This window comes from Sapajus apella, unplaced genomic scaffold (genome assembly GCF_009761245.1).
Source record: "Sapajus apella isolate SASKATOON/1434 unplaced genomic scaffold, GSC_monkey_1.0 scaffold84, whole genome shotgun sequence".
Lineage (NCBI taxonomy): Eukaryota > Metazoa > Chordata > Mammalia > Primates > Cebidae > Sapajus > Sapajus apella.
The window spans coordinates 9,141,052-9,253,358 of NW_022437024.1; the positions used below are offsets into that span (position 1 = coordinate 9,141,052).

The following is a 112,307-nucleotide window of genomic DNA, read 5'->3' on the forward strand; positions in this document are numbered from 1 at the left end:
ACACCGTCTCTACTAAAACTACAAAAAAATTAGCTGGGCATGGTGGCGCGTGCCTGTAATCCCAGCTACTCAGGAGGCTGAGGCAGGGGAATTGCCTGAACCCAGGAGGCAGAGGTTGCGGTGAGCCGAGATCACGCCATTGCATTCCAGCCTGGGTAACAAGAGCGAAACTCCGTCTCAAAAAAAAAAAAAAAAAGGAAAACTAACAGAAAGCAGCAACAACAGCATCAACAAAGAAAGTTCCCACAAAAGCCTCATCGAAAATCAACAGCCTCAAAGTTCAAAGCTACATAAACTTATGAAAATGAGAGAGAATCAACAGCAACAACAACAGTAAAAAAAAAAAAAAAAAAAAAACGCCGAAAACTCAAAAAGCCAGAATGTCTCTTCTTCAAATGATTGCGAAACCTCTCCAATAAGGGCACAAAACTGAGTGGAGGCAGAGATGGATAAATTGACAAAAGTAGGTGTCAGAAAGTGGGTAATAGCAAACTTTGCTGAGCTAAAGAAGCATGTTATAACCCAATGTAAAGAAGCTAAAAACCATAACAAAGCATTACAAAAGCTATTATCCAAAATAACCAGTTCAGAGTGAAACATGAATGACCTGATGTAGTTGAAAAACACAACATGATAACTTTGTGAAGCATACACAAGTATCAAAAACTGAATAGACCAAGAAGAGTAAAGAGTTTCAGAGCTTGAAGACTATCTTGCTGAAATAAGACAGGCAAACAATATTAGAAATTAAAAAAAAAAAGGAATAAACAAAACCTCCAAAAAATATAGGATTAAGTAAAAATACCAAATCTATGACTAATTGGGGTAACTAAAAGAGATGGGGAGAACAGAACCAAGTTTAAAAACATACTTCAGGATACATCCAGGAGAACTTCCCCAATCTAACAGGACAGGCCAACATTCAAATTCAGGAAATACAGAGAACACTAGTATGAGAAGATCAAACCAAAGACACAGAACTCCAGTATGAGAAGATCAATCCAAAAACACATAATTGTCAGGTTGTCCAATGTCAAAATGAAGAAAAAAAAATAATGATAAGGGCAGTCAGAGAGAAAGGCCAGGTCACCTACAAACAGAAGCTCATCAGACTAATAGCAGACCTTCCAGCAGAAACACCAGAAGCCAGAAAAAATTGGGGGCCAATATTCAACATTCTTAAATAAAAGAATTTCCAACCCCAAATTCCATATCGAGCCAAACTAAACTTCATAAAGGAAGGATAAATAAAATCCTTTTCACACAAGCAAATGCTAAGGGAATTTTTTATCACTAGGCCTGCCTTGCAAGAGCTCCTGAAAAAAGCACTAAACATGGAAAGAAAAAACCATTACCAGCCACTGCAAAAACACACTGAAGTACAAAGACCAATGACACTATGAGGAAACTACATCAATAAGTCTGCAAAACAATCAGCTACCCTCATGATGACAGGATTAAATTTACACATAATGATATTAACCTTAAATGTAAATGGGTTAAATACCCCAATTAAAAGACAGAATGGCAAACTGGATGAAGAGTAAAGCCCCATTGGTGTGCTGTATTCAAGAGACACATCTCACATGCAAATACACAAATAAACCCAAAATAAAGAAATAGAGGAAAATTTACACAGCAAATGAAGAGCAGAAAACAGCAGGGGTTTCAATCCTGGTTTCCTACAAAACAGACTTTAAATCAACAAAAGTCAAAAAGACACACACAAAAAAAGGCATTACATAATGGGAAAGGGATTGATTCAACAAGAAGAGATAACTATTGTAAATATGTCTACACCTAATACAGGAACACTTATATTCATTTAAAAAAAAAGTTATTAGAGACCTACAAAGAGACTTAAACTTTCACACAATAATTAAGACTTTAACAACCCACTATCAATATTAGACAGATCTTTCAGACAGAAAATTAACAAGGATATTCAGGACTTGAACTCAGCTCTGGATCAAGTGGACATGATGGATATCTACAGAACTCTTTACCCCAAAAATAACAGAATATACATTCTTCTCAGCATCACATGACACTGATTCTAAAATCAACATTATAATTGGAATACTCCTGAACAAATGCAAAAACACTGAAATTATAACAGCCTCTCAGACCACCGTGAAATCGAATTTAGAACTCAAGATTAGGCGTTCTTGATACCATACAACTACATGGAAATAAAACAGTCTGCTCCTGAATGACTCCTAGATATATAATTAAATTAAGGTGGAAATCAAGAAGTTCTTTGAAAACAATGAGAACAAAGAGACAAGGTACCAGAATCTCTTGGATGCAGCTGAATCAGTGTTTAAAGGTAAATTTATAACACTAAATGCCCACATCAAAAAGCTAGAGAGATCTCAGATTGACACCCTAACATCACAACTAAAAGAACCAGAGAACTGAGAGCAAACAAATCGAAAAGACAGCAGAAGAAAATAAATACTCAGGATCACAGTGGAACTGGAAATAGAAACACCAAAAAATTCAAAATATCAGTGGATCCAGGAGCTCTATTTAAATAAAATAGATAGGCTGTGAGATTGACTAATAAATAAAGAGAGAATAATCAAATAGGCACAATAAAAAATGTTAAATGGTATGTCACTGGTAACCACACAGAAATACAAACAACCATCAGAGAGTACTATAAACACCTCTATGAAAATAAACTAGAAATTCTAGAAGAAATGAACAAATTCCTGGGCACATACATCCTCCCAAGACTAAACCAGAAAGAAGTTGAATTCCTAAATAGACCAATAACAAGTTCTGAAATTGAAGCAGTAAAAAATAACCTACAAACCAAAAAAAAAAAAAAAAAAAAAAAAAAAAAAAAACCCAGAACAGGCAGATTTAAAGCTGAATTCTACCAGAGGTACAAAGAGAAGATGACACTATATCTTTTGAAACTATTCCAAACAATTGAAAAGGAGGGACTCCTCTTTAACTCGTTTTATGAGGCCAGAATCATCCTAATACCAAAACCTGGCAGAGGTACAGCAACAACAAAACTTCAGGCTAATATTTCTGATGAATATTGATGCAAAAATCATCAATAAAATACAAAGTAAATCCAGCAGCAAAGTACTGTAAATGATGGAAATTGCATTTATCTTTTGTTTATAGTGACTTTTCTTTTTAACACTAGAATGGAATATAGCTTTTTTCCTCACACACGCACACAAAGCTAATCCTCCACAATCAAGATGGCTTCATCCCTGGGATGCAAGCCAGGTTCTACAAAAACAAATCAATAAGCGTAGCTCATCATATAAAGAAGACAAAATTCATCTTTAGAAGACAAAAACTACACGATTCTCTCACTAGATGCAAAAAAAGGCCTTTGATAAAATTCAACATTCCTTCATGTTAAAATCTCTCAAAAAATAATGTAGGTATTAATGAACACATCTCAAAATAAAAAGAACCATTTATGAAAAACCCACAGCCAATATCATACTAAATGTGTAAAATTTAGAAGCATTCCTTTTGAACCAGCACAAGACAAGTATGCCTTCTCTTACATTGGAAGTTCTGGCCCCGACAATCAGGCAAGAGAAAGAAATAAGTTGTATTCAAATAGGAAGAGAGGAAGTCAAACTGTCTGTTTGCAGATGACATAATCTTGTATCTGAAAAACCCCATCATCTCAGCCCAAAAGCTCATTAAGCTGATAAGCAATTTTAGCATGGTCTCAGGATACAAAGTCAATGTGCAAAAATTACAAGCATTCCTGTACACCAAGAATAGACAACAAGAGAGCAAAATCATAAACTCCCATTCACAATTGCTATGAAAAGGATAAAATACCTAGGAATACAGCTAACAAGGGAAGTGAAGGATCATATTGCTCAAGGAAATAAGAGAGGACATCAACAAATGAAAAAATATTCTATACCCATAGGTAGAAAGAATCAATATCATGAAAATGGCCATACTGCCCAAAGTAATTTGGAGATTCAATGCTATTCCCGTTAAACTACCATTGACATTCCTCACAGAATTAGAAAGAACTACTTCATAATTCATGTAAAACAAAAAAAGTTCATATAGCCAAGATAATCCTAAGCAAAAAGAAAAAAGCTGGAGACATCACTCTATCTGACTTCAAAGTATATCAAGGCTACAGTAACCCAAACAGCATGGTACTGGTACAGAAACAGAAACAGAGACTAGTGAAACAGAACAGATATCTCAGAAATAAGACCACACATCTATGACCATCTAATATTTGACAAACCTGACAAAACCAAGCAATAGGGAAAGGATTCCCTATTTAATAAATTGTGCTGGGAGAGCTAGCTATCTATATGCAGAAAATTGAAACTGGACCTCTTCCTTAAACCTTTTATAAAAATTAACTCAAGATAAATTAAAAACTTAAATGTAAAACCTAAAACTATAAAAACCCTAGAAGAAAATCTAGGCAATACAATTCAGCAAATAGGCACTGGCAAAGATTTTATGAGAAAAACATTAAAAGCAATTGCAACAAAATCAAATATTGATAATTGGAACCTAATTAAAGAGCTTCTGCACAGCAAAAGAAACTATCATAAGAGTTAAGAGACAACCTACAGAATGGGAGAAAATTTTTGCAATCTATCCATTTGACAAAAGTCGAATATTCAGAATCTACAAAGAACTTAAACAAATTTACAAGAGAAAACAAGCAACCCTATTAAAAAATTGGCAAAGGACATGAACAAACCCTTCTCAAAAGCCTTTATGCAGCCAACAACCATGAAAAAAAAGCCCAATATCACTGATTATTAGAGAAATGCAAATTAAAACCACAATGCGATGCCATCTCACACCAGTCAGAATGGCATTTATTAAAAAGTTGAGAAACAACAGATGCTGGTGAGGCTGTGGAGAAATAGGAATGGTTATACACTGTTGATAAGAATGTCAATTAGTTCCACAATTGTGAAAGACAGTGTGGCAATTCCTCAAAGACCTAGAACCAGAAATACCATTTGATCCAGCCATCTTCTTACTGGGTATATACCCAAAGGAATATAAATTATTATTTTACAAAGATACATGCTATGTATGTTCATTGCAGCACTATTCACAATAGCAAAGACATGGAATCAACTTCAATGCCCACCAGAGATAGATTGGATAAAGAAAATATGATGCATATACACCATTGAACACTATGCCACCATAAAAGAAATGAGATTATGTCCTTTGCAGAGACGTGGATGGAGCTGGAAGCCATAATCCTCAGAAAACTAAAACAGGAACACAAAACCAAACCCCACATGTTCTCACTATAAGGGGAAACTGAACAATAAGAATACATGGACAAGGGCCCAGCGCAGTGGCTCATGCCTGTAATCCCAGCTGTTTGGGAGGCCGAGGCGGGCAGATCACAAGGTCAAGAAATCAAGACCATCCTGGCCAACGTGGTGAAACCCTGTCTCTACTAAAAAAATACAAAAATTAGCTAGGCATGGTGGTGTGCACCTGTAGTCCCAGTTATTTGGGAGGCTGAGGCAGGAGAATTGCTTGAACCCGGGAGGCGGAGGTTGCAGTGAGCCGAGATCGCACCACTGTACTCCAGCCTGGCGCCTGGCAAAAGAGCAAGACTCTGCCTCAAAGAAAAAAAAATGCATAGACATACGGAGTAGAGCAACACACACTGGGAACTGTCAGGGGACAGGGGAGGGAACGCATCAGGACAAATAGCTAATGCATGTGAGGTGTAATACTTAGGTGATGGGTTGATAGATGTAGCAAACCTCACAGCACATGTTTACCTGTGTAACAAAATAGCATGTTCTGCACATGTGCCTTGGAACTTAAAATTAAATAAAATAATTTTAAAAAAACATTTTCTAATATGAAATAGATACAATCTAAATGCTCATCAATATAGAACTAGAAACATATATTATGAACAACTTAATACCCTGCTACCATAAGATAAATGAGGAAGATTTTTATTTATACAAAGGTAGAGAATAGTGTTGATGGTATGCTATTTATGTTTTAAAAAAAAGAAAATATGATTTATTTAATTAAAATGCATATATTTCTGGATAAGGGGCAATTGTTAAAGTAAAAATCTTTGCATTTTTTTTAATTTGCATTATCAACTACATGCATTTTCTCCTGTAAAAGAAATGAACGACATCAAAATAAAGCAAGATCATGATGTTGTCAACGTCAAGCATCACCAGAATTGCTCCGAGAAGTATTTGGAGTACACTTTGCTTGATTTAACAAATCCAAATTCTATCTGTTTTTATTGAATCTGATTCCAGAGGTATTTCCTTTATAAAACTCTCTGAGGTCATTCTAATTTTATTCTTTACATTATTTTTCTACCTATTTTGAGTATCTACTGTGTGCAAGGGACTAATTGGCACTTTTAAAAACTAACGATAAAGAAAGCATACATTTGCTTTTAAAAATTTTACAATATTTGTGTGTAGAAAATATAATAATTTTAATTTCTATAATTTAAAATGTTTGTTTATATCATCTCATGTATGATTCTATATTACTTACTTGTTTCAAACTTATCTCCATAAATTTATTTTTCTATTTAACTATAATGTTCTTAGGCTCAGAATTCATGTCTGTCCTTTCTCCTTTTGTGTTCAGCATTGACCTAGCCCAATAGTCAGAATATAGTAGACCCTGAATTAATATTAGTGAACTGTTGATTGATTGATGATGACCTTGTGGCTTTTTTCATTTCTAAACTATAAATTGTAAAAATAAAATAAATTATATTTTTCCTTCCTGGATAGGTGATTGTCTCAAAGTAAACAACAGAAAGATTAAAAACATTTGCATGATATCTGTACTTCAAACATGGACTAAAATCAACATTGGAATAAGACAGCAGAGGCACAATCTTCAGAGATTAGGAAAACAGGACACTGTAATGGATTCAAGGTGAGATAAGTTTTATGTTTTTGAAATAAAACAAGTAAATGGTGAACTTTAATGTGTTAGAAAGGCAAGTTGTTAGAAAGAATATTATATTTCAAATTAAATTTTTAATGGAAGCGTATATTCAAATAGTAACAAAATGATGCATATCTTGAATTAAATAAGTCTTTTAATCTGATAAATAATTCCTTTGGTGAAATTCTTGATGCTTTGTAGTTTATCAGTGTGAAAAATTTAGAAACATTTTGATAGCTCCTCTTTGGTTTTGGATAGACCAAAAGATACATATGAATGTGATTAAAGTAAAAAAATTACAATGAATTATGTGTTTAAAAATTCTTAGAATTAGCCTATAAACCTAGAACATTAATGAATTGACAATTACTTTGTGATGCTGACCTATTTAAATATTCCTTTAAAAAAAAAAAGCATTTTAAATAATTCTGACAAGTAATTCAGGCTGATGAAAGAGAAATCTATTATAGTCAAAGACCTGGGACAAAGATCTAATTGATGACTAAGAAAAGCCATTTAATTTTTCCATTTACAAGCTGGTAAATGTAATAATTCTACCTTTTGCTTTTGACACAAAACTATGAGGTATTAAATTATACTGGCAATTTAATAAACAGAAGAAAGTACTCCTAAGCACAGTACTAAATGGGGAAGCCAAGACTCAGCAAAGCTGAGAAATTTGCCTGAAGTAACATATATTATGAATGGAAAACTCTGGAACCCTAGTAAAAGCCTTTAAATCCCCATAGGGGAGTCTTAAGGAAATCAAGAAATTTGTTATGGCTGTCTTTTAGAATACAAACACACACACACACACACACACACACGTGTGTGTGTATATATATACATATATTTTTTAGTCACATTTGTAGTACTATCTAGTTTAATAATGACCACTAGGAAACATACCTGGATATTTCCCCAAAAATGATTTTGAGGGATTCAATATTTAAAGGAGAAAAGCAGGTTGGAGGGGAAAGTGGGAATGTATGGTCACATTACTGAATCCACATGTTGCCAGAGAAAAAGGAGCAGGTAAGGGAATAGTCATTTATTTATTTGCCTCGTGTTCAGTAAATCAGCACTTCACAGAAAATAGGGTGAACATAGAATAGCTACCTGTGGAAATATTTAACCTTTTCTCTGTAGTATCTGTGTAGGAACAAAACATAAGACAGCTTCTTGGAGGACTCAACTTCTAGCTTAATTTTGTTTCTGTGGGCATAGTAAATTGAAGTTCCAAGTTTTTATTTTTCTTTATAGTTCAGCTCACTTTGTGTAAAAAAGAAGTTTTTTAATAAAAGCATTTTAGATGATAAAATGTAAGAAGAGAGAAAAAAACAATAAATAGTAAAATAGAGAACAATCTTGAAAAACTGATTTAAGCAATATCACTCTGAAGTCTATTGTCAGTGGCAGTTAGAAAGGATATAAACAGACACTTTACAAAAGAAGACATACATGAGGGCAACAAACATATGAAAAAATGCTCATCATCACTGGTCATTAGAGAAATGCAAATCAAAACTACATTGAGATACCATCTCACGCCTGTTAGAATGGTGATCATTAAAAAATCTGGAGACAACAGATGCTGGAGAGGATGTGGAGAAATAGAAACACTTTTACACTGTTGGTGGGAGTGTAAATTAGTTCAACCATTGTGGAAGACAGTGTGGCGATTCCTCAAGGACCTAGAAATAGAAATTCCATTTGACCCAGCAATCCCATTACTGGGTATATATCCAAAGGATTATAAATAGTTCTACTATAAGGACACATGCACACAAATGTTCATTGCAGCACTGTTTACAATAGGAAAGACCTGGAACCAACCCAAATGCCCATCAATGATAGACTGGACAGGGAAAATGTGGCACATATACACCATGGAATATTATGCAGCCATCAAAAACAATGAGTTCATGTCCTTTGTAGGGACATGGATGAACCTGGAAACCATCATTCTCAGCAACTGACACAAGAATAGAAAGTCAAACACTGCATATTCTCACTCATAGGTGGGTGTTGAACAATGAGAACACATGGATACAGGGAGGGGAGCATCACACACTGGAGTCTGTCGGGGGGGAAATAGGGGATGGGCAGCAGGGGGTGGGAAGTTGGGGAGAGATAGCGTGGGGAGAAATGCCAGATATAGGTGATGGGGAGGAAGGCAGCAAATCACACTGCCATGTCTGTACCTATGCAACAATCTTGCGTGTTCTTCACACGTACCCCAAAACCTAAAATGCAATAAAAATAATAAAGAAAGTGGTTTATGCCTATAAATAGGTTCTTGGTATTTTCTTCTGAAGTTGAAATTGTGTAGTTTGAGTCCACAGAGCTTTAAGAAAAATCACACCTTAATATTTAGTAATTTCAAATTGGAAATGTGAGGGAAAAAAGAAAAAGAGCAATAATAATTAAAACCATTATTTTGGAGATTTGTAGCAAGAAATAATTTTAGAATTTGGTCCAAATCGTAGAAAATATTAAAAATTGATAAACCTCAGGGAAGATTAGAATTGAATAACAGGTATGCTCTAGTTTATAGAAACATAATTTTTCCCTCTTCAATTCCCCAGTTTTATTAAATATAAGATTATAGTAAGACCAATTGATTTGTAAAATATTTTTAGTACTACTATGTTTGGTGATTATTTGCATAAAATGCAATAATAATAATCATTTGTGATATAGGCCATCTCTTACTTTTTGTAAAATTGGCTTTGCTGGAATCTTTTTTCACAGGGAATTAGATTAGACTTTTATAAAAGCCTGAAGCCTAGCCAGGGATTTATCTGTGCCTGCAAATACCTGTGTAAATTGGGTGAATTCTTCTCTTCCCTAGGTCCCACAGAAATTTGGAGTTTCTGGGCTTGTCAGAAAGTGACGTTCTTTACTTACCACAGGTCATAACATTGTAAATAACAAAATATGGGGCTAGTTTATGCAAGTGGCTTCTATTGGCTTCACAGGTCAGCCTCATTTTCTCAAAGCAATCTGAAAATGTCATTTCAAAGCCTTGATAAAATAACCAGTGTCTTCAGTTGTTCCCTGTAATAAATGAAAGCAGTCTTGAGAGGGAGCTTCTATTTTTCTAAGTAATTCCAGCCCGTTAGAAATTATTTTAGGTCTCTCATGCAGTCAAGGGTGTCAATGAAGGAGAAACAGGCAGAAGTAAATGGAGAAAACAGGGTTCAGCCATCTGAGAAGAAAAAATAACTTTTTCCCAAGAAACAAGATTCTAGAAGAGAAAAAAAAAAAACATACGCTGAGCACAAGTGAACACACACACATACACAAACACACACACACGTGGGATATTAGCTTTTAATTACATTGACTTTTGGCCATTAAGCTCTAAAAACTTAACCAACTCAGTGCCCTTTTCCCTATAATTTGGAACCTTCTTTTGGATTTGACCAAGTCAGGTAGAGTTGGTCAAACCAAATGGGAAAATACAAACAACAAAAACAAGCACACCAAAAACAAACAAACAAATGAACAACAACAAAAGAAACAGTGAAGCAAAAGAAACAATTGCACAGTTTATATGATTATTGAATGTTCTAATGGTAAAGAGGAATTAAGACCAGCTGGTTGGTAATCGTAACTTTTAGTTATTAAAGATAATTTCCAAGACAAAATCACAATTCAGTTACTTGCTTAGGAATGGGGCCCAGGATGAACACTGCTGTCTACCATCCAAGAAGCAGGGATTCTCTCAAACTCACCTTTCCTGTGAGAAGTGAGTTAAAACTCCAAAAAGGAGTTGCTGCTCTCAATTTTCATAGAGCAAAAAAACTCACTTTTTTTTTGTTGGAAGCAAATGAGACTCCGGAAAAGGAATTGCACAACAAAACAAATCTTAGATTCTAACCAAATTTTAGGAGTTCAGGGATTCTCTGGAGGGGGATATCCCTGATTTCAGCAAATTGTCCTATTTGTTTCAGCAGTGAAGATAGCTCATGCTGGTACCTAGCACCATTAGGAAATTTGTCAATGATCAGGGCCACCATCACTAAGAGTCCATTTCCTTCGACACCAATTTGTAAATCAAAAAGAATCTGAAACAGCTCTCAATCAATTTGGAAGTTTATTTTGCCAAGGAGCTCCTTCAGTCAGAGGCCTGGAGGCACAGGTGGGAAAAATGGTTGTGGGCAAGACAAGGGCCCCACTGCTCTGTGTAGCCTGAGACAGACAAGGCACCCTGAATTCCCACCACTCTAGCTTCAGCCATGGCTAAAATGGCTCCAGATATGTCCAAGGCTGTTGCTCCATAGAGTGCAAGTCCCCAGCCTTGGAGGCTTCCACATGCTGTAAGCTTGCAGGTATGCAGAGGGCAAAGGTTTAGGCCCGAAAACCTCTACCTCTGCCTAGATTTCAGAGGATATATGAAAATGCCTGGATGTCCAGTCAGAAGTCTGTTGCAGGAGCAGAGCTGCAATGAAGAGCCTATACTATTGCAGTGTACAGGGGAAATGTGGGGTTGGATCCACCACAGGGAGTTTCCACTGGGACATTGACTGGTGGACCTGTGAAAAGAGGGCCACTGTTCTCCAGACTCCAGAATGGTAGATCCATCAACAGCTTGCACCAGGCACCTGGAAAAGCCACAGGCACTCAATACCAGCCCTTGAGAGTAACAATGGAAGCTGAGCCCTGCAGAGACAGAGGGAAAGAGCTGCCCACGTCCTTGAGAGGCCACCCCTTGTTTCAGTGTGGCCTGTATGTAAGACATGGAGTAAAAGGAAATCATTTTTGAGATATAAGATTTAAGAGCACCCTGCTGGGTTTTGAACCTTTATGGGGCCTCAAGCCCCTTTGTTTTGGTCAATCTCTCCCTTTTAGAATGGGAGTGTTTACCTGTACCCCCATTGTATCTTGGAAGTAACTAACTTATTTTTTATTTTGCAGGCTCATAGGTGGAAGGGACTTGGCTTATCTCAGATGAAACTCTGAATTTGGACATTAGAGTTAATGCTGTAATGAATTTAACCTTTGAGGGACTGTTGGGCAGGCATGATTGTGTTTCAAAATTTGAGAAAGCATAAGATTTGAAAGGGGCCAGGGTGGAATGACATGGTTTGACTCTCTGGTTTCACAAGAATCTCATGTAATCCCTAATGTTAGAGGAGGGGCCTGGTGAAAGGTGTTTAAATCATGGGGGCAGACTTCTTCCTCCTTGTTCTTTGATAGTGTTATCCTGTGATCTGCTTGTTTAAAAGTACGTAGTTTCTCCTTCCTCTCTCATTCTCTCCTCTGCCAGCCGTGTGAATATATGCCTGCTTCTCCTTCACCTTCCACCATGATTGTAAGTTTTCTGAAGTCCCCCCAGAAACAGAAGCTTGTACATATCATAGAACCATAAGTTAATTAAATCTCTCTCTCTCTTAGTTTTTTGTAAATGAACTAATGCATTGTTTTTCCTTGTACCAAGAGTTTTTCTGGATAAGACTTAGAACTAAAACTGCTAGAACATGGAGTATATAAATGTTTAATTTTAGAAGACAATGCTCAGTTTCTTTTTAAAGTGATTACACTCGTTTACTTGATCATCAGCAACAACATAGAAGTGAAAATATAAGTGTATTTTCTTTCCAACACTTGGTGTTTTCTGACTTCTAGATTATTGCAATTTAAATAAGCAATGATGCTTTATTTTGGTCTTGGTTTGCATTCCTTGATATCTAATGAGTTTAAATATCATTCCACATGTTTAGTATCTATATGTGCTTTGTCTTCTGTGAAAACCTGTACATATATTTGCCCATTTTTATATTAGATTGTTGTCTTTTTTTATTTGTATGAGTTATTTATACTAAGAAAATATTGTAATATTAATTCATTATGTGAGAAGAATATATTCTAGTTTTTAAATGGTTTTTCACTTTCTTAATGAATTTTTGACAAAAAATCTTTAATTTTAAAATGTTTGAGCCTATCTATAATTTTATAATTTGGCACTTACACCATTTGTTGAGAAGGATGTCCTTTTCCCACTTTGTGTTTTGGTTTGCTTTGTCAAAGACCAGATGGCTATAAGTATTTGGATTTATTTCTGGGTTCTCCATTCTGTTCTATAGGTCTATGAGCCTATTTTTATATCAGTACCATGGTGTTTTGGTGACTATGGCCTTATAGTATAGTTTGAAATCAGGTAGTGTGATGACTCCAGATTTGTCCTTTTTGCTTAGTCTTGTTTTGACTACACAGGCTCTCTTTTGGTTCCATGTGAATTTTAGAATTGTTTCTAATTCTGTGAAGAATGATGGTGGTATTTTGATGAGAATTGCATTGGATTTCTAGATTGCTTTTGGCAGCATAATCATTTTTCAATATTGATTCTACCCATCTATGAGCATGTGTTTTCACTTGTTTTTATCATCTATGATTTCTTTCAGCAGTGTTTTTTAGTTTTTATTTTAGAAGCCTTTTACCTCCTGGGTTAGGTATATAGGTTTTGTTTGTTTGTTTGATTTTTTTTTTTTTTTGCAGTTATTGTAAAGGGGGTTGAGTTGTTGATTTGATTTTCAGCTTGGTCGCCATTGATGTATGGAAGACCTACTGATATGTCTACATTAATCTTGTATTTGGAAACTTTGCTGAATTCTTTCATCAGTTCTAGAAGCTTTATGGAGGAGTCTTTAAAGTTTTTGAGGGAGACAGTTATAGTGTTCACAACAGTGACAGTTTGACTTCCTTTTTACCAGTTTGGAAGCCCTTTATTTCCTTCTCATTTCTCTTGTCTGATTGCCCCCCACCCAGGCCTTCCAGTACTATGTTGAAGAGGAGTGGTGAGAGTGAGCATTCTTGTCTTGTTCCAGTTCTCAGAAGCAATGCTTTCAACTTTACCACAGTCAGTATTATGTTTGCTGTGGGTTTGTAATAGATGAATTTTATTACACTGAGGCATATCCCTTGTATGCTAATTTTGTTGAGAGTTTTATCATAAAAGGATGCTAGATTTTGTTGAATGCTTTGTCTGCATCTATTGGGATAATCATGTGATTTTTGTTTTTAATTCTGGTTATGTGGTGTATCACATTCATTGACTTTTGTATGGTAAACCATCCCTGCATCTCCTGTATAAAACCCACTTGATCATGGTGGATTATGTTTTTGATATGTTGTTGAAATTGGTTAGTTAGAATTTTGTTAAGGATGTTAGCATCTAGGTTCATCAAGGATAGTGGTCTGTAATTTTCTTTTTTGTCCTTTCCTGGTTTGGGTATTAGGGTGATGCTGGCTTCATAGAATAAACTATAGAGGGTTCCCCTTTCTCTGTCTTGTGGACGAGTGTCAAAAGAATTGGTACCAATTCTTCTTTGAATATCTGGTAAAATTCTGCTATTCATTGTGCTATTTGTTGCCTGTGTACCTTGGTTGTGCTATTTGTTGCCTGTGTACCTTGGTTTTTTGTTTTTGTTTTTTCTTTTCAAATGGTATTTTTGTGTTATAGGTTCTGTGAGATTTATGCTTTGACAGGGTTCTGTTTTGATGTGTTTCCAAAATTTGTCTTAAGATTTATAGCTCCTTTTAGCAGTTCTTGTAGTGGTCACCTGATAGTGGTGAATTCTCTCAGCATCTGTTTGGCCAAAAAAGACTGTATCTTTCCTTCATATATGATGGTTAGTTTCACTGGAAACAAAATTTTTGACTGATAATAGTTTCATTTAAGGAGGCTGAAAATAGGGCCCTTATTTTTTCTAGCTTGTAGGGTTTGTGCTGAGAAATCTTCTCTTAATACAATAGATGTTTCTTGATAGGTTGCTTGGTGCTTTGGTCTCACTGCTCTTAAGATTATTTCCTTCATTTTAATGTCTGTGGGAAGTGTAGTGGTATCCCCTCTGTTATTTCTAATAATAGTAATTAGTGTTTTATGTCTCTTTTTTCCTTAGTTAACTGGGTGTGAAGCCTGTCAATTTTATAGACCTTTGTAAAGAACCAGTCTTCTGTTGTATATATTTTCTCCATCGAACTACTGTTTTAATGTCATTGATTTGTGTTCTAGTTTTTATTATTTCTTTACTTCTTGCTTTGAATTTCATTTGCTCTTCTTTTCAAGTTTCCTAAGGTAGAAACTTAGATACCGATTTCATATCTTTCTTCTTTTCTCATATATGAAATCAGTGCAATAAATTTTCCTCTAAGCATTGCTTTTGCTACCTCCCACGCATTTTGATGAATTTTGTTTTTATTTTTATTTAGTCACAATATTTAAAAATTACTCTTGAGATCTCCTTTGACCTATGCATTACTTAACAATAAGTTATTTAGTATCCACATATTTGGGGATTTTTCGTTATCTTTCTGTTATTGATTCTAGTTTAATTCCATTGTGACCTGAGAACAAATGCTACCACATCTTTTTTAAAAAAATGGATAAGATGTATTTTATGACTTAGAATGTAGTCTCTCTTGGTGAACTTTCCATGTGAGCTGAAGAAGAATGTCTATTCTATCGCTGTTACTGAAGTAATATATAGATGTTTTTTATATCCAGTTAATTAATGGTGTTGTTAAAGTCCTCTATGTTCTATCTGTTTCTGTCTGCTGGATCTGTACATTTCTCATAGAGGAGTGTTGATGTCTCCAAAAATGATAGTGTATTCATTTATTTCTCCATGCAGTTCTACATCCCAGAGTTTGGTGTTCTGTTGTTGGGTGAATACATGTTAAGGAGTATTATATCTTTTTTGAGAACTCATCCCCTTATCATTATGTAATACCTCCCAACTCCCTTTTTTAACCTCTGATAACTTTTCTTGCTTTGAGGTTTGCTGTACTGAAATTAATTTTGCTGCTTCTGACTTCCTGTGATTATTGTTAGCATGGAATATTCTTCTCCATCCATGTATTTTTAACCTATATGTGTTTTTATATTTAAAGTAGGTGTCATGTACACAACATATAATAAGCTCTTGTTGTTTGATCTACTGTGATGGTCTCAATCTTTTAATTGCTGCATTTAGATCATTGATGTTAACATTCATTACTAATATATAGTCATGTGACATTTAACAACAGAAATGCATTCTGAGAAGTGCATTATTATACTTTATTTTTCAATTTTGCAAACATTATAGAATGTACTTACATAAACCTAGAAAGTATAGCCTACTGCACACCTAGGCTATATGGCATAGCCTGTTGCTTTGACACTACAAACCTATACAGCATGTTAGTGTACTAAATACTGCAGGAATTGTAACACAATGGTATGTATTTTTGTACCTAAACATAGAAAAAGTACATAAAAATACAGTGTTATAAGCTAATGGAACCACTATCATATATGTAGTCCATTGATGACTATAATGTTATGATGCGGTACATGACTGTAGTTGAATTAGTATCTACCATATTTCTTACTATATTTTTATCTGTTGTTCTTGATTATTGTTTCTATATTTGCCATTGACTCTTTTTGTGCTTTTTGTGGTTTAAAAGGAGCATTTTATATGATACTATATTTTCTCCTTTCTTGGCATACATGTCTTCTTTGACTTGCATAGTAGTTGCCCCAATGCTTGCAATATACATTTACAACTAATTCAAGTCTACTTTCACATAACACCATACCGCTTCATGGGTTGTGTGAGTAGCTTATAAAAACAAATTATTAACCAGGCGTGGTAGCTCAAGCCTGTAATCTCAGCACTTTGGGAGGCTAAGACAGGTGGATTACTTCTGGCCAGGAGTTTGAAACCAGTCTGGTAAACAAGGTGAAATCCTGCTCTACTAAAAATACAAAAATTAGCCAGGTGTGGTAGTACATGCCTGTAATCTCAGCTACTCAGGAGGCTGAGGCATGTGAATTGCTGGAATCCAGGAGGCAGAAGTTGCAGTGAGCTGAGATCATGCCACAAAACTCTAGTCTGTGTGACAGAGTCAGATTCTGTCTCAAATAATAATAATAATAAAATAATAATAAAAAGATTCCATTTTTCTATTCTATTGCATTTATTGTATCATTGTCACATTTTTTAAATTTATGTATAAGCATACATAATCAAATACATTGTAGAATTATTATTTTGAATGACTATTATTTCTTAGATCAATTATGTATAAGAATAATACTTCTTATTTTACCTTATTTTTCTGCCATGCCTCCCTTTATCTATGTTTTTGATATATGCTATTTTTTCTTTCTCTAAAAAAAATTTCTTCTAACATTTTGCCAGGCAAAAAACTTCTTTAATTTTGTCTGTCTGAGAAATCCTTATTTCTCCTTTATGTTAGAGGATAATTATACAGGGTTCATAATTTTAGGTTTGTGTTGTTTTCTATCAATGCTTTACATATTTTATTCCACTTTTTTGTGCAGCCATGGCTCCTAAGAAGTCAGAAGCAATTCTTATGTTTGTTCTTATATAGGTGGGTATTTTTTCCCCTGTAGTTTTATTTGGATTTTTTTTCTTTTTTTCTTTTTCTGCTTATTTTTTGTAGTTTGAAAATGATATTCCTAAGTGGATATTTCTGGGCATTTATTCTGCTTAATTTTCTATGAACTTCCAGGATTTGTTTTTTATTGTCTGACATAAATTTGGGGAAATAGTTATTATTGTTTCAAATATTTCTTCTGTTTCCTGTAGTTTTTTGTTTTTTGTTTTACTGCCCATTATATGTATGTTGCTCCTTTTATAGTTATCCTTCTGCTTTTGGATACTTTGTTTGGATTATTTTCAGTCTTTATTCTTTTTGTTTTTTAGTTTTGCAGAATTTAATTGATATAACGTGAAGTTCACTTATTCCTTTTGGAGGTTTGTCAAGTATACTAATATGGCTTATCAAAGGAATTCTTCATTTCTGCTAAAGTGTTTTGATCTTTAGCATTTGTTTATGGCTCTTTTTTATAATTTTTATCTCTGCTTAAATTGCTCAACTGTTCTTATATGCTGTCTCTTTTATTGTCACAGCCCTTAGCATATTGCTCACAGTTGTTTTAAAATCCCAATCTGATAATTCCAGTGTGTTTGCCATACCTGAGATTGGTCCTGATTTTTGCTCTATCTTTTCTAATTGTGTTATTTGCCTTTTAGGTAACTTGTAACATTTTCTTGAATGTGAGGCAGAATGTATTGGATTAAAAAAAAAAAAAAACCCCGATGCAGAGGCCTTTAAAAATGTCTTCATAAGGCACTGTCAGGAGAGGAGGCATCCTATAGTTCCATGGTTAGGTATCAGTCTATGAATGAAGCTCTACCTCTGGACTGTAAATTTCATAAGTGCTTCTTGTGTTTGTTTTTTTGTTGTTATTGTTTTTTTGTTTGTTTTAATTGTTTTCCTTCTAGGCAGAACAGAATGGCTACAGTGGGCTGGAGTTGGGTAATTTTCTCTTTCATATGGAAGTTTAGGATTAGCTGAAGTCGGGTATTTCCTTTACATCAGGTTACTTAGGTTCAGATAACACCAGAGCTTATGAGATTCCAATTATCTAATTTTTCCTGAGGGCAAGTCCTATAATTCCTGTTAAGAACAGAATGCTCTGGCTTATTTCAAAATGCTTCCTCTTGCCTTCACACTAATGGAATGAGAGGATTTTTTTTTTTCTCCAACATTTACTATAAGATCCAGGTTGAGATCTTATAACCTTGGAGAGAACATTCATAAAAAGGGGGCTCTTGACTGGGTCCCCCTGGAGTGTTTAGCTCTCAGACTTGTTCACACTGAGATTCCAGCAATTCAATTATAGTACAGATATTTATTTATTGCCTAGCATTGTTTATTATGTGGTTTCTGATTATGAGTTTCTGCTTCAGAAAGTCAGTTTATAACTCCCTGTGTTTGCTTTGCCTCTTCAATCTCGGAGACAGTGTTTTGCCATGTGTCCTCACCTCTTTTATGACTCCAAGAAGAGTTATTGCTTTTCAATCAGTTTAGTGTTTTTCTGGTTAGGACAAAATGGCACTCTCCAACTTCCTTGTCTGCAGGACCGGAAACCAGAAGTTTCAACATATTTTTTTAAAATAGCATTTACTTATCTCACATCTTATCAGTTCTAAACTTTTACTTAAAATTTTATTATAATTTCTTCATTAATACACAAGTTATTTAAAAATAAGGTTTTTCTTCAAATGTGTGGGGATTTTTCTTCAGAAATGTTTTCTACTAATGTCTACCACAGTTGCACTGTGACAGATATTGTCTGTATGATACCTACTTTTTGAAATTTGTTGACTTTTTTCCAACTTTTATTTTAGGTTCAGTGGGTACGTGTGCAGGTTTGTTACATCGGTTACATTACATACATAAATTGATGTCATGATAGTTTGTTATGTCATGATACATAACAAATGTATCATGATAAATTGTATGTCATGATACATTTGTTACATTACATACATAAATTGTATGTCATGATAGTTTGGTGTAGAGATTATTTTAGTACTCAGGTAATATTCATAGTCCCCAATAGATACTTGATCAGCTCTCACACTCCCTGTACCTTCCATCCTTAACTAGGCCTTCACATTATTATTCACTTCTTTGTGTCCATGTGTACTGTTGAGACTTTTTTTATTTCCAAATATATCATCAAGTTTTATAATTCTCCCTTATGTACTTGAGAAAAATGCATATTTTTTGAATTGTTGGATGTAGAATTTTACATATGTTTAAGATGTCAGTCTTATTGTGTTATTTAGATCTTCTATGTCCTTGCTAATATTTTGACTAGCAACCTATCATAATTGAGAAAAATGCATACTTTGGAATTTCCTCTAATTGCAATAATTCTATTGATTTTTGTTTATATATTTTGCAGCTATTGACTATTATTTTATAATCATTTTATCTTTCATGGTGATTAATTATATCAATATGTAAAGACCTCTATCCATAGTGATATTTCTATAAGTCTATTTGGGCTATTATTTATACAGCTAAAAGGTTTTCTTTCAATGGTTACATTTCTTATTGGTTTATTATCATCAACACTTCCTCACAATTTAGAATTACCACTTACAAAAAGCATGTATTTAGATTTTTCAGAAAATATTCAAACTGAAAAATCTCTATCTTTAAACTAGAAATTCTGTCCATTTATATTTATTGTATTTATATATTCAGATTTGTTTCTACTATGTTTGAATATTATGCCAATTTACTCCCTTCTGTCTTGCCTTTTAGTATTTTCTTATACTTTTTGAATTAATATATCTATCTTTTTTTATAACAAAGCAAACTAGCATATTGCTATGGTCTGAATATTGTGCCCTCCTCCCATTCAAATGCAAGGATATTGGCAATTGATTAGGTAATAAAATCGGACTCCTCAGAATGGGCTTAGTATCATTATAAGAGAGGCCCTGAGAGCTCTTTTTCCCCTTCCAGCATGTGAGAGTACAGTGAGAAAATGATCCTCTCCCCAGCTATCAAATCTGTTGGTGCCATGATAACAGAATTTTCAGTCTCTAGAAATGTGACAAGTAAATTTTTGCTGTTTATAACATTCCCAGGTTTGTTATATGCTGTATTTTCCTGTGTTTTCAGTAGAAGCTGCAAACAGAATAAAACACAAGTGCTCATGTTCTTTGATATCCCCTCTTAACCTCTGTACTCCCTAATACTATCTGGATTTTCAATCTACAGTTTTAAGTTTTAGGTACTATACTTATTTTCCCTTCTTTTCTATTTTTAGTCTTATTTTTTAAAAGATAGTAACAAAATTACCAAGTATTTTATTCACCTTGTATTACAAATCTCACACAATATCACCTATTTTGGATTTTTGTTTTATTTATTTCTTCCAAAATTGATTTCAGTGTAAATCTTTACATGCCAAACTTGTGACAACTTATATGCTTGAGAATATATTTCCTTATAGTTGAATGACTATTTGGCTAAATTTAAAATTACAGGTTTAATGTTCTCTTACATCAATACTTTAAAAGTATTATTAATATTTTGTACAGTCACATTTACTGTTAAAAAGTATAATGCTTTCCTTTCTGAAAGACTTCAACATTTTTTCTTGCCGTGTTTTTCTTCACACTTTTTCTTTTTAGTTTAATTCATTTTGATAATATTTTTCCTTATATATTATGTATTTATTATATTTACTTTAAGTTCCTGTTGTCTTCTAAAACATATACTTCTATGATGTCTACATACTAGTTGTTTTCTGTCTCTGTCTCTCTCTTTTGAAGGGATTTATTTTCCTCAATATTCTTGATATTTTTTCCTGTGTGTTCCCATTTACTTAGTTGTGATAGTTACTATTTATAGTAATGAGCACAGGAAAGGACTGCCTGCTTTTGCATCCTTTACAAATATCAGTTATTATAAACCCCGGAAGGTCAAAAAGAGGTGAAGAAGATGAACCTGAAGGTGAAGACCAGACACCGGTAAACCATGTCTCTCTGTACTTTGCCAAACATTTTTTTTAATCCATGACTTTCTCAGTCTCCTGAATGAGAAACTGCTCGTGGGAAGATTATAATCAAGTGCTGCAGGGATATTGAGGGAATTACCTGTGGAAGACAATGCCTAAAGCTAATCAGCTCTACCTCTTTTACTCAGCTTCTCTGTTGAGCATGACTTTGGAGATACTCTAATTTTATGCTGGAGGACACATGGAATTGAAGGCTGAACTGTTATCCCAAACCCATACGTAGATATAGAAAGCAGTGATTGCCAGAGGCTGACCTGGAACATGTAACTGTATTGAAAAGAACAAACAATAGTATAACAGCTGTGAATTTTAATTTATTTTTAAATTTTTAAAAATTTCAACAGCTTTTTGGTACAAGTGTTTTATGTGTTTACATAAATGAATTATATAGTGGTGAATTCTGAGGTTTCATTGCACTTGCCAAATGTACACTAGTTGTAACCTTCCCTTCCAACCTCACCCTTTTGTGTCTCCAAAGTTTATTATCTAACTCTGCCTGACATTGTGCATTAGGACCTGCATCTCCTGGATATAAATGAGAAAACATGGTGTCTGGTTTTTCATTTGTGAATTACTTCACTTACAGTAATAGCATCCAGTTCCATTTAAGTTGCTGCAAAAGACATTATCTTGTTCTTTTCAGGGGCTGAGTAGTATTCCAGGGTGTATATATACCACATTTTCTTTATTCACTTATTAGTCAATGGGCACTTATGCAATTTCCACATCTTTGCAACTATGAATTGTGCTGCTATAAGCATATGTGTGCATGTGTCTTTTTTATATAGTGATCTCTTTTCCTTTGGATAGATATCCATTAGTGGGATTGCTAGATTAAATAATAGATATACTTTTAGTATTTTAAGGAATCTCCATACTGTTTTCTACAGAGGTTGTACTAATTTACATTCTCATCAGCATATAAACATTCTCCTTTTATGACATCCACATTGACATGTATTGTTTTTTGGCTTTTTAATAATGGTCATTCTTGCAGGAATAAGGTAATATTTCATTGCAGATTAAATTTGCATTTCCCTTCCCACCTTTCAATGGGATTATTTGGTGTTTCCTTACTTATTTGGATATTATCCCTTTCCCTTGAATAGGGAAAAAATGCATATGCTTTTTATAATGAAAAGCATTATTTTTATAATAAATATTATTAACAAAATTATTTTTATAATAAAACTCATGTTTTTAAGTAAAGATAAAAAGGTATTTTAATTCCATGTATTTATGAACACTACATAGTTTTTTATTAACCTCTTTTCTCTTTACTTTCTGCTGGTTTTTTTCAGATCTTCTTGGCAGTCCTGTCACTCAGCTATGTTGCTAAAGCACTAGGTGGAATTTTTATGAAAATGTCCAACATTCACATAGAAAGGAGATTTGAAACATCCTCTTCTCTTGCTGGTTTAATTGATGGAAGCTTTGAAATAGGTAGGTAGTGTCGTTTTTTTTTTTTTTTTCTAACCATACCTGCATATGTTAAAAAACAAACTGTTCATACATGCTTTACACCAGTGACCCTCAGTGAGATGTAAATTTGTCCCTCATGGGCAATTTGGCAATATCTGAAGACCTTTAGTTGCCATAAATAAGCTGAGGAAGGGAGGATGCTACTGGTACCTAGTTAGAGGCCAGGGATGCTGGTAAACATTGTGCAATGCACAGAACAGACTTACTAACAAAGAACAACCCTTCCCAAAATGTCTATTGTAAGGGTGTTGAAAAACTCTAATTCTACACAAACTCATTGTTTGCAAATTAATCCCTTGTGATGCTTCACCCCCCTTGTCTCAAGGTGCCCCAGTGTGAAGAAAGGTTGAGGGAGGACTACAGTTCTTATGGTTTTAGGAGGAAGGGACTGCCTAGGAGGAACCTACACTACATTATACTGTTTAACGGCATACATAATTGGGGCTTAAAGTCTTTTTCTTTTGGAACATTGAAGATATCACTTTGTTACCTTCATTTTAATTTGTATTTCTGCAAAAATAGTGGCTATATATAATAATTGAAAATTTTTATTCTTGTGTCATGTATTTCTAGCTCATAGTCTCTGCTAATTTCCCCTTTTCTTTTCATTTTCTAATTATTTAGAGGGACCTCCGAAATGTCTATTATATAAACCGCAAATAATTTATATGATTTTTGTTTCTAACTGTATTCACAATATGTTTAACTAAAGAATATTTTAAAAGTAATTGTCAAAGTAAGACTTATCTCTGTAAATGAATTCAAAATGTTTGTGATTCAGAGATACACTCTAGATGTCCTTCACTCTTTCACCTCTCAGGCTCAATGAGATCATCAAGGATTTTAGATTTAGAATGTTAGTTTTAAAGTTTAATTCACTGAATGTCTCCTTTTATAAGAAACTGATCCTTCATATTTTTGATAAACTTTGCAGCTGTTTAACAGCAGTTATTTGAGCATCATTATCAGTTTGGTTTCTTTGCTTACCTCTGTTTCTTGAATCTTGTGACTTCAAATCTCATCTTTAGTCTTTCTGGAACATATCTTCACATGTAGGTGACTTTCTGTATGTACAGTTTTCACATCCATGGATTAACCAACCATGGATGCAAGGTATATTCAAAAAATATAAAAATTAAAAAGTAGCAATACAATAGTAAAAATAATACAAATAAAAGCAACACAGAATAACAACTATTTACATAATATTTACATTGTATTAAGTATGAGAAGTTACATAGATATGATATAAAGTGTACAGGAGGGTTTGGATAGGTTATATGCAATACTACACCTTCAACATCAAACTTATCAATCTGTTTAATTAATCAAATGTTATCACTCAATAGAACACCATCCGAGATAGTAGAAAGAGGTAAGAATACTGACAGTTTAAAAATATAAAATTTATAGATTTAATCACATCTATTTAAAATGTAATTTTTTTAGGAAAATAGATTTAAAAACAGATAGGAAAAATATTTAAACCTTACATACAGGCAAAATCATACTGTTAATATACACTGTTGACCCATGAACAACACAGGTTGTAACTGTAGCTGTTCACTTATGTCTATCTTTTGTGCAACCAAACCGAGGGGAAGACCCACCCATATGGAGGTCTTACTTCTATTGGTAGTTTCCACACTGCCAACCAGAGGACTTGGGTCTGCATGAACTTGGGTACACATGAGTTGTCCTGGAACAAACGTCCTAGTATATATACTAAGAGAGGACTGCAATGTTTATGAAGGACATTTATAAGTAGATGAGAAAAGAGAACAAATTTAGTAGGTAATTGGAAAAGAACATACACATTTAAAATAAAAAACAGGAAGTAGCAGAAATGTGTGAATAATGTAACTTTGTTCTTCAGAAAAAAAATGCAAAATGTCATAGCATTTGAAGATTTTGTACCTATTATAACACAAATCATAAATCATAATTATAATCCAAAATTTTAATTTAAAATGATATAGAAGAAATTTTATTGTGTTTCTATGTAATTTACTAATTGTAATGGATATTTTTCTATAATTTTTTAAAAATAGATATTTCTACTACTTATTCATTTTTCTCTTAGATTTTTTTAACTATCTAAAACTCAGCTTATCAAATGCTGGTCTCATCATCTTATTTCTAATCACATTTTGTTCCCTATATTCCCTCTCTTGCTGAATATCTGTACTTTAATGTAATGATTGACTGAATTTCTGTGCCCCATAATCTCACACTTCCCTTTATTTAAAATTGGAAAAACTTTTCTCTCTTTTTTTATTTTCATAGTTCTAAAGGTCTGTTTCAATATGTGGCTTTTCTCAGATAACCCTTCCTTAATCATTTTTCACAGGTCTCAAATTCTGTGCCCCTTTTAATCACCAAGAGCTGTCTTTATTGTAGCCTTCTCACATGAATCTGTAAATATTTGTGTACTTACCCATCATGTTTTTGAGAACATGACAGAATGGTGTATGTCTTAACAAATAACAACTGATCGGTGTTTGTTAATAAACAAATATGATTTTCTATCTCACCAGGACTAAAGAAAATACTTGATGATATTTTATATTTTCCATTTTAGACATGTGACTTACTATAACTACACATTGTGTGTATTATATTTAGTCATTTGCTTCCAGTTTCATAATTGCTTTTATCAATTAGTATGAAATAAGTGGTGAAGGGCTTTAGGTCTTTAGGATAATAGTTCCGCAGTCTCTCCACTCTGTTTAGAAATAATTACAGCATTTTAGAATTCATGGTGATTCAATTTCTACTCCTGGCTGTTCAGATCTTATTACATATTCTCTACTCAGTGAGAAACATTAAGTGAACTTATTATAAAGTATGTTTTTGCAAACTTCAATTCCTACACAAGCCAAAGAGATAACATAAATGAGTAAAGAGTGTCAAAGACAGGAAATTAGGGTTTGATGGCTAGAATAAAAAGAGTTGTTAGTAAATTGCTCTCTCCACACACCTGAAAGCTTGGGTGTTCCCCAGCTCTGGCCTGTACTTTTCATGCAGAATTTCGGATCCAGCATTGAAAAGACCTTCTGGTTAATTTTCTAGAAAATCCAAGAGCTAAGATTTTTTATGAAGAGTTTTCCAACTTTTAAGATGGTATGTTAACCAAAGGAAACACTGTCAGGTAATATCTAGCTAGGTTATGTTCCCATATATAAACCACTGAAAAAACCAAAAAAGTCATCATTATATTTCTGACAAGTGATAAATAAATACTTAGCATGTATATGGAGTTACTAATTTAACCAATCATTTCCTGAATTCTGTCTGTGTTGTTGATTATGAAAGAATATGATCACATAAATCAATTTTAAAATAAGATTTGTCTATACTGGAAAATAATTTATTTCTAAGTAGTTTTAAATCAAGTCAATATTTTTTTATGTCAGTGAGTTTCCTTATGAATCAGAGTAATGGCACCATTTAATTGTGCTTTGAAGTTCAATGGTGTGTGTTTTTCCATGTGCATGTGTTTTCTTAATTCTTATTATTTTATTGTGGTAAGAACAATTAAAATCTACCTTCTTAACAGATTTTTAAAAGTGCAGTTGACCTCTGAACAGCACAGATTTGAACGGTGCAGGCCTACGTATACATAAATTTTCCAATAAATGTATTGGAAACATTTTTTGAGGTTTGTGACAATATGAAGAAATTTGAAGATAAACTACACAGCTTAGAAATTGGAAAAAAGTCAAGAAGTAGATATATCATGAATAAATTATATATATATATATATATATAGATGCTAGACTATTTTACCATTTGCTACAATAAAATATGCACAAATCTATTACTAAAAGTTAAAATTTATCAAACTTTACACAGAGAAGCTCTTACAGATTTTACATGACACCATTTGCAGTCAAGAGAAATGCAAACAAAAGTAAAAATACAGTATTAAGTCATAACTGAATAAAATTAACTGTAGTTCATATTTTACTGCTGTAAAAATTCTGTAGCTATGTCTCTAATTCAGCCTATAGACCAGAGGTCATAAGGACATTTAAGGCTCGTTACACATGTTATACTATAGAAAGGACTGTTAGTACTGTACTGTGGAAGAGAACTCCTATAAAGAGAGCATTATATAAGTCTGAAAGGATTATACCACTGTAGTTGCCATCATCTTTATAGAAAAAGCTACAAAAGCCATCAAGAAGAAAACAAATTTCTACCAGAGAAAACTGTGTCCAGATGCGGTGCATAACTTCATGGGATTCACAACACAATCATTCAAGGAAATTATTAAGAGATTGTGGATGTGGCCAAAAAAAGGTATGAAGAGTTTCAAGATATGGATCTTGGAAACATTCAAGAGCTAATTGGCACCACATCAGAGGAATTAACAGAAGACAACTTGATGAAGATAAGTGCTTCCGAACCAGTCTCAGTTAATGAGAAAAAAATATGAAAGAATCAGTGTCAAAAGCAAATTGACATTAGACAATATGGCAGAAGGGTTCTGATTATTTAAGACTGTTTTGACATATTTTACAAGAAGGAACCTTCTGTAATGTGGGCACGGAAACAAAAACAAACAGTGGAAGAAGGATTGGTATCATATAGAAACATTTTTAGAGAAACGGTTAAACAATAAAGTCAAATAGCGATTTTGATGTATTTCTGTAAAGGTACACTGTGTGTACCTGCCTCTCCTGTCTTCCTTTTTACCTCCTCCACTGCCTCCACCTCTGCTACCCTAGAATAAGCAAAAACAATGCCTTCCCTCCCTCCTCTGCCAACTCAATGTGAAGAGATGAAGATGAAAAGCTTTATGATGACCCACTTCTACTTAGTGAATAGAAAATATATTTCCTAGTGATTTTCTAAACATCATTTTCTCTAGCTTACTTTATAGTAAGAATAAAGTCTATAATACATATAACATGCAAAATATGTATTGACTGTTTATGTTATTGGTAAGGTTTCTGATAAATAGTAGGCTATCAGTAGTTAAGTTTTGGGGAACCAAAAATTATATGCAGATTGTCAACTGTGTGAGGGTTCAGCCACCCTAAATCCCATGTTTTTCAAAGGTCAACTGTGTGATACAGTATTATTAACTACAGGCACAATGTGGTACAGCAGATCTCTAGAACTTATTCATCTTGTATAACTGAAACTTTATACTCATTGACTAGCAACTCCCTATTTCCCCTTTCACTTAACCACTGGAAATCACCAGTCTACTTTCTGCTTTCATGAGTTTGACTCTTTTATATGACTTACATAAATATAACCACTCAGTATTTATTCTTCTGTGACAGGCCTGTCTCACTTAGCATAATGTCAGCAAAGTTCATACATGTTATCATATATTGCAGGATTTCTTTTCTTTTTAAGTCTGAGTAGTACGTATTTATTCCACTGCACATATTTATCATATTTTATTAATTTATTCATCTTTCAATAGTCATTAGATTGTTTTCACATCAAGGCTATTGTGAAGATTGTTGCAATGAGCACACAAGTGCAAATATCTCTGAGATCCCGATTTCAAATCTTTTGAATATACACCCAGGTAAGATTGCTGCATCATGTGGTAGTTTTATATCTAATTTTTTTCAGGAATCTTCATACTGTTTTTTATACTAGGTGCATCATTTTGCATTCTGCCAGTGGTTTGCAAGTGTTAAAATATTTCTACATCCATGTCAACATTTTCTTATTTTTTTTGATAATACCCATTCTAATGGGTGTATGATGATATCTAATTATGCTTTTGATTTTCATTACCATAATAATAAGTAATGTTGAACATCTTTTCATATACCTGTTGTTATTTCCATGTCTTCTTTGGGGAAATTTCTATTCAGGTCTTTAGCCTATTCTTAAATCAAAATTTTTTTTATTGTTATGGAGTTATAAGCATGTTTTGTACCTTTTAGAAATTGACCCCTTATCACATATATGCTTTACAAATAAATTTTCATTTATTCAGTGTGCCTTTTCATTTTGTTTGTTTCTTTTGCTGGGCAGAAGCTTTTTAGTTTGATGGGGTTCCGTTTGCTTAATTTTGCTTCAGTTGCTTGTGCTTTTGATGTTATGTCCATGAAATTGTTGTCATGACCAATGTAATGAAGCTCTTTCCCTAGATTTTATTCTAAAAGTTTTAGTTTCTGGTTTTTAATTTAAGTCTCCAACACAGTCTGAGTTGATTTTTTGGTTATATTTAATAATATAACTTCATCTAACTATCCACTTCTCTCAACACCATTTGTTGGAGAAACAATCATTTCACCATTGTGGCCCCTTGTCAAGGATCAGATGACTATATATACATGGATTTATCTGAGCTTGCTCTTCCATTCTATTGGTCTATATGTCCACTTTTGTGCCAGTACCATTCTGTGTTAATTACTTTAGTTTGGAAAATATTTGTAATCAGGAAGTGTGAGCTATCAGCTTTGTTTCTTCTCAAGGTTGCTTGGCCATTTGAGGTCATTTTTTGGTTTCATATGAACTTTAGGATTATTGTTTATATTTTTCTAGAAGTGTCATTGGAATTTTGATAGGTTTTGAACTGAATCCTTTGATATATTTAGGTAGTATGAACATTTAACATTATTAGATTCATTAATCCATGGACACAGGCTATCTTTCCAATTGTTGGTGGTTTCTTCCATTTCTTTCATCAGTGTTTTGAAGTATTCAGTGTACAAGTCTTTCACCTTCTTAGTTAAATTGATTGTGTTTTATTCCTTTTTATTTTACTGTGAATGAGATTATTTTCCCAATTGCATTTTCAGATTGTTATTTGTTAGTAAATAGAAGGCAATGCATTTCTTATGATTTTGTATCCTACGACTTTACAGAACTTGCTTATTTACTTTTACCAGGTGTGTGCGTGTGTGTGTGTGTGTGTGTGTGTGTGTGTGTGAAGTCTTTAGGGTTTTCTTTGTATAAAGCCATATCATCTGCAATGAAGACAATTTACTTCTTCATTTCTAGTTTGATGCCTTTTATTTTTCTTTCTTGACTAATAGCTCTGGCATACAATTCCAGGGCTATGTTAAATATAATTGGTGGGCATCCTTTCCTTTTTCCTGAAAGCTTTCTTTTAATGATTTTTTCCAACTTTGATATCAAGGTAATGCTGGCATTATAAAATTAGTTTGAAGGTATTCCTTCCTCTTCAACTTTTGGCAAGAGGTTAAGAAGGACCGTCATTAATTTTTTCTTTAAATGTTTTCTTACTCGCACCCATAAAGCTATCTGGTCCTCAGCTTTTTGTTATTTAGAGGTTGTAGATTAGCAATTCCATTTTTTTACTATTTGTAGATCTATTCAGACTTTATTCATTATTTAGTTGTGTGTTATTTTTTTGTATCTACGAATTTATTCATTCCTTCCCAGTTATCTAATTGTTTTTAATGTACAATTGTGCATAATAATAATCTCTTATGATTATTTTATTTATTAATTGTGCATAATAATCTCTTATGATTATTTTATTTCTATGGTATTAGTTATAATACCATAATTTCTCTGCATTCTTTTCTTATTTTACTTGAATCTCCTCTCTTTTTCTTAGTGTAGATTAAAGTTCATCAATTTTGGTCACTTTTCGATAAACATCCCAACTCTTAGGCGTGTTGATTTTTTTAATATTCTTTATTATTTTTTTTTCTAAGCTTTTCTTTCTGCTAACTTTGGGCTCAATTTGGTTTGCTTTTTATAGTTTCTTGAAGTGTAAAGTTATGTTTATTTAATATCATTCTTTTTTTACTGCTTTAATTATGTAAAATTTATTGGTGTTTATTGATAATAAACAATTTGCCAGATGCTTTTAGTAACCAGAAGTTAGAGAAGTTAACCTCTGATTATAGTCTACAGGAATAAAACACTCTACTAATGTAAGATTTATCATTATAAACTTCCCTCTTACATGAGATGCTCTTGTTGCAACTCATGTTTTCTAGTGTTCTGTTTTCAGTCTCATTTGTCTCAAAATATTTTCTAAATATCTTTTGGTTTATTTGGACAATCAATTTTTCAAAGATGTGTTGTTTAACATGAACATTTATGTGAACTTTCCTGTTTTGTTTCTGCTATTGATTTCTAGTTTTGTTCCACTGTGGTTGCAAAAGATAATTGGCATGATTTTAATCTTAAATTTGTTAAGATTCGTTGTGTGGTATAACATGTAATCTATCTTAAAAACTGTTCCATTTCCGCTTGAGAAGAAATGTATTCTGCTGTTACTGAATAAAGTGTTCTCTATCAATTGGCTCAAACTGACCTATAATATTGTTCTCTGTTTCCTCATTGATATTCTTTCTGGTTGTTCTATTATAACTAAAAGTGGAGATATTAAGGTTCCCTGCTATTACAGTCAGCCTATTACAGAGGGCCACTGCATGTCACCATTTTACATAAGGGACTTGAGTGTCTTTGGATTTTGGTATCCATGGAGGTTCTGGAACCTATCCCCTGCACGTACAAGAGATGACTGTAGGTATTTCTCTATATTTCTCCCTTCAGTTCTGTCCATATTTGCTTCATATATTTGTGTTCTCTGAGGTTGAGTCTATAACATATTTATAATTGTATCTTCTTGGTGAATTAACTTTTAAAAATCCTTTTATAATGTCATTTTTTGTCCCTTGAGACAGTTTTGATGTAAAGTTTATTTTGTCTAATATATGTATACCTACCTCTGTTTTATTGTGGTTACCATTTGTATTGAATACCTCTTCCCAACCCTTCATTTTCAGCCTGTGTTTGTTATTAGATCTAAAGTGAGTCTCTTCTAGACAGTTGTATCTTGTTTTACCCAATCAGCCACTCTAAATCTTTTGTTTGGAGAGTTTAATCTATTTATATTTAGGGTAATTATTGAAGGATTCAGAAGGATTAACTTTGATATTTTTAAATGATTTTTCTTGTGTCTTGCAGTGTTTTGCCCCTCTTTTCCTCTCACGCTGTTTTTCTTTATGTTTTGTTGATTTTGTTGTTTTATGTTTATTTATTTTCTTTTTGCTACTTCTATAAATGTTTTCTGGGTATCAGGGGACTTACATAAAATATAGCAGTCTCTTTTAAGCTGATAATAAATTAACTTCCATTGCATAGAAAAATTCTGCACCTGTTAACCTGCTCACACTTTATCTTAGTGAAGTCACAGTTTACATCTATTTATATTGTGTATCCAGAAATATATTTTGGATATACTTATTTTAATGATTTTGTCACTTAAATTTTTATAATATAATTAAAATAACTTGCAATTGATATACTAATATATTAATCTGTATTTGTCTATGTATTTGCATTTACCAATGACTTTTGTACTTTTAATGCTATTATATTGCTGTTTGGCATAATTTGTATCAAGTAGAAATTTTCCTTATTATTTTTTTTTTGTCAAACAGGTTATGGGTTTAATATTCTCTCAACTTTTGTTTGTTTGGGAGTCTCGATCACTCCTTATAATTATTATTTTTTGATTGCACAGGTACATATTGTTTTTGTTTATTTTTTAAATTTTAAATTCTTAATTTTCGTGGGTGCATAGTAGGTGATATATACTTATGGGTACATGATATATTTTGATAAAGGCATGCCACGTGTAATAATCACATCATACAAAATGGGGTATCCATCCAATCAAGCATTTAGTCTTTGTGTTATAAACAATTCATTTATACTCTTTTAGTTATTTTAATATGTACAATTATTGTTAAATATAGTCACCCAGGTGTGCCATCAATACATCTTATTCATTCATTCTAGCTACTATTTTTGTACCCATTAACCATCCCCCCCCCCCCCCCCCCCCCCCGCAAATCCCTGCTGCACTTACCAGTCTCCAGCCTCTGGTAACCTCTCTATCTCCATGAATTGAATTGCTTTGATGTTTAGATCCCACAAATAAGTTAGAAAATGTGATATTTGTCTTTCTGTCCCTGCCTATTTTACTTAACATAATGACCTCTAGTTCCATCTATTGAGTTGCAAATTACTGGATCTCATTTGCATTTACAGCTGAATAGTACTCCATTGTGTATATGTATCACATTTTCATTACTCATTCATTAAGTGTAGACACATGTGGCTTCCAAATCTTGGCTATTGTAAATAGTGATAAATCAAATGTAAGAGTGTAGATATCTCTCCAATATATTAATTTCCTTAATTTTCAATATATACTAAGCAGTAGAATTGCTGGATTGTATGGTAATTTTATTTTTAGGTTTTTGAGGAGCCTCCAAACTGTTCTCCAGAAGGTTGTACTAATTTACATTCCCACCAACAGTGTGCCAGGGTTACCTTTTTTCCACATGCTCATCAGCATTTCTTGTTGCCTGTCTTGGATGTAAGCCATTTTAACTTTGGTAAGATAATATCTCATTACGGTTTTAATTTGCATTTATCTGATAATCAATGATGTTGAGTACTTTTTCATATGTTTGTTTATAATTTGAATGCCTTCTTTTGAAAAATATCCATTCAAATCATTGGCCCAATTTTTAAATAGATTATTAGATTTTTTCTACAGTATTGTTTGAACTTCTTACATATTTTGGTAATCAATCTCTTGCCAGATGGGTAGTGTGCAAATATTTTTTCTTGTTCTGTGGGTTGATTCTTCAATTTATTGTTAGTTTCCTTTATTTTACGGAAGCTTTTTTAACTTGATGGAATCCTATTTGTCCTTTTCTGTTTATATTTCCTGTGCTTACAAAGTATTACTCAAAAATGATTTGCCCAGTCTTATATTCTGAAGATTTTCCTTAAGATTTTCTTATAGTAGTTTTATATTTTGAGGTCTTAGATTTAAGTCTTTAATGCATTTTGATTGATTTTTTTTATATGGCAAGAGATAGGGGTTTAGTTTCATTCTTCTGCGTATATATATATCCAGTTTTCCTAGCACCATTATCGAAGAGACTGTCTTTTCCCCAGTGTACGTTCTTGGCACCTTTGTCAAAAATGAGTTTGCTTTAGGTGTGTGGATTTGTTTCTGGGTTATCTATTCTTCTCCATTGGTCTATGTGTCTGTTTTTATGCCAATACCATGCTGTTTTGGTTAGTGCAGCTCTGTAGAATAATTTGAAGTGAGGTAATGTGATTCCTTCGGTTTTGTTCTTTTCTGCTCAGTATAGATTTCCCTATCCTGTGTCTTTTGTAATTCAATGTAAATTTTAATATATTTTTTTTTCTGTTTCTGTGAAGAATATCATTGACTTTATAATAGAGATTGCACTGAATCTGCAGATTGTTTTGGGTGGCATGGACATTTTAACCACATTGATTCTTCCATGTACATAGAATATAATTTCATTTTTGTGTCTTGATTTAAATTTCCATCCTCAGTGTTTTACAATTTTTATTGTTGAGATCTTTCCCTTCTTTAGTTAAGTTGACCTCTAGACATTTAATTTTTTTGTGGCCATTGTAAATGGGATTTAATTATTTTATTCAGATTGTTCGCTATTGACATATACAAATGGTACTGATTTTTGTATGTTGATTTTGTATCCTGCAATTTTACTTACTTTGCTTAACAATTCTAATATTTTTGTTTGTTTGTTTGTTTGCTTTGGTGGGATCCTAGGTTTTTCCAAATCTATGATGACATCACCTGTAAACAAGGATAATTTGACTTTCTTTGGTTTTGGATGCCCTTTATATCTTTCTCTTCCCTAATTGCTCTAGCTAGGTCTTCTGGTAATATGTTGAATAACAGTGATGAAACTAGGTGTCTACGTTCTCATGGGCATTTGTTATTGCCTGCCTTTGGGATAAAAGCCATTTCAATAGGCGTGAGATGATATCTCATTGTAGTTTTGATTTGCATTTCTCTGATGATTAATGATGTTGAGCACCTTTTCATTTGCATGTTTGTCATCTGTAAGTCTCCTTATGGAAAATGTCTATTCAAATCTTTTGCCCATGTTTTGATCAGATGATTAGATTTTTTTCTATAGAGTTGTTTGAGCACTTTATAAATTCAGGGTATTTATCTCTTGTCAGAGGGAGAATATTGCAAATGTTTTCTCCCATTGCATAGGTTGTCTCTTCACTTTGTTCATTATATCTTTTGCTGTGTGAAGCTTTTTAACTAGATGTGATCCCATTTGTCTATTTTTACTTTGATTGCTTGTGGTTGTGGGGTATTGCTCAATAATTTTTTTGCCCAGACTAATGTCCTGATAATTTTCATCAGTTTTTTTGTAGTAGTATCAAGTTTGAAGTCTTAGATGTACATCTTTAACCACTTTTGATTTGATTTTTACATATGGTGAGAGATAGAGGCCTGGTTTTATTCTTCTGCATATGGACATCCCGTTTTCCAGCACCATTTATCAAACAGTCTGTCTTTTCCTCAGTGCACATTTTTGGCACCTTTGTCTAAAATGTGTTCACTGTAGTCATGTGGATTCTGGGTTCTATTTTGTTACATTGGTCTATGTGTCTGTTTTTATGTTAGTGCCATACTGCATGCTGTTTTCATCTCTATAGCTCTGTAGTATAATTTGAATTCAGCTCATTGAACTCCTTGAGCTTTTTTTACTTAGGATAGTTTTATCTATTTTGTGTCTTTGTGGTTGCATATAAACTTCAGGTTTGATTTTTCTATTTCTATGAAGACTATTATTGTTATTTTGATTACATTGAATCTGTAGATTACTTTGGGTAGCATAGACATTAAAATAACATTGATTCTTCCAATCCAAAGACATAAAATATTTTTTCCAATTTTTGTTGCCCTCCTTAATTTCTTTCATCAGTGTTGTGTTTTATAATTTTCATTACAGAGATCCTTCATTTCTTTTGTTAAATTAATTCCAAAGTATTTAATTTTATTTGTGGCTATTTTAAATGGGATTTTAAAATTTTCTTTGTCAAATTGTTCACTGATAGCATATGGAAATGGTACTGGTTTCTATGTTGTTTTTGTACTGTGCAACTTAACTAAATTTGTTTATCAGGTTGAGTAGCTTCCTTGTGACACCTTTAGGTTTTTCTAAATGTTATATCATATACAAACAACTATAATTTGACTTATTCCCTTCCAATTTGGATGACTTTTATATCTTTGTTGTCTGATTGCTCTAACTAGGACTTCTAGTACTGTGTTGAATCAAATGGTGTTGATGGACATCTTGGTACTGTTACAGATTATAGAGGAAAGGCTTTTAGTTTTTCCCTTTAAGTATGATACTAGCTGTGGGTCTGTCATCTATTGCTTTTATTATTTTGAGCTGTGTTTCTTCTATGCTCAGTTTTTTGAAGATTTTTTTTATTATGTAGGAACGGTAAATTTTATCAAATGCTTTTTTTCAGCATCAGTTGAAATGATTGCAAAATTTTTACCTTTTATTCTGTTGATACAATGTGTCCAGTTGATTTATTTCCATATATTGCATGATCCTTGCATTCCTGGGATAAATCCCACTTCATCATGGGAAACGATCGTTCTTATATATTGTTGATTTGGTTTCTTAGAATTTTGTTGAGGATTTTTGCACAATTCTTCATCAGAGATTTTGGCCTGTAGTTTTCTTTTCTTTTTTTCTTTTTTCTTTTTTTTTTTTTTTTTTTGCAAGGGGGCAGGCAGGAGGAGGAAATTTTAAACCTTAATTATTTAATGAATCTAAGCAATGTTAATTAGTAGCTGCTAACATCATAAGAGAGAAACACTCATACATTTACAGTTGGTAGTGTATTTTTCTATACTCATAGAAATTTATGCTACCAACTGTACCCCTTTATTTTTTCTTTTATTTGCTTATTTATTATTTATTTATTTATTTATTTTGTGGAGACTGGATTTCACTATGTTGCCCAAGCTGCTTTCAAACTCCTGGCCTCAAGCAATCCTCCCACCTTAGCCTCCCAAAGTGCTGGGATTACAGGCATGAGACACCCTGTCTGGCATAATTCTTGCCTAAAAATTGAGCCTGAGTCTGATGAAGTCTCTAGTTTTAAATCACCTATGCATAGGAAATGCAGGGAGACAGGAATAAGTTACATTTCAGGAATACAATCACTAAATTCCAGACTGTTGGAAACTCCATTCAATTAGAGGAACAACTTCTTTTATACGTAAATTGCAAGGAAAGAGGAATGAAACAGAGATTTAAGATTCATACTCAGCTGCAGTATGGATCTTATTTAGATCCTTATTTGAACCACAAGGGAGTAAACAGAGATACTGGGGAAATTTGAACTATCATTTGAAGATAAGAAATTATGATTAAGAAATTAACATTTTTAGGTCTTATATTTGTCGATGTTTTCTTCTCTTTTTATTACATTTTAGGTTTTGGGGTACATGTGAAGAACATGCAAAATTGTTGCATAGGTACACACATAGCAGTGTCATTTGCTCCCTTCCTCCCCATCACATATATCTGGCATTTCTCCCCATGCTATCTCTCCCCAACTCCCCACCCCCCACTGTCCTTCCCCTATTTCCCCCTGACAGACCCCAGTGTGTGATGCTCCCCTCCCTGTGTCCATGTGTTCTCACTGTTCAATGCCCACCTATAAGTGAGAACATGTGGTGTTAGATTTTCTGTTCCTGTGTCAGTTTGCTGAGAATGATGGTTTCCAGGTTCATCCATGTCCCTACAAAGGACACGAACTCATCGTTTTTTATGGCTGCATAGTATTCCATGGTGTATATGTGCCACATTTTCCCTGTCCAGTCTATCATCAGTGGGCATTTGGGTTGGTTCCAGGTCTTTGCTGTTGTAAACAGTGCTGCAATGAACATTCATGTGCATGTGTTCTTATAGTAGAATGATTTATAATCTTTTGGATATATACCCAGTAATGGGATTGCTGGGTCAAATGGAATTTCTATTTCTAGGTCCTTGAGGAATCGCCACACTGTCTTCCACAATGGTTGAACTAATTTACACTCCCACCAACAGTGTAAAAGTGTTTCTATTTCTCCACATCCTCTCCAGCATCTGTTGTCTCCAGATTTTTTAACGATCGCCATTCTAACTGGCGTGAGATGGTATCTCAATGTAGTTTTGATTTGCATTTCTCTGATGACCAGTGATGATGAGCATTTTTCATTTTTTTGTTGGCCTCATGTATGTCTTCTTTTGTAAAGTGTCTGTTCATATCCTTTGCCCACTTTTGAATGGGCTTGTTTGTTTTTTTCTTGTAGATCTGTTTTAGTTCTTTGTAGATTCTGGATATTAGCCTTTTGTCAGATGGGTAGATTGCAAAAATTTTTTCCCATTCTGTTGGTTGCCAATTCACTCTAATGACTGTTTCTTTTGCTGTGCAGAAGCTGTGGAGTTTGATTAGGTCCCATTTGTCGATTTTGGCTTTTGTTGCCAATGCTTTTGTAGTTTTGGCCATGAAGTCCTTGCCTATGCCTATGTCCTAAGTGGTTTTGCCTAGATTTTCTTCTAGGGTTTTTATGGTGTTAGAGCTTATGTTTAAGTCTTTAATCCATCTGGAGTTAATTTTAGTGTAAGGTGTCAGAAAGGCGTCCAGTTTCTGCTTTCTGCACATGGCTAGCCAGTTTTCCCAACACCACTTATTGAACAGGGAATCCTTTCCCCACTGCTTGTTTTTGTCAGGTTTGTCAAAGATCAGATGGTTGTAGATGTGTGGTGTTGTTCCGAGGCCTCTGTTCTGTTTCCATTGGTCTATATCTCTGTTTTGGTACCAGTACCATGCTGTTTTGATTACTGTAGCCTTCAGTATAGTTTGAAGTCTGGTCATGTGATGCCTCCAGCTTTGTTCTTTTTGCATAGAATTGACTTGGCTATGTGGGCTCTCTTTTGGTTCCATATGAAGTTTAAGGTGGTTTTTCCAGTTCTGTGAAGAAGATCATTGGTAGCTTAATGAGGATAGCATTGAATCTGTAAATTACTTTGGGCAGTATGGCCATTTTCATGATATTGATTCTTCCTAACCATGAGAATGGAATGTTTCTCCATCTGTTTGTGTCCTCTCTTATTTCATTGAGCAGTGGTTTGTAGTTCTCCTTGAAGAGGTCCTTTACATTCCTTGTTAGTTGTATTCCTAGGTATTTTATTCTCTTTGTAGCAATTGTGAATGGCAGTTCATTCTTGATTTGGCTCTCTTTAAGTCTGTTATTGGTGTATGGGAATGCTTGTGATTTTTGCACATTGATTTTGTATCCTGAGACTTTGCTGAAGTTGATTATCGGTTTCAGGAGATTTTGGGCTGAGACGATGGGGTCTTCTCAATATACAATCATGTCATCTGCAAATAGAGAAAATTTGACTTCCTCCTTTCCTATTTGAATATCCTTTATTTCTTTTTCTTGCCTGATTGCTCTGGCTAGTACTTCCAATACTATATTGAGTAATTGCTGGTTCATAAAGTATTTTATTTCTCCTTCACTTATGAAGCTTATTTGGCTGGATATGAAATTCTGGGTTGAAAGTTCTTTTCTTTAAGGATGTTGAATATTGGACCCCACTCTCTTCTGGCTTGTGGGGTTTCTGCTGAGAGATCTGATGTGAGTCTGATGGGTGTCCCTTTGTCAGTAACCTGACCTTTCTCTCTGGCTGCCCTTAGCATTTTATCCTTCATTTCAACCCTGGTGAATCTGACAATTATGTGCCTTGGGGTTGCTCTTCTTGAGGAATATCTTTGTGGTGTTCTCTGCATTTCCTGGACTTGAATATTGGCCTGCCTTGCTAGGTTGGGGAAGTTTTCCTGGATAATATCCTGAAGAGTATTTTCCAGCTTGGATTCATTGTCTCTGTCACATTCAGGTACACCTATCAAATGTAGATTAGATCTTTTCACATAATCCCATGTTTCTTGGAGACTTTGTTCATTACTTTTTACCCTTTTTTGTCTAATCTTGCTGCTTCATTTTATTTCATTGAGTTGATCTTTGACCTCTGATATCCTTTCTTCTGCTTGGTCAATTCAGCTGTTGAAACTTGTGGATGCTTCACAAAGTTCTTGTTTTGTGTTTTTCAGCTCCATCTAGTCACTTATAGTCCTCTCTACGCTGTTTATTCTTGTTAGCATTTCATCAAATCTTTTTAGTTTCTTTGCATTGGGTTAGAACATGTTCTTTTAGCTCACAGAAGTTTCTTATTATCCACCTTCTGAAGCCTGTTTCTGTCATTCATCACACTCGTTCTCCATCCAGCCTTGTTCCCTTGCTGGCAAAGAGTTGTCATCCCTTGTAGGAAGAGAGGCATTCTGGTTTTGGGTGTCTTCATCCTTTTTGCGCTAGTTTCTTCCCATCTTTGTGGATTTATCCACATATCATCTTTGTAGTTTTTGACTTTCAGATTGGGTCTCTGAGTGGACGTCCAGTTTGTTGATGATGAAATTATTTCTTTCTGTTTCTTAGTTTTTTTCCTAACAGTCAGGCCCCTCTGCTGTGGGACTGCTGAGGTCCTCTCCAGCTCCTGCTTGCCTGGGTATCACCTGCAGTGACTGCAGAACAGTAAGGGTTGCTGCCAGTTTCTTCTTCTGCTATCTTTGTCCCAGAAGGATACCCGCCAGATGTCAGTCTGAGCTCTCCTTTATGATGTGACTCTTTGGATATATGGGGGTCAGGGAGCTGCTTGAGGAGATAGTCTGTTCTTTGTAGGAGCTCAAGTGCTGAGCTGTGAGCTCCATTGTTCATTCAGAGCTGCTGGGCAGGTACATTTAAGTCTGTTGCAGCAGAACTCATAAACGCCCTTTTTTTTTTTCTTAACCCAGGTGCTCCATCCCTGGGAGTTAGGGCTTTATTTATAAGTTTCTGTCATGCTGCTGCCTTTTTTCAGGGCTGCCTTGCCCAGCAAGGAGGCAGCCTAGTCACAGTCTTCCTACAGAGGCTTTGCTGAGCTGCTGTGGGCTCTGCCCAGCTGCCGTGTGAACTTCCCTGCAGTCCTGTTTATACAGGTATAGTTAGGACTGCTTCAGCAATGGCGGCCAACCTCTGTAAGGGCAGACTATCTCTGTAGTGGCGTGCTGCCTTGGCAATGGCAGACTACCTCTATAGTGGTGGACTGCCTTGGTAATGATGGATCCCCCTCCCCCCTGCAGAGCTGGACCATCCCAGGTTCAGCTGTGCTTGATGTGAAACTCTCAATCCAGAGCATTTCAGATTGCTGTTTTATGTGGGGGTGAGACCAGCTGAGCCCAATCACCTGGCTTCCTGCCTCAGACCCCTTTTTTTTTTTTTTTTTTAAAGGGCAACCCTGTCTCTCTGGTGTTCCAGTCGCCTGTTGAAAAGGCACTGGGATCTGTGTGATTTCACATGCAGCGACCCACTGCACTGGCTGAAACAGCCCCACTGAGGAGATTCGTGGTGCTTTTTTTGCCCAGGAATCTCCTGGCCTGGCTCCATGTTTCAGTCCCCTTTTTATCAGTTGAATAGGTGACTGTCTCCCAGGAGCTCCAATCGCCAGCTAAAATGGCACCCGGACCCATGTATTTTGTGTGGAGACCTGCCACGGCAGCCAAAACAGCTATGCTGGTGACCCGTGGGGCTGCTCCGCCTGGGAATCTCCTGGTCTGTGGGCAATAAAAATCCGTCCAGAATGCAGCGTTCACTCACCCTCCACACTTTCACTGGGAGCTGCAATCCTGTGCTGCTCCTAATCAGCCATCTTGGATCAGTGACCAGTTTTCCTTTCTTGATGTACATTTGTCTAGTTGTGGTATGAGGGTAATACTGGCCTCATAGAATGAATTTGGAAGTATCCTTCATGCTCTATTTTTCGGAATAGTTTGAGTAGTATTGGTATTCATTATTTCAATCTCTTTGCTAAATTTATCTGATAGAATTCTGAATTTATTCTCTGTGTCATCTCAAATTTCGTTGAGTTTCCTCAGAACAGCTATGTTGAAATATGTCTGAAACAACACATATATCTGTTTCACCAGGATTGACTCCTAGTGCTTTATTTAATTCATTTGATGAAGTCATGTTTTTCTCCTTGGTGCTCATAAATGTTCACTATTGTCTGGGCCTTGTTTTGCAGTCTGGGTATGCTTTTACCCATCAATCTTGAGTAGGCTTCCTAAGTATTTCAAGTGACTAACACCCCATGGTTGGTAATATTGTGGTTTGTGCAGTCATGTAGAGGTACTGCCTTGCTGGCCTCAGATAATATCCAGAAGAATTTTCTCAATTACTAGGCAAAGACTCATGTTCTTTTCCCCTAATTTTCCAAAACAAATGGAATCTCTGTCTTTCTGTGCTGAGCTGCCTAGAACTTGAGGCTCAGTAATGCAAGCACCCCTGTGCCCACCACATTTTCAGAAAACAATGAGGATTCCTATTTTTTCCATGAATAGTTATTAAATGGTTGGTGGGATTAAGACTCCAGTAATGACAGCTATCCCATCATGTAATCAGAAAAGCCACCAAGTACTCTCAAGCTCAGGAAATGAGAACAATGTCATGACTGATTCCTGGTCTACAGTAATTGCAAGATATCATCAAATGTTAGACTGATCCTATTTCAGAGATAACAAAATATGAAAAGAAAAAATAGAGTTTTAAAATTTATGACATATGCTTTACTTTGTTCATCTAAGGAGGACTGTAATCATTATTTCCCGGAACCTACTGTACTTCAAAATGATTTTGACTGGCTTCTTCTATTTATTCTAGGCATAGTCAAGATAACTCCTAAGGACTATCGTCGGGTTGGAGCTTGGTGGCTTGGTTTTGTTGTGTCTGGACTATTATCCAGTATTTTTTCCATACCATTCTTTTTCTTGCCCTCAAATCCAAATAAACCACAGCAAGAAAGGAAAGTATCACTATTTTTGAATGTGCGAAAAACAAATGATAAAAGGAATCAAACAACTAATTTGACCCACCAAGGGAAAAATATTTCCAAAAACGTGACTGGTAAGTTTTTAACATTCATTGTCAACTTGGAGTTGTTAATATCAATAAAAGGTAGGAATGAGTATTCCAAAATAATAAAGCATACCGAAATCATCAAGAATTAGCTTTCTTCTGCACTAAATTTAGCTGAATTATTTTTCTAAAAGTCACACTAAAGTTAACAAATATTTCTTGAGCACATAACAAGCAGAAGTGGATTAGGATTTTGCTCTTCAGCAGGGAGAAACCAATCAAAGGCTACAAATAAAACACCTGTTTCTTATAAGCCAAAAAGTACATATTTATTTTAATATTAAATAGTGTAAACTGTGAGGGTTTAAAAGATTATAATATTTCATTCATTCACTTATTCAACAAATGGTACCAGCCACCATACAATGCCCTGATGATAGAACATTACTTTTATTTTTTCAAGAACCTAGTGGATAATATTGAGAAGTATATAGATCATTGTAACAAAGTATCTTAAATAGCATGGTAAGTTTATACTTAACTATTCTCAGATGTAAATGTGGAATAAGGAGAAGGAATTCAGGAAAGGTTTCTCTTGTAGGTAATTGGAGTAAGATAATTTTTCTTGTTAATTAAAATTGCATATGTGTGTGTGTGTGTGTATATATATATATATAAAATAGCCTACCTAAGTATACAAAAATTTAGTGGAAGCAATAGCTGTAACTAAAGTGATTGAAGTCAGTAATGTGAATCAGGATCCTTTACCACTTGATAGTGGCTCCTTTTTTTAATATAAGCCTGGGAGAGCTAATGAAGGACCACCGAAAAAACGTAATCAAGAGAAAGATCTGGCAGCAGTCAGAGTAAAATATTTGAAATGGTAAGGTATTGACAGTAGTTTTCAGATTGGGATGGAATGGTGAAAACATAAAACCCAAAGTAGTCCAACCAACACCTAAACCTTTGGCAAATGTTTCCGTTTTTACTGAATTAAAGTTACAAACTTTCCAGAATAACCCATGTTCTCCTTCTCATCAATTCTTTCACTTCCCATTTGTTATTGTTGTTGTTATTTTCTCCTCTCCACCACACTAACCCAAGTTCAATGAGATGCTAGAGCCTTGTGTATCCATTCACTCATCAGAGTGGTTGTTCAATTTCGGCTGCATCAGTAGCTTGAAATTGTCCATGGTAGAATTTACCACCATCCATTACTAAGGAAATTGAGAAATTCTACAAATCAAGTGTGTTTCCCAACAAATCAGTTGTTAAACATTTACTAGCACACCACTGTTCTAAGTTTTCTTAATTTAACAAGCATACTAAAAATAGCATATCAAGGAATTTTTGTTTTGTGTATGCTTTGTTTCTACTTTATCTAATTGAATTCATAATTAATGGATTTTCCAAACCTATAAAAGCCAGAGTTCACATGAATTCAAAAATAATAAAGAGGATAATGAAGATGCAAAAATGGGACAATTGCAACACTGTCTATATTTTGAGCTGGGTTTTTTTTGGGGGGAGGGGTTAATAAGTGTCTGTCAGGAATGGATAACATACATAAGTACCTATAGTCAGAAGAAAAACCCCATTGAATTTATTCTATATGCTCTTGATTAAAACTAAGACTAATTGTGTTAGTTTTCAGTTCATTGTAAAGACAATTTGTAAACAATGAGAATGGTTCAAAAGTTGAACAAATTGTTCTTAGGTAGTCAGCGTAATGTCACTTTAGTTGTTTATTGATCTGTTTATTAAAAATATGTAATAAGTTACAATTGTTTAGAAGTTCAGACCAGATGGCATGCAAGATGCTATCAACCACAAAATTTAACAATTTGGTTAATCTACATGTTTCATTCATTTTGAGCAAAGATCATGACTCTCTTAGAATGCCTCACAAATCAATGGTGGTTCTAACTCACCCAGGAGACCAATAGAGGGAAGTTTGGCACTTTGGCCTAACAATTTTAAATGTTGTTTACTTCTACTATACATTTTCTTACCTCTTTTCTGTTCTGTGCCATTTCCTCAACTGACTTTTGTATTATTATTATCAGAGGAAACTCTTTCTTTAAAAAATGTTTTCCTCTGATTGTATTACTGTTAGTACTGGTCATATCTACTGAAAATCTTTAGAGGTCTATAGAGAACAAGATATTTCAAAGCTCATATGATCCATCTCTCAATAATCATTTCTGGGTCTGTCTTGCTGTACTCTAAAACTGCCTGTGGCTTCCACTTTTAACTTCTATTATAGTCGATTGACCTGGCAATCAGAGACCTAGATCATAAAATTTCTGCCACGGACAGAAGTTAGAAATTTGTTACCACACCTATTTCTAGGCATACATTTTTGTACAATTACTGTCATAATGTCCCTTGGGACCAACCTTGTTATCCCCTGCCTTTCCTTCTTGCATCTTAACACAGGTGATTTATAATACTGCCAAATTTAAGGGGTCTGTATTGTATGGTGCAGAAGCTATATAACAGGAAAAAAAGAAGTCTGAGTCCTCATACTAATTTTGTCTTTAAAAGTTTTGAACATCAGAGATTGTATTTCTGTGTCTTGGATTATGCTGTCCTTAATTTGAATTTATATTTAACAATTTTGTTGTAATATAATAATATTATTCAGTGCTAATACATAAGGAACATCACATTTCTTTCCTTCCTCTTCCTCCTCCTCTCCTCCTCCTCCTCCTTTTCCTTCTCCTTCTCCTCCTCCTTCTCCTTCTCCTCCTCCTTCTCCTTCTCCTTCTCCTTCTCCTTCTCCTTCCTCTCCTTCTTCTCCTTTCTTCTTTTCCTTCTTGTTCATTGTGACAGGCTATGGCTCTGTCCCCTAGGCTAGAGTGCGGTGGCATGTACATGAGTTGCTGCAGCCTCAATTTCCCAGGATCAACGTATTCTCCCATATCAGCCCCCCAAGTAGCTGAAATGATGGGGGAATGCCACCATGCCAGGCTAATATTTGTATTTTTTGTAGAGAGGAGATTTTTTCATGTTGTCTAGTCTGTTCTCTAACCCCTGAGCTCTAGCAATCTGCATGCCTTAGCCACTCAAAGTTTTGGAATTCCAGGCGTTAGCCACTGCATGCTGCAAACATCACATTTCTGATTCTTTTATTTTTCTTGAACACTTAGTATATTGCCTGGTACCCAATTGAAAATTAAGTATTTGTGGAATAAATAAATAAGTTAATTAATCTGTCTGTAATAGAATGGTAAAGTGCTAAGGATAACCAAATATTAAGTGAACAGAGTTAAGTCACAAAACAGCATTTATGTATGATCCTATTTGGGAGTAAAATGAACTAAACCAATAAATAATATTAGGCATATGAAAAATATTGAAGGAGTATATTTAAACTGTTAAGAGTAGAATTGCAGGATACTCTTTCTGTGTTATGTAGTTTTGTAATTTTAAATCTTATATAACATTTATAAAATTCAAATATTAATGTATTTAAATTGCATTGAAACATTGTTCACTTTTGTAATTCTACAGGTTTTTTACAGTCTTTGAAAAGTATCCTTACCAATCCCCCATATGTTATATTTGTGCTTTTCACATTGTTACACATGAGCAGCTACATTTGTTCTCTTACTTATGTGATTAAAAACATGGAGGAACAGTATGGTCAGTCTACATCTCAGAATAACTTTTTGTTGGGTAAGACATATTTTTTACATGGTTACTTGATAAATGAAACATTACTAGTACTTGTGTTAAAAGACACATTCTATTGTGAAGATGATTTTATATTTTACTAAATATGATTTTATTATCCCTCTAACTTCATAACATTTGCCAAGATTGTGATATAACCATTGTTCTGCAATTGAAGTTAATTTCATGTTAGATGAGTTCTAGAAACAAAGTTGCTTTTGAATAAAACATTCAGATGTAGTATCTGCATAATTGGGTCTCATAGAACTGAGATCCTGAGACAAACCCTTTTGTAATATAACCATTATAATCCTATAATTCATGAAATTGAACTAAGGCCTCACCTACTTACAAAGCATATGATATTGACATTTTTTATAAAAAGAATCAGTTTAAATGCATCACAAAATATGCATTATTCAAAATATCACATTTTAGAGAGTATATTTTGCTACAGTATCTATTTTCAGTGTCATTGAGATCTGCTCATTAAGAAGTTATATCACTTTGTAAAAACTATTCTAAAAACCTTTCTATTATACAAAACTATCAATTTATAGAAACATTGTAGAAATTTGATAAATATGTGATGAGTTAAAAATTTATCAAGTGGTATGTGACTAGGTCCTGAGCACAAAAGAAAATAGTAATTAGAAAATATATGTCCTGAAGCACTAGACCAGGCATCTGGATGATCTCCCTGTTGAACCTAAAAGTTTAAACTTAAAAGTTAAGTTTTGGCTCCCAATAACTTGATCTGAATTTTTTGTTAGAGGAATCTTTATTTTTAATAACTCTTACAGGACAATGACGTGGAAAAATTGTAGGAGGAATTAACCATTTTTAATTCTGTATGTTGATCTTATTATACCAGCGTATGTATGTGTTTTGATGAATAGTGATGAGATATTACTTCAGGAATTCAGTTATAAATCTCTGGGAAAATTTGAAGTAAGTTATTGAGGGTTGGAACTCTACTTTGAGAGATGTACAGAATTTTAGATGGCAGGCTCAAAATCTCATAGTAAAAAAAGATTTTGTTTTGTTGTTGATTTCCAGAAATAAAGAACATGCTTCATAGAAATAATCTGTTCAGACACACAAATATTCTTAGCCATTGCCTTTTGCTTTTGAAGAAACCAAACCCTCAGAACTGTCAGGAAGAAATTATTTTGTCTGTTTTATATGGTACACTGGTTCCCTACCTCCACCTTAGTCTGCACCCTCCTCTTAAAAAAGTGATAAGATGGGATGAATTTGATTCTTCTGATCTCATACTGTGTTTCATATGTAAAGACATATTAGAAAAAAACAATTATATACACGTATGAATATATGTTTACAGCTTTTTTCTCTTCTTTCATTTCTAGGAGTCCTATCTATACCTGTTATTGCAATCGGCATGTTTTTAGAAGGATATATCATTAAAAAATTCAAGTTGTCTTTAGTTGGACTTGCCAACTTGGTATTTTGTTCTGCAACAATGCATCTCTTAGCTCAACTTTCACATTTAATCCTACTCTTTGAAAGCAAATCAGTTGCTGGCCTAACCTTGACCTATGATGGGCTTGTATATATTATTATGTCAATTTCATAATATGTTAACCATCCAATTAAAAGACTATGTGTAAGGAAAATAAGGTAGAATACAATTGTAATTAAACTTTCTTTTCATTGAGAGAAAATTCATTTTTAAAATTCTTAAAATGTTCACTCCCTGAGACCTTAAAGTTATTTTGTTCCTTCATTAAAGAAAAGCAACATAGGTTGAAATAATAATACCTATGAAATAATAATTATAATTTATGGGTAATTATAATGTGTGGTGGGTACTTTTACCCCATTTTATAAACGGGAAAGTGAAGTTTAGAAAATACATAAATTATTTGGCTAACAATGTTGATTCTGGCTGAAATTTAGGGGGTTTGACTCCAAAACTCTTAGTCTTAAGTATTAAAATTTGGGATGTATCATAACAGTAACATAAATTACATTCTCCAAAAGCGACTGAATAACTTTTATCTACAGTTTTTTTATATTAACAACTGTCTTTATGAAATAACACTTTTTCACATTGTACTTAATTCTCCTTTCTGCAAGATACTTTTTTTTTCTTCCGGGAGTCTACATTGGAAATAGCATTAAGATATATTCTGTTTATAATTTTATGTGAGATCTTGGAATATTCTTACTTTTTCATTATTATCATGTTTTGTCAAATGTTTTTAGCACTACAGTCTCTACACCAAATCAAGAACAAGATGCCTACACAGACTTTTAATTGAATATAGCCAACAGTGTAAGCTTAGGAAGGTTCAAAGTCGAGCAAAAAGCCAAGATACTCAGATTACAGTTCAATAACCATGTTCTTTAGTGCTGCTTACTATTGGTTCTGAGCTGTAAAACTCTGGATTTTATGAGGTGTTGATTTTAATTTGTCAAATATTATCATTTTCTTATCTAAATAACATTCTGTTCTTGGAGGCTTGCTAAACTAATCATGAATTATTTTCTGCATGTCCCTAAATCTAAACCGTTTTTGATTTTTCCTATCAACCATCACCTACTTTGGTGAGTCAATAAACATTGTACCTAGAGAACTGGATTTTAGAGGTAAAAGAAACTTAGAGATCATGCAGCCCAACTTCCATATATCATTTCCTTTATTATTTGAGACCTAGAGAATTATGACTTGCTTAAAGTCACACAATGACTCCCTATTGATCTCATATCACACCATTAGTTTCAAAGTCTTCCTGTTTTTCAAGGCAGGCTTTAGCATAAAGCTAGTTTCCTGGAAACAAGTATAGTAACTGTGTCATCTGTTAAAAAGATGGCAGCAAGAGTTATACAGGATTTGTTCAATTTAATTAAATTTACTGGGTCCTTCTTGAAAGGTGATTATTTGTAGGATACATCAATTTTCTCATAGAACTCATAATCTAATAATAGCAAATAATAAAATCAATGTATCCAATATTTATGAAGCCCTATTCACTAGGACCTGTTTTGTAAGTATAACAGAGGTCTCAGAATTATCTCTGATTGTCTCTAAGGGGCCTTAAGACTTTATCAAGGATCCACAAATTCTAACCTATTTTTATAACGATAGAAAGACTTTGCCTTTTGGATTCACCCTCATGACCAAATCACATCTTGACAGCCCTATCTCTTAATACCTTCACATAGGAGATCAGATTTTAATTCATTTATTTGGGGAGGGGCCCAAATATTTAGACCACAACAATCATAAACCATTCTCCATAACTAATCTCAGTAGCATGTCCTCAAACAGAATAATGTATTAGATAACTTTAAATGAAATTATTAATAATGTGTTTTCTAAATTACTAATCTACTTTTTTCTTAATTTAAATTACATACTCATTCCAAGATACTTCATCAATCCTCAATCATTAACAAATTTTTGCAAAACAAAACAACTTTTAAAATCTTAAAGGAGAAAATTTATACAAACAATATGCTGTATAGTTTTAGCCATGATATAAAATTATATTTAATAATTTATAGCCATATAATAAAGTAAATCAGTATAGAAATACTATAGTTTTGCTTTAAAAATATACAGAACTTGATCAGGCACTGTGACTCATGCCTGTAATCTCATCACTTTGGGAGACTGAGGACAGATCGCTAGGTCAGGAGATCAAGATCATCCTGGCCGACATGGTGAAACCCCATCTCTACTAAAATACAAAAAATTAGCCAGGCATGGTGGTGCACGCCTGTAGTCCCAGCTTCTTGAGAGCTGAAGCAGGGGAATCACTTGAACCCGGGAGGCAGTGATTCAGTGAGGCGAGATCGAGCCACTGCACTCCAGCAGAGTAACACTCTGTCTAAATATATATATATATATATATATATATATATGTATATATATTATATATATACACACACACAGAGAACTTTTATACAGAACTCTGTATATATACAGAATATATATATATATATTTGCAATATATATATATAAAGTAAAATATATATATAACTTTATAGTGAGCTGTGAAGAAATTAATGCCATTACCTTACCAAAGAAAAACTGAATCTAGAAAAATAAAAGTACTTATTTAATGTGAACCTTCTTGATAGAATCATAACAACCCCTTGTCTAAGTCTTATCTCTTATTTCTTTTTTTAAATTTTACTTTTTCTAGGTAATAAATCATATCTTGGTAAAGAAGGGTAATTAAAAGTGTTAAAAAAAAATAAAAGTTTTTTTTTTTTTTTTTTTTTTTTTTTGAGACGGAGTTTCGCTCTTGTTACCCAGGCTGGGGTGCAATGGCGTGATCTCGGCTCACCGCAACCTCCGCCTCCTGGGTTCAGGCAATTCTCCTGCCTCAGCCTCCTGAGTAGCTGGGATTACAGGCACGCGCCACCATGCCCAGCTGATTTTTTGTATTTTTAGTAGAGACGGGGTTTCACCATGTTGACCAGGATGGTCTCGATCTCTTGACCTCGTGATCCACCCGCCTCGGCCTCCCAAAGTGCTGGGATTACAAGCTTGAGCCACCACGCCCGGCCGTAGTATTTTTAAAAAATCATTTTGGCATCATCAAATTAAATTTTTTTATCTAATTAAAGAAAACCTTTTATTGCATTTCTCTTCTCTTTCCCTCTTCTTTTCCCTCCTCCTTTATTTCCCTTCTACTCCCCCTCATCTCTCACTTCCTTCTCCTCTCTTCTTCCTCTCTCTTCTGTCTCTTTTTGATATATGTCTATCATATATTTTCAGAAATAGTCCAGTAAGATTTCATGTAGATGTACCACTTTCTTATTGCAACTCAGAGTGCAATTGTGATAAAAATCAATGGGAACCAGTCTGTGGGAGCAATGGAATAACTTACCTGTCGCCTTGTCTAGCAGGATGCAAATACTCAAGTGGTAGTAAAAAGCCCATAGTGAGTATTTATTTTTGCCTTTTCTTCTCTCCTTAATCAAAATCACAGATTTGGTTTTTATTAATTACTTATCGTATCTTCCTGTAAGTAAGGTCTCCAGTATAAAGATCAAAGTAAAAGATCCTAATATTATCTGTCATTGTGATGGCTGTGAAATATAAATAAAACTTCACGTAAAGTCCAGCTTAGGACTTACCAAGTTTTTCTGTTACTTGAATTCTTATTTGAGATTACCCCAGTTTTTTCTTGAGAGTGTAGAAATATGACCTCTTAGAATTTAATCCACTTAGGATTTCTAAGAAGCATCTGATTTGACTGAAGCACATGATTTCAATTAATTTGGAATTAATTTATCTATCAGAAGTTAGGGGAAAGTCCTGATTAACCTGTTGTCAGCACTACCTATTTTACTAGGACAACAATCTATGTGCATTTTTATGTATACATCCTGATGAGTTTAGCTAGGGGCTCACCTGGGCTCTTGACTTTCCAATAAATTAATCAAGGATCCATGCTCACGTGACTGCCCAATTCTCGATTTCCTATTTTGATTTCCTCAAAGCTGGCACTTCTGTTACTTCTCTTAGTATCCTGCCTTCTTATTGCCAACATATCCATTAGAAATTAAATTTCCTTCTTCACTCAAAAGCTTTTTTTTTTACATGTGAGCCACGGGTTTTTCCCAATATCCTGGGTAACTTCGAATAGTTGGAAATTGGCTGTTCCCCATACCTACAATTCACTCAACATCTCACAAAGTTGTGTAATCACTTTTCTGGCGATTTTCCTATTACCAAATTTAGCAATATTGTCAGCTATGATAATTGCTCTCTACACACTCTTCTATGTTTCATTTTTAAACATTTTTCATCTTTCCCTTGCCCATTGTCATACCAATATATTATGGAAAGGCATGGAGAAATTTGAAGAGTAAAGCATCCTAGGTTGCTTTAAAATAGCCCATAAGTTTAATAAACTTGCACAACATATATGGCCCAAAGACTATACTTAAAAGCCCACATCTCATATTCATGGGCTATTATGTTTTTCAGTAAGGGTGATCCCGTTTAATCCCTGGTTTCACTTTGTCCAGTAGTGAAGCTCTGAAAAAAACATAATATTAGAATCCTGAAAAGAGCTCTGTCTACATGGAGACAACTTCTTAATATGGGCAATAGCTATGCCATCTGAAGGCTACTGCAAAGTTCCTTTACTAAATTCTCAGTAAAAATTTAAAAAAACAAAATCGTGTTTTAAAACAATGTTCTCTATATCAAAGTTTGATTTTATTGGCCAGTGTGCTTGCTCCATAAAAGATTGCACCATATTATTCTTAGTGAAAAAAGGAGGAAAAAGGAAGCTTGGTGCAACCATAAAAGTAGAGATTTGAATTCTTTTACAATTCCTCTTTCAGTAATTAATCTTTAGAGCTAGTAGGTTCAAGGTGAACTTCCCTTAAACTTTTGTTTAGCCTAGAATCGGAATAGAATTGTTTTTAGAGCCACCTACTTAGAAACACTGCCTGATTAAACCTCTCAGATCACTTGATCCTAATGTTCCCCTTCTGTACTCTTACCATTAGTCAGGACATTCTGTTGTGTTGGACCTCTCTGGTAATAATATAATCTATTTTGTTATCTGTCATTATGGTCTTGAATGTTGCTTTTGCCTGCTTAAAGGGAATTCTGGCATCTATGCCACCTCTATTTCCTCTGTACTCTTTCCTATTTTCATGAGTGGCTCTAGTTTCAAATTTTAGCCCCTTTCAAACTGCCGTATTTTCTGAATTTGGGGGGTAATCCTTCCCAGGGCATGTCCTTAATACTTAGTAGAGATCATCTAAGTAAGAACGTATATTTTAGGAAGTAAATATAGGCGAAAGAGCAATATTGAAAACAATTTATATTAATGAGAAAATTATATACAGTTTCATGTACTACTTTCTTAAATTCTTTCCCAGTTTTAAAATTCAGAATTTATTAAATGTTAATAGTTAATTCTATTATTTTATACAGAAAGCAGTTCCGGAAGCAATTTTGCCTTTTATTATTAAATAACTATATTTTTATAATATTTTTAAAATTGTAAATATTTTCGTTTGAGACTTCCTTAAATATAATGGAATGTATTCATAGCCTGGTTGCATTTGGCGAATGTATTTGGTAATATTTCAAAAACTATTTTTAGGTATTTTATAACTGTAGCTGTGTGGAAGTAATTGGTCTCCAGAACAAAAGTTACTCGGCGCACTTGGTGAATGCCCAAGAGATGATGCTTGTGCAAGGAATTATTGCATTTATTTTGCAGTTCTAGTTTTAAATTCTTTCCTCTGTGCCATTGGACTTACTTCATATTCCGTGCTGGTGATTAGGTAAGTATGATGTTATAAAACATTATCATGTATATTGAACTAATAACACACCCAATTATGTATGTAGTTTCCATATTTTAGCTCAGATTCATAATTTGTTACATTTTAATTTTCTGGGAATTCTTTTTCTTAGAATTATTATGATCTTTCAATGCCATCATTAGTAATATAATTTTGTCTGTAATACTTCCATTGTGATATTTATCCTCTATATGTTTTTCTTTTAATAAGACTCTTAAGAAACACACTGATTGGCAATTGCCTCAATTGTAAAAGAATCCCTTAATGATTCAAAAAGAACTTTTAACTATAAGTTGCTTTGGACCTTAGTGGGCCAGTTAGAGAAAATCATCTGTTGATTTCATTGAAAAAAACATTTTCAACAGGATATAAATATAAACTTCAGTGTGCAATGAAATTCTAATGCTTTTAATTCTCCCACAGCATGGCTTTTGACCTAGTATCCCATAATACTCTTGTAGACAGTAGAAAAATATATGTAAATAATTAATTCCTTTGTTCACTCATTAAACAGATATTTAGACAGGATGTGATGCTTAATGAAGAATGCTGGTAAGTAAAACCAATAAGGTACCTGTTGTTTCATAGCTTAGAAAAACAAGTGATGTGTAAACAAATAATTACAAATTGCCCTTCATCTTAAGGAAAAAGACTGCTAATAAAGGGAATAAAAATACAAACTAAAGTTTGGATCGAAATGAAAGGATATGAAGGAAAGGACTTACAAAGTACATCTTAAAAGAAGTGATATTTTATCTAAGGGTGTAAAGAAAAAGCCAGATGAAGGGCTTTCAGGGAGAGTGTCTAGCTGCTGATTCCTTAAAACGAGAAACAGCAGTTTGTTTGAAGAATGAAAAAAAATCCAGTTCATTGGATCATATGGAGTGGGGGTGGTGTGGCACAAGGTAAGTTTGTTGAGTTAGGGAGGAAGCAGATAATGTGTGCCCTAATGGACAATATAATAATTCAATCATCTAAAACTGGAAACATGTAAAGACAGGCATGTAAATCTTAGAAATAGACATGATAAGTAGAGTGAGCTGAGTTAACTGCTAATTGTACTTTTAAAACCTATTGGTTGATCACATTCACAGTCAGCCAACAGCATGACATGTTAGGAAACAAAAAACCAACAATGTATTTTAAAATTTTGTTAACATGAAAATAAACCTGTAAACTAAATATACAGATGTTAAATTTTGATCCTGACTGCAAGTCTTATCAAAGTATTTGTTTTTTGACTATGTAATAATAGCTATGATAAGGGCATAAGATGATACTGTGATTTTAATTTTAATTTATCCGATGATTAGTGATGTTGGGGATTTTTTATATGTTTATTGAACACTTGTATGTCTTCCTTTGAAAAATGTCTGTTCATTTCCTATGACCACTTTTTAATGAGGTTCATTATCTTTTTTTTTTTTCAGTTATTTGAGTTTGTCGTATATTATGGATATTAGCACTTTATCAGATGCATGGTTTACAAATATTTTCTTCTTTTCTGTGGTTTGTCTGTGTCCTCTGTTGATTATATCTTTTACTGAGCAGAAGGTTTTTAGTTTAATTAAGTTTAATTGGTGTATATTTGTTGTTGCAGTTGCATTTCCTTTTGAGGACATCGTCATAAATTCTTTGCCTAGAACAATGTCCAGAAGAGTTTTTCCTAGATTTTCCCCTAAAATTTTTTAGAATTTCAGGCTTTACGTTTACATCTTTAATCAATTTTGAGTTAATTTTTATATATGGCAAGAGATATGGATTCAATTTTATGTCTGCATATATGACTCTACAACTTTCCCAGCACCATTTATTGAATATGGTGTCCTTTCCTCAGTGTACATATTTTTTTGCCTTTGTCAAAGATGACTATGTTGTAGGTATGCGGCTTTGTCTCTGGCTTCTGTAGTCTGTTCCATTAATCTATGCATCTATTTTTATACTAGTAGTGTTTATTTTGGCTTATAGGCTTGTAATATAAAGTCAGGTGAATTTTAATTTTTTTTCTAATTCTATAACAATTGAAATTGATAATTTAATAGAAATTGCATTGTATCTATAGATTTCTTTGAGCAGGATGGTCATTTCACACAATACTCATTATTCTAATTCATAAGCATGGGAAATTTTCCATTTGTTTGTGTGATATATGACTTTTTTCATCCGTTCTTTTTGTAGAGATTTTTTACCTCTTTGGTTAAATGTATTCCTATTTTTTTTTATTGCTTATATCTATCAGTAAAACAAATCTTATTATAGACAACTATATTATCTATCAGTTATCTGTAAGATAGATAACTGTATTGGTTTGGTTCTCAACTAGATCATTATTCGTGTATGGAAATGATACTCACTTTGTACATTGGTTTTGTATCCTGAAACTTTACTGAAGTAGCTTATCAAGTCTAGGAGACTTTCAGAGGAGTGTTTAGGATTTTCTAGGTATGAGATTATATCATAAATGAACAGAAATAATTTGAATACTTGTTTTCCAATTTGGATATCTTTGGATACCTTTTATTCTTTTCTTTGCGTGATTGCTCTAGATAGAACTCCCAATACTATGTTCAACAGGAGTGCTGAAAATAAGCATCCTCATTTTGTTCCCATTCTTAGAAGTAATGCTTACAATTTCCCTTTACTCCATATGTTGTAGGCTGTGGTTTGCTTTTTATGGCTTTCATTATTTTGAAGTTTGTTTCTTCTATGCCTAGTTTAGTAATGGTTTTTATCATAAAGGGATGCTTGATTTTATGAAGTGCTTTTTCTGTATCAATTGATTTTATCATATGCTTTTTGGTTTTAATTATATTAATTTGATGAATCACATATATTGATTTGTATATGTTGACCCATCCTTGCATTTCAATAATAAATCCCATTTCATCATTGTGATGAATCTTTTGATGTGCTACTGAACTTAATTTTCCACTGTTTTGTTGAAGATATTTGGATCTATGTTCATCAGGAATATTGGTCTGTAGTTTTATGTTTTATTTGTTGTTTTCTTGCCCAGTTTTGGTGTCAGGGTGATGCTGATGTTGTAGAATGAGTTAGGGAGGATTCTTTCTTGATTTTTTTAGAACAGTTTTATTAGAATTGGTATCATTTCTTCCTTGTTTCTTTGGTAGAATTTGTCAGTGATGTCAACTGTTCTTGCACTTTTTGTTGTTGTTGCTAGAGATTGTTTTATTACTGATTCAGTTTCATTACTCATTGTTTGTTTGCTCAGTGTTTCTATTTCTTTTGGTTCAAATTCTGGAGGTTGTATGTTTCCAGGAATTTATCAATTTCCTCCAGGTTTTCTATTTTGTATATGTAGAGATGTACATAGTAGTCTCTGATGATCTTTTGTATTGCTGTGGTAATAGTTTTAATGTTCCCTTTATCATTTCTGATTGTGCTTATTTGAATCTTCTTTTTTATGATTAATCTACTAGCATCTAGCAATCTTCTTTATATTTTCAAATAACCAACTTTTTATTTCACTGATCCTTTGTAAATTTTTTGCCCACATTTCATTTACTTTTGTTCTTTGTTATTACTTTAATCTGCCAGTTTTGAGTCTGTGTTGTTCTTGACTCAAATGAAATAACACATTTAACTTTAACTTCTCGGGGTGCTTTTTGTAATGAATTCATCCCGGAAGATGTCCATGAAAATCCAGAGATGCTCGATATCATATATGAAGCAGGAGTCACACTACAGTCATATGTATCTTACATGATAACAGGGCATGGGTGTGTGCATGCAAGTGAACATGTGAGTATCAGCATGAAGGGAGTAGTGTGAGTGTGCACTCATGTGAATAAGTGAGTGTGTGTGATTTTTCTTGTATATATATGTTATTATATTACACACATTCATCATTTCCACCGAATTTAAGATCTCAGGCCCGCTCTTAGAAAAATACTCACCCTATCTGCAAGTCCCTCAAATCTCCTGCATGCTTACCCTTTCCCAGGGTGAAAATGCAAGTTGATAACACATGTCAGTTTGCCTTGTGTGTGTAGTATACAAAGTGCAATCTGATATTTGAGAGTAATATCTCGATAGAAAAGCTAACCTCTCCTTCCTGCTGATTTTCTCCTGACCATCTCTTTATAAACTTCCTCCTTAAATAGCAGACATGGATTCATTGTCTTCAGTGTGGTGTTGTGCTCTCAACTGGGCTAACAAAGTGCTTCTGTATTTGGTGAAAGCAGAGCCAAAACACACTTTCCATTTATTGTCTCTCCTAATATATAACTCTCTTATATTTAACTGTCACTATATTATGTTTTATTTAATTTTTGACTTTTAAAATTTTATAAATTCTGTTGAATTATTTTCAGAATCTCAACAAATGATAACTGTTTTGTAAGAAAAAGTGGCAATTATGTGTAAATGAAATTGAAGTTTGGAGTGCTAGCTCATTTTATTGAATTCTTATAACACGAGATAAGCATTATTATCCTCATTTAGCAAACAAGGAAACTGAGGCTAAGAAAGATTAAGAGATATACTTCTCCAAGTCACTTAGATGAGAAGAAGCATAATTTGTCTATTTACTCCCAAGATCATTAACTAGCATAGTATTTCTTATTAGTTGCTTAGTGAACGTTTGTTGATTGATGACAGCTACTTCACTCTCTGAACAAATAACTGTCCAAGAGTTCAAGGAAAAACAACTTTTACATCAGTTAATTTATTATTTCAGTACAACAGGGCTTTTTGAGTCACAGTCACCCCGCTTATACCAATTCACCACCTCCACTAATGCAAGATAATTTCATTTCACTGGTATGTACTAAGTTACCACAGGGATGGTAGTGTCATCAGTTTATTGAACACAGAAAAATGGAATTGGGGAAATGCAAGAGTGAGTTAATTTCTATGTGAGAATACAAGTGTATTCTTTATCTTTAATGTAATAGTTAAATATACAAGACACTAAAATACAGAAAAGTTTTTTGATCCTTCTGGTTGTATTATATAATTTATGAATCATATTAGTAAACTACTCTGTTAACACTGATGACAGAAATAACCTGACAAAAAGAGGACTACTAAGAATTACTTTTGGATAAAGGTCTATAATATTTTCATGTGAGTTACCTCATCTAAATAGTCCACACAAAATCATTTCTTCATAAGCATAACAAATGTGTTCACCACTTTTTAATAGAATTTTCATAAGGATCAAAAGTGAAAATATTTGTTAAACTGTCCTGAAATCATAAAGCATAAAATAAGTAAGGAAATAATAATAATTACTGTTACCACCCATGTTTTTGCTTTTAAAGCAATTGAAAATATAATTTTATTTAATGTGGGCCATTCACTTAAGTGTTCTCATTCTGCCATAAAGAAAAATGACACTGATAAATGTTTTGATATTAACTTAGTTTGATATTTTAATGATGTGTATTGTTTCTTTGCCTTAATCATATTGCAGGATTGTTCAACCTGAATTGAAAGCACTTGCAATTGGCTTCCATTCATTGATTATGCGATCACTAGGTATGATAAATATAGATTACAAATTTAACATGTAAATATTTATGTTAAGGTTTAAAGAAAATGTAATTAATTTTAACTATAAGAATGTATAAAAAGATATAAGAATCATTGCCTTTTTTGATAAATTAAAATAATAAGACACAGGACAATTGAGTGACTTAGAAGAGAATTTGATTGTTAATTTTTGTGAAAGTCAATCTATTAAGAGCAAAGAATCATCATATTTATATTATACTCTTTCTAACAGAAAGGTAATATCTAAAATTTTCCTTCTTTCAGAAAAAGAACAATGTTTCTTCCAGGTATAGGCAGAGTGGAGGGCCTTCCTTCTAAATGGAAGCATTATTTAGGACTGGCCTTAAGTATCTTAGGAGCCTTAGGAATCTGGTCAGATTCCTAAGATTTATACAACAATCTTCTGTTGTATAAAACAACAGAAGCTGACATTAACTGTGCCACTTCCCACGGCCTGGTCCTGTAAGGCTGAGCAGCTAACTATTGTCAGGAGTTAATGCAAAAGGGAATGAGAATGCAAACTCTACAACTGGGAATCTTAGATTAAGAGTGCATTCTGAATAAAAGAAAGATCAGAAAATTGTGGTTTATGTTGGCAAAAAGTAGGATTGTAAACTCCAGAGGCCAAAGGCCATTAACAAATATTTTAAATTTATTTTTTGTTATTTCAGTAGGATTTTGGGAAATAAGTGATGTTTGTTACATGAATAAATGCTCAATAGTGATTTCTGAGATTTTGGTGCACCCATCAACCAAGCAGTGTGCACCATACCCGATGTGTAGACTTTTATCCATCACCAACCTCCCATCCTTTCCCCTTAGTCTCCTAAGTCTATTGGATCATTCTTACTCCTTTGAATCCTCATAACTTTTTTCCCAATTATGAGTGTGAACGTTTGATGTTTGGTTTTTCATTCCTGAGTTACTTCACTTAGCATAGTAGTCTCCAATTCCGTCCAGGTTACTGTGAATGCCATTATTTCATTCATTTTATGGCTGATATATAATATACATATACCATATTTCCTTTAGCCACTCATTGATTGATGGGCATTTGGGCTGGTTCCATATTTTTGCAATTGCAAATTATGCTACTATAAACAGGCATGTGCAAGTACATTTTTTGTATACTCTTTTTCTCTGGCTAGGTACCTAGAATGGGATTGCTGGATCAAATGGTAGATCCACTTTTAATTATTTAAGATATCTCCACACTGTTTTCCATAGTGGTCGTACTAGTGTACATTTCCTCAAACAGCGTAAAAGTGTTCCCTTTTCACCACATCCAAATCAATACTTATTATTTTTAATTTTTTTTATTATGGCCATTCTTGGAGGAGTGAGGTGATATCACATTGTGGTTTTGATTTGCATTTTCCTGATAATTAGTGATGTTGAGCATTTTTCCATATGCTTGTTGGCCATTTCTATTTCTTCTTTTGAGAATTGCCTATGCATGTCCTTAGCCCGCTTTTTGATGGGATTGTTTGGTTTTTGTCTTTCTGATTTGTTTGAGTTCTTTGTAGATTCAGTATATTAGTCTTTTGTCAGGTGTACAGATTGTGAAGATTTTCTGCTGTTCTGTGGATTGTGTATTAACTCTGCTGATATTTCTTTTGCTGTGCCAAAATGTTTAAGTTTAATTCAGTCCCATCTATCTTTGCATTTGTTGTATTTACTTTCGGGTTCTTGTTCATGAAGTCTTTGCCGAAGCCAATGTCTAGAATAGCTTTTCCAATGTTATCTTCTAGAATTTTTATGGTTTCACGTCTTATATTTAAGTCTTTGATCCATCTTGAGTTGATTTTCATATGAGGTGAGAGATCAGAATCCAGTTTCATTTTTCTGCATGTGACTTGGCAATTATCCCAGCACCATTTGTTGATTAGGGTATTCTTTCCCCAGTTTATATTTTTGTTTGGTTTGTCAAATATCAGTTGGCTGTAAGTATTTGGCTCTGAGTTCTCTATTGTGTTCTGTTGGTCTATGTGCTTATTTTTATACCAGTACCATGCTGTTTTGGTGACTATGGCCTTATACTATAGTTTGAAGTCAGGTAAGGTGATATCTCCAGATTTGTTTGTTTTGCTTAGTCTTACTTTGGCTATGAAGGCTCTTATGCAGTTCCATGTGAATTTTAAGATTGTTTTTTCTAGTTCTGTGAAGAATGATAGTGGTATTTTGATAGGAGTTGCATTGAATTTGTAGGTTGCTTTTGGCAGTATGGTCATTTTCACAATATTGATTCTACTCATCCGTGAGCCTGGAATGTGTTTCCACTTCTTTTCATCATCTATGATTCTTCCCACAGTGTTTTGTAGTTTTCCTTGTAGATGTCTTTCAACTCCTTTGTTAGGTATATTCCTAAGAATTATTTTATTGTTTGACAGCTATTTTAAAAGCGGTTGAGTTCTTGATTTGATTCTCAGCTTAGTCATTGTTGGTTTGTAACAGAGATACTGATTTGTATACATTGATTTTGTATCTTGAAACTTTGCTGAATTCATTCACTAGTTTATGGAGCTTTTTGGATGAGTCCCTTAGGGATTTCTATGTTTACAGTTATATCATCTCTAAACAGTGATAGTTTGACTTCCTTTTTATCAATTTGTATGCCCTTGATTTTTTTTCTCTTGTCTGATTGCTCTGGCTAGGACTACCAGTATTATGTTTTGTTCCAAAGTAGGCATCTTTATCTTGTTCAAATTTCAGGGGGAATGCTTTCAACTTTTCCTCATTCAATAAAATGTTAGCTATGGGTTTGCCATAGATAGCTTTTGTTACTTTAAGGTGTGTCTCTTCTCTGCCAATTTTACTGAGGGTTTTAATCATAAAGTGATGCCGGATTTTATCAAATGCCTTTTCTGCATCTGTTAAGATGATCATATGATTTTTTTCATTCTGTTTTTGTGGTGTATTTATTGACTGGTGGATGTTAAATCATCCCTACACCTCTGGTATGAAACCCACTTTACCATGGTGCATTATCTTTCTGATCTTCCGTTAGATTCTGTTAGCTGGTATTTTGTTAAAGATTTTTGCTTCTAAGTTCATCAAGGATATTGGTCTGTGGCTAGGCCTTTCCAAAAAGTTTTCTTTTTTTGTTATGTCCTTCCCTGGTTTGGGTATTAGACTGATACTGGCATTATAGAAAATTTAGGGAGGATTCCTCCTTTCTCTATCCTGTGGAATACTGTCAATAGGATTGGTAACAATTCTTATTTGAATTCCTGATAGAATTCAGCTGTGAATCTGTCTGGTTCTGAACTCTTTTTGTTGGTAGTTTTTAGATTACCATTTCAATCTCACTGCTTTTTATTGGTCTGTTCAGAGTTTCTATTTCTTCCTGGTTTAATCTAGGAGGGTTTTTTTTTCCCCCCCACAGATAGCTGCCTTCTAGGTTTTATTTATTTATTTTTAATTTTTTAAAATTTATTTGTTATACTTTAAGTTCTGAGGTACATATGCAGATTGTGCAGGTTTGTTACATAGGTATACATGTGCCATGGTGGTGGGTTGCTGCATGCATCACCCCATCATCTACATGAGGTATTTCTCCTAATACTATCCCTTTCCAATCCTCCCACCACCTGCTCCCTTAGCCCCCCACCCCCCAGGCCCAATTGGGTAATGTTCCCCTCCCTGTGTCCATGTGTTCTCATTGTTCAACACGCACTTATGAGTGAGAACATGCGGCATTTGGTTTTCTATTCTTGTGTCAGTTTGCTGAGAATGATGGTTTCCAGTTTCATCCATGTCCTTGAAAAAGGACATAAACTCATCCTTTTTTATGGCTGCATAGTATTCCATGGTGTATATGTGCCACATGTTTTTTATCCAGTCTATCATTGATGGGCATTTGGGTTGGTTCCAAGTCTTTGCTATTGTGAAAAGTGCTGTAAAAATGTGCATGTGTCTTTATAATAGAATGATTTATAATCCTTTGGGTATGTACCCAGCAATGGGATTGCTGGGTCAAATTGTATTTCTATGTCTAGATCCTTGAGAAATCACCACACTGTCTTCCACAATTGTTGAATTAATTTACACTCCCACCAACAATGTAAAAGCGTTCCTATTTCTCCACATCCTCTCCAGCATCGGATGTCTCCTGATTTTTTAATGATCGCCATTCTAACTGGTGTGAGGTGGTATCTCAGGGGTTTTCATTTGTATTGATCTAATAACCAGTGATGATGAGCTTTTGTTCATATGTTTGTTGGCTGCATAAATGTCTTCTTTTGAAAACTGTCTATTCATATGCTTTGCCCACCTTTTGATGGGGTTGTTTTTTTCTTATAAATTTGTTTAAGTTCTCTGTAGATTCTGGATATTATCCCTTTGTCAGATGGATAGATTGCAAACATTTTTTTCCATTCTGTTGGTTGCCAATTTACTCTACTGATAATTTCTTCTGTTTTGTAGAAGCTCTTAAGTTTAATTAGATCACATTTGTCTATTTTGGCATTTGTTACCATTGTTTTTGGTGTTTTAGTCATGAAGTCCTTGCCCATGCCTGTGTCCTGAATGGTATTGCCTAGGTTTTCTTCCTGAGTTTTTATGGTATTAGGCCTCATGTTTAAATCTTTAATCCATCTAGCATTAATTTTTGTATAAAGTGTAAGGAAGGGATCCAGTTTCAGCTTTCTGCATATAGCTAGCCAGTTTTTTACAACACCATTTATTAAATAGGAAATCCTTTCCCCATTGCTTGTTTTTGTCAAAGATCAGATGGCTGTAGTTGTGTGGCATTCTTTCCGAGGCCTCTGTTCTATTCCATTGGTCTATATTTCTGTTTTGGTATCAGTACCATGGTGTTTTGATTACAGTAGCCTTGTAATATAGTTTGAAGTCAGGTAGTGTGATGCCTCCAGCTTTTTTTCTTTTTGGCTTAGGATTGTCTTGGCTATGCAGGCTCTCTTTTAGTTCTATATGAAGTTTAAGGTGGTTTTTTTCCAATTCTGTGAAAAAAGTCATTGGTAGCTTGATGGGGATAGCGCTGAATCTACAAATTGCTTTGGGCAGTACGGACATTTTCACAATGTTGATTCTTCCTAACCATGAGCATGGAATGTTTTTCCATCTGTTTGTGTCCTCTTTTATTTCCTTGAGGAGTGGTTTGTAGTTCTCCTTGAAGAGGTCCTTCACATCCCTTGTTAGTTGTATTCCTAGGTATTTTATTCTCTTTGTAGCAATTGTGAATGGGCATTTGCTCATGATTTGGCTCTCTGTTTGTCTGTTATTCGTGTATAGAAATGCTTGTGATTTTTGCACATTGATTTTGTATCCTGAGACTTTGCTGAAGTTGCTTATCAGCCTAAGAAGATATATAATCATGCCATCTGCAAACAGGGACAATTTGATGTCCTCTCTTCCTATTCTAATACACTTTATTTCTTTCTCTTGCCTGATGTCCATAGCCAGTACTGCAAATACTATGTTGAATAGGAGTGGTGAGAAAGGGTATCCTTGTCTTATGCCAGTTTTCAAAGGGAATGCTTCCAGTTTTTGGTCATTCATTATGATACTGGCTGTGAGTTTGTCATAAGTAGCTCTTATTATTTTGAGATAATCCATCACAACCTAGTTTACTGAGAGTTTTTACCATAAAGGACTGTTGGATTTTGTCAAAGGCTTTCTCTGCATCTATTGAGATAATCATGTGGTTTTTGTCTTTGGTTCTGTTTATGTGATGGATTATGTTTAAAGATTTGCAGATGTTGAACCAGCCTTGCATCCCTGGGATGAAGCTGACTTGTTCATGATGGATAAACTTTTTGATGTGCTGTTGGATTCAGTTTGCCAGTGTTTTATTGAAGATTTTTGCATCAATATTTATCATGGATATTGGCCTGAAATTTTCTTTTTTAGTTGCGTCTCTGCCAGGTTTTGGTATCAGGATGATGTTGGTCTCGTAAAATGAGTTAGGGAGGATTCCCTCTTTTTGTATTGTTTGGAATCGTTTCAGTAGGAATTGTACCAGCTCCTCTTTGTACCTCTGGTAGAATTCAGCTGCAAACCCGTCTGGCCCAAGACTTTTTTTGGTTGGTAGGCTATTAATTGCTGCCTTAACTTCAGACCTTGTTATTGGTCTATTTAGGAATTCATCTTCTTCCTGGTTTAGTCTTGGGAGTGTGTAAGTGTCCAGGAATTTATCCATTTCTTCTTGATTTACTGGTATATGTGCACAGAGCTATTTGTAGTAATCTCTGATAGTAGTCTATATTTCTGTGGAATCGGCGGTGATATCCCCTTAATCATTTTTATTACATCCATTTGAATCTTCTCTTTTTTCTTTTTTATTAGTCTGGCTAGCAGTCTATCTATTTTGTTCATCTTTTCAAAAAAACAGCTCCTGGATTTATTGATTTTTTTGAAGGAGTTTTTGTGTCTTTATCTCCTTCAGTTCTGCTTTGATCTTAGTTACTATTTTGTGCCTTCAGCTAGCTTTTGAATTTGTTTGATCTTGCTCCTCTAGTTCTTTTAATCTTGATGTCAGAGTGTAGGGTTTTTTTAATCTTTCCTTGCTTCTCATGTGGGCATTTAGTGCTATAAATTTTACTCTAGACACTACTTTAAATGTGTCCCAGTGATTCTGGTATGTTGTGTCTTCATTCTCATTGGTTTCAAAGAACATCTTTATTTCTGCCTTCATTTCATTATTTATCCAGTAGTCATTCAGGAGCAGATTGTTTAGTTTCCATGTAGTTGTGCAGTTTTGAGTGAGTTTCTTAACCCTGAGTTCTAATTTGATTGCGCTGTGGTCTAAGAGGCTGTTTGTTATGATTTCCATATTTTCCATTAGCTGAGGAGTGATATACTTCCAATTATGTGATTAATTTTAGAATAAGTATGATGTGGTGCTGAGAAGAATGTAAATTCTATGGTTTTGGGGTGGAGAGTTCTGTAGATGTTTATTAGGTCCTTTTGGTTCAGATATGAGTTCAATGAGTTCAAGTACTGGGTATCCTTATTAATTTTCTGTTTTGTTGATCTCTCTAATATTGACAGTGGGGTGTCAAAGTCTCCCACTATTATTTTGTGGGAGTCTAAGTCTCTTTGTAGGTCATTAAGAACTTGCTTTATGTATCTGAGTGATCTTGTATTGAATTTGTTCCTCACCTTTAGATTTTCTAGTTTATGCACATAAAGGTGTTCATAGCAGACTTGAATAATCATTTGTATTTTTGTGGTATCAGTAGTAATATCTCCCATTTAGTTTCTAACTGAGCTTATTTGGATCTTCTCTCTTCTTTTCTTGGTTAAGCTTACTAATGGTCTATCAATTTTATTTATCTTTTCAAAGAACCAGCTTTCTGTTTCATTTATATTTTGCATTTTGTTGTTATTGTTGTTTTACTTTCACTTAGTTCTGCTCTAATCTTTGTTATTTCTCTTCCTCAACTGGCTTGTATTTGGATTGTTCTTGTTTCTCTAATTCCATAAGATATGACCTTATATTGTCTATTTGTGCTCTTTCAGTCTTTTTGATGTAGGCATTTAAAGCTATGAACTTTCTTCTTAGCACCACTTTTGCTGTATCCCAGAAGTTTTGACAAGTTTGTCACTATTTTTGTTCAGTTTGAAACTTTCTTTAATTTTTATTTTGATTTCTTTTTTAGCCCAACAATCATTCAGGAGATGGTTATATAATTTCCATGTATTTGCATGGTTTTTGGTGTTCTTTTCTGTGTTAATTTTCAGTTTTCTTTCACTGTGGTCTTAGAGAATACTTGATATAATTTCAAGCTTCTTAAATTCACTGAAACATGTTTTGTGGCCTGTCATGTAATCTATCTTGAACAATGTTCCATGTGCTGATGATTATAATGTATATTCTGTAGTTGTTGGGTAGAATGTTTTGTAAGTATCTGTTAAGCTCACTTGTTCTAGGATATAGTTTAGGTCTGTTGTTTCTTTGCTGACTTTCTGTCTTGATGACATGTCTAATACTGTCAGTGGATTATTAAAGTCCCCCACTATTTTTGAATTGTTGTGTATCTCATTCCTTAAGTAAGTCTAGTAGTAATTTCTTAAATATAAATTTGGGAGTTTAGTGTTAGGTGCATATATATTTAAGATTGTGATATGTTCCTGTAGGACCAGTTCTTTTATCATTATATAATGTGCCCCTTTGTCTTTTTTAACTGTTGTTGCATTAAAGTCTGTTTTGGCTAATATAAGAATAGCTACTCTTGCTCATTTTTAGTGTTCATTTATGTAGAATACCTATTTCCACTCCTTTAAGTTTATATGAGTCTTTATATGTTAGGCTAATCTCCTGAAGACAGAAGAAACTGGGTTGATGAATTCTTATCCATTTTTCCATTCTATATCTTTTAGGTGGGGCATTTAGGTGAGTTACATTCAACATTAGTATTGAGATGTGAAGTACTATTCTATTCATCATGCTAGTTGCCAGAATATCTTGGGTTTTTTAATTGTGTTATTGTTATACAGGTCCTGTGAGAGTTAAACTTTAATGAAGTTCCAATTTTTTGTATATTTTGAGGATTTTTTTCAAGATTTAAGGCTCTTTCAGCAGTTATTGTGGTGCCAGCTTGGTAGTGGAAAATTTTCTCAGCATTTGTTTGTCTGGAAAAGACTGTATCTTTCCTTCACTTATGAAACTTAGTTTTGCTAGAGACAAAATTCTTGCCTGATAACTGTTTGTTTAAGGGGGCTAAACATAGGAATTCAGTACCTCCTAGCTTGTAGAGTATCTGCTGAGAAATTTGCTGGGATTCTGATAGGATTTCCTTCGTAGGTTACCTGATGGCAAAGTTTTTGCCTCACAGTTCTTAAGATTCTTTTCTTCATCTTGACTTTAAATAACCTGAAGAATATGTGCCTAAGTGATGATTTTTTTTTTTGCAATGAATTTCCCAGGTGTTCTTTGAGTTTCTTATATTTGGATGTCTAGATTTCTAGCAAGGATGGGAAAATTTTCCTTGATTATTCACTTAAATATGCTTTACAGATTTTTAGATTTCTCTTCCTTAGGAACACCAATTATTCTTAGGTTTGGATGCTTAAACTAGTCTCAAACTTCTTGGTGGCTTTATTTTTTTTAATTATTTTTTCTTTGTCTTTGATGAATTGGTTTAATGTGAAAGCCTTGCCTTCATTTTTAAATTATTTTTTCTTTGTCTTTGATGAATTGGTTTAAGGTGAAAGCCTTGTCTTCAAGCTCTGAAGGTGTTTCTTCTTATTGTTTGATTCTATTGCTGAGACTTTCCAGTGCATTTTGCACTTCTCTAGGAGTGTCCTTGATTCCAGAAGTTGTGATTGTATCACGCTTTTTGTTTCCTTAAGTTGCACTTCACCTTTCTCTGATGCCTCATTGATTAGCTTAATAGTGGACCTTCTGAATCATTTTTTTGGCAATTCAGAGATTTTATCTTGGTTTGGATCCATTGATGGTGAGCTGGTGTAATTATTTGAGGGTGTTAAATAACCTTGTTTTGTTATATTATCAGAATTGTTTTTCTCGTTCCTGCTCATTTTGTAGATTCTGACAGAGGCAAGAACTGGGGCTCAAGGGCTACTGTTCAGATTTTTTGGTCCCATAGGGTACTCCCTTGATGTGGCATTCTCCCCATTCCAACAGGGGGATTGCTTCCTGATAGCTGAACTGCAGGGATTGTTTTTGCTCTTCTGGTTCTAGCCACCCAGTGGAGCTATTGGACTCTAGAATGGTACTAGGGAGTGTCTGCAAAGAGTCCTGTGATGTGATCCATCTTCAGGTCTTTCAGCCATGGATACCAGTATTTGCTCCGGTGGACGTAGCAGGAGAGTGAAGTGGACTGTGTGAAGGACCTTGGCTGTATTTTTGCTTAGTGCACTGGTTTTATGTTAGTTGACCTCCAGCCGGGAGGTGGCGCTTTCAAGACTATATCAGCTGCAGTACTATAGGGAGGAAGCAAACTTGCCCTAGGGTCACAGGTAGGGCCGTAGAGCTACCAAAAGGTTATGTTTTTGACATCAGTAACCAGGGAAGATAGAGAAAGACCATAAGGTAGGGGGCAGAGATAGGCATCTCTGAGCTCAGACTCTCTTTGGGTGGTGTGATTCCCAGGCCAATGAAGTTACGTTCCCAAGGAATTATGGCTGTCTCTGCTGAGTCACACAGATCTCAAAGGAAGTGGTAGGGAGAGGGACCAGCAGCAACGAGCCTCACCCTGCTCCTATATAGCATTCAGTCCTACAGGCTCGTCTTACTGCCTCTGTGCCCCTCAACAACACTGAGTCTGTTACCAGGCATTTGGTGAGCAAGGCTGAGAACTTGCCCCTGACCACCAGCCTCCCTGCAGAGAAAGAAAGCCAACTCAGTTTTTTTGGCATCTCAGGGAGCCTGCAGCTGGTGACGCAATTTCTTTAAAGGGTTTGTGGATTCTCTCAGCTTTCCCAGTATGTGCTATGGTAGTTCTTGGAGCAAAAGTTCACAATGTGAGTCTCCATATGCTGCTCTGTCTGTCCATGTGGGAGCTGCAAGCTAGTCCTGCCTCCTATCTGCCATCTTTTAAAGGCCTATATTTTAAATATTCAAAGTTGAGTAGAAAATATTTGGAAAATTACTCTTTCTCCCTTGTGGCCATTTGCCTTTTTTACTGCACAGATCCCTGTTGTTAAACAATGTCTAGCCTAACCCCTGTGAGTGCTCCTTAGTAAGAACTGTAAACCTTGTAGCTTATTCCTGAGAAGTAGGAAAAGAGCATCTTTCAAGCAGGGATTGGTGCAGAGGACTGATTATGGCCAATAGGTAACCACTGATGGCAAAAAGAAAAGAAAGTGGGAAGGGTCAGTTTCTGGGACCCTTGCAAGCAAAGGAAAAGTATGGCCAAATTACAATGGAGTTGTCACAACATGTATTTGGTGAGAAGGTCACATATCCTAAAAGGTTAAAAAAAAAAATCAAAGGGAACAGGAGAGAGAAGATGGGGATGCTGCAGGGTTACATCAGTTCTCTACCCAGTATTCCCTTTCTGTGCCCCTAATCTTCCAGTCTCTGTCATCTTGGCAATTCTCTACCTTCAGATTCAATGAGGATATCTCACTCCTGGAACTTGGAATGCAGAGGCTGAAAATAGTTCTAGGCAGTTAGTATTTCCTCTGATATGTGGAAATGAAACTATAAAAATAGAAATTATTTTAGCAACATAAAATAGGAAAAAGTAAATTTAGCCATCCTAATTGTGAGCATCCAATTTTGATATGTTTAGGTTATCAGAAGTTTCTAATTATAGTAATTAAGTTCTAGTTTGTTAGTTAACACATTTACTTCATAAAGTTTATTTAAACCAGTGACATAATGTGAAGAAAACAAATTGTTGGCATCTATTTTCTTTTTATGTTTAAAAGGTGGTTGTGATTTTTTGAAATCTGCGAATTCCTAACCCATTTTCTTAATACCACTTTGCTTTAGATACATTGGCCTCAGACAGCATTCCCTTGTGATTTGAATATTTTTCACATTCAGAAAATTGAGAATGATTAAAAGTAAACAGAATCAGTAAACCGTCATATATAAATCACTGTCATGTTTTGTGACACAATAAAATCTGAAAAATATGAATCACAAAAAGAACAAGAACAAAGTAAAATCTTGTATGCTTCAGTTCTAATATTTGTAGGATATCTCTCTACTATGATGTCCCTGAAAATTTTGACCAGTTTATCTATGCTTAAAACTAGGAGTTAATCTCAGAATGTATACTTCTCCTATATACAATATATGTATTTCTGAAATGCTGAACATTCCATGAAATCATGCACTGCAAATAAAAATTGGCTTAGGGACAGACCACCGAAACGTATGAACCATTGTGATAAGACCACTAACAGAAACAAAATTTAGCAGAGACCCCTAACCTGGACAGCCTAGGCTGCTTTAGGAGATATTAAGAAATGCATTAAATCAATAGAGAGAAAATGCTGGACTGTGGGCTTTAAGAACACCAAGAAGGAGGAAATGGGACTCTGAGCCCAGAAAGAAAGAAAAACTAGCCAATAACTGAGTACTGTTTGAAGCAGGGCCTGAAAGTCTTTTGACCCCCAGTAATCCAGTATTTCTTGCCTAAGAAAAATTTATATGAATCAACATAATTTTCATGTTTTATTAATAACATTCCCCTTTTACCAATCAGGTTTAAGTTAATCAATATTATAGGAAGAACAGAGTATATAGATATATAATGCTCTTTCTTCCCTATAAAAATAGGAAGAGAAAAGTAGATCAAATATGTCTGTGACATTACCATATGATTTAAGCCTTTGAGATTCCTAATAATTTTGCTTCCTGGGTGGATGTAGGCCAGAACGATGGAATAATTTTCCAAAATTTTAAACTTTTTAAAATTCAAAATGTGTCAATGTAGAATATCACCTAGTTACATTTGAAACATTTTCCTTGGATTGATATCTGCTTATCTCATGTTGCAGGAGGTATTTTAGCTCCAATATATTTTGGGGCTCTGACTGATATAACATGTATGAAGTGGTCCACCAAAGACTGTGGAGCACGAGGGTCTTGTAAGATACATAATACCATATTTTTGGGGTAAGTTTTCAAACATATTTTATTAATAGATTTTTTCTTAACTATGTTAATTTCTAAAGTCTATCTTTTTTAATGTGATTATAATCGTAATAATGATAGCTACCATTTAGTGAACGCTTGCTTTGTATTTAGTATTTTATCAGGCATTGTGGTATCTCGCTTTAATAATCATAGAAACTGTAGGAAATGGATTTTTCTGTTTTTTCCTTAAATATGAAGAAGACAAATTTCAATAATAATGAATAACTTGTCCAAAATTGCAAAACTAAAAGAAATACAGCTAGGATTTGTACTTGAATCTCTTTTTATTACAAAACTCTCCTCCTCTGGCTTCTCCAGGAAGACATAGAATGACCAGCTGGTAACCTGGTTATATGGTCATTGAGGAAAATACATGAAAAAAAATTTTTCAATATTCTTCTATTCATAGGCAGAGGTATTTTCTAAGAGGTATTCTTAAGATAACTGGATGATCATCTGGAAGAAAAGAAGTTGCTGCAATTTTTTCTTACCTACTAAAGAAACATTAATTTGAAATTTATATATTGACCAAATATATAAATTTTACATATGAAATTATAAATATTAGAACTACTTATATAGGATTTCTTTTAATTATCTAGGAAGAAAAAAATGTGTTTCTAAGTGTATTAGTCCAATCTCACACTGCTAATAAAGATATTTTGGAGACTGAGTAATTTATAAAGGAAAGAGGTTAAATGGACTTACAGTTCTTCAGGTCTGAGGAGGCCTCAGGAAACTTACAATTATGGCAGAAATGGAAGCCAACACATCTTTCTTTACATGGCAGCAGTAAGGAAAAGTGAAGAGTGAAGGAAGGGAAGAGCCCCTTATAAAACCATCAGATCTCATGAGAGCTCACTCACTTTCATGAGAAGAGCGTGGAGGTAACCATCTCCATAATTCAATTATCTTCCACTGGGTCCCTCCCACGACACATGGGTATTATGAAAACTACAGTTCAAAATGAGATTTGAGTGGGGACACAGCCAAATCATATCATTCTGACCCTGGCTCCTCTAAAATCTCATGTCCTCACATTTCAAAATACAATTATGCCTTCCCTACAAGCTCCCAAAGTCTTAACTCATTTCAGCATTAACTCAAAAGCCCACATCCAATGTCCTGTGTGAGACAAGGCAAGTCCCTTCTGCCTATGAGCTGGTAAATTCAAGAACAAGTTATTTCCTAGAAACAATGGAGGGTAAGGTAAAGGCATTGGGTAAATACACCCATTCAAATGGGAGAAATTGGCCAAAACAAAGGGACTACAGGCCCCATGCAAGTCTGAAATCTAATAGGGCACTCATTAAACCTTATTGTTCCAAAATGACCACTTTTGACTCCATGTCTCATACCCAGATCACACAGATGCAAGAGGTGGGCTCCCATGGTCTTTGGCAGCCTTACCATTGTGGCTTTGCAGGGTACAACTTCCCCTCCAGGCTGCTTTTATGGGCTGGTATTGTGTCTGTGGCTTTTTCAGGCACACAGAGCAAGGTGTTCGTGGGTCTTCCATTCTGGGGTATAGAGGATGGTAGCCAACTTCTAATAGCTCCACTAGGCAGTGCCCTTGTGGGGACTCTGTGCGGGGGTTCCAACCCCACATTTTGCCCTAGCAGAGGTTCTGTATGAGGGCCACATTCCTGCAGAAAGCTTCTGCCTGGAAATCTAGGCAGTTCCATACATGATTTGAAATCTAGAGGGAGGTTCCCAAAAATCAATTCTTGACTTCTGTGCATCTACAGGCTCAACACCACATGGAAGCTGTCAAGGACTGGGGCTTGCCACCTCTAAAGCCATGGCCCAAGCTGTACCATGGCCTCTTATAAAAATGTCTGGAGTGGCTGGGACCTGTAGCACCAAGTTCCTAGGCTACACACAGCAGGGGTCCTGGAGCCCAGCCCTCAAAACCAGTCCTTCCTCTTAGGTCTCCTGGCTTGTGATGGGAGGGGCTGCCGCAAAGTTCTCTAACATGCCCTGGAGACATTTTCCCCATTATCTTGGCAATTAACATTTGGCTTCTCATTACCTATGGAAATTTCTGCAGCTGACTTGAATTTCTCCCCAGAATATAGGTTTTTCTTTTCCACTGCATCATCAGGGTGCAAATTTTTCAAACTTTTAGGCCCTGCTTCTGTTTGAACACTTTGCCACATAGAAATTTCTTCCACCAGATACCTAAATCATCTTTCTCAAGCTTACAGTTCCACAGATTTCTACGGTAGTGGCAAAATGTCACCCAACCCTTTGCATAACAAGAGTGACCTTTACTCCAGTTCCCAACAAGTTCCTCATCTCCATCTGAGACTACCTCAGCCTGGACTTTATCATCCACATCACTATCAGCAATTTGTTCAAAGTCTCTTGGAAGTCTCTTGGAAGTTTCAAACTTTCCCACATCTTCCTGTTTTTTGAGCCCTCCAAGTCTCTAGGTTCTTCTGAGCCCTTCAGTCAGTTCCAACCTCTGCCGGTTACCAAATTCCAAAGTTGCTTCCATATTTGTGGTTATCTTTATAGCAGTGCCCCCTTATCCAGTATCTTTTTACGCTAGTAGTCCATTCTCATGTTGCTAATAAAGACATACTCAAAATTGAATAATTTATAAAGGAAAGAGGTTTAATTGACTAGCAGTTCTGCAGGGCTAGGGAGGCCTCAGGAAACTTACAGTTATAGCATGGGGGGAAGCAAACATGTCCTTTTTCACATGGCAGCCGCAATAAGTGCCAAGCAAAGGGAGAGAAAAGCCCCTTATAAAACTATCAGATCTCATGAGAACTCACTGTCATAAGAACAATTTGGAGATAATTACCCCCATAATTCAATTACCTCTCACTGGATCTTGTCCACAACACTTGGAGATGATGGGAACTAAGATGAGATTTGGGTGGAGATACAACCAAACCATAACACTAAATGTGACCCAAATGCCCCAAATGATAATTTTTAAAAAATGGTAGAAGGATTTTTATTGCCAAAGCAATAAAACCCAAACATTTATACCCAATAATATGATTAACAGGCTGAATGGTAATATTGTTTTACATTCTCTCATATATCACCAGAGTGCTTTCTACAATGGCAGAACTAATTTACAATCCCACCAGTAATGTATAAGTAAATGTTCCCTTTTCTTCACCACACTGTCAGTATCTGTCATTATTTTGCTTGTTAACAATAGCCATTCTAACTGGCGTGAAATGGTATCTCATCGTAGTTTGATTTGTATTTCTCTAATAATTAGTGATGTTGAATCCTAAGTGAACCTATGGAACAGAAAATCAAATACCACATATTCTCCTTTTTAAGTGGGAGCTAAACCTTGAGTATACATGGAGAAAAAGAAGGGAACAAGAGACAATGGGTGGAGTGTCTACCTGTGGGTGGAGGGTGAGAGGAGTGTGATGATACAAAGCTACCTGTAAGTGACTATGATTATTACCTGGGTGACAATAAGTCTGTACACAAAACCTGTGTAGCATGCAATTTACCTATATACAAAGAGCCACATGTGCCTCTGAAACTAAAATAAATATTAAAACAAAGAAGATAAAGAAAAGGAATAAATAAAAAATTTTTTAAAACTACATCACCAAAACTTACTTTAAGTGTAGTTCAACAACAAAATATAAATTATAATAATTTATAAGTCAGACACAGACCATAGGCAAATGTTCTATGTATGTAAAAATCTCTTAAAAATTAACAAAAACAACACCAAATGCTGACAAGAATAGGACAACAGGAATTTCTTTTATTATTAGTGGTAATGTAATATGGTACAGCCATGTTAGAAGATGAAGTTTCTTACAAAGCTAAAGATAGATTTATTGTATGATTAAGCAAGCATGCTCCCAGATATTTACCTAAATTAGTTGGAAACATGTCCACACGAAAACTGGCATTTGAATGTAAAAAAGTGGAAGTATTTAAGATGTCTTTCAATAGGTAAACAAATAACTGAACTGTGGTACATTCATACAATGGAATATTAGTCATCAATGTATTGGTCCAGTCTCATAATGCTATAAAGAACTACCTGAGACTGGCTAAATTATGAAGAAAACAGGATTAATTGATTCAAAATTCAACAGGCTTTAGAGGCAGCATGACTGGGAGGCTGCAGGAAACTTACAATGATGGTAGAAGACAAAGGGGAAACGACATGTCTTCTCATGGCAACAGGAAAGAGAGAGAAAGAGAGAGCAAAGGTGGAAGTACCACACACTTCTAAACATTAGATCTCATACCTCACTCAATATCTTGACACTAGAAAGGAGGAAATCCACCCCCATAATCCAGTCACCTCTCATCGGGCCCCTCCTCCAATTCAACATGAGATTTGGGCAGAGGCACAAATCCAAACCACATTAAACAATGTTTTAAAAAATAAGCTATCAATCTACAAAAACAAAGAAAAAACTTAAATGTGTAGATTTTTAAAAGGCCATCTACAAAAGCTTCGGGTTATAAAATTTTAACTGTATGACTTTGTAGAGAAGGCAAAACAATTGGGCACTGAAAAGAGCAGTTGTTTCTTGGGTCTCAGTGGGGAGAAGTCAGGGATGAATAGGTCTGACACGACATTTTTTAGGCTAACAAGACTATTCTATATGAGATTATAACATTGGATTTTAATATTATGCATTTGCAAGACCTATAGAAATTTACAACATTCAAAAGTGAGCTCTAATGTAAAATATGAACTTAATAATGTATCAGTATTTTTTCATCATTGGGAAGAAATGTGCTGTACTAATACAAGGGGCTAATGATGGTAGACACTGAATATGTTGGTCAAGGATCTCTCCATACTTTCTTTACAGTTTTTCTGTAAAACTAAAATTTCTATAAAGTATAAGAACAATTAAAGGAATAAACATTTTCCCAAAAAAGTCACTAGAGGTTATGAAACATATCAAAAGCTGAATATCACTTTTTCATTCTTTGACAATTACAGAATTGCAATTAAAAGTCACCTAGATTGTCAACAAATATATTGATTACAGATTGTGTTGGCAAAATAAGTGACTCTGAGCCAGTGGCAGTACTTCTAAGAATTTATCCTGTAGCTAGCTATATTCCAAAAATACTAAAAACAATGTAAATATTAATTGATAAGGTATCAATTAAATAAATAATGATACATGCAAGTAAATGAATATTCTGAGTTCTTAAAAAAAGAAGGAAAAAGATGTTTACATTCTAATATGAACACTATTCATGATATATTTTTATGTAAAAAAAGGAAAGCCTGCAGAATATGTGGAGGATGCTGTTATTTATGGAAAGTGGAGGATGTTTCTTAGTTAAGGTTAAATACTTGGAGAAAACTCCCTCGGTCAAATTTACGAAATGAACTTTCTCCTACTTACTGTGTAAATTCACCATTGAACATTCCCAACAAGTCATGTTCCAGCTTTTTGTGGATTTCTAGTAAAGCAGCAGTCACTACCCCACATTCTCCTAACTTTAAGTCCTTATTATACAAAATGTCTTCCTAAATGGTAGACTTTATGAATAAAAGTATGGAAAGAAATAAAAAAGCAACATTTACTAAAGTTACATTAATGACATTATTTTAAGAAAGTGTTTATTTTCTATTGGAATCATAACTCATTTTAAGGACAACTGGCAAGATCCTCCTCAGATTCTCCTCAAAGCAATGACCACCAAGTCCAAGCATTAACAACATTTTGGGATAGCATTACTTTAGTTACTTTAGTTTCAGTATAAAAAGACCCCTAAAACAATTTCTTTTAAAAACCGTAATAGTTCCTTTGCCTTTAGTGAAGGTTAAGGCAAAACTAAAAAGAAATGTGTGTATGTGTATGTGTGTGTGTGTAATGTGTATTGCGCATGCACATATATATACATATATATATATGTATATATGTATGTATGTAGGTAACTGGGAAGCAGCAGAAGAGGTCAGAGGATGTGATATGAGAAAGGCTATGTGTATTGTTGCTGCTTTTGAAGTTGAAGGAAAGGGCCCAGAAGCCAAGGAATGTAGGTCACCACTGGAAGTGGAAAAGGATGGTGAGACCCTGTCTCTACTAAAAAATATGAAAATTAGCCGGGCACAGTGGCAGGCGCCTGTAATCCCAGCTACTCAGGAGGCCGAGGTAGGAAAATAGCTGGAACCTGGGCGGTGGATGTAGTAGTAAGCTGAGATCCTGCCACTGTACTCTAGCTTGGGCAACAGCGTGAGACTCCATTTCATAAATAAGTAAATAATAAAATGAAAAAAATGCAGCTCTACCAATACCTTGACTTTATAGCCAGTTGATGCAAGTGTTAGGCTTCTAATATCCAGTGCATGCTTCAGGCTTCACTCATACACCCTTTCTTCAAAAGTTTGCACCACTCTAGCCACTTGGAAATAACCATCCCTCTTTACAACTGTCCTGGTATATTGTTGCTCACACATGACCCTTTTTACTTTTATTTTAGTCACCTGTGTTCACTTCTGGATTGTTTAAAGTGGAATTTTTTAAAAGAGCTGTTATTTGCCAGTTAATACACAAAACGTTAAATGATTATTTTATGTTTATTAATGGACTTTATCTTTTAGAAGTTTTAGAATCACAGTAAAATTGAGGAGAAAGCACAGAGATGTCTCATATCCTGCCTCTTCCCACACCTGCATAGCCTTGTGCATTTACCAACATCTCCCATCAGGGTGGTACAGTTGTTACAATTGACAACCCATATTGAAACATCTTTATCACTCATGATCCATAGTTCACATCAGGTTGCACTTTTGTTGTGGAATTTTCAAAGCGTTTGCAATGAATGTATAATGATACATAATCCACCATTACACTATCATAAAAAGTAGTCTTGCTGCCCTAAAAATCCTCTGTGCTCTGCCGATTCATCTCTCCTTTCCCTCTAATCCCTGGAAACCACTAGTCTTTTCACTTCTTTCATAGTTTCATCTGTTTTGGATCATGTAGTTGGAATCATAGATTATGCAGCCTTTTCAGACTAGCTTCTTTAACTCAGTAATATACATTTAAGTTTCCTCTAGATATTTGCTTGATAGGTTTTTTTTTTGGTAATAATTTATCTAGATAATAAAATATTATCTAGATAATATCTAGATAATAAAATAATAATTATAAATTATATAATTATAATTATAATTATAAAATTATAATATCTAGATAATAAAATATTATCTAGATAATAAAAAGATAATACCACAGTTTATACATTTGTCTATTGAAGGACATCTTGAGAGCTTCCAAGCTTTGGCAATTATAAATAAAAGTTCTATAGATGTCTGTGTGCAGGTTTTTGTGTAGATACAGGTTTCAACTCCTTTGGATCAACACCAAAGTGCAATTAGTTGATCATATGGTAAAATATGTAATTTGTATTTTAAAATGTCAGATACTGGCTTTAAAAGTGGCAGTATAATTTTGCATTTTCACCAACAGTGAATGAGAGTTTCTATTGCTCCACTTCCTTATCCACATTTAATGTTTAGTTTTCTGAATTTTGGCCATTCTAAACAGTATGTAGTGGTATCTCATTGTTGTTTAAATATGCATTTCCTTGATGATATATGAAGCATCTTCTTATATGCTTATTTGCCACCTCTATATTTTTTGGATTGGCCCATTTTTTAACTGGGTTTTTTTCTATTATTCAGTTTTAAGAGTTTTTTGTATATTTTAGAAAACATTTATTTGAATGTCTTTTGTGAATATTTTCTCCCAGTTTGTATCCTCTGACTCTCATTTTGTCGTCTTGACAGTATGTTTCTCACTTACTCAGAGACGAATTTGTTTGTTTGTTTGTTTGTTTGTTTGTTTGTTTGTTTCAGAAATGGATCTCGCTCTGTTGCCCAAACAGGAGTGCAGTGGTATCTTCTTAGCTCACGGTAGCCTTGAACTCCTGGGCTTAAGCAATCCTCCTACCTTAACCTCCTATTAATGTAACTATGTGATTGCTTATCTTATTTAGTTTATTAGTATAATGTATTATGTAATTGATATTTGAATGTTGAACCAGTCTTGCAAACCTGAGATACCTACCTGGATAACTCTTCTATTCAGAAAGTTTTAATTTTAACTAAGCCCTGATTATCAATGATTTCTTTAATAAATTGTGCGTTGCATCTAAAAAGTCATAAACAAATCCTAGATTGTTTTCTCCTGTGTTACCTCCCGTGTTACTATTAGGAGTTTAATAGTTTTACATTTTACATTTTGGTTAATGATTCATTTTGAGTTAATTTTTGTAAATCGTAAATTCATTATTTTGAATGTGGATATTTAGTTATTCCAGCACCATTTGTTGAAAATATTAACCCTTTGTCCATTGTATTGCCTTTGTTCTTTATTAAAGATCAGTTGACTATATTCAAGTGGGTCTATTTCTGGGCTATTTGTTCTTTCCACCGATATATTTGAATATTATTTTACCAAAATTACACTGTTGTGATTACTGTAGCTTTGTAATGTCTTGAGGTCAGATAGTATCAATACTATTATTTTGTTCTTCTCCTTGAGTACTGTCTTTGCTATTCAGTATCTTTTACCTCTTCGTATAAACTTTAGAGTTAGTTCATCAGTACTCACAAAATAACTAATAAAGATTTTGATAGGGATTGCATTGAATCTGTGTATCAAGTTGGGATGAACTGACATCTTGACAATATTGAGTTTTTCTATACTGTACATGAACATGTAATATCACTTCACTCTTTAGTTCTTTGATTTATTTAATCAGAGTTTTATAGTGTTCTGCATGCAGCTTTTATATATATATTATTAAACTTTTATCTAATGTTTCATATTCAGGAGTGCCAATGTAAATGATAATGTGTTTTTAATTTCAAATTCCTCTTATTCATTGATGACATATAGGAAAACTTTTCATTTTATCTTGTATCCTGCATCCTTACTATAATCGTTTATTAGTTTCAGGAGTTTTCTATTATTTGCGAGTTTCTACATATATGTAAACAAAGATAGTTTTATTTCTTCCTTTCAACCTGTATTCGTTTGATTCCCTTTTCATTTTTTTAAAAATCACATTAGCTAGGATTTTGGTAGCAGAATACATTTCGACCTCTATATTCCTCTCAACCTGTATACATTTCATTCCCTTTTCATTTTATTTTTTTTTTATTGCATCAGCTAGCATTTTTGGTACCATGTTGAAAATCAGTGGTGGGAGGCAACATCTTTGCCTTGTTCCTGACCTTGGCAGAAAAACTTTGAGATCTTTACTGTTAAGTATGATAAGTGTAGCATTTCAGGAGATTTTTTTTTTAATCAGGTTGATAAAGTTCTCTATTCCTAATTTAATGAGAGTTTAGTCATGAAAGTGTGTTTGCTTTTGTCAAATGTATTTCTGCATTTTCTGATGTGATCATGTGATTTTTTTCTTCTTTAGTCTGCTAATATAAGGAATTATATAATTTGGTTTTGAATGTTGAAACAGTCTTGTAAACCTGTGGTACATTTCACTTTGTTGTTGCATATAATTTTTTATACAATGTTGGATTCAATTAGCTATTTTTGAGAATTTTCCTATATTTGTAGATGTATTGCTCTGTAGCTTTCTTTTTTTTTTTTTTTTTTTGTAATAAGTTTGTCTGCTTTGGGTGTTAGAATAATGCTGACCTCATGGAGTGAGACAGGAAGTATTCCTGCTGCCTCTATCCTCTGAAGAAGATTACATTGAATTGGTATAAATTCTTACATGAGTTTTTGATAGGACTCACCCATGAGCCCATCTTGGTTTGGTGACTTCCATTTTAGAAGGTTTATTAATTATTAATTCATTTCTTTAACATACATAGGCCTATTTGGATGATCTATTTCTTCTTGTGTGAATTTACAAAGATTGTATATGTCAAGGAATTGGTCCATTTCATTCAGGTTATTAAAATTGGGGGCATAGTGCTGTTCATGCTATTCCTTTTTTTATCCTTTTGAGGTCAATGGGATCTACAGTGATGTTCCATCTTTTAATTCTCATATTAGTAAGATGTGTTTACCTTTTTATCTCAGCTTGGTAAGGGGCTCATCAATTTTACAACTTTTTTCCCAGAGGAATAGCTTTAGTTTTTGTTGATTTTCTCTGTTCATGTCCTGTTTTAAATTTCACTGATATGTGCTCTACTTTTTATTATTTCTTTTCTTCTTCTTACTTTGAATTTAACTTACTCTTCTTTTGCTATGTTGTTAAGGTAAAAGATTAGGTCATAGATTTCAGATATTTCTTCATTTTAAATATATGCATTAATGCTATAAATTTTTCTCTAAGCCTGCTTTTGTGGCATCCCATAGCTTTTAATATTATAATTTTATTTTCACGTTGTTCAAATTATTTTTAAATTTTTCATAAGATTTCACCTTGCCTCCTATGTTTCTTAAAAGTATATTGCTGAATCTTCACATATATTGAGATTTTCCAGTTATCTTTCTGTTATTTATTTCTAGTTTAATTCCATTGTGTTCTGAGAAAAGACATTGTATGATTTCTATTCTTTTAAATTTTGTAAGATATGTTTTATAGCCCAGAATGTGGTCTATCTTGATGAATAATATATATGAGATTGGGAAGATTGTATAGTCTGTTGCAGTTTGATGGAGGAGTCTACAGATGTTCATTACATGCTGTTGATTGATAGTGTCATTGAGTTAAACTATGTCCTTACTGATTTTTGCCTGCTAGATCTGTCCATTTCTGATAGAAGCATTTTGAAGTCTCCAAACATAATTGTGGATTCATCTACACTAAATCTCTGCCTAACATTGTTGATAGGTTCCTAGAAACTGACATTAAGCAAAACAATATACCGTATGCCATAGAAACTTTACTCTTGTTTATACTAATTATCAGTAGTAAAATTGGTTTCATTATACAATATCAAATTTCACTTAAATTTACTCATTTCCAAAAACCTGTTGACGATGTTAAGTGAGGACTTACTTCATTTCTCTTTGTAGTTTTATTATTTTTTCCTAACATATTTTGACACTCTATTCTTACAATCTTCCGTATTAAGAATTGTTATGTTTTTTAAGGGACAATAAGAGAATGGATCCCTTGTTATTATGTAAGGCCTTTTTTTAAATCCTTGATCAATTTTCTTGCTTTGAAATCTGCTCTGTTTTAAATTAATATAGTAACCTCCAGTTTCTTTTGATTAACATTAGCATTAATTCCTCAATCTAATTATTTTTAATCTATATGTCCTCATAATTAAAGTGAATTTTTTAAGAACTATATAGTTTGGTTCTTTATTGTAATCTGCCAACAATCTTATTATTAATTTTTTGAGACAGCGTCTCACTCTGCCACCCTGGCTGGAGAGCACTGGCTTATTGCAGCCTCAACCTGCTGGGCACAAAGAATCCTCTTGCCTCAGCCTCCCATGTAGCTGGGACCTCAGGCGTGCACCACCATGCCTAATACTTGAATTATTGTAGGGATGGGGTCTGAGTTTGTTGCCCAGTCTGGTCTCAAATTCCTGGCCTCATACAGTCTTCCTTCCTTGACCTCCCAAAGTTCTTGGATTACAGACATCAACCACTATGCCCTGCTAGTATTGTTCTTTTAATTGATGCATTTTGATCATTGACATTAAAAGTGATTACTAATGTAATTGAATGACTATTAACCATATTTTTTCACTATTTTCTATTTGCTGCCCTTGTTCTTTGATCCTACTTTTGTCTTCCACTTTTTGTCTTGTTGTATTTTAATTGAGTGTTTTATATAATTTTATTTTCTCTTATTTCTTAGTTTATTAGTTGTGTAATTTTAATTAAGACATTCAGTGTTTTCTTAGAGTTTGCAATATACATTTAGAACAAATCCAATTTACATTTAAATAACACTTTATAACTTCACAGATAATAAGAGTACCTAATAATACCAAAATAACCCTAATTCTTCCTTCCTATCCATTGTGTCATTGATGTCATTCACTCCAGTTATCTGTAAGCATACATAAACATATAAATAAGCATGTAAATTAAATACTATTAAACACATTGTTGCCATTGTTATTTTGAACAAATTGTTTTCTATCAAATCAATTTAGATAAAAATGTTTTTATTTGACCTTAACTGATTTCTTCTCTGATATTCCTTCTTCTTTATGTATATCCAAGTTTCTGACCTATGTCCTTTTTCTTCTCTCTAACAAACTTCTTTTAACATTTCTTGAAAGACAGGTATACTGGCAAAACAGTCCCTCAGTTTCTGTTTGTGTGACAATGTCTTTATTTCTACTTCACTTTTGAAAGATAATTGCACAGAGTACAGAATTTTAAGTTGGAGATGTTTTTCTCTTAACACTTTAAATATTTCACTCCACTCTCTTCTTGAGTGCATGGTTTCTGAAGAGAAGTCTGATGTAATCTTTTGCCCCTCTTATACATAAGGTTTTGTTTTGTTTTGTTTTGTTTTATTCTGGCTTCTTACAGGACATTTTCTTCATCTTTGCTTTTCTACAGTCTGAAAATAATAAACCTATGCATAGTTTTTCTGGCATTTATCCTTCTTGGTGTTTTCTGAGCTTGCTGGGTCTGTCGTTTAGTGTCTGACATTTATTCAAGAAAAATTTTCAGTGCTTATTATTTCAAATATTTCTTTTGTTCTTTTCTTTCTTTCCTTAAAGTATTCCCATTGTACACACGTAGTCATCACAAAGTTCTTGGCTATTCTGTTTCTTTCCCCATTCTGGTCTTATTTTACTTTGCTTTTTAATTTTGAAGCTTTGTATTGGGATATACTTAAATTTAGAGATTGTTTCCTCAGCTGTGTTCTATCTAATAATTTAAAAAGTAAGTTATCTGTCTTATCTATTACAGCATTATTTATTCTTTAGTGTTTTTTTTTTTTTTAGTTCTTAGAATTTTTATCTCCCCGCTTACATTGCTCATCTGTTCTTCCATGCTGCCTACATTATTCCTTAGATCCATTAGCAAATTAATAATAGTTGTTTTAAATTTTCATTTTGATAATTCTAACATCCCTTATATACCTGGTTCTGGTTTTAAGTCTTATTCTTTTCAGACGGTGTTTATGGCCTGTTAGTATGAGTCTTGCAATTTTTTCTTGACAGCCAGATAAAATGTATTGAGTAAAAGGAACTGCTGTATATAAGTGTTTATTAATGTGGTGTAAGGTGCTGGAGAAAAGTAGCATTCTATACTTCTATGATAAGGTCTCAATCTTTTAGTGAGCCTGTACTTCTGGATTGTGAACTTCAAACTTGTTTCTCAGTTTCTCTCTCCTGCCTTTAGGTAGAGTGAGATGACTTGAGGGGTCTGGGGTTGTATACAGTATTTTTTTCCCACCCAGAGGAAGGCTAGAGACTGCTGGAGCCTAGTTTCTGTAGCTTCATATTTTTTAAAAAATAGGAAAACTTCTTATGCTCCAATGAAAAGGATAAATAGAATTGCATGTGAATATTTCTATGTATGACTTCTTTTTTATTATTATTACTTTAAGATCTGCATACTGGGGAGAAAAAAATGTAAGATATTTTACACAATTTAAAATTATAATATATTTTCCTTATCCTCTTTTCACAGAAGCGTCCACTTCAACTTGACAGCAGCCCTGGTGTTTCCAACACTTGTTCTACTTGTTGTATTTATTTTTGTTGTAAAGAAAAAATTCCATGGAAAGGATACCAAAGCATTAGAAAATGAAAGAAAACTAATGGATGAAGCAAACAGAATTCTTAGATAACAGTGAACATTTTGTATCTTCTGCTGAAGAACAGTAAAGCGTGTAATTAACAGGAAAGTAAATAAACAATTTTGCTGCTGTTTCCAACTAATGTACTGATTCAGTAACGTTATTTTTGTGCATCTGGGTCTTTTCACTGAGAACTCCCACATTCTTCACTTATGATGGAACAATGAATAACCCTATGAATTTATAATGAAACAAACTATAAAAATAGGAGTAGTCATTGTTAGGACATAGCTATGCATTTGTAGTTTAGAATATATGATTCATAAAAATTTAAAGTGAGAGGCATGGTTAGTACATAACAGAAGAAAAAGTACTTACTCAGGTAATTGTAACTCTTAATGAAACCAATGACTAGAATATAAGTGGAGGTAAAAAGATAAGATTGAGTAATAGCCTGAATAAAAGGAAAAGCCTGAAACCTTTTTTAAAACTAGCATTTTGTTGACAATTTCTTCATTTAAGTTCATCAGGGATATTGGCCTGAAGTACTTGTGTTGCTGCTATGTCTTTACATGGTTGTAGAATCAGTTTAATTATGATTTCATATAATATATTTGAAAGAGTTATTTCCCTTTCAATATTTGGGAATAGGTTGTGGAAAACTGTATTAGTTCTTTAAAAATATTTTATAGAATTCAGCAAGAAGCCATTATGTCCTGGAATTTCTTTTAATGGAAGACTTTATTACTGCATCAAAACTCATTACTCATTATTTGTTGATTCATATTTTTAACATTTTTTAATATCTTGGCAGGTTTAATAAATTGCGTATATTTCAACAGTTTTTGCGTTACAGGCACTTTTGGTTACATGCATGATTTCTTTAGTGGTGATTTCTGAGATTTTCATGTACCTGTCACCCAAGCAGTATATACTGTACCCAATATGTAGTCTTTTATCTCTCAGTTCTCTCCCAACCTGCCTCATCCTTGGTAGGTTTTTGTGATTAGGAACTTACCCATTTCTCCTAGATTTTTCATATTGTTGGCATATAATTAATTGTTCATAGTGGTTTCTTATGATCTTTTGTATTTCTGTTGTATCAGGTATAATGCCTCCTTTTTTATCTCTGATTTTATTTATTTGACTCTTCTCTCTTTTTTCTTGGTTAATCTTGCTAATGGTTTGTCAATTTTGTTTATCTTCTCATAAAATCAGCTTTCTATTTTATTGATTTGTATTGTTGTTAAGTCTCTATTGTACTCTGATCTTTATTGTATCTTTTCTTCTCCTAATTGTGAGTGTAGTCTATTGTTGCTTTTCTATCCTTGAGACCCATCATTTAGTGGTTCATTTGAGAGCATTCTTCTTTTTTGATGTAGACATCTATTGCTATAGACCTCCTTCTAATGACTGTTTTTGCTGTATTTCATAAGTTTTAGTATTTTGTGTTTTCATTTTCACTTGTCTCTAGAAATTTTTAAATTTTTTCTTGTAATTTCTTTATTGACTTATTCGTTGTTTATAAACATGTTGTTTAATTTCTATGTATTTGTAGCATTTCAGAGCACCTCCTATTGTTGATTTCTAGTTTTATTTCATTTTCATGAAAAATGATACTTGATATAATTTTAGTTTCTTGAATTTGTTAAGACTTTTTTGGTAGACTAACATATGATTTCTCCTGGAAAAAATACCATGTGCAGTGTAGAACATGTATTCTGTAGCTGTTGGATGGAATGTTCTATAAATGTCTGTTAGGTCCATTTGGTCTAGAGTGCAGTTGAAATCTGATGTTTTTTTCTTGATTTTCTGTAAATAATCTGTCCATCGCAGAAAGAAGGGTGTTGAAATTCCCTAATATTTTTGTATTATAATGTATCTCTCCCTTTAGATTGGTTAATATGTCCTTCATGTATTTAGATGCTTTGGTAGATGTTGGGTGCATAGGTATTCATGATTGTTATCTGCTCTTGTATTAATCCTTTTATCATTATATAGTCTGTTTTTCTTTTTATATATTTTTAACTTGAAATTTGTTTTATCTGTTATAAGTATAGCTACTCTTGCTTTGTTTTGGTTTTTATTTTTATGAGCCTCTTTTTTTCACTCATTCACTTTAAGTATATGCATGTCTGTACAGGTGAAATGAGTCTCTTGCAGGCAACATATAGTTGAGTCTTGTTGTTTTTATCCATTCTGTCAACTTTATGTCTTTTAACTGCAGTATTCAGCCTATATATATTCAATGTGATTACTGAAAGTAACACCTTACTACCTGTCTGGGGCTTGTGTTGTCTGAGGAAGCTGCATCCTCTGGAGCTGTGGGTCCTGCAGGGTGTTTTCCTAGGCTGGTTTGAGTTTTTTCTTCTTTTCATCCTTTGATGATGACGTAGTCTCCAGACTGGTGCTGGTGTACTGGAAATTCTAGGAGTGGTGCCTGTGCTAAGATATCTTTTATAATCTTTGTAAAAGAGCAGGTTAGTACTTAAAAAAATCTGTTGTGCTTTATCTTAATGTCTAGTTTATAGAAAAACTAGATGAAACTTAAATTTTTAACCAATATGTTTACACACAGAATTTCTTTTACAATCAATGTTTTAAAACTTGCTTAGACCTTCAAAACAAAATTTATACAACTTACTTGCATAAATTACCTTCTATAACATTTTTCATGGCTTTCCCTGACAAACTTAGACATGTCTTAACTTTTTGTTTTATAACCTTCCTTACTAAAGGTACATTTTTATATCTATAACTTCCTTAATATTTCTTTCTCTGCTTCCTAATCTCCTTTGTCTTGCTTTCTGTGCCTCTTTTTCTCTTTGCCTCCTTGTCTCTTTCTCTCTCTGACTCTTTTCTTTTTACACTATCTCTTTCCTTAGTCTCACTTTGTGTATCTCTCTCTGATCTCTGTCTCCTCTAGTTTCTCTCTTACTCATTTTTGCTTTCTATTTGTCTCTCTAGTTTTTCTGATTCTGTCTGTCTTGGTCAAGCAGTGATGTCAACACGTGTAAGTCTGCTTGTTCATTGCCATAAGATAATGGGCCAGGCAGTGAGCTGTGGGCTCGAGATTAGACTTAATTAAATCTGTTTTAAGATTTTGCAGTAGATAAACTGAGTAATCCAAGTCACTTACTATGTTTATGGGCTTAGCAGGAAAAGTTTTTAAGGCTAGTATCACAGCTTTAATCTCAGCTCTCTGACTGCTAGTAAACTTAGATTGGGTGATTGAATTATGTGGTCTCTACCAGACTGCACCTTTTCCCTGTTTATCTGATCTATCAGTAAATAGTGTTAAAGCATTAGGTATGGAAGAGTGTAATATCACTTTGAATTGCTCTCTCCTTACAGGAATCTTGATGATATCAGGGTCATAACTTAGTAATTGACTGAACCTTAACCGTGTGCTTAAAGTCACAGGCAGAATACTTTAAATCTTGCAATTGAGCTTTCAGGCTGACCACATTTATGGACTTTAAACTGGCAAACAGTTCTGAAAACAGTGACTTACTAGCAGGGCAAAGACTATCTTTAATCAGTGAGGCAAGACAGTCATTTAAGCATATGTTTCTACTATACTTACATACAAATTTCTTACACTTTTAAGTACTGTAGTACTTAAACTGGATTTGGAGAGAGTTATGTTAGAGATAACAACAGTAGCTGTTATAAGAATTTAAATTTTACTTAAATCTCAGCAGAGAATTACAATCTGGGTCCTCCCCAGATTATCATTTCTTTTCTTTGTCTATTTTTATTTTTTTTTTTTTTTTTTTGCCTACTTGGCCGCGTGTGATGCTTTTTGCTTGCCCAATCCTTCCTCCTGCCCTTGGGTGGCAGCTGGGCAGATGTTCCCGCCCACACCTCCTGTCCTTTCCTAGCAGGCTAACTACAGTGCACTGGGCCTGGCTCTCCATTGCCATTGCCATTTCTGCCATGCAGGCCTAGTTGATAGGAGCATTTGCTAGCTCCAGGTCTGCAAACTTTTGCTACCGCTTGCTCCCCCTGCCTGGGTGGTAGCTGCCAGCTTGGGAGGAGCTTTCTTGCCAGAGCCTCTTCTGCCACCCACTGTCCCCTTGGCCTGGCTGTTTCTGCCTCTAATGCCTTTTTTCTTATCTTTTTATAAGCATGCACCTGATTGCCTTGTCAATCATCAATTACCGGGCAGGCTAAGAGTTCCTTCTCTAATGATGTTTGCTTAAGACAAGGTCCTATAGCTGTAGCATCTCCCTTGTCTTTTTTCTAATTTGTTGGAGGAGGGGATCAGGTAAAAACTCCATTTCGTCTTTGTTATTTTGGCATGGTGATAATGTCACTGGGACCCATTGCCCTTGTGCATGATTTCTCCCCACTTGTTCCCAGAGCTTTACATATAGCATGCTCTTTGCTGGGAACTATGGGCTTTGGGAAACAACGGTTTGCATTAGCTCCCTTAATTGAGCTTGTGAGACTGAGGCTCAGCTAGCCTTAAGCACCTTTTTCAATACTTTTATATACTGCCTTTGTTAATGCTGATAACTGCTGTCCTACGATGAATCCCTAGCCTGAAACAATGCCTCCCCGAACTTGGTAATCCCCAGTGGGTAACAATGACTTACTGACTACTTAACCAGATGGCGTGGTATCCTTTACCTTTTGTTTTCAGGTGTCTGTTGCTCCTCCTTCAGGGGTCTGATGATCTCTTCATTTTTCCCCAACTTCGGGTGCCAGCTTGATGATGATCACATTGAGGTCACCACTGGAGACATTGATCACCAACTGTGGAGGATCTGTCCTGCAAACCCAGACTCCATGGTGGAAGAATAAAGCATTCAAACACAGAGTACAATGAACGAGTAGGCTAGGGAGGTCATCTGCTGCTCTCAGAAGGCAATTGCAGCTACCCAATCGCTCACTAGCTGTTCTTCCTCATATTTATTCAGTATAGATTTAATAACAGAGGTTGTAAGTCAACACACTTGTGGATAATTAACATGGTTAAAAGGGCGGTTATATAAATGATAAAAGATTTGATTCTGGGCCACAGAGCAAACACCATTAACTAGTAATCCCTGGTCGGCCTCCCCCTGAGAAGCCCATCCAGGAAAACATTTACATGAGTAAACAACTAGTTAGAGTAGAGACAAATAAATGTGTGGTAAACAGACTTAACTGGGGAAGCTTCTATTATTCCTCATCTTTACCCTATAACCTAATGCCCTAAGGCAAGAACTGGCCACCTTTAGCCTGTTCCACTATCACAAGTTATAAAAACTTTTTGACCTTCCAAAAGGCTTGAGACTATATCTTACAACTTTCCCTAGTATTTCCCTTAATATTTTGCAAACCATCATGAGTGAATCCCAATAGACATACTTGTTCCCTTACTTAGAGAAAAATCAATCATATTTTTATTATTCAGGAAATACATGTGGGTTTTTCATATGTGACCATTAATGTATTGATGTATTTTTCTTCTATACCTAATTTATTAGGAATTTTAATCATGAAGGAATACTGAATTTACTCAACAGCACGTTCTGTGTCTATTAAGATGATCACATGATTTTCATTCCATGGATGACACCTTATTGATGCACATATGTTGAATAATCTTTGCATTCCTTTAATCTCATACAATCCTCGTATATTATTTTTGATGTGTTGTTGCATTCAGTTTGCTAGTATTTTTTTGAATATATTTGCTTTTAGGTTTAGCAGGGATATTAGCCTATAGTTTCCTTATTTCCTGGTGTCCTGATTGGATTTTGGTTGCAGTGTTATGCTGACCTTGTAGAATGAGTTAGGAAAAATTTCCTCTGCTTTACATATTTAGAATAGTTTGAGAATAATGGGTTTTAATCCTCCTTAGAAAGAATTGTACAAGTAGAATTATACCAGTGGAATTCAACAATGAAGCTATATGGTTCTCGACTTGTATTTGTTGAAAGGCTTTTTATTACTGATTCAGCCACATTACTTGTTTTCAGCCTGTTAGATTTTCAATTCCTTCTTCATTCAGTCATGATAGGTTGTGTGTCAGGAATTTACTAATTTTCTCTAGGTTTTTCAATTTTATTGGAAACAAATGGTTCTCAGATTAGCTTCTGATTCTTCATATTTCTGTGATAGCTGTTGTAAAGTTTCCTTGTTCATTTATGATTTTATTTATTTGAGTCTTTTTTTTTTAGTCTACTTAATGGTTTGTCAATTTTCATTTTATTTTTATACAACCAGCATTTTGGGGTCGATCTTTTGTATTGTTTTTACTCTCTTTGTCAATTAATTCTGCTCTGATCTTAATTATTTCTTTTCTTCTAATTTGGGTGTGGTTGGATTTTTCTGTGTTTCTTGTTGTTGATTGAGGTATATGTTCAGGTTTTTATTTGAAATCTTTCTAGGTTTTTGATGTAGGCCTTTATTGCAACTTGCCTTTTAATACTGATTTTACTGTGTCTCATAGATTTTGGTATATTGTGTTTTTATTTTCATTTGTTTCAAAGAGTTTTTAAAGTTTTATTCTGAATTTCTTCCTTCACTCATTGGTCATTCAAAAACATGTTGTTTAATTTCCACATATTTGTATAGTTTTTAATGTCACTCTTGTTATTATGTTAGTTTTATTGTAATTTTGGAGACTTGTTTTGTGTCCCAACATATTTCTATCCTGGAGATTGTTTCACATGCTGATGAAAATGTGCACTCTTCAACTGTTGGTTAAAATTTTCTGTAAATATCTAGTAGGCCCACTTTATGATAAACTTTATTTATTTATTTGAATTTTCTGTTAAAATTTTAGATTTGGAGGTACATGTGTAGGTTTGTTACAAGACTGTATTGTGTGGTGCTGAGGATTGGGCTTCTATTGATTCTGTCACCCAGATAAAGAAAATATTATCCTATAAAAAGTTTTTTTTTTTTTTTTGGTCCTTTGTCCCCATCTCTTTCTCCCTCTGTTTGGAGTCCCCAGTGTCTATTGTTCTCATGTTTATGCCTGTAGGAATGTAAGATTTAGTGGAAACATGTGTTTCTTACTTAGTTTGCTTAGGATAGTAGCTTCCAGCTGCATCCATATTGCTTTATAGGACATGATTTTATTCTTTCTTAGATCTGTGTAGTATTCCATAGCATATATGTACCACATTTTCTTTATCCAATCCACCATTGATGGGCACCTAAGTTGATTCCATTCTCTGCTACTGTAAATAGTTCTGCAAGGAACATATGAGTGTCCATGTCTTTTTAAGAGAATGATTTATTTTCCTTTGAATATATACTTAGTAATGGGAATACTGGGTCAATTGATAGTTCTTTGAGAAATCTTCAAACTAGTTTCCACAGAGGCTGCACTGATTTGCAATCCCAACAACAATGTATAGTGTTCCCTTCTCTCATAACTTCACCAACATCTGTTAGCTTTTGGCTTTTTAATAATAATAATTCTGACAGTGTGAAATGCTATCTCCTTGTAGTTGTGATTTTCATCTCTCTGATGATTAGTTATGTTAATTTCTTTTAATTGGCTGCTTCTATGTCTTCTTTTGAGAAATGGCTGCTTATATCTTTTGCTCAATTTTCAGTTGGGTTTTTGTGTTGTTGTGATTTATTTAAGTTACTAATAAATGCTGAATATTAGTTCTCTGCTGGATGTGTAGTTTGAAAATTTTTTTGTTCATATCTTGTAGGTTGTTTGCTCCATTTATAGTTTCTTTTACTCTTTAGGAGCTCTTTGGTTTAATTAAGTTCTAATTGCCTATTTTTTATTTAGTTGCACTTGCTTTTGGGATCTTCATCATAAATTATTTTCCTAGCCTATATCTAGATGAGAGCTTCCTATGTTTTCTTCTAGAATATTTATAGCCAATCAGCACTGCAAACTTTGATGTTGTCCCAAGTTCCATCATTATAAGTTTATGCCTCTGACTTAAGACTTGGTCTCCAGCTGAGTTGGAAGAAAAATTTTTTCATTCACTGTGCATTGTGAGTGATATATATATTTTTTTAACAGCAGGTTTTTATATGGGTGAAATAGAGAACATGAGGATATTCACAAACTGAGAGAAAAGATCACAGAAAAGTGAGATTATAAATATTAAAAAATTGTCTATTCACCAGTTTTTTTAGGACTGATCTTACCAAAAAAAAATTATATACATTTAAATTATCTATGAAAATGTTTCTTTATGTCACATACATTAAAATTAAATCTTCCTTTGTCTGATGATTTCAACATCTGTGTCATATTGTGGTTTGGTTCTGATGATTGCTATATCTGTTGAGTATGTGCGTTTATTGCATTTTGATGTCTCAGAGTTTTTGGTTCAAATCCACAAATAGGAATGTCAATACTGGAGTAAATATTTTACATGGAGATAATCAGATCTTTCCTTCTGCTAGGCATATATTGCGGGGAGTTGTGTCAATAGTATGGCTGGGTTTCAAGTTTGTTGTTGCTCTGATTACACTGGAAATATCAAAAGCTTTAAATATTTTAGGAAAAATGTGTATATAGAATCTGACCCCCTGTCTAGATTTGGTTTTCTCTTTTACTGTATTATCCAGAAACACTCTGTCTCTTGCAGCTCTCTCAGCTATATTCCACTCTGATTTTTACTAGATACTCATTAGCATGAGGGAGTTCCCATAAAGCTCAATATTAGGCAAGTTCTGTGAATCTTGGTCCCGAAGATGACCTTGAGAATATCTGTACATGGGGCATTCTGGCATGGGTGTCAATACCTGAATAGGATGAGGAAAACATCACTGTGGTGGTGGTGAACAGGGCAGAGGTTTGACATGAAGTGTTAAAACATGAGTAAGGACAGACTATTGTCTAGATAGGAGAGTGGCCCAGTTCCTAGTGTGGAATCCCAAGTGAAGTGAAGAAGAGATCTGCAGGGGAAAAGATAGAAGCTGGGTTGTCATTCACACATTGACTCAGTTACTTTGGCTTTACAGAAATTAAAATCCAGTGCTGGCTTCCTCCACCTTCATTCCTCCTCAAGATTGCTTTTATTATTCTTAGCCTTTTACATTTTAAGGAAAAGGATAATATTATCTTATCAGTTTCCACATTTCAAAAAGTACTGGGATTTTGTTCAAGATTTCACTGAAACTATAGATGTATCTTTGGAGAGCCAACGTTCTTAAAATATTGTTTTTCAATGAATGAACATGATATAGAGTTTAAAGTCTTTAAATGTTGTTTTGTAGTTTGGGAGTCGTGGTCTGGGATACCCATTATGAAACTGATTCCTTGGGTTTAAATTTTTTTGATTCTACACTAAGTAGTATACTTTACTAATATTTTTGAATGCTACTAATGTATAAATCACTATATTTGATTGTGTAATTTGTGTTCTATACAGATAACTTGTAAAAATTAGCATAAATTTTGAGATTTTATATGTAGTAACTTTTAAATTATCTACCTATACCACATTTCACTGACATTTTATTCTTTTCTTTTCTTATTCTTAAGTTTAAATTTTTTTATTGCCATTTCTCTGACTAGAACATCCAGGACAATGTTTAATGGAAATGGTGATAGTAGACATTACCTTCTCACTCATGACATCAAGAAAGGTTTAATATTTCCCATTTTAATATAATGATTACTGTTGGGTTTGTTTGCTTTTTTTAAGTCATAATTATATCCCAAAGCATACCACATGGAATTTGTGCTTTTTTTTTTATCATTCTAAGTAAATATTTGCTTTATATGTTCATTTTTATTTATAATTTTGAATTATTTTCTTATAAATTCCTTCTTTTCAAATTTTATAATCTTATGAGCACAAGAGTTCAAGACTATAGTAAACTCTGATCATACCACGGCACTCTAACCTTGGTGCTGGAGAGAGACTTTGTCTCTAAAAGAAAAAAAAAAACTTAGAAGTGTAAAACTCCACAAAACCTAGCCCTGTCCTTGTTGGTGCAAATATTCAGTGCTGCTTGGGTAATCATCCTCCAGCAGTCTTCCAGCTCTGTCACCCTTCCTGTGTTGCCTTGCTTCCCTAGGCTTTTTCCCTCATGATTGCAAGGTGGCTACTGCTCCCCATGGCTAGTATCCCCAGTTAAGAAGAGAAGAAGAAAAACGTCTTTTCAGAAAGCTTTGTTGTTTTATTTCAGAAGGACATTCCTTCCTAATTAGCAAGCCTCTGCCAATATCTCATTGGCCTAATCTGTAACCACTGAAATGTAGCTAGTAGCAAAGGAAACATATTTGCTTCTATTTTTACATCAATAAGGACTTGATTTTCTTAGTCCTCTTCATCAATCTGCAGTCATTATTTTTCACCAAGATCTGCATTACAAGCACTGGCAAAAAACTCTAATTAGTGACTCACCACATTTACATAGGGTTTGAAATTAACTAGTATTTTTACTTGTTGTTCTGTAATTTCTTTTCTTTTCATCCTAGTAAAAAGATACCAACTTGAATTCTATATCTTACAACTTAGTAAGTTACCAACTGCCTCCCATACGCACACCAACACACTACTCCTCTACAATAAAGAAATGAAATGAAATGAGAAATCAATTGGGTTCCATAAACATCTATTGGAGATCCTCAATAACTCATAATATGGGCACTCAGTGTCTTCCCCTTTAATAAAATGCGTTATTTTATTTATTATTTTTTTTTTTACTGACGTGAGGTTCTTTATAAAACATTGTTATTATGATTATTATTAGAGATAGGGTGTTGCTCTTGAGCCCAAGCTTGAGTGCAGTGGCACAATAATGGCTCACTGCTGTCTCAATGTCCTAGGCTCAAGCAATCCTCCCACCTCAGCCTCCCAAAGTGCTGAGATTACACACATGAGCCACCATATCTGGCCAAGGTATTATTTTTTAATTGTGTTTTTTTTCTGTACCAGAAAAAAATTCAAATGACACAAAAGGAATTGAAATGAAACACAAATGTATTGTCCTGTGATCCTCCTTATGACTAACCCAATGCCCCAGAGACAAACATTTTTAAGCAGTTTTGCCTTTAGTTCCACTGGTAGTAAACTCCATAAAGCTAATATGTGTATACCATTAAATCTTAATTTGCCAAGTTTAAAACACCTTTTAACTCCATGCCATAAAATATGGCACATGGTTATTCCTCTTTTTCCTTTTATGCTTTTCCCAATTTTCATCTTTTGAAGTAGTTTTCAAATTCCTGTAAATATTGATTGCATTTGGAATTATAAATAATATGTTAAAACGCAATTTTTAATTTCATTAATTTTAGACTTCTCATAATATTGAATAAGAAAAAAACTGACCCTTAACTTCTCACCAACTGTTTTGTTTCTCTCCTCTGCATTTGTCTGCTATGTTATTATCTCTACCCTCATGAGGGTAGTACCAGTGCTCAGAATAAGCAATAAACTCCCAGACTTCGTGGATGCCAACAACAGAGATCAAAAGGGATCCAAAAATGCTCCAACACCTGCTTTCTCTGACCTGCTTTTCTCCACCAAGAAGTGTCAAAGGAGAACCTTATGCTTTCAGAGTAAAATACCGTCTCCCCCATGAGGGAGTAAGAGTGATCCCACAGTACTAAGTCCACAATCATGTCCCCCTGGGCCTACAATGCTGCATTGAGGGAGTTTAAGTGGGTGAATTGTGCAAGGAGAAAGACTCAGCTTTCTCCAGTCACCTCAAACCTATCAATAGGAGTCAAAAAAGGGCCACAGGTGCTTGAATGAGTTACTTCTTCTCCAGTTTGCCTCCATGGAAAAGGAGGAATTCCTCAACTTTTGTTTGCCTGAGAGCATCCCTATTTGTTCTTCAGGTTTGAATAACATTTTGACCAAATATATTATTTTAGGATAAAGTTTTATTTTTCTTTTAGCGCTTTAAATATGTTACTCTCCTGAAGTACCATATTTGAAGTAGTTTCCACTGAAGAGTCTGCTGCCACATGTATTGGAGTGTCATTATGGTGCTATTCATTTTTTTTAATCTTGCTGCTTTTAGGAGCCTCTCTTTATCCTTGATTTTTGGGAGTTTGACTATTAAATGCCTTGGGGTAGTCTTTGTTGGGTTAAATCTGCTTGGTGATCTATAACTTTCTTGTACTTGGATATAATATATTTCCTTAGCTTTGAAAAGTTCTCTATTTTTCCCCTTTGAGTAAATTGTCTGTCTCTATCTCTTTCTTTACCTCGTCTTTAAGCCCAGTAACTCTTAGGTGTGCCCTTTTGAGGCTATTCTCTATCTCTTGTAGCTATTTTTCACTGGTTTTTTTTTTTTTTTTTTTTGTCTCCTCTGACAGTGTATTTTCAAACAGCCTGTCTTCAAGCCCACTAATCATCTCTCTGTTTGAACAGTTCTGCTGTTAACAGACTCTGACACACTATCCAATAATCCAATTAAATTTTCAACTTCAGAATGTCTGCTTGATTATGTTTAATTATTTCAACTTCTATTAAGAATTTACCTGATAGGATTCTGAATTTATTCTCTGTGTTATCTTAAAGTTTGTTGAGTTTCTTTAAAACAGCTATTTTGAATTTTCTGTCTGAAACATCACATATCTCTGTCTCTCTGAGATTTGTATTTGTTTCCTTAGTTCATTTGATGAGATAATATTTTCCTAAATGGGCTTGATGCTTGTGGATATTTGTTAGTGACTGGGTATTGAAGAGTTTCGTATTTAGTTTTCACAGTATATCTTGGGCGTTGTCATCTAAATTTTTGGTCACTGAAGCCATAAAATCATTAGCAAGCACCCCAAGCTCAGTAATATTGTGGCTCATAGTGTCATATAGGTACCATTTTGGTGGTCTTAGACAAGATCTGAAAGAATTATATAGATTATCAGAGAGAGGCTCTTGTTCTCTTATTTTACTTTCTCCCTAACAAATGGAGTCTCCCTCTCTGTGCTAAGCTGCTAGGAGTTGGGAGATGGGTGGACACAGGGACACAAGCATCCCTGTGTCCACCACCACTAGGACTGTGCTAAGTCAGAACTCAAATTGGCACAGCCCTAGGTCTTGCCCAAGACCCAAAGTATCAACTAACTGGCTACCACCCGTGTTTGATCAAGACCCTAGGGCTCTGCAGTCAGCAGGTGGCAAAGCCAGCCAGGCTTATATACTTGTTTTTAGGGCCATGAGCTCACTCTGACCCCTGATAGGTCCAGAGATTCCAGCCAGAAACCTGGGACTGAAGTCAGAATTCTTTAGAATCTATCTCTTGTTCTATTTTAGTGTCGCTGAGCTGACAACAAGCCACAAGGCAAAATTATTTGTGTTCTTCCCCTTTCCTTTCTCATGGCTGCCACCATCCCAGGCCCACAGCAAGTATCACCCAGCTACCACCAATATTCACTCCAAAAATAAGGGCTTTGCAGTCAGCTTGTGGTGAATGCCACCCAGCCTGGGCCACTACCTTCAGATAAGTGGGCTCTCCTTTGGCTCAGGGAAGGCCCAGAAATGCTATCCACAAACCAAATCCTCCATCAGGGACCCCAAGGGCCTGCTTGGTGCTCTACCTCATTATAGCTGTTGGAAACAAGTTTATAACGAACGTTGGGAAAAATCCACACAGAGACAATAGATATCTCAGCAAGGCTAGTTTTACTTCCTGCAGAAATGGTGCAACTCACTGGCAGGCTAGCCATGAGAGCACACCTGAACAAGGAGACAGAGACATTTATAACTTTCATAACCTGATGCAATTGCCCTACTGCTGTGTCCAGTTTCCATTGGCTGAAACAGGATGTCACATTCTATGTTTGAACTGATCTGCTAAAAACTTGGAAATTTTCTAAAAAAGTAAAGGCAGAGAAGAACAAAGGAAAAGAGGAAATAACTTGAGGAATGCTTAGAGAAGCAATAACATTTTCAAATAAAGAAGTGGAATAATCTTTGACCTAAGACTTGCCTGGGTTTGTCCAGGCATATCAGTGCAAATATCTAGGTTAAAGTATAAGATCTAAGAACACAGGGTGCACTTGTTTCTTTATTATGACCGATAGCTACTTTAAGATTATTAGCAAAAGCTTTAAAGTAAATTAACCTTTAAGGAAACTATTATTTATTCATAATGAACTAAGAGGAAAGCTTTGAAGAGGAACGTTTTATTTATTCTCGTTTCTTACATAGCCAAGCTTGTACCTATGGTATTTTTTTGTTCCTTATGAAGGTGCTTTTTTTTTTTGAACCCGGTTTTAAAATTTGGTCTTCTGAGGAGAAGTCAATCTGTGGAGACTTCTATTTGATCATCTTATTCCACTTCCTCACACAGACACTTTAGTGGCCAGTTTGACTTGATGGAAAAAAATAAATAAATAACAATCTCTGCCTCATGATTTTTAATAATCTGATTAAGTTGGTCAGTGCTGTGAAAAAATAATATATGACAATGACTAATAAAGAAGAGAAAGAATTGAAAGCATGAGTTGGCATACTAATGAGTAATCTATTATGTAAGAATCATGTCTGGAATGAATAGGAAGAATTAAAGAGCAACTTCTAAATAGAATATGGGGCTGTAGGCTTCTTTCACATGCAATTGATAAATTTGAATAAACTATTTAAATGTTCACATAAGCAGAAGGAGCATTTCAGTCTCTGAATACTCCTAATACCAAAACACAAATTTAATGAAATTAAGTAGATTTTCATAACAGAATATTTTAGAAGTATTTGGAAAACAAAATGTAGGAAACATACCATTACATTACATGAATTAAAAGAAATTGATATTTAACATAAAAATGAAGCTGACTCTAAACTTTTTTTAGGGGGTTGTTTCAAATTTTCCTGCTATCTAAATCTCAACTGCCATTGATACCTCAGAAAAACCACTGGTGGACATTTTTATCTTAAGTTAAAAAAAAAAAAATGAGGTTCTTAAAGACAAAAAAACTTCCCTGCAGTACTTCTACTGATTTTAAAAAAACAAGTAAGTTGCAAACTACGTTTTCTAATTCCAAGAAGAATAATACAATAAGGTATTGCAGTTTAATTTTCAATTCATCATCATTCAAAACTCTGGACTTTTGCTGTATATCTCTGTACTCATTTTACTTCCCTGTGACTTTTGTCTCTGCAACTTCAGTTACTGAAGAGATAATAGGTGACACTTTCTCAAAAGAATTAGGATCTATAAGACTGGAATAAAACTTGATCTTCTTAGTGCTGCAGGCAATCCAAGGTAGAAGTATCTATTTTTTAATGTTAAAACATATTTAATTTTACATAAACTGTGTGGTTAGTGCAAACTCACTTTGCATATCTTTATAATGTTTCATTTCTATAAGGTCTGCAGCAACTTAGACATTGATCTGATTTAAGCTTCTTTGCTCAACTTTCTTATTCCATGTTTGTTAAAATGTGTTTAGGTTTATAAAAAATTTTCCATTGAGAAAAATCTAAATTTATTTTTATCTTTTCTAACATTTTGTTATTGTTTTTATTATTTTCTGCGCAGATTATTACCTTTACCTTAAATTTAATACTGACAGTAATAGCAGTTATATTCTAGTACTTAATAAGAATGCTTTCAATAAATCACTATTAATTATACATACTTTTCTGGAGTCTTGATAACCTTAGTAGGTTGAAAAGATATTATTTTTACTCTGACTTTTCTTAAAGTATATATCATAAATTTGCATAATATCACCAAATAACTTTTATGCATGTAGTTGAAAGAATATCCAATATTTTCCCACCTTTATTGTGTTAATGCAACATAATACACAAGTAGATTTTTCTGATGTTGGAACATCCTTGCATGCTTAAAATAGACACTGTTAGTCATTTTACACATTGTTACATTCAATTCATTGATTTTTATTTAGAAATTTTTCATGTATATTTTTAAGATTAGCCTATAATTTTTATAATATGTGAATTGGTCCAGTGTGATCATTAACATTGTATTATCTTTGTAAAATAAATTGGATTATTTTATTTTATTTTTTGGAAGAACTTGTATAAAGTAGGAATCATCAGTGCACTGTAGATTTGATATAACTTGCCTTAAAAACATATGGACTTGGGCCAGGTATGGTTGCTCACGCCTGTAATCTCAGCATTTTGGGAGGCCAAGGCAGGTGGATCACGAGGTCAAGAGATCAAGGCCATCCTGACCAACATGGTGAAACCCCATCTCTATTAAAAATACAAAAATTAACATGGCGGCACGTGCCTGTAGTCCCAGTTACTCGGGAGGCTGAGGCAGGAGAATTGCTTGAACCCAGGAGGCAGAGGTTGCAGTGATCCGATATCACACCACTCCACTCCAGCCTGGCACCTAGCGATGAAGCAAGACTCTGTCTCAAAAAAAAAAAAAAAAAAAAAAAAAAAAAGAAGAAGAAGAAAAAAGAAAAGAAACATATGGACTTAGTGCCTTTGGAAGATGGACTTTTTTTTGAGACAGAGTCTCACCCTTTCACCCAGGCTGGATGCAATGGCATGATTTTGGCTCATGCAACTTCTGCCTCCCAGGTTCAAATGATTCTCCTGTCTCAGCCTCTAGAGTAGCTGGGAATACAGGCACCCACCATTACGTCTGGCTAACTTTTGTATTTTTAGTAAAGACACGATTTCACCACATTAGTCAGGCTGGTCTTGAACTCGTGACCTCAAGTGCTGCCCACCTTGGCCTCCCAATCATATGTTTGTTGGCTGCATAAATGTTCTTTTGAGAAGTGTCCATTCATATTTTTTGCCCACTTTTTGGTGGTTTTTTTTTTTTCTGTGAATTTGTTTATGTTCCTTTAAATTCTGGATATTAGACCTTTGTCAGATGGGTAGATTGAAAAATTTTTCTCCCATTCTGTAGGTTGCCTGGATACTCTAATGATAGTTTCTTTTGCTGTGCAGAAGGTTTTTAGTTTAATTAGATTCCATTTGTTAGCTTTGGCTTTTGTTGCAATTGTTTTTGTGTTTTCATAATGAAGTCTTTGCCCATACCTATGTCCTGAATGGTATGGCCTAGGTTTTTTTTCCAGCATCTTTATGGTTTTTGGTTTTACATTTAAGTTTTTAATCCATCTTGAGTTAATTTTTGTATAAGGTGTAAGGAAGGAGTCCCATTTCAGTTTTCTATATGGCCAGCCAGTTTTCCTGGCACCATTAATTAAATAGGGAATCCTTTCCCCATTGCTTGTTTTTGTCAAAGATCAGATGGTTGTAAATGTGTGGTGTTATTTTTGAGGTCTCTGTTCTGTTTCATTGGCCTATATATCTGTTTTGGTACCATTCTGTTTTGGTTACTGTAGCCTTGCAGTATAAAGTTGGATAGCATGATGCCTCCAGCTTTGTTCATTTTGTTTAGAATTGTCTCATCTATATTGGCTCTTTTTTTTTGTTCCAAATGAAATTTAAAGCAGCTTTGTCCTAATTCTGTGAATAAAGTCAACGGTAGTTGGATAGGAATAGCATTGAATCTATAAACTACTTTGGGCAGTATTGTCATTTTCACAATATTGATTCTTCTTATCCATGAGTATGGAATATTTGTCCATTTGTTTGTGTCCTCTTTTATATCCTTGAGCAGTGATTTGTAGTTCTCCTTGAAGAAGTCCTTCAAGTTCCTTGTTAGCTGTATTCCTAGATATTTTATTCTCTTTGTAGCAATTGTGAATGGGATTTCATTCATGATTTGTCTTCCTGCTTGTCTATTGTTGGTGTATAGGAATGCTTGTGACTTTTGCACATTGATTTTGTATTCTGAGACTTTGCTGAAGTGGCTTATCAGCTTAAGGAGTTTTTGGGCTGAGACAATGGGATTTTCTAAATGTAGAGTCATGTCATCTGCAAACAGAGACAATTTGACTTTCTTTCTTCTTATTTGAATACACTTTTTTTTTTTCCTTTCTCTTGCCTTATTGCCCTGGCCAGAACTTCTGAAACTATGTTGAATAAGAGAAGTGAGAGAGAGAGCATCCTTGTCATATGCTGGTTTCTGAAGTGTGTGCTTCCAGCTTTTGACCATTAAGTGTGATATTGTCTATGGGTTTGTCATAAGTAGCTCTTATTATTTTGAGATATATCCCATCAATACCTAGTTTATTGAGAGTTTTTAACATGAAGTGATGTTGAATTTCTTTAAGAATGTTGAATATTAGTCCCCACTCTCTTCTGGTTTGTAGGCGCTCTGCTGAAAGATCCACTGTTAATCTGATGGGCTTCCCTCTGCAGGTGACCTGACCATTCTCTCTGGCTGCCCTTAACATTTTTTCCTTCATTTTTATCTTGGAGAATCTGATGATTATGTGTCTTGGGGTTGATCTCATGGAGTATCTTAGTGGTGTTCTCTTTCTTTCCTGAATTTGAATGTTGGCCTATCTTGCTAAGTTGGGAAAGTTCTCCTTGATAATATCCTGAAGTGTGTTTTCCAGCTTGGCTCCATTCTCCCTGTCACTCTCAGGTACATCAATAAATCAAAGGTTTGGTCTTTTCACATAGTTTCATATTTCTTAGAGGCTTTGTTCATTAATTTTTATTCTTTCTTTTCTAATGTTGCCTGCATACCTTATTTCTGCAAGGTGGTCTTCAATCTCAGATATCCTTTCTTCTGCTTGATCAATTCAGCTATTGATACTTGTGTATGCTTCACAAAGCTCTCTTGCTCTGCTTTTCAGCTAGATCAGGTCATTTATATTCCTCTCTGAACTGGTTATTCTAGTTAGAATTTCTTGTAACCTTTTATTAAGGTTCTTAGCTTTCTTGCATTGGATTAGAATATGCTCCTTTAGCTCACAGGAGTTTTTTTATTACCCACCTTCTGAAGCCTATCTCTGTCAATTACTCAATTTCACTCTCCATCCAAATTTGTATCCTCACTGGAGAGGCGTTGCGGTCATTTTGAGGAGAAGAAGCATTCTGGCTTTTGTAATTTTCACTGTTTTTTTCCACTGTTTTTTTCTAACTTTTGTGGATTTATCTACCTTTGATCTTTGAGGCTGTTGACTTTAGATGGGGTTTTTGTGGGTGGGCCTTTTTTTGTAGATGTTGTTGTCATTGTTTTTTAGTTTTTCTTCTAACAGGCATTTTTTTTTTTTTTTTTTTTTTTTTACAGGTCAGCTAAAGTTTGCTGGAGGTCCACTGCAGACCCTGTTGGCCTGGGTATCACCAGTGGAGGCTGCTGAACAGCAAATATTGCTGTCTGCTCCTTCCTCCAGAAGCTTTATCCTTAAAGGGCACTGGCCTAATGCCAACCAGAACTCTCCTCTGTGAGGTGTCTGGTGATCCCTGTTGGTAGGTCTCTCCTAATGAGAGGTCATGAACATCAGGGACCCAGTTGAGGTGGCTGTCTGTCTGTTAGCAGACACTATGCTTGGAGAATCCCCTTTGTCAGGATAAGAGCCAGCAGGCAGGAAAGAGTAAGTCTGCTGAAGTTTCACCCACAGTTGCCCCCTCTCCCCAGGTGCTCCCAGGGAGATGAGAGATTTATCTATAAGCCCCTAACTGGAGCTGCTGCATTTCTTGCAGAGATGCTCTGACCAGTGAGGAAGAAGCTAGAGGAGCAGTCTGCCCACAGCTGCTTTGCCACACTATGGTAAATTCTGCCCAGTCCAAACCTCCAAGTTTACTTAGCACTGTCAGGAAAAAGAAAAAAAAACTGCCCACTAAAGCCACAGTAATGTCGGTTGCCCCACCCCCAACCAGGCTTGATCATCCCAGGTTGTCTTTGGACTGCTGGGCAGGCAGTGAGAATTTCAAGCAAGTGGTTCTTAGCTTGCCAGTGGTTCTTGCTTAGTTTGCTTACAATTTCAAGCCAGTGGTTCTTAGTGGCTCCATGGGAGTGAGACCCTCTGAGTGAGACCACTTGGCTCCCTGGCTTCAGCCCTCTTTCCAGGACAGTGAATGATTCTCCTGTCTTACTGAAGTTCCAGGTGCTGCTGGAGTACAAAAAAACTCCTGCGGCTCAGTGCCTGCCCAAACGGCCACGCAGTTTCGTGCTTGAAACCCAGGGCCCTGGTGGTGTAGGAATCATTGATCTGTGGATTGCAAAATTCCATGGGAAAAGTGTAGTATCCAGGGTGGGTAGCACAGTTCCTAACTGCCTCCTTGGTTGGGAGAGAGAGGTCCCCCGTCTCTGTTAACTTCCCAGCGAAGCAGCACCCCACCCTGCTTCTGCTCACTCTCTGTAAGTTGCATCCACTGCCCAACCAGTCCCAATGAGATGAACTGGGCATCTCAGTGGGAAATGCAGAAGTCACCTGCCTTCTGCGTTGGTCTCCCTGGGAGCTGCAGAGGAAGCTTTTTCTATTTGGCCATTTTGGCCCCTCCCCACTTTCATTCTTAATACAGCTAGTGCTTGACTTACGACCACAGTCGGGACCGCGGGCCGGTTGTAACATGATTTGGTCGTTAAGTTGAGTAGACTATATGTACAGTTGAAATGGTGCACGCGGAGATGGTAGTGCTGCCGGAAGCTGGTCCGCACTGTCGTATGCCCAGCTGGGCAATGTTTGCGTTGCCAGACGCGGAGCAGTCATGGCTAGCGATTGTGGTCGTAAAGTCGTAAGTTGCATAGGTGGTAAGTCGATCAATACCTGTAATGTTTATTTGTGCTTCCTCTCTTTCTTTACTTGCCTTTCTAGATTATTTTTATTGTTATTATGTTTTACCTTTTCAAAAACATAGTGGTTTTTTTTTGTTACCTCTATAGTATATAGTCTATTTATTAAATTTGGCTATTTATTTATTTATTTTCTGAGACAGAGTCTCACTGCGTCTCCCAGGCTAGAGTGTAATGGTGCGATCTCAGCTCACTGCAACTTCTGCCTCCCAGGTTCAAGTAATTCTCTCTTCCTTAGCCTCCCAAGTAGCTGGGATTACAGACACCCACCACCACACCTGGCTAATTTTTGTATTTTTTAGTACAGACAGAGTTTCTCTATGTTGGCCACGCTGGTCTCGAACTCTTGGCCTCAGGTGACCCACCTACCTTGGGTGCTGGGATCTCAGGTATGAGCCACCATGCCTGGCCTCTGCTTTTTATTTTTAAGATTTTATTTTATTATGAATCATTTCTGTAAGGTAGAAAAGACATTGGTGATTAGGGTTAAGTCATACTGTAATCCAACATAACCTCATTTTAACTTAACTAATTTTATTTGCAAAGACCTTGCTTTCAAATAAGCTAATATGAAGTTTTGAATGAATAGGAATATTTTGAGAAACATGACTCAACACAGTACAGGGTGTTTCATCTCGTTAATTAGGTTAAACCAATGAACCTGGATTAGTCTCTTCACTCTGTATACATACGTTATTTTCTCTTTGGAAACGGATATCCCAGAAACCATTGCCCATTTATAGACTTAGAGCCTGTGCATTCAGCTTATGAATTCAGCTCTGTTTACTCCTTTATGTTTCTGTTTAATCTGGAAAACCAGATGTCAGGGACAATGTTTATATTGTCTTTGAACATAGATATGTCACTGTGGAATTTTAAAAACATATTGTACCAATTATTCTTATTTGAGATAAAAAAAATAGCAGTATGTAAATTATTGAATTATTTATCAGGTTGTTCTACTTTATTTGTACTTACTTTCTGCCCTTTGTCTAATTATGAGTTCATTAATAAGACTAGCCAATGAAGTATTATTATCTTCACTTTACAGGAAACTGAGCTCCTCCTTTTCCTTCGAATAAACATTATTTAAGAATTCCAATGCCCAGGTCTACATACACACTCATTAAATCAGACTTTCTGGGAATACTAAGAACTTTTCAAAGTCAGTCATTTTAAAAAATTTCCTAGTTGATTCTAATTCACAGCTAACTTTAAGAATGAGTGCTGTTGAATACTAAATACTTACACAATGGTAGCTTAGTTTCCAATAGAAAAGCCTGGATATTATGCTCTGAGCTTTTATTGAGGATTTCTTTTGTGGGGGAAGGGAGACAAAGTCTCTCTCTGTCACCCAGGCTGGAGTGCAGTGGTGAGATCTCCGCTCACTGCAACCTCCGCCTCCCAGGTTCAAGCAATTATCTCCCTCAGCCTCCCAAGTAGATGGGATTACTGGTGCCCGCTACCACACCAAGCTAATTTTTGTATTTTTAGTACAGATGAGGTTTTTCCATCTTGGCTAGGCTGGTCTCAAACTTCTGAACTTGTGATCTGCCTGCCTTGGCCTCTCAAAGTTTTGGGATTACAGGCATGAGCCACCATGCCCGGCCAAGATTCTATTTTATTTTTTAAGTGACATGAAATATATATGCCCCTGGAGTTTCTGGAAAACCACTATGTGAATCAATGTTGCCTGCATCAGACATCATATGGTAATTTTTAAATTTTTTTTTAATTTGTTGCTTGGGAAACTAAAATTTTTTAAATTATCATTCTTCTCTCTATGAAATGTAGAGTATTGTATTACCTAATGTGTTTTACTTTTTTGCCTTAACTTCCAGCAAGCTCACAGATAAGCTAACTTTTGGTTATAGAACTGAGGGAATGTGTTCTCTTACCAGGTCCACAGTGGGGCATAGTTTTAAGGGCAAGAACTTCCCAGCACCACGCCCCCCTCCCATGCCTCTCCATCTGGGAGATTTAATGATTGCTGTTTAATTTTCACACGTGAGAAGAATAAAAAAGTCAATCACTCCAGAGGAAGTTTAAGGGAACTCTTTTCATTGGCCAGGGGGCTTGGAAAAGGTGGGAATTCCTCCCAGGTTAAAAGTCCCCTTCTTCCACACCCTTCGAATTCCGTACTTGGGTCTCCTTCCACACCCTTCATGGAATCCTTTTTCTCTCCCCTTCTTCTCTTTCTCTGCCTAAATAAATCACTTTCTGCAAACACTTTTTGGGGTCTGGTATTTACGAGCATACCACACCTGCGTGGTCCCCTCTCCCATTGTTGGGAGAGTGAGAGACCAAAAGCCTGGAGCCCACTGGGGAGCCACTGAGCACTCCCCTGCACCCCAAAAACCTGACAATGTTACTGGAGAGCCAGCCAGGAGTCGGGTACAGCCAGGAGAAGAAGATGTCAAACGGTAAGTAAAACGGGTCCCATTCTGTACTGTCTCTTTAAGAACACCGGAGCAGCAGCTTGGAGCCACAGGGGCACGGCCTAGCCCGTCTTTAAGCAGCACGGGCCAGCCAGAATTAAAGGCAGTCTTTTCCTCCAAGCTCGCTCTCTGCTTTCCCTCTCTCTCTAGGCTGTTTCTCTGGGCAAAAACCTACGAGAGGTGGGGCAGGCAGATGCTATCTGCAGCTACTGGGTGTGCATTGGCGGGCCGAGGCTGTTGGGCTTGTACAGGGGGCAGCGGGCGAGCCCTCCCCCTGGAGCTTCCGCTCCACGCCAGCCGGGAGCTGGACCCGGGAGCGCAGAAGCCTGGCATAGCCCAGCAGGCCTCGCCGGTGTTCCCCAGTCAGACAGCAGTGAAGGAAAGGGGGCCTAAGTGCACACATGGTCCCCGCATCATGGCAGAACAGAATGCTGCAAAGGACCGGGCAAGCCTTCTGCTCCCAGCACATAGCAGTGTCTAGAACGTCTCCGGAATGGCTGTAGCTGCGCAGCGGCCCAGCTTTTAAAATCACAGCGGCAGGCAGTTTTTTTGTCTTGGCCCCCCAGCTGAAATAAAGAAAACAGCTGCTGGCTATCAGCTCTGCCCTGCTTTCCAGAGGCCACACTGCCTCTGGGTGCAGCATTCTCATTCAGATGAGGTTTAAGAAAGCTTTCCATCTGTCCTTAATGCAAGTGGCCTGTTAGCGCGGCTGGTTAAGGTATAGGGCTGGCAGCTGTGAAGTTACTGGTTACAATCCCCAGTGAAGTCAGTCTTGAATTGGGGAAACTTGGGGGAAATTCAGAAGCTGAAGGCGATGGGACTTTGTGTTTAGTGTTTAATTTGTCTTGCTTAGTATTGGCTCTCTCTAGACAAAAATTTTCCATCTAGAAGATCATAGTTAAACCAGTTCCAGGACCCAAATAGTTAATGGCAGGACTCACAACCCTAAGGGCATTTACCTGCAGTGGAAAATGAGTTAGGGTAGGATGCCTGAGTCCTGTGGATATTGTTCTGGGCTCACCCATGTGGCCTGCCTTCTTTACACTGTGTGCTCTAATGGCTTCTCCCTAGAAGTTTACCCTTCTGGGGCAGTTTCATAATTTGGCCTGTGTAAAAGAATTGGGACAATTTGGCACATAATCTTTGAAGAAGCAGCAGCTCATCTTCCTCTGCCAAACAGCATGGCCAAATTAACCCCTGCTAAATGGAAAAACCTGGTCTATAACATTATAGATTATAATACTATTTTTTAATTAGAACTGTATTGTAAAAGTGAGAGTAAATGGCTTGAGGTCCCCTGTGTGCAACTTGTCCTTTCCCTAAGAGTAAGCCTCGGTTCTGTCAGGCCTGTACCCCACACCCTATTCAGCCCCCCTCAGAACTACTTCCATATGTGGGACTCCTTGTGGCAACTACCTCTACCAATGCCAACCAGGTCTCCTCAGCTCCTGTACCCCAGCAGGAGCCAGGGAGGAACAAAATGGCCAGGGCATCTCAGGCTACCCAGATGCCCCAACTCTGCCCCCTACAGGTAGTCAGAAGAGAAGTTGGCCTAACCAAAATAACTCTCAAACTCTGATTATCTTTTTCATAGTGGGAAGAAAACCTGTCTTTTCCTAGGAAAATTCTGCTATTTTGTAAACCAGTGTTGTTTTGAACATAGAACTCAGGAACCAATCAAACACAGGACTAAAAATCTTCTAGAAACAGTATTGTGAAGCTTGTTTAACAACTGACCGTCCTGGCTCTATTCTCTCCTGGCCTCCTTTATAACCATTCTATAATTATTGGCCTCTGGGCCTCTCATCTCTAACCACCTTGTCACATTTGATTCTTCTAAAACCGTAAGGTCACAAATAATCCTGCCACTGAAACCCAAATGTTCTTGGCTCATGAACTATCATGGACCTCAGGATCAACCTGCACCCCTAAAAGGCTCCCCTCTAGAGGAAACCTTAACTGCAGGGCCCCTTCTATGCCCCATTCAGCAGGAAGTAAAGAGCATTCGATGCCCGTGTTCCAACAGAAGTTGAACTTTCCTGGTCAGAGGGGGGAATGAGGGAATGTGTTCTCTTTTGGCTCCACAAGGGGGCATAGTTTTAAGGGCAAGAACTTCCCAGCACCATGCCCCCCTCCCATGCCTCTTCATCTGGGAGCGTTATCAGTTTCTGTTTAATTTTCATGCACGTAGGAAGAATCAAAACGTCAATCACTCCAGTAGAAGTTTAAGGGAACTCTTCATTGGCTAGGGGCTTGGAGAAGGTGGGAATTCCTCCCAGGTTAAAAGTCCCCTTCTTCCACACCCTTTGGATTCCATACTTGGGTCCCCTTCCACGCCCTTCATGGAATCCTTTTCCTCTCTCATTTTTTCTCTCTCATGTTTTTCTCTCTCCTTTTTCTCTTTATCTGCCTAAATAAATCACTTTCTGCAAACACTTTTTGGGATTCAGTATTTACTTTATGAGTGTAGCATGCCTGTGTGGCCCCCTCTCCCATTCTTGGGAGAGCAAGAGACCAAAAGCCTGGAGCCCACTGGAGAGCAAGCTGAGTTCTCCCCTGCACCACAAAAACCGGGCAACATTACTATTTGGATTAGCTTTTTTTTTTTTTTTTTTTTTTTTTGGTGCTTTTGTTCATAGTTTGAATTTGTGTTTGTTCTTAATTATACCTATCTTCTTGAAATAATAGGTTTTCTAAAACAGTGCAAAATAAATCTGTATATATATTGAGTCCCCAGACTAACATAAATATGTATCTATATGCTTATCTAAGATAATTCACTTCCCAAATTATATTGTGTACTTTCAAGTAGTAGCATAGGAAGAATCAGGCTAGTTATGTACAATTGACTGGTGACAATGACAAATTATCCCAACAGAGTATATCATATAATATTAGACTAAAATACAGATACATCTATATAAAAGTAAAAATAATTTATATAGTATTTGAAATTTGTATATTTGCCTTTTGAGATTCCAGTCTTTTCCTTCTTGACCTCTTCATTTGTTTCTCTGTGTTGCCATTGTTTAATGATATCAGCATTATCCTTTATTCCTTTCTTTGGAAGTGTTTTGGGGGGAAAAAAAGGGAATGGAAGTAATCATATTAATGCCTGCAGAAATCAGAAAGCCAAACCACAATGAATCAACCCAAAGAATTTTTCCAGATCAAAAAGATTTAAGAGTCTGCTCATTTCAAAATGGTTACCTTTATGCTATGTCAATTCACCCAAGCTAAAAATACATGTAAGAGCAGGGGTTGAGGGAGAGTCCACTACATTTACTGACAAAAAAATATTCATACTGAACACATAATTATGTAGTCATATATTTACTAACTGAATATGGACCATATCTTATTTATCTTAGTACATATAAAGATTATCACAGTTACTTTCATGTATTATATACCCTAGTATTTGTTGAATAATGAATACATATTATAATGATGTGTTTATTGTAGGAGAGTACTTCCATAATTTTAAATATGACAAGGTATTTGAAAGGACAGAAAAAAAACTGAAAAAGGTTACTTCAAAATTAGTGTGTAAAACAAAAGTAAATTCTAAGAGCCCAACCAACTAAATAGATCTCTGCTCTTAGCCAAGGGGATTTCAAAGAAATGTAAAAAAAAAAATTATAATTATAAAAATAATAATTCAAGCCATGGTGGGAAGGGGATCAGACATGTCTTATAATACTCTCCTCCCTTTTAGAATTCAGGCATAACTGACCAGCATTAACTTTAAGAATCTTAAGACTAATCAGACTGACACTTACAGCAATAAGATAACAAATTCCAACCTAATTCTAGTATAGCATCACATGGCAGATAGACCCTGAAAGAAAAAATTAAAGTATTTTATCAAAAATATATTTTTTTTGGCAAATTTTTAAATGATCCTGCAAAGCTGTCTCTTGTGGGGAAAAATTT

The 112,307-nt window shown here is 34.9% G+C and overlaps 1 protein-coding gene across 1 annotated transcript; it reads left to right on the forward strand.

Annotated features, from left to right (window-relative positions):
• The first annotated feature begins 22,710 nt into the window (after positions 1-22,710).
• Positions 22,711-85,495, forward strand: LOC116533783 (putative solute carrier organic anion transporter family member 1B7). Its single transcript, XM_032253653.1, is given in 13 exon segments — positions 22,711-22,795; positions 23,160-23,167; positions 24,110-24,209; positions 42,444-42,686; positions 46,155-46,319; positions 47,687-47,882; positions 51,070-51,235; positions 53,423-53,483; positions 53,486-53,606; positions 59,065-59,129; positions 71,586-71,703; positions 85,299-85,442; positions 85,444-85,495. Coding segments are annotated over 13 exon segments (1,524 nt in total).
• Positions 85,496-112,307: the final 26,812 nt, after the last annotated feature.